The sequence below is a fragment of the Scomber japonicus genome, chromosome 6 (assembly GCF_027409825.1).
Source record: "Scomber japonicus isolate fScoJap1 chromosome 6, fScoJap1.pri, whole genome shotgun sequence".
Classification (NCBI taxonomy): Eukaryota; Metazoa; Chordata; class Actinopteri; order Scombriformes; family Scombridae; genus Scomber; species Scomber japonicus.
The window spans coordinates 18,224,427-18,353,822 of NC_070583.1; the positions used below are offsets into that span (position 1 = coordinate 18,224,427).

Here is a 129,396-nt window from a genome sequence, read left to right on the forward strand (position 1 = left end):
GGCATAAAGTAGAAAAATAAAGCAACCTGATTGTTGGTTCCAATCCTCAATTTACTTCCAGATTGATTTGATTGTGTGGTCAGAGAAACGGCAAATTGTAATATGTGATTGATGCATTTATCCAAAGACTTTTATGCTATCATAGCTGTGTAAATGTTATACATACAGTAATTTTATTGGGAACAACCTATTACTTTGTTTTCTAGTTTCTGTGCAACAGATCAGTGCAGTTTTAATGCACTAACATTACTAACAGTGTATTCTGTACTGAGCCCAAAGGACAGGAGCAGTGCTGGTCCTGTGGTTGTTGATCATCAGTATTGTAAATAACTCACAGCTAAATCAGGATTAAGTACAATGCTGATGACTACTGCATAACTAAGTTTCCCCACAAGAGTTTTATAAAAATCTACATCTACAAGTATGTACTGTAGAGAAACTTTGCCATAAGTGAACAAGTGAACTTCATAGATCATTACTGAAGTGATTCAGAAAGAAAAAAATAGTATTTAAATACACTACAGCCATAGCAGTTTTTATCAGGTTTTACTTTATTATGTGGCTCCTGCAGGGAACATTTTGAGCTTTTCTGACCTTTTTCTTTCTTTCTTTTTTTCTTACAGACTTCTATACACACACAGTACAGTACACACCATGTATCACATATCCAATCTGTGCTCCGTTCGTACACCAGATCAGCCTTGGAAAGCTCATCACCATGAGGTGTGTGAGTGTGATTTGTGTGTGTGTCTATGAGTGTGTGTGTGTGTGTGTGTGTTGTGTGCCTGTTGTGTGATTGAATGAGTCACAGAAGGAATGAGTCTCTTCCTTCTGTAGCTTCATCTGACTTTTTCAAAAGCAAATCTGATGAGTCAATAAGTCTGGATGTTCTGGATTTGCTGAAATAAAATTAAAAAGTCTTCACTGATGCTGCCTGACAGCTGCTGAGGATCACAAAGGTTTAGGAGGCTTTGTATTTGCAGGGGACAACTACAGGGATTTTCTTGTAAAATCTGAACAAATACCAGTGTGATACATATGCAAACAGTACACATCAAATGATAATTGTCATCGCTGAAAATGTGGCTGCCATATACAATGGAATATTACTCTCTGAAATAAAATGCTTTAAAGGCAAAGTCAAACAGTTGCTTATTATCTTTTTGCTTTCTTTTTATTTCTTTGTTTTCACAAGACTTTTCTTTCAGATATCAATTAAAAAATCCTGCAAGTTTGCTTATTTGCCTTAATTAGCAAAGCCAGGTCTGTTAATGCCAGAGTTTACATATAATTATAACGAAAGGGTAACAGAGAGAAAGAAAATAAAAGAAATGCAACATATCTACAAACCAAAGTTTAAGAGTTTAAATAGACCAGGCAAGTTCACATTTTGATCATTGAACATTTTTGATGCATTCTAAAATACTAGTGGGACAGATGTGGAAAAATGCAATCAATCTTATCAAAAAAATTCAACCAGTATCTTTCTCTATATTTTCTATACAGAACCAGTTTATTCCCATTCAAAATCAAGGAGACTAAAGCCTTTCCCAACATGCATTGGGAGAAAGGCAGGGAACACCAAGGACAAGTCTCTGGTCCATAGCACACACAGACAGTCCAGTGTCAACTTCCTCCACAGCCCAAAGACAAGCTTGGTTAATCAGTGACTTTAAATTGCCTGTTTTGTGAAGTCATTTGGACATTTTTCCAGCAATAAGGCAAAACAAAAAAAACAAGTAAATATAAATAACTGTATAAATAATCCTTTTAACATGGGCAGACTGACTTCTTTTATTTATTAATTTTTTGTTAAGACTGAATTTAAATTAGTCTTGACTGAGGAGCACAGCGCAGTCATTTGATGTCCTGCAGCTGTTTACCTTGTTCCTGATAGAAGGAGCTGGGACCAAACCCCCCCCCCCCCCTAAAAAAACAGCCAGCTGTCAGAGGCCTGACAGCTGCCAAAAACTACAGGTCTGATTGGCAAGGGAGCTACCTGAATGGAAAATGAAAAATGTGCCCTATTTCCTTTCAGCCCAGGTGACAGACAGGGCCTGATACCGAGGCCAGCATGTGGCAGCCACTCTGCTTTAATACAGACAGGTACTTTAGAATGTTTTTAAATAGCTTTCTATAATTAGAGGAATAATTATATAATTTAATACATAAAAGGCATTCAACATGATAAATTTAGCTTCTTGAACACCAAAACTCCAGTTAGTAGTTAGGAGCTTACAGGTCGGAGCAGCCTGTCAGTAAACATGTCAATTTAATATAATTGCAACAGAATGATCATGAACAGGAATTATTTATAAAAGAACATATGCTTATAAGAGACAGAGAGAGAACAGCAAGTTCTGGACTAGCATTTCACAAATCTCACAAGTCATGTTTAAGTCAGAAAAAACACAAATGTAAACATGTTGATGTTATGATTGCTTTTGGGAATTGTGTCTATTTTCATGATTGATGGGTTATTGTATTGCATTTCTTTTTGGGATACTGTGCAACTTGAATCTGCAGTCTTTTGTAAAATAAACAAAGAAAAACTAAATGCCCACGCATACTTAAAAAAAAAAATCTAGACATTTTTGTCTATACTTTAAATATTGATGATAATATTCAGGAAATGCAGCCCTCACACATCTGTCAAGCTGTCTAGCTGTAAACCACCTTGTACTGTTTCTCAAAGTTAATAAAGAAGTCAGCAGATAAGATCTACTCCACACTTCTGCAGTTTCAGAGAAGAAAAGGCCTACTCAGGCAGTCAAGCATCAGTCTAGCTGCTTCTGCTGACTCAGTCGCCCACAGTGAAAATAAAGTTCTAAATATTGCATTTCCTGGTGCAGTTTTTCTTCTAGTTTAGGTTCAATTTTCCATTGTCACTTATCAAAGACTTTTTCAAAGCTTATCTCCCTTTACTGTGGTGGTATTGCAATATTGTTTTTAACCAGCCAAAAACTGAGAGAAACAGGACAAAGGTGTGATCAAAATTAAACAAATAAGATGAACACATAGAGTCTCCTTGTTTGTAGCATTTCAGGACCAGACATGGACTTACTTAGGGCTTTGTCTTGTTATACATTGGACTTGTACAACTTATTTTATTCTTAACTTCCTTTATTTTTTTTATTATGACTGCCCGCTCCCCACCTACACTTCCTATTGCAGAACCAGCTGGTCAAGGAGGGGGCAGAGTTAAATGATAAATGGACCTCTAGACTTCTGACCATTTAAAGCACTTTAAAATACATGTAGACATTCACCCTTTCACACACACACGTTCATACACTGACAAGAGAGGCTGACATGCAAGGTGCCAACGTGCTCATCAGCTAATGCACATTCACACACACACACACACACACACACACACACACACACACACACACACACACACACACACACACCGTTGGCACAGCCATCAGGAGCAATTTGGGGTTCAGTATCTTGCACAAGGACACTTGGACATCTTTGAAATGTAGACTGGAGGAGCCGGGAACTGAACCACTCTGATAGGAAAAATACTAATATCAATTGTGCATCATTAAAAAAACTAAAAATTCCTCTCATTGACATACACACACACACACACACACACACACACACACACACACACACACACACACACACAAATACATAAACAACTGTACAATATATGATGCTTCCATGTAGCTTTGGTGTACACTCAAAACCAGTTATTTCTCAGAAGGGCTGTGTTTTTTATTCAGTATGATGACCTTCATGCATCTTATTCACTTGACCTTCTTATGTCAATTGAAGTAGTGTTTTTCTATATTGCCTGTATAGCCTGTTCAACATGTTGAGAGAGCTCATAATATCTGCAGCAGAAAATGTCAGTGACTACATCTTTACGCCACGAGAATCATGATGCAAGTCGAAATATTTCAGAGGATATTTGGATGATGTCTTAGCTTTGCCTGCGGTCACCAACAAGAGCCTTTACTGTACTGGCATTTCCTTTACTTTCATCACACCTGGCGAATTGCACCCATAATCATATAAAGCAGCCGCTACTATATTTGGTCAGTCATATCTCTGCAGAGCCTGCCGCACACACACACAAACACACAGACATACACACACGTAGCTACATACCAAATGTGAGGGCATCTGTGCTCTGTGACTGGTCATGTGTGACGCTGTGCTCATGTGCAGCGACAAGAGATTACAGCATTAGAGACTGACTGCTATTTGCTCACCCAATATACAATAATCACTTTATTTATTTTTTTGCAACAAAATCCTTTTAACTACCCCATTTATTTTAATATACAATAAATGATAGACTGTCAAATTACATATTGTTGCCCCAAAGTAAAACAAACCACTAAATCTTCCACAACAATGAAAAGAGGATATATTCCTTATTGATCCTGAAGGAAATTACAGGGTCATTACAGCAGCAACGAAGAAAAGAAGCAGGTGAATTTTCAGCAAAGCACGCTGAAGATTAAAGACATGTCAGCATCATTATTACTAACATGCTGCTCCCTGATTAAAATAAATGTCCTCAAGCTGCCTAATGACTGTTTGCAGATTAACAAATGTTTTCCCTTCCCAGATATACAAACTTGCATTATGGCAGTCAGAGAGTATTTACATATAATACACACACACATATTTATCACTGGCTCTCTGTATTATGAAGTAGTGATAATTGTATAGAAATTCTCATATTTTATATGCAAAATATAAACAACACCTATAGTGATGAAATTAATCAAAATAAATTATATCTTCCCTAAAATATCAGGCTTTGGTCTGACCCACAGGACGGATTAAGGCCATGCAGTATTAAATAAACATCCTTTAGGGTAACTGTCACTCTTTATGGTGAAGCAAATACAGAGCTCAGCATGTTTTAAACAAGTTCAGGAAAAGGTTAGAGAGAGAGAGTACAGATAATTCCCATGTGTAGCCTTCTCTCATTAGCTTTCCATCCATAGCATAATTTGCATGAACATGTATACCGCATGAACAGTGCTTTTAATGCAATGACGCAAAAAGCATGTCGCAACATTACACTACTAAGATGACGCACATTATTACCCATGTGGCATCAACAGTTACATCAAAGTTTCAGTGAATTAGGCTAAGTTCGCTAGTCAGTTGTGACAGGCAGTCCATCCTTATTTTGTTATTCTATGACATTGGTAGGAGTCAGACGTCTGGAGTGAATCAGCTCTAAGGACAAGCTTTTTACTCAAGAGGAGCTGAATGATGCGACTGAAAGGACCTCTCATCTGCTTAGCCCAGAGGAGAGGTCATTTCCCAGCCACATCATCCAACTCCTCCTAAGTAAAAAGCTTGTCAGTGATGGTTTCATCACTACATGTTACCGCTTGCTTCACGTCTAATCAGATTATATGTTCCCATTGCAGACAAAACCATGTCAGAACCTGAGTGCCTCAACAATTTTAATTTAGTTGTTTCATTTTACTTCCCTGTGACTGACTAGCACCAGGAACAGCTTTGATCACTGGTGTGTGTCTGAAAATGTACAGAACAAACAGTTCCTATTGCAGCAGTCTCCTATCAGTTGCAGCATGGGTACACATAACGCATACTAACTTTTTGACATCATGTTATAGCAGCGATTTATACAAAAGGTTAAGTGCAGAAAACATCACACACCTGTGTATTACACAACCTGTACAACAACACCAAGTGGTATCAACAGCTTTCCATTTTCAGGGTCAATGAAAGAAATCTCTCACTTGGAGATGACTCAGGTGTCACAGGTCTTTATTTCAGACTGTCTGTGTGATGGATAATAATCAGCTCAGTTTGATTCAGCTCACAAACCGACCTGGCTTCTCGCCTGCTAACCTGCCTGTGGTTCATTCATCAATCAAACTCTCTGGGCCGAGCAGCATCCAGCAGACCACAGAATGCAAAGGTTAGAGGAAAATATGCTTCACCTGATACTGCAAGGGTTCTATTTCATGCATGTGCACATACTCATATACACTCTGTGGGACAGTACAATCCTCCTATTTAAGAAGTGAGGAAGAAGAGGAGTTTCATTTGTAATCTCTATCTTGTGGTTTTCTTTAACCTCATGGGGATTTCTTCATCCTCTTCTATCTAGACATCTTATCTTTGTATCCATGTCGCAGTAAATTGAATCTCAATCTAATCTTGTACAAATGTGGTGTCAGACAAAGATTAAAATGTAGTGAACACAATCAAGTTCTGGTGTCACACTACCTACAGATCTCATTTTATACTAGAGACATGTACTGTACATATTCAGCACAACTCATTTTTACACTACAATTCATTATGGAAACTCAATTATAAGCCAGAAACATAATTATATGCACATAATTATATCTCTCATATCTGCAGGGCTATTGGAAACCACAATTAATGTAATGACCATAACAGATAATTTATAGAAAACACTGCTGCTTAAAATAAGTAGAGAAAAACAGAGTTGATTCCAGTTTCTATGCAAATGAGGTTGGTTGGGCATGAATTGTGTGGACATAAACATCAGCTGGTTTTAAATGCAGATTTAATAACTGTGCAACGTTACTGCAATGTTTCAGTTGGTCAACATAATGATTAGAGCAGAGTATGGTTTATATTGGTCCATTTGATTTTTTTTTTAAGAGTATGTTAATACTATCTTAAATGCAAATGCTGTAAAAGTGAAACACACATGTTGTATCCATGTTCTTTTAGCAGATCAAACACAAAATCTTAATTGTCAGTTCCTTGATTGCTGCTTACAGGCTTATTGTTAATACTGCAATGCAAGATTTCCTGTAAATACAGACCAAAGAATCAATGGCAAGCTTACTGTAAGAGACATAAAAACAGGCGAAAGCCCTGTCAATCATTCTTACATGTCCTATGTGTGTGTAATCTGGATGCAGAACACACACTCGCTCATGATGCATAACCATGGCCAGATCTACCATAAGGGCAATCTGGGCAAGTGCCATCAAGAAGAAAGGGGTCCTCAGTGATGGGAGTTAGTTTTGTTGGGCTCCACAAAACTGTGACTCAAGGCTTGAACCATTGTCTTGATGCTGATAGTTATAGTCGCTGTCGGAAACCTACTACTGTATGTCCAAAGCAAAATAGGGCGTTACAAGGTTTGCACATGACAGCAGTGTTATCCAATTGGAATCAAATAAAAGTTGTTTCCAAGAAAATGAAATCTTGTGATTGACTGTTTTATTTGTCAAGTGATAGTTGGATAGCAGGTCACAAAGCACTGTGGGTAAGTTGTATCAACCAGTGTGTGGGAAATATTATTACTAACTAAACCAAAAGATTGGGACATAAATTAATTATAGGAGTGGGGGGGTACATGAGCTTCAGTGCCCAGGGGCCCCTGAGGGAATTAATCCAGCCTTGTGCCTATCCTTCATTTTCTGCCTGAAAATGTGGCAATTCTGAAATATGCAGTTTGTGGTGGGGTTGTACTGGATTGCAAAACTTTTTATTGTTATAAGGTGAACAGAATATTGGATTATAGTGTAATCTTTGTTGTGTGCTTGTTGCAGTAAAAATGATATGATGGTAAAATGTGTGGATGCAGAGTAGATAACCTGATATTTCTTTAAGTCAATGTTCATGATGACAGTTTAGCCACCTGGTAAATTTAGTATTCTGAAAATGCTGTGAAACAGACCATATGACAGCTGAGCCTGAGGGCAAAAAGAATGATCCAGGACACACAGCAGTTAATTAGCACATACAGTATCTTTCCTAATTGCCACGCACCCCGCATGCATTTCAGCTCATTATTGAGACAGATTTTCTATGATTCATCGCATTGTTGTGTGATTTACCACCAGTCAGTTGTCAGGCGAGAATTCATTATGCCATTAGGATGCAAATCCTCCTCAGAAAATAAAGCATCAGTGTGCAAGGCGATGTCTTCTTTAGACGGTCATTTGGTTAATTGAGTCACTTTGTTAAAGATTGGATTAGCATATGAGATAATCAAGGTCATTTCCCACAACACATGCCTCACACAGAGACAGCGCTTGTTGGCAGAAAGCGATGAAGCCACCCAACACTTTTTGGAGCAAATATTAGTTTTGAGCCAGTTGCATTTATGATTAATGTAGTACAACGCCACCAGATGCAGAGTGACAGACGTGAGCGAGCAAAAATAAATGAAGTGAACTTCCACAACAAAGGAGGTCAGCTGTGTTTGTCTGTTGACAGAACATTTGTGTTGCAGGCTCGTAATCACAGCTGAGCTCCACCGATGCTTCAAGTGATGTGAAAAATGAATTGTAGTCCAGGAAATAGAAGCATCAATACAGCTGGAGCAGAAAATGTCAGAGCTCACACACACACACACACTCTCTGCAAGTAAACTCATAAACACTTAAACATTTACCACATTATTGTATGTGAGAATATTATTATGACTGTAGTCGACACATCAGTCAAAAGCTGGAAATTAGATCCTCTAAGTAGCTGTGATTAATCTGATTGGCTGACACACAAGCCCTCCCCAGGAGAAAAAACAGGTGCACCCATCTGAAACCAGCTTTGCTTCACTTCAGGTTTTGCTCTGTCCATCTTTTCTTTTCTTCACCTCACATTCTTACATTTTGTCACCTTATCTTATTCTTTTAATATTTAGTTATTCTTTATATAAGTTTTCTTAAGTTTTTGTAATGTTGTTAGTTAAATTGGACTTTTCCTCCATCTGTCATTAATCTGCGAGAGCTTTTGGGCAGATACACGTCTGTCAACCCTACTACTCATAATCGAGAGGGACAAATTCTGCAGGCAGACAACCACCAGACCAGGCAGTCTGACAGAAGGCCAGTCGACCCGGATCATCCTCACAGCACCCCGCCCGGACCTGCAACGCTCTCTGAGATCTTCCACTTGGTGTGCGTACGTGTGGTTCTGAAGGACGGACAGCTGAGGCCCTCCGACCAGATAAAGTAGGATCCAAAGTATTGCTTAAATCAAGGGTTGATGTCAGATTGAGTAATTCAAATTTTCTTTACAGGTAAAACTCAGTAAAACTTTAGTTTCCACATAATTACATATCCTTAATATAAATTCATCCTTCACTATCATCTTTCATTCATGTCGCTATATCAAGCAATCTGTTGAATTCATATTGTATTGTATCATTACATTTATTTATACATCATTTATTAGTAGTGTGTAGTTAATAAAATCCATACAACTCAATCAATTGTGTATGTCTATTCTTTGAAGTGATACAGGGAATCTATTGAACTGTAGAGCCACGAACTTTAGATATTTGACTGATTCAGAAATGTATTGATTTATTAACCTCTTAACGCACGCTGTTCCGTCTACGGAACGGGACGGATGTTAGGAGGTAGCCACAAGTTCTTCTGGATGTTTTAAACACCAACCCTTAAACATATATATTCATGCCGTACATCGTTGGAAAGCTTAGATTGTCCTGATTCATTCAAGACCACTCACGACTTATATGGTTGCTCACAGCCGTAATAGTATTAGCGATTAGCTCGGCTAGCCCCTGAGCTAAGTAAGAAAAGCTATAATGCCTACATACCTTCAAAGTCTTCCCTTTATCCACAACGATCATCTTATGACTCAGGACTTTCTGTACAGCTCGCCAAGTATCCATTCTTGTGAAATATGAAATCCGTTTCCATAAAACCGGAATATTTTCCTCAATATGTCAACATGTATTTAGTCCAACACGTAATGTAATAACACAAATAACAAACCATATACGGTCCGTTTACGTCATTTCCTGACCTGCGCGTGCATCTCAGACTACACGTGACCAGATGTTTACGACCGTGAGCCTCTTCTGCTTCTGACGACAACACACACAAGCCAATCGGTGTTTAGGATTAGGCAGTACATGTCTCCAAAGCCAATGAGGACATGTGACCGACAACAATGACGACATGGCTTTGATTGACTGCTGTTCTAGCCTATGGAAATATTCGGTGAAATGAAGTTGATAACCTTTTAGCCAATAGTCAGAGGTTTCCAACGGTGTATGACACTAAGCTATTAAGTTTGGCTGTCCATAAACAAACTCCAAGCATAACCGACGTGCGCCCTGTGCGTAAAAGAGTTGAACCATATATCATTACGCACTCTGCATTTTGGTACACGGTTGGTTCTTCTTCGACTTAACATATGACTTATACCAAAATAAACAGATAGATAGATAGATAGATAGATAGATAGATAGATAGATAGATAGATAGATAGATAGATAGATAGATAGATAGGGCCAAACAAAAAAATATGGTTATATGTAATAATAATAATAATAATAATAATAATAATAATAATATTAATATTTAATAATATGGCGTCAGCTTTCATTAGAGACCAAGATTTTGATTGTAGGCAAAGGAGATGTGAAGTTATAGGTGTTTGATTGCGGTTATACAGCTTTGGTAACCAAGTGTCCATTTGGAGTCTCCAAAAAGGACCTGAGGAAAACGCATGGACATACCTGTTGAAAAATAATTCTGAAAAATTCATCTTGGTCTTTTGACTCCAAATTTGGACTGCATGAAGCCAAGACATGTGGCTGTGGCCTCATTGTGTCTATATCCTGCTGAGAGGTCCCTGAATGTCTGTACACATGTCATTGTAAAGGCAAACCTATGGGCGAGTAAACAACCCCATCATTGTAACCTCTGCCACTCTTTGTCAGTAAGTCACAGAATCACACAGACACTTTTACAAGAATCCTGAGAGTGTTTCCTTTCCAATGATACCAGACACATCTCTGAGTCTCAAACTATGTGGGATCTGTGCTGCTCACAACTTGGGCATGTCGTTTAGGCTAACAGCATAAAAAACAGGGGCGTGTGTTAAGTGGTTAATCAAACAACCAATTAAATATTTCCCCTGGTGCCCCTGATTACAAGAGCTTTTTAATATCTTATAATATCCATAATTGCTACATGACTGATGGAAAATGCGATACAAAGGGAATGGGAAAACACTTCAGCAGCAATATAAGCACCAGTAATATAATATAATGTAATGTAATGTGAATCCATCCCTACATACATTTTCTGGCACTTATCTGGGGCTGGGTCATGGTGGCAGTGAGCTAAGCAAAGCAGTCCAGACATTCCTCTCTCCAGGAACACTCTCAAAATAAATTCTTCTAGGGGAATCCTGAGATGTTCTGACACCAGATGAAATAAATCATCTCTCTAGTGTGTTCTGCATGGGGTCTAAAACGGGGTCTCCTACCAGTTGGTCATGCCTGGAAAACCTACAAAGGGAGGCACTGATAAGGGATCTTTATCGGATTCAAACACCTCAACTGAGTCCTTTCAACATGAAGCATACCGGCTGTGTGGTGGCAACTAAGATCTCCTGACCTTATCTTTAAGGATGAGCCCAGCCACTCCATGGAGGAAACTCTTTTTCGACCACTTATATCTGCATTCTGCACTCTTATTCTTTTTGGTCATAAGTCCAAAGTTCATGACCACAGGAACGTAGATCAACTGGTAAAGTGAGAGCTTTGCTTTCAGGCTCACCTCCCTCTTTACCATTTAGGTCTGATGGCCCACCAATCCGCCTGGTATCTTCACACTCTATTTCAGCTCCAATTAGTCTCAATTGGTCGAAGAAAACTCAAACTTCACACAGCCAGTGTTCCAGGTGGTGTTTCATCAGAGGATTTCCCTAACAATGTTACAGGACCATGAATTGCGCAGTATTTGCACCCGCAATCTGCTCCTTATTATGGGCCTACCACCAAAAGATTTTGTGCCAATCTGAAGGTGAGAGGAACTGGCTGTGTGTCACAGCTGGCTGCAGCATGATACAACAGCTGAAACCATAACTGTGTCTGCAAACTGAGAAAAAGGCTGTGCGCATTTAGGCACGCAGTACAACAGTGGTAACTTCATTAACATCTACTGCACATCAACACAGATCAGCTGTTACACATATACTCAGGTTTAGGCAATTTGCGCTGGTCTTTGTCAATTAGATGATTTTTAGCATACATTGGCCAATTTTGCTCCAAATGTATGCCCTGTGTTTTTATTATTGCATACAGTATTTGGTATTGCAGTAATCCTAAAGTAGCAGAAAGTAATCAACTTACATTACTTTAATATTGTGGCACTTGGATTATGTTACTTACCCTCTCAACCCCGCGCCCAGCCTGGAAACACAATCCACATAGGGACCATGTTGGAGGTCACGGTCTGACAAAGACAACAGAAGCAGAAGCGCATCATCTGCAAAGAGCAAATAAGTGAATATGAGGTTCCCAAACCAGACATCCACTTGCTCCTGGCTGTATCTTGAGATTGTATTGATGAAAATCACAAACAGGATCAGTGACAGGGGACAACCTCAGTAGACCCTGACAAACACTGAAAAAACCTTCACTTCCTGCTGAGAATAAGAAAACAGTTCACACTCCAGGTTATATAGAGACTGACACTGTAATGTAATGCAATATAATCAGTTTTCCAGATGCATCATGAGGTTGAAAAATTCAGCTTCCAACTTGGGGATAGAATAAAAAGCAACAACAGACTCCAACATCTACTACATTCATCATGTATTTTTGACAACTTCTATTCTATATGCGATTTTACATTGTGTCCAATATAGTAATGATCAATAAATCTGTGTTTTTGCAGCGTGGCACGACACAGCTGCACGGAGGTGTCATTATGTCTTAACTTGTTTTGGGCTGTTGATGTCATTTTCAACAGTTTCCATTCTGGCAGAAGGGAGTTCAACATTTGACTCCCACTCCCCTTCAAATCTGCTGGTTTGACAGAGTGCCGGCGAGCTCATTCCTGTACGTCTGAATGCATTCACGTTCAGGAAAGGCGAAGCCACACACATTCATACAGGCAACTGAGGGTACAGGCAGTTCATCCAGTTTGTAGGTCATCTTTTTTCAGACTTGTTGAACGACAAATTCACACGGACATCAGACATGAGCAAGCACTGACTCACACAGGTGCAAACACACACCTAAACACACACACAGAAACCATGCATCCACTTTAGCACCCACTGCAGACAAGCTCAATGTGAGAAACTAAAATAAATGTGATGTTGCACTTAAAGGACGCCTGCCTCAGGTCTAATTTGAAGTCCCACTCAGCAAAAACTGTTATTGGCACGTTATGACTTGAATACATTTCTTGATTGCAACAGCTTTATTCTTTCAAAACTGATATAAATCAAAGGTGAATGTAAAATTACAACATAATCAATCAAATTTACATATGATATAATCAAATTGATCTTTTAGTGTACTAAACTGCTTTGCTTATGTTAGAGAAAACTGTAAACATGTGTACAAAAACATCTATAATTGTTATTTTTAAAATAATGGTACACACTAATTTATTCAAACAATAATATTTTGCATGATATGATCCTATATTCACAATATGATCCAATAGAAAGTCAATAAACAATACAAATTTAGCATATATACAGTATGAAATTACATCTCTTGCATTTGCTGGCAGCAATTTCATCTAAAATTTGGCCTACCAGGTCCAGGGGCAGGGTATCTTCCAGGAGGGGTGCTGGATTACAGATGGAGGCAGGCAGGATGATTTGAGGACTACAGGACTGCTTGGAGGCCAGATTGTTTGGACATGAACACGACTCACATACACACAAATGCAGATTCACAGGGATACACAGTTATCAACAGTTGTTGCTGAGGGGAAAAAGGGGGCAAAGATTAATAGCCTGAGCTGCTGGTGCTGCAGAACAGTCTGTGAACACACTCAATCGAGGCAAATAGACTTATTTTTTTCTTCCCCTCCTTCTCCATCTCACAAACATGAAATCACAGATAACATCCTGCAACACATTTAGAGCCATCTGCAAGAGCCATTATCACTCTCACATACTCTTGAGTTTGAGTCTGAGTGTTGAGCAGAAGCTGACGGGCAGCATAACACATGGACTTTTTACACACAAAGTGTTTACATCACAGGCTGCCTCTGAGCTTGTACACGCCACCAGAAGCTTAAAAATGGATGAGAAAGCCTCCAGGACAAAAGTAGGGGGAAAATATCACCATATACAGCCTCTAGTAGCAGTGACCGTGACCTCAGTGGATATCCTGCTATTCTGATGACAAATGGCCAAACTGACCTCTGCTCAGCAAACATATCAGATCAGCAAAGTCTTAATGGATTACCTGTTAAATTAATATGTAGATCTCTATATGTCAAAGAAAATGACATTTTAAACTGCAGTACAAAGCATTTTGGACGTTAACGCTCCATCTGTCACTGCTTTGACACAGCCAGATGTGTGGGTGTGAGTTTTATTGTGCCTCACATATGTTGCAACTAAATGCTTATCAAGAGTGTTTGGGGCTTGGGACCCAGTTCTTTAGGTGTGGGTTTATTTTTTATTGCGGAAAATAAAACAAAAAATATCAATGCATTTACATTATAAAAAATTACAATTTTGGGGACTGCACCCAGAAAAACATTTAGGTGTTGTGTCTATAATCTGTTACACTGTAATGTATGAGACAGTAAAAGAGAATACAGTTGGGCTGAGAACATATAATGCAATGAAACACTGTCAGAACTTTCTTTTATTATCAGTAGTTCAATGGTCTTCTTGTGGGCGAACTTCTTTACCTCAACCAGACTTAAATGAAAAAGTTTAAAAGACATACTGAATGCTAATGAAAGCTATTGTATAAGCATAAATGATTATGTCAGACATTACGCCAGCGCTGCTGCGAAAGGAAAACAGGCTCCACAGCAACATTAGATAAAACGTCTATTGGCGTCTATAGCGCTCTGTTAATCAATGCATTAAAAGGAAACGCTGAACCTATTTATCATTTCCATATCTCAGCCATTTAGCTGATGCACTCAGTGACTTACACTAAATGCATCAGTTAAATGAGCCTAAACCGCAATAGCACAGAACATTACAGTGCAGACATCACTCATGGGACAACAATCATTTTGAATAACATGCACTTATATTCATTATTCCACTGTGAACAGAGCAACACACAGCACGGTGTCAAGACTGATCTAATACCGGCAGATGTAAGGCTTGTGGGACTGTTAAAAGTTAAAAGTTAATGGATGTACTCTGACCCTGGTCATGCACGTCCTTCTACATAATGAGTTGGATTTTAAAATAAGTCTGTAAGCAAAGAAGCTGAAACTGGGGTGATAAGAGAAATATCTTTCGTCTCAGTTATGAGCCTGCCTGCACAGTCTGAGTCACAATCATTAAGAAGTAAACAAAGTGCAACTTTGTTGAACTGCTAAAAACAAGACTGAACAATGTTTGTATGTTGTCCAAATTTAGTTCACTGTCAAAAATAACACACAAGTTCTTGATACATTTATTTCTAGTATTATTATTTCTATTTCTCATTGTCTTATCTACTGATATTTTTATTGTTGTTCTATTCAATTAATTGATTTTAGTATACATTATTCTCTAAATCTATTTTTAATTTCCCACATTTTGTCAATCGCTTGTAAGGCAAGTTGAATTGCATTTGATTTGTTTGAAAGGTGCTGTATCAATAAAGTTCTGATACAATTATCAGGCTACTGTCACAGCTACAAAGTTGGAACCGTGACAGCAGACAATGTTTCAGAAATGGACGTTGCTGCAAAGAAGCTACAAATTGTAAAACATGAACGCTTCACACACATCTTCAACCCGGCAGAACAGAAGATCCAATCAGTCATGACAGTTTCAAGATGAACTTTCAAGATTAGTGTAATGAATTTGAAATAAGGTCACAATCTCCCCTTTCTGTTCCTGAGTTATGGTTTTGAACAATGGCCAGAAAAGGGTTTTTTCCAGAGCTTTATGTCACAGTGATCTTTGACCTTTTAGATATAAAATGTCATTTTATCCTATAAGATTTGCTATTGCTATATTTGAGTGAAACTTTGTCATAATTAGTATGAATTGTTGAGTTATGGCCAAAAATGTGTTTAAGGTCACTGTGATCTTCGACCATCAAATTCTAATCAGTTCATCCTTTAATTTAAGTGGACATTTGTGCCAAATCTGAAGATATTCCCTCAAGGCATCCCTGAGATATTGCCTTCATGAAAATGGGACGGACCTGAAAACATAATACCAGTCGTCAGTGCGTAGGCATAAAAACGAAAAAGGGAGTGCATGTGAGCCTCTGCAGTGTTAGTAACTGTTCACTGAGGCAATAGAGCCATTACCCCCCTCTGTGCCCTCTCACCATCTCCAGGTAGGTTTTCTCTCCTTAGCCGTTTGATCTGCTCCTGTCATTTGTCTCATAACACAAGCTGGGACATGCATAGAGAAACAAATGCAGCTGAAAATATAAACTTAGAGAGGTTAAGTGACTTATCTTTCTCCTGGGACTCCACACAGCAAAGCACAGCAGTTGGAGAAGGTTGAGTTTTACCCATTTTTTCCCATCCTTGTTTATGCACAATACAAAGAGTGCCATGACTGCTACATATTGATAGTTACATGGCAACTTCAATCATCTGTGGGTTGCCCAATAAAGAGCAACTTCTTCATCTTGCTTTGCATAATCTCACATCATTAAAATCACAGTTTAGGACAACGCAATGAGTCACTTTGTGTCTGTAGATGCTCAGGTTTTCACTGATTATTACTTGTTTGACAGCTGTTATTTTACAATTGCGTACATCCTGTATTACATTAAAGGCAATGTAAGTCTTTAATAGAAAGTGTCAAATAATATTTGATGGAATGTAAATAGCATTGCTTATTTTGCTGTTTTATTTTTTGAATTTACAACAGCAGCAACAAATTTAACCTTAGCTTAAAAATAAATGATGCTGGCTGCCGTACCTCTTGTGAAGCTCACCTCTGCCTCCATCCTTATTCAATTAGAGCTCTTCTTTTAGGCTCTAAGTGCAGCCCAGAAAGCTTTCACCCGACTTATTGTAGTCTTAAAATGTCAAACTCCCACTTGCCAGTTAAAAAAAAAAAAGACTAATAATAACAGTAATAACATCAAGAGTGTCAGCCTGAAATACAGTAAACCACAAGTGGCTTAATGCACCTTTGTGTATGTGTGCTGTAAATGTAATTCACAAATCACAAAGTAGATTATTCCAAAAACATTTATTACAGTGATATATGATTCACACACACACACACACCCACACCTGCTGCTCTGGACGATCCTCCCTACAGGGAGACACTGCAGCAACAGAGATCTTAACAAAACTACAAATCAAAAGTGACTTAAATGTTTACATCTGGATTTACATACAAATAAAAACCACTTAAAATGAACTTAATTTATACATCTGGATTAAAACATCAGTAATAGGCTTTTTTTCTGGCATGCTGGACTCGGGGAGGCGTATGTTAGTTAGACCCATATGTAGCCACATCACCACCATTATAATCAAACCCTGTCCTGAATTGTAGCTAAATTAAACATTTAAAGTGCTGTACAATAACCATTTATTTTTGTATTCAGTTATGTTTCAATTTAACTCAGAGCTGTAAGAGTTAGTGATATAATGACTGAGGTCGTTGAATGCAATACAGAAATCTATTTTATTCGTTGCATGTCATACCCATCTTTCTCTCCCCATGTTTCCTTGTCTGCCTCTTCACTGCCTACTAGGCCAAAAAATAAATAAATCTTAAACCAAGTGCTGACACTGCTGGGAATGTACTACAATACAACAGTTGCACTCAAAAAACAAAGAGGGCATTAAGAAGACGACCGTGCTCCCAGCGGAGATGCAGCCTTGATGCTCTTATCTTACTGCTCGAGTCTCTCGCTGCAAAACACAAACAACTACTGTCCTAATGAGTAGGTGGAAGAGAGCAAAGGTGTCTGGGAGAGATGTGTAGCTCCCACAGATGACACGAGGGGAGGAAAAGGTGTTACTTCCAACAGCTAATCATATCCTGTGCAGTGCGGTGGCCTCACATTAACTTGGATTATTCAAAAAAAGAAAACGTCAAAAATGAGGATGGTGATGAAGCTACTGCCAGGTCTAACATATACAATGTAAACCTACCCATGTGCTGCCAATAGTGGTTATAAAGATCAAAGCCATTGACACTTACAGTATAATAAGGAATCCTTCAACAAAAGAGGGAAAATCTAAACAAAACAAAAGAAGAACTTAAGGGAACGTCTTGGAAATAAGTGAATGAATAGATTTAGGCAATTTGGGCTGATCTTGGGGGGTCAAGCCAATACGATTAAAAATCCAAAGAAGAGAAACAAGGGAGAAACCTTCTTACTAGTAACTTGTAAGATCAGTACGGATTCATCCTACTTTTCCCTCTCTAATTTATCAGCATCCTGAGATGTCTTTGGTTTTGTTGCGTCGTTGGTAACGTGTGTCGACAGGGTCGAAACCTTGCTCGTGGGCCCCGAAAAGAGCCCAGCTGGGTGTCTTGGCTATGTAGTCCAGGGCTGAGAAGCTCTGCTCTCCCCCACTTTCCTCATAAGCCTGGACCAGTTCCTGGAAACGGTCGTAGTCGATCCACGTCCACCACTCGCCGTCCACCTTGAACTGAAAGCACACACACAGAGAGGAGAACGTTTTATGAAATCTGTCTTAAATATCTGTAATGACACTGAGAATTCATTTAAAATTCCAATTTAACAACCAAAATAAGGAAACTTGAAAAACCACTGAAAGACTTCAGCTCATTAAAATCTCTGCAGCTCGGCTATTAATCAGAACTAAGAGGAGAGAACACATTAGTCCAGTTTTAGCTGCTCTGCACTGACTTCCTGTACCTTTCAGAATTGACTTTTAGATCCTCCTCCATACATACAAACCCACAATGGGCAAGGAACAAGCTACACGGTTAACTCCTTTCTTACTGACTATCATTAATGCCCATAAGCAATCACATTTGAGGAGCCAGTAATGAAATACAAGATAGAAGATGACACTGTTCACCAGTTCACCTTACTTTTCCAAATCTGGATCAGCTGGGGTTCTGCAGGTGAAGGACTGCAACTAACCATTATTTTCAGAATTGATGTTAATACATTTTTTGTCAATAAAGGGTCACAAAGAGAGACACATATCCATCTGTTACCATGGCTCTAAATGTTTCCATCTGTGAAGCTTTAATCAAACCATTATCTCCATCTCCATTTCATACAAGTAAAGCTGTGTTTGAAACATCATGATCATTTTAACCCTTTCACGAACAGTGGTCACTAAAGTTGACAGCTAGTCAAAAGCTGTTTTTGCATGGATTTTAATGGCGTACTGTAGTTGCACCTAAACCACCACAATGGACACTAGTGCATCATCCCATACACTATCAATTAATATAATAATATAATATAATATAACACTTCTGAGGTTAACGTAATTCATGCATGAAAGGGTTAAAGCCTGCTAATTAGATCATTTACATATGAGCTGGAATAATTAACAATTTAAACAACACAGAATTTACAGATGTGCCCGAAAAACTAAACAAAAACAATTATTCTATTAAACTTCTTGTTCCACTTTGGTCACTTGCTGTTTGTTTAGCCCTTTTCTTCCAACAGCTGTGCTGTCACAAACTCCACCCTCACTCCCTTCTCCTTCCATCTCTCCTTTTATCAATCACCATTTATTACTCCTTCAACCAATTTGCCATCCATCACACCACAGAGTAAAAAAAAGAAAAAAGAAGGAGAGAGGGAGGTGAATAGACAGAAGGAGAGTGAGGAGCTGAAAAGTGAAAAGAGAGAGTGTGTGTTTATGTGTGAGAGAGGCACACTAACCACCAGGGAGAGAGAGAGAGCGAGAGAGAGAGAGAGAGCGAGAGCAGCTTGTGTGTCCAACAGTGAGGAGGGAGAAAACTATAGCCTCCAACATATTTTATGCTTCTGTAATCCTGCTTGTTTTCACCAAAAACCAGCCCAGAGGGGTGAGGAGTGTGACCTCTACTTTCCCAGCATGCAATAGTGCTCTCCAGCTGATACAATACCATGTGTTTCTCTTGTTGTCTGTAAAAAGGTGGGAAAAACAGAGAGGAAACAAAGCAAAGCAGGTAATACAAAAAAACAACACAACAATCTTCCCCCTCTGGAGTTTAGTGTTGTTTATAACAGTGTGTAGCAAAGTTTGATCTTTAAAATGGTCCTTGATGACTTTAAACTCACTTCCTGGGTTTATTTTTGGTAGGGTTTTTGATAATGCAAAATGGCATTGGGATGTCACTAGGGGACGACTGTTGTTGCTTTCAGCTCTCAGCATTTAGCATTTAAAAGCTCTATCTGGTTAATATCTGCTTTGTCCAGACCTCCCAAGAGCAGACTTGACTGGGGCCTGTTTTTTTCTTTAATTCCCAGACTGCTTCTACTACTGTAATTCACATAACAGGACAGGGGGGAGTATCCATTATGTCACTGACTTTCCAAAAAAAGAAAAGAGAGCAACTAAAGACACCACATGTACTCACGAAGGAACAACACTTATTTGCCCGGTTTAAGACCTTTCCTGTTGGAGACCCGCTGAAGGAGTAACACATTAGAAGCGTCTGAGCGCTACCCTTCAGATGCTTTACGCCTGGCTCAACCATTAGAGACAATCTACCCGCCACATTGCTAATGAGCCCTGAGAAAGAAGGGAGGATAAGAAAAAAAATGAAGAAAAAAAGCTGTGCCTATTGGGAGTTAATGTTTCTGGTAATGATAGGAGATGATATTTGTTCGGCCGGCATCTCGGCAAACAATTTCAGTCTCTAAGCAACAAAGCAAAGCTGTGCTTGTCTGGGAAGAGAACAAGACAGTCTGTTGTTTTTACTAACAGGGTCTTTGCTGAGGATCGTCGAGGATGCTAAGGATAGATTTTAGACTGAGAAAGAGAAGAGGTGCCTTCATGTAAGAGTGCATACCGATGAACTGTAAATACATTCACAGTTAAAAAAAAAAAGCAGAAGACAATCACATGTTTCACTCTGTTTTAAAGCTCAACTGAAATTATAACTGATTATTTTCTACTACAGCACACACTGTAAATTAGTTTCCCCTTCATCCTTATTATAGAAAGAAGACTCGGCATATGTTCTGAGGAATCTGTGAGGCTGCACTTTGGCACAGCTGTGCTTTGAGCTAAATGCTAACAGTGATAAAACACTGTTGTGCAATTTGTTCAATGTTGTGTCTCTGTGCCAACGAGACTGTCAGTCAAAAATACACAGTAACCAAAAGTGCAATCTGTTGCACTGCAACACTTTATTTGGGATCTTAGTAAATCAGGCCCTAAATGTTCAGTTGGATGCTAAAGGAGCATTTCTGATGTATCCCTAAAGACGTGTTTGTTCCTTACAGTAACAACAAATATAAATAAATGGGACATGATGTTTGTCTGCACACTGTGGAGCTCCCAAGTAGATTATTATTCTCTTATGAGTAAGGCAACGTTTCAATCTACAGGATCTTCCTCAGGCAAATGTGTGTGAGCGAGAATGAGGCTGTGTCCGAAATCACTCCCCATTTACTATATACAGGTAGTGTACTACATTTACCCTCCACCATTTTATTGGAGTGTCTGATATGATGATTGTGTAAATATCTCCACTACATAGAGCTCTCAACTATTCTACAATGGAAAAAAAGTAGTGTCCATGCCATGTACACTACTTTCTGCTAACAATCCCACAATGTATTACTCCATTTTTTAAAAGGTGTGAAAACTGTTGTGCACCTTTACAGCCGATGGTGACGGCACACAATGATGGCAATTACTTAAAATCCGAAATCTTCATTTTAGTGTTCACTACTATGTGAACTATTTGGTGTTGCAGTGAGTAATGAATGAGTGAATAAGGGAGTGATTTTGGACACAGCCAAGAGTCTTTTCTTTTTTTCTTCTTTTTTTAAAGATTTTGTTTGCATAGATGCCTTAATTTAGCAGTAGACCGACAGGAAACATGGGAGAGAGAGAGAGAGAGAGAGAGGGGGTTTGACATGTAGCAAAGGACCTTCGACCGGGATCTGACAGCCAAGAGTCTTCTCTAACAGAGGACAGCAATCAGCTCTGATCATTTTCACTGCTGATCAGCTTAACAGCAAGTACAAATATAAACACCACAAGAGGGCAAACATAAAAATATATATAATAGGAGCCACAAGAAGCAGAAACATCAAACATAGGGTCATCAATAATCAATACTAGTCAATGTAAAAAGTGCCACCGACTTAAATTTAAAAGGTGACAAGCACAATAATCACAAATCCCCATCTGGGATCAGGTATCTGTATCTGTATACATCATTTGGCATGAGAGAAAAACAACATATCAACAACAAGCCTATCTCAACTATTTTCATGAGGAGAAGGGACAGAACATATCTAATAGCAAAAAAAAAAAAAAAAAAAAAAGACTTGAAAACCACAAACACAACAAATATACTAATGGCACTGATTTGTCCGTGACCTGGGGGGTATTCCAAGTAGGAGGTTCAACAAACTCTGAGTCCAACCCTGAACTCTGAGTTGACTTGAGAAACTCTGAGTATCCGGTTCCAGAACAGCTGATCTGAATTAGTTCAAATCAACTCTGAGTATGTTAACTTTAAGTTTAGCGCGACCACTATAAAAAGCCATCATCAATGGAGCCCCGATACCTTGATTCACCATGGCAACTATTGAGAAAAAAAGTTTGAGTCATGTCACCTCACTGGAACAGGAGCTCCCCCTGCAGGCCTGTGGCGAATATGATCATATATTTCACAAAAAGTAACATCGCTGCAGACGCTAAGGAGAAGCAGCATGGGAGAAACTTGCTGTCCGAGTCAATGCTTAAGTTTTAATGCACCACTCCACTGACTAACTTACGTAAGACTTAAATCTGTAGAAATGATGATTAAGAGTAATGAACAGTGATACCGTTCTAACAGATATTCATCTCAGAATGAAAGCACATCCAATTGAGCCCTGAATACATCTCCTGACATAAGGCATTACGAATTAATTCTGCCTCGATATCTATCAGATTGCGGAGAAATGGACAACAACCCATGTCTGGTAGCTTGCTTCAGGTGGGAGGAGACAGGTAGAAACTCAGGGTTTCTTAAAGAAAACCTCCCAGCGAGCAGGTTATGTTCACAGAGTCAGTTACCATGGTGACTGACTCAAGAGTTTCAGTTACCTCTCTTTCTGGAACGGGTAACGCAGAGTTTCCCTCATCTCAGGGTTAACTTACTCTGAGTTTTCCACATAACCCGCTTTCTGGAATACCCCCCAGGAGGTTTGTGTCTTAAGGGCGCCATTTTCATTTACACTGTCCTCAGAGAAATGGGGCGAGAAGAGGATGGAGTATAAGGAGAAAAAAGGGGGGGAAGAGGGAAGGGGAGAGATGAAAGAAGGAAGATGAAAGAGAAAAAAGGGTCGAGGAGGCAAAGATGTAGACAGAGAGAGAGAGAAAAAGAGAGAGAGGGGAATGCCTATCAATGGGAAAATCCCAGAGGTTAAAAAGGAACTAATGATGATGATGTGTCAGTGCAGGGAGGATCTGTCGCTACTCACGGCTAAAGAGCGATATATCACACACACACACACACACACACACACACACACACACACCTCTGATGTCTTTTAAAGGACTACATCAAATATCGTCCAACTGAGTTCTGAAGACTGTGAAGTCTGCACGCACACACGCACACACATAAACAAAAGAGACTGATGTGCTTTCCTGTGATGTGTTTTAAACTCTCCTGTTATGTAAGTTAAGGTATCAAAATCCGTATCTGGAGTGAAAAATTGGGGCAGATGCATACCTACTAAGAACTAAAATAGATCACAGGCACACTCATGCAGGAAGTAAAACTGAGAATAAAATAAAAATTAAAAACTAAATCCTTGAGCACAATTTGTCTCCCGTGCTTTCATTGGAAATGTTTACAGATGTGTTTTTACAAATCATGTATTATCCACATATTGAGTTTTGTTAAAACTTTAAATGCAGTAATAGTAATTTGACATTTTGGGCATATTCCATTTTATTTTCTAATTTAAATTGTTTTACACTATCAGGACAATAAATGGCATTTAGTTCAAATTAAGGTTATTGTTTGGTTTAACCTGTTTATTCACATTATCTTAAGTCTATTTATATCCTTAAAGGTAATACCTGTGCTCAAGTCAGTGATGTTTGTTCATGCTTTACAGCTGTGTTTTAGAGATATTCAGCATTTCTCTCCCTCTCACTGTTCTCAGCAAACAATTATACAAGCTATAACCAATCTTGCTAGATTAAAATGGGTTTTTAGTGGACAGCTGTTAATTCATTAAGAATAAGCGATTCAATGTAAGTATGTTAAAAGTAATCAATATCTCAGTTGGCCAAAATAATCAAGACAAGCAAAATCTAAAGATTATATGTCACAGTCATCTGTATAGGTTTTTATTTTCAGTTTTTCTTGCGATAATAACCTTGATACATTTTCTCTGTTGCAATTTTGTAAACACATTAGTGTGTGTACTAAACACTAAACGCACAAATGCATTCAACTGATAACATACACACACCCTGATAACTTGTTTAAGTGCCTATAATTTATTTTTAGATATGAGAAACAAACATTCAGTGGGGAAACAAGTATAATTGGATGTATAAGGTGTGTGTGTGTGTGTGTGTGTGTGTGTGTGTGTGTGTGTGTGTGAAAGCTCAGCTGAAAAAGCTTGTAAAGACGCAGTAATTGCAAAGAGTCAGATAGATCCTGCTTTAGAGACTCAAACACTAATGCTGCAATCTGCATGACTGATAGCAGGATTGGGGGAGAGAGAGAGAGAGAGAGAGAGAGAGAGAGAGAGAGAGAGAGAGAGAGAGAGAGAGAGAGAGAGAGAGAGAGAGAGAGAGAGAGAGAGAGAGAGAGAGAGAGAGAGAGAGAGAGAGAGAGAGAGAGAGAGAGAGAGTGTGTGTGTGTGTGTATGTATATTAAGAAATACTGACAGTTGTAGGCGAGGAGGTGCAAAAGACTTAAGGTGTCTGAAGCAGTTGCACAAATGGCCGCCGTTATAGCGAATTTGAGTTGATGAGACAGAAGACAGAACAGAGACAGGAGAGGAGAGAGAGGGAGAGGGGTAATGAAGAGAGGAAGGAAATCAATTCAGTGAAATATTGATTGCATTCTTGCTGGAGTGTAAAATGGAGAGGAATTAAGTGAACAGCTGGCTGTTTAACACCTCTTTAAGTCTCAGGAAAAGTGTGTGTGTGTGTGTGTGTGTGTGTGTATGTGTGTGTGTGTTTTTACAAATGCAAGTTAAAGACTGCAACCATGAGGACTCTTTATAATCACCATCCTCCTCATCTTCATCCTCATCATCATCGTGCAGTGGGCAACAGAATACTGAATGTGACTTCAACTTTCTTCTCACATCTTAATCCAAAAAGAAAAAGTCACAAAGTCTAATTTTTAACATTCAAACATTAATCTATTTAATAAATAATTATGTAGGAGCCAAAATGTGTATTTGCCTGTGTTTATGTATTTGTTTGGGCTGCATACGTTCCACCACGTGCGTTGATTGACACATGGGTGTGGTTTCTTCTATCTTATTGTACCTGTTCCCTTGGGTGGCGGCGGGAGTTGGGGGACAAAGGGGGTTAGTAGGGCTCCGATATTTTCATCATGGTCACCACATATCACATCATGTATTGTTTCATAATTATAGTGCAACAACTACTTTTCAGTGTTTTTGTTTTTCAATCAACAAACTTCATCTGGACTTCAGTATGGATTTGTGTCACAGATATGAGCCCACTAAGACATTCAGCTGCCTCTTTTTTTGGATAGTTGTGGCTAGAAATACTAATAACATATTTGTAGTTACTGTAGAACATAGCAAAAAGAAAAATGTTAATTCCCATCAGATTTTTTACACCTGCAATTTCATACAATTGCAGAGACAAAAGAAGCAACACGACAATGTGATGTCATTTTGTGAGGTCACACATCGAAATAAAACTGGTTTAACAAGTTGAATACACATTTTGAGCACTCCCTCCCTGTGATTTGTGTTACAAAGTCCTTATCTTACAGAAGCAGGATGTCAGTGAACTGTTTCCTGAGATTTTAAAACACCAGTGAACATTTTTCTTTTCTTAGAAATTCAACTTGTGCTGCAGTCTGCATGAAAACTCGTTTTTGTGAAATGGAGCGTCATCCTGGCTCTGAAAACCCCCCACTAATGAACGCAGTCTCTGTTTTTCAATGAACACGCTTATGTTTCTTTCTTACTGAAGGCATCGAAGCCACAAAGGGTTTACAGACACCACAGAGCTAAATAATTCTGTAGGCAGTCCCATGAACACAAAGCTCTAGTAAATAACTAGAAATACCACCGCCACCTCTGCCAACCACTCATGTTGCAATTTACATCCATGTCTGTCCAGACGTTTGTAGAAAAGACTTTGAAGGAATTTAGTTAAAAGGTGTTAAGTGTATTTTCCTTGTATGTGTTCACATGTTTGACCTATAAAGCTGCTTTTGATAGAACACAAGAGTTGTAGTCCTGACAGTAGACAATGCTTCAGATGTGGATGTTGCTGCAAAAAAGCTACAAATGATAAAACATAGACACTTCACACCCACATCTTCAACCCGGCAGCACAGAAGATCCAATCAATCATCACAATTTCAAGGTGGACACCTAAGATTAATGTCATCAATTCAGTATCTGATCAATTGTGAAATGTGGTAATAATCTGCCCTTCTGTTCCTGATTTATGGTGTCAAATAATGAGCAGAAAAGAGCAGAACATTACAATGTCACAGTGAAGTTCTGGATAGAAAATGTCATCCCTTCATCATTTTATCCTGTAAGACATTTGTGTGAAACTTTGTCATAATTAGTGAATGAATTTTTAAGTTACGGCCAAAAATGTGTTTAAGGTCGCAGTGATCTTTGACCAACAAATTTTAATCAGTTTCTCTTTGAGTCCAAGTGGACATCTGTGCCAAGCTTGAAGAAGTCTCCACAAGGAGTTCCTAAATTATCATATTAACAAAAATGGAACGGATGGATAACTTTAAAACATGATGCTTCTGGCCACTGCAGTAACAAAAGCTAATGAGGATAAAGAGTTTGCACATCAAGAGTGCAGTGTTTATGTTTTAAGTGTATGTGTGTTTTCGGTGTGTGTGTGTGTGATGGGGAGGTTTCGGGTGCCTGGCTGGCTGGAGTGAATTTCTACTCCGTCAGAAAGAGCCGAGACGGCAATTAATCAACCATTAATTATTGATGGACAGTCGCCTGACTTTCTCAGGCGGGTCAGTCTCTGCCAGAATAAACCACTTTGATGGTTGCATATTTTTAAAGGAAAGCAGACAGGGGAGTATATTACATAAATAATGAAACAAGAGAAAAATCCAAACAACAATTTAAAAACAAGGAACCTGGTTTAAGTTCATGAGTTTTGTGAAAAGCTACTTGAGAAGAAAATGGGAGTTAAGGAATGTATGTGTGTTTATGTCTGAGAAGTAATTATGCAGAATTACAACAATTATAATAATTACAATTATTATGTAAGGGTGCGTCTTCTAATAACAATGATAACTAATTCCCGGCTCATCCAGTCACATGTCTATGTTTCCTAGGGCAAGATACTGAATCCTGAAATGCTCCTGATGGCTGCTCCAACGGTATATGAATGTGTGTGTGAATGTTAGTTTCCTGCTGGTAAGCAGGTTGGCGTCCTGCATGGCAGCCTTTGCCATCAGTGTATGAATGTGTGTGTGAATGAGTGACTGTGACATGTAGGGTAAAAGCCCTTTCAGTGGTCGGGAGACTAGAAAAGTGCTACATAAGTACAGTCCATTTACCATTTCTAGTATAGATTACCAGGCTAAAAGGACAGCTAACCTACACATGAAACCTGAAAGTATGAAATTCTCTTTCCATGTCCAATAACTCCTCTCCTTAAAATCTAAGCACAAAGAGTTTGTCTCCTGAATGTAACACAATCACTGACACAGATAACTACTTGTGTATCACTCTCAAGCAACATCAGCTCAGTGTTTTACATTCAATGTTGCTGATGTAAAACATGTTGGTCTCACTATATTTAATTGGTAATGGCAGCAGAAAGCAGTGTGTTAATTTATGTACGACCCTCTGACGGTGAGTTCTTACCTTGGTGTGTGCGATGAGCAGACAGTTAGAGTGCTCATGCTCGCAGGCGATCTCATACTGAGGCAGCATGTCAGCCAGCTGTTGGACAAAGGTGACCACTTCCTGGTGCCACGGGACATTAGCCATGGTCAGGCTGCTGGCAGAACTCTCCCCACAGTACGTCACTCCCTGTAAACACATGAGGACACAGTCAGAAACAAAGGACAAGACAAGACAATGGAAGGACCATCAAATGTAAGTATGGGCATCGCAAACTCCAGCTCCTATAAATGTTGGTTCATGCTATACAGAATAAAATCTATAAAATATTCACCTAAAGAACAAGTACATGGACATCTTTACACTACATAAATAAGTAAAAAGGGCATCTTTGTCACCACACACACACACACACACACACACACACACACACACACAGACAAGTGAGGACACACTGACCCACAACAAAAGCCTAATTTTTGACATAAAGCACTTTTTCAAGCAAACATCTGCCAATTTAATAATTGTGACACATTTTTACTGAGGCAGGATATTTTACACTTAAGTTGATTTAGTTAATTAATTATTAGGATTGAAGGTGACAGTTAGTCATACACAGTATTTCAATGCATTAATTATTAACAGAAATTTTCTTCTAGTATCTGCCAACACACATATATATACCGTATACTAATAATGGAGTAACAGACAAAAATTTCAGCTCTCTAATGTTTTTCATCATGACGGAGTATGTTAGTGCATACTATTTTGGCACCTGGCAGCATTACATCTTAAAGAGATCAAGGTGCCTGAAATTAAAATTTCCTCTGTTCTGTTGATGAGCCCTTTAGACTGTGTAAGTGTAGAAGAAAATGGTACATAGGGGAAAAAGTGAATTGCCTTAATTATTTCACTCATATTTCACTCATTCCAGTGAGGCTGCATGCAGGCAGGATAATGCCAAGACTTACTTAATGCATTTAAATGCTTTATACTCTCAAGTGGTCAGAAATAGCATTAACAGCAGTTGGTCATGGTGATTATTTTTATTTTATAAATATATAAATATATATAGAGTTAGTCTGGAGAGTATGATTGACAAAAAGCTTCATACTTAGCAACAACTGCTGATTATCACGGATAAACTTGGGAGCTTATATATAATTTTCCAGTCAAGGGAAAAGAGAAAAATGGAACAGCATAAGAAAAACCATCTGGCTTTGTCCATAAAAATCAATCAAAATGACAGGCTGGACACAGAGAGTGTTCAAATCAATAGTGGCAGATCTGTGCTGTGGTTACAACTGATGATGAGGAGGGAAGGGAGGGCCTCGAGAACAGAACAACAGCTTCCTGTGGCAGAGGCAATCTGTAGCAGAGCTGGGTTGCAACAAAGGTGAATGGGGAGCGACTCTGATGCAAAAACTGTAGGGATCTGCAGCAGGCTCCAAACTAAGACCCTCTAATACAAGATCTGCATAAGGGGTCAGATTATGTATTACTTGAAACAGCAATTTAACACAGACTCATTAGTACTATAAGTTTTAGATCCTTAGTCCATGTAAAGTAATAATTAATATCTGTTCTGAATTTGACATACCACAGAAAAATGTGTTGTTAACCACCCTGTCAAATTTGAATGATTAAAAAAATCACCAAATATATGAAATTAGGCTTACCCCCGCCCCCTACCAAGTGTCACCTGTCAATCAAAGTCACCACCTCTACCAGAAACATGGACGCTAGGTCTAAGAGCTTTCTGCTGCTAACTCAGCGGCTAGCTCAGCGGCTAACTGTAGACTGTAGTAGTAGTAGTGTGCACTGAATGTATTTATACCACTACAGCAGCAGGGGAGGGTAACGCTGCAGTGATTTTCAGACCCGCCCACTAAATCCTGAACACAGAAATGTTGAAACACAGTGTGTGAAGCCTAGCTCCACAATTCAAATCTAAATGGTTGAAATGCTTTTTACACCATTTTTATTAAATACATTTATGAGCTATTTAATGTGTTTAGAAGAATTCACTTTACACAGTCTTTAATAATCATATGAGGCAAGTTTTTGTGCTCTTCATATTACTGAGCTGCCACCAAAACCAGCAGTAAAACTCAGACTGTCCTTTCTTATAATCATTTGCTCTCATTAGTGGACTTCTTGAATTGCTGATAAAAATACAACTGATTTAAAATCTACAGAAGGCAAATACTTTTATTTTATTTTTTTAATTACAGTGGGCGCCAACACTCAATCAGCCTCTCAGTCCTCACACCTGCGCTCAGGGAGGCAGAAACGAGGGCGAGAGAAAGAGAGCAGCACAGAGGGAGAGCAAATCAGGGGAGTAATTAAGATTTCAGCAGTGTTTAGAGTAATAATTAATCAAATGTGGGCTGCAGGCACACCTTTTCGTAATAACAGCTGAAAAGGCTTCTTACAGCTGAAGCACAGCAGTAACCCTTTTCTAAGATTCTATTTATATCTTCAGATAGTTCAGTAAAGAGAGAGACTGTAAAGTTTGGGTAACAGAGTGACGTGACATGCAACAAGTTCTCAAGTTGGATTCAGATTCTGAATTACATGTTCTCAATTAAAACTGGTTCTTAATGGAACCACACTGAACTGAGAATGTACTGTACAGTTGTTACAAATCAATCAATCTTTATTTTTATAGCTCCAAACCACAACAAAAGTCATCTGAAGGCACTTTACACATAGAGCAGGTCTACACTATACCCAATATTCCCACATAAGCAATCAGTTGGAGACAGCGGCAAGGAAAAACTCCCTTTTCACAGGAAGAAACCCCAGGCAGAACCAGGCTATATGTGGGCAGCCATCTGCCTTGACCAGATGGGGTAGAAACAAGGAAACTCTTAAATTCACAAAATGTAGAAATAATAAACCAAAAGAAGGTAAATATATTTGTAAGAATTAAAATGAAGTGTCCCGGTGGGTGAGAATTTTTTGATCTGTGTATAATACTATTTGCGTTTTATGGTATGTACTGTTTGGAAGTGTACTGCTTACTTTGTTCTTTAGGCTGAGAAAATGATTGATGAAGGATCTCTATATATTTCCAATAAAGGTTCAGTCTTCACAAACGCATACACAGGCATGCACAATGGAGGTGAAAAGGGTCACAGACATAACACTGGTACATACAGTATGCTCATGATTTTTACTAAAAGTCTCACATTTGCATGAATGTACATCTGTGTGTGAATAGTACAACTCAGCCATGCAAATGCACATGCGTGTTGACGTATGACTCCTAACACACAGGCTTGTATGCATATGTATGTCTGTGTGTGCATCCTGCGACAGCAAATGCACACAATTAAAAAAAAAATTCACAGTAGCTTACTAGCAATGTAGTAGATGGTAGTAGCAGATTTCTTCATCCATAGGAAATGCTCGTCATACGTCTGGTTACAGTTTTCCATCATGCAGAAGAGGACAATTATTGATTTTTCCTGCTAACTTGTTTTTATCAATTCATTTAGCATACTGTTAGATTATTTAAACTTTTTTCAGCATTAATGCCCATATACTGTATTATAAATAAAATATTTATTTCAAAAAGAAAATGCAAATACTAAACCTTGAAAATATAGGGTACACATAATTTCAATAGAAATTCTTACAGTTGATTCAATTAAGCCTTTAAACTTTAAACAAGTCCAAATTCTACTGGATAAAATACCTTAGCCTGATTCATCAGCTTGTAACTGGTTTCAAAGGGGCTAATTATTGTCACTGCATTAAATAAACATGACCTCAATTTCAGGAAAAAAAAGTTTCTTGAACTACAGAACGAAACACAACGTTAGCACTTTTAAAAGTCAGCTCCTTTACCGCAACCTACTGTGAAGTGACGCAAAATGTGCATCCTACAACAGACAGTGTCTAAATGGGTTAGGAAAAAAAAAGTTACACGAGCACACATGCTGTCACATGATGCACACACAAAACACCACGAAAACACCTGTGTGTTAGGAGTCACACGTGTGTCTGCATGGCTGAGTTGTACTAATCACACAGACCTACACAAATGTGGGACTTTCAGTACTGTAAATATTCACACAAGCATCTGTACCATATCTTATCCTCCATGTCTCTTACCACACACACACACACGCGCACACGCACACACACACACACACACACACACACACACACACACACACACACACACACACACACAGAGAGAGCGTGCTGTACTGGAGCCAAGGCAGCAGCTGTGTTACCATAATTCTCTGATCTGTTGGCCAGGGGCAGCGTCTGATCCTCACCCAGGTAACTCATGGAGGAATAACAAGAGTAACCGTCAGTGTGTGTGAGTGTTTGTGTGTCATTTGTAGGGACGAAAATCACTGTGAGCATGTTGCTTGTGTGTCAAACATCGAGCCATTTTCACTTTCTGTCTTTCTGGTAACTGTACACTTTCCAAAAACAGCATCAAAGAAAAAGCTTTGTACTGTAAATATAAAGATACATGTATAAGCCTGTTGTACAGCTTTAAGCCTCACATACTGTCTCATACTCCTGTGATGACTCAATACTTTAAAAAAACTTTGTGTTAGCTTAAAAAAAGAACCTGAATGTTCAGGATGTTAACAACTTCCCTTTTTTCTGCTGATATATAAAACAATAAGATTTGGTGATAACCTGTGAATCCAGTCATAAATCCTGCCTGAAGAAGAAAGTGTCTTTAGTCACAATGATTTATTATAACTTGGCTTAAATATTCAGGTAATTGTACAGTATGTCTATCACACAGAGACGCCCTCTCCATCATTACTGGGGACAGGTTTGTCCATTTGTCAAGAGGAGTTGAAGACACACTGAACAGTTTTATAGAGCAGTTTTCTGACTTTAAATATTTTAATATGTGTTCCAAATTTAAAATGATTTTTTAATAACATTTAGTGGTGCTAAATTATAGAAATCTAGATTGGTTTAAACCATGTATTTTTTTTAAATAAATAACTCTTATTTAAGATCTTTTTTTAAAAAGTAAAATAGTAGGTCAGGTCAGGACAGGAGGACTAGATGCCATTGAAACAATAAACCGTGGATGACCAGAGATGTTAAACTGCTGCTAAAAGAACGCAACTCTGCTTTCAGATCTGGCAACATGGAGCCCCTTCAATGAGAGAGACCCCCAGGGCATCTGGCAGGGCATTCAACACCTCACCAACTACAGGGGCAATAAGGACCCGGCCCCCAGAGGCATCAGCCACACACTGGCTGTGGAGCTCAACCACTTCTTTGCCCGCTGTGAGGTGGATGAGACCAACTCTACACCTGCACTACTACCATCTGCCACTGACAAACCAGCATTCACTGTGAATGTTGAGGAAGTCAGGAAAGTTTTCTACAGAGTTAACCCCAGGAAGGCTGCGGGCCCAGACAACATCCGTGGGAGAGTGCTCCGAGACTGCGCAGATCAGCTGGCAAAACCACCACTGTTGTACCCGTCCCTAAGAAAACACATATCAGCAGCTTAAGTGACTACAGACCAGTAGCACTTACTTCAACTGTGATGAAGTGCTTTGACAGGCTGGTCTTGACACATGTTAAATCACTATTCCCACCCTCCCTTGATCAACATCAATTTGCATATAGAGCCAACAGGTCAACAGAGGACGCCATTAACACTGCTCTGTACTCTGTACTGACCCACCTAGAACACCCAGGCTCATATGCAAGGATCCTGTTTATAGACTTCAGTTCTGCATTCAACACCATCATCCCCAGCAGGCTGGTAGACAAACTGCTCGATTTGAGTGTCGCTGAGAGCACCAGCAGATGGATCAAGGACTTCCTAACAGACCGCCCCCAGACTGTCAGGTTGGGATCCTACCACTCCCCGGCCCTAACCCTCAGCACTGGAGTTCCGCAGGAGTGTGTGCTATCCCCAGTCCTGTACACACTGGACACTTTTGATTGTACACCAACCTAAAATAACAAAATAATTAAGTTTGCTGATGATACAACAGTGGTGGGGCTGATCCAAAATGATGATGAGTCAGCATACTGGGATGAAGTCCACAAACTGACAGTTTGGTGCTTGAACAACAACCTGGCACTAAACTCCAGTAAAACAAAAGAACTGATAGTGGACTTCAGGAGGAGGAGGAGTGTGGAACCCGCTCCCCTGCACATCAAAGGAGCCGAGGTTGAGAGGGTCAGTGACTTTAGATTCCTGGGAAGATACATCTCTCAGGATCTCTCATGGTCCACAAACAGCACAGCTCTTGTGAAGAAGGCACAGCAGCGCACTTTTTCTGAGGACACTAAGGAAAGTTGCTGCTGTCCTTCTACAGATGTCCTGTTGAAAGCATCCTCAGTTATGGCATCTTGGTGTGGTTTACAAGCTGCACCAAGGCTGAGAGGAAAAAACTACAGAGAGTAATAAACACTGCACAGACCGGGCCACCTGCATAGTAAAAGACTCATGGCATCCAGGAAACCACCTCCTCACGCTACTGCCCTCTGGTAGGCGCTACAGGTGCCTTAAAATCAGCACTTCATGACTCCCGAACAGCTTCTATCCTTGTGTCATTAGGAGCTGAATACAAATGTCCAGGAATAGACTCTTAAATTATTAACTAAGTGCAATACTACAATGTGCAATACAGACTGCAACATCTACACTGACTGTTTATATGATGACTGTACATAATTGTTTTATACTATATATATATGTTTTTTTTAATATATACCGGTATATATATATATATATATATATATTTTTATACCGTCTGTTATGTTGTTTGTGTCGCACCACTGAGGGGTTGCACGAGAATTTCATTGGAACAGTAATGTCCATGACAATAAAGTATTCTGATTCTGATTCTGATTATATATCATTCAGTTAGAAGTCATGTAAAAGCCAAAGCGGCCTTCCTGCCTCTCCTTGGCCATTATACTGACTTGAACAAATAATCTCCATGATTTTAAGCTCTGGGAATTTAACCAGTTTTGACCATGGATGGAATACTGGATGTTGACCATTTCACAGCAGTCAGACATTAAATCTAAATCCACCAATCTGAGGCCAATTTTTAAAATCTAATTAGGAGGATTTATAACCATGAAATGAGCGGTTAAATTGAGGAAACAGAAAACTCCTCCGTCAGGGTATTTGCTTGTTTTTCCTCTGTAGCAAACTACACAAGAAAATTCTTGTAACAACTGTTTCTCTCTCACTGGTTGGGCTATTTCAAGAGTGCCATTCACATCAATTTGAGCCCATCCACTCAACAGCCTTAGGGCGTCTCACTGACTCTAGTTGTAAACTGCCATCATTCCTTCAGTAAGTTGACCACATATATCTTGTAGAGCTGCTTGTGAATCCACCCTAAAGAGAAAGAGAAAGAGAGAGAGAGAGAGAGAGAGAGAGAGAGAGAGAGAGAGAGAGAGAGAGAGAGAGAGAGAGAGAGAGAGAGAGAGAGAGAGAGAGAGAGAGAGAGAGAGAGAGAGAGAGAGAGAGAGAGAGAGAGAGAGAAACGGGGACGCAGAGACGCTGGACAGAATTGATGAGGGACCTTGGTGTTATCAGCCTTGCCTGGAGACCTGCTGAATAAAGATCAGCTACCCAGGACTCAATATAAATCACGAGGAATGGGCCAAGCTGGAGGAGGGAGCGATAGAGGAGGAGATGGGAAAGATGTCTGAAGGTATATAGAGGGAATGAATGTACTGTACCATTGAGGAAGTTATGAGAGTATGAGGAAGGGGTGGAGGAAAAAGAGTGAGAGCCCTTCACCTGTTCACAAATAATTTATTTTGCCTTTAATGGAAATCATAAATGTTGATCCTCAAGGCTCCCCTCACTATCCAACAACATAGGGCTGAGTGTGTTTGCCCAAATTTATCTTGGTTCGTTTACAACCCTTGTTCAACCCCCTTCTCTTTCTCTCTCTCTCTCTCTCTTTTTCAGCAATCCATTTCCTTCCTGGGTGAGTGAGGACCAGTGGCAGCTAAGTGGTATTGATGCAACAGTGAGATGATATATCACACATCGGACAACAATAGAGACAGGGGTGGTAAATTGTGCAGGCAGAATGTGTTGTGCCATGAAAGGATGGACTAATAATTAATGGGTCAATAACAAAGGTCTTGCTGCTGGCGATGGTGGACACACACACCAATGTAATACATCATTTTTACGGACACTCATACGCCTGTATGAACAGGGGGGAAAATTATGGGAAAAACCTGAATATATGAGTGGAAAAATACAAGTACATAAGATTGCATACAGGTGGGAGGAATTTGGGGTCCAATCCCTTCCTGATGCATCATCTGAATCCTGATAGGAAAGGTTTTATCCAGGTGGACCAGGCCTGCATGGTCCACCTGTGTGCAAACTTGACATCACCTGCAAAAAATTGTGTAGGCTAATCTACTGAGGCAGCGCACTGAGTACGTTTGCCATAATGAATATAAAATATGGGGCGTTTAACCCTAGAGGACAAAATGCAAATATGTTAATTTAGCACACGCATTTTGATTTGCCAAACTTGAAGGTAATTTTGCTGACGGCAACTGCATCTATAAATAATAAGTTTGAAGGGCAGGTATTAACCGGCTGCACACAGATGACTTCTGTTACTGTGGAGAGGAGGAGAAGGAGGCACAATGACGCAAATACGCAGAGAATGGATTTTTTCCACTTGTGTTAATATCTTTGGAGTGGAATATTTTTGGTTTTACTAACAGCATCGACTTTCGCAAATACTCCCATGTAGCGTTTGTTCTGGTAATATTTTTTTTTGTTATAGCCTAACTCAATATGCTTGTTAACCTCTTCTAATTTCATGGGATCAAATTTCATTCTGTGCTTGCAGGCTTTCTGCTCCTCCAAACTCTCCATTAAGACTCAAAACCCTCATTTAAATACTGCTGTCTGCACCCTGTTGCACCTGTTTGCATTTACACAGTTATTCTTAGTAGATCACCCACAAACAACACGCTAACCAAACGTGCAATCTGTTGCACTGCACACGCAATTTAGTACCCTTTCTTTGGGACCTTAGTAAATCAGGCCCCATATAAAGAGAATTTAAAGTGCAAGTGGTGTCCAACTCTTTCAGTAGAGCGACAGAGACGCTGTAGAATCTATATCAGGGATCAGCAATTAGGTTTAACTATCAGCCTGTTTTTAAGGTTTTTTTCATTGGAGGGCTGTTGGGGTGTTTAGGGTTGTGTCTGTGGTAATTTCACCATTAATAAATGATGTCTGACAGTTACAGCTTTCTTTACTACACTTTTGGCAAATAATGACTCATACACAAATATATGCTCTGTGTTGTACTTTGAGCCAGAGACATACTTCATTATCTACACACAGTGGCCTATTTTATTCATGGTTGACTGGAAGTTTTGCTGTTGTTGTTGCCTTAGAAAAACATGGCACCAACACACTATTTCTGTTCAACCACTGCCTATTTGTGTGTTTAAAAGTTGTGGAAATGAAATTGGAATTCATACATTAAATTGTTTTCTCTGGTAGAGTTATTAGACATAATTAAAAATAACATGTTGTAACCAGTTTTGGAATTTCTCCTCCTGTGTAAAAAACTGTAAAAAAGTAAGATATTCATTGTGATTTACATGAGCCAGCTGTGTTCATTTTGTTACCTGCACTAGAGTGTGGGAATAATTATGTAAAATTAAAAACTTCAGCTTTCAACATAAGGCCAAATATATTTTCTGGACGGCTAGATTTGGCCCACGGGTCGCTATTTGCCTACCACTGATCTATATTAAAACAACACTAAAGTAGTTCTGGTGGCTTAAAGAAACTTTATATTGGTTGTATTGTTGTTTGTCAGCCATGCATAGATATATAGTATGAAACAAACAAAACAGCATAATGAAAATAATCTTCCCATACTAATAAATAAAAAGAAAAACTTACATTTTTTTGATTATTGTTGTTTATTTTGTTGCATTTTCAGATGCTTAATTTTCCAAACCAATGATTACTATAATTCCATGCTTTTCTGGTCATGGCCACAAAGCTCACTTTCATCTGCAGCTGAATTAAAAACACAGCAGGAGGACTTTTTAACTACAACAACAAAAAAAGAAAGCCCTGTGTCAGCACTCGTGCATCGGCTCCCAGGGGACATTTGGGGGGGAGGGGGGATCTGACTAATTATTTTAGGAACATCTAATTGCCCCACTCTTACTTAGATAAGCTTCTATTTACATAATTTTCAACCTGTCATCTTTCACAAAACTCTCTTTTGTCCCCAGAATCAGACCAAAGACCAAAAGGTGTCGGTGAATTTGCAGTTCAAACCCCAAATATCCAAAAAGAACAGAGCTGAAATTGTTAAGTATATTGTTTCACATCCTGGATCATATTTATCACTCTGTTGTGTCTTTAAAAAAATACTCCCAATTTACAGTATACTATAAATATAAACATCATTATTATTTCCATTAAAGCCCTGCCACAGGCCTGATGCTTGGACTCCGGCTCCCCATCACTCAGCAGTGAGGACTAATTTGAGAGCCGGTGATATGACAGAACAGCTTGCTCTATCATAATGTCACCAACCTATCCTGGGAAGCGCTAATTACTGGGCTTATGATGCCGAGGTTGATAGCTTGCCCAAAGCTCAGCAACCTGAAGGTTCATCTGTTCAGTACAGGATGATTTACTGCTCATAGACAGTAGGAAGGGAAGTGGGGAGGAGGGAGGGGGGGCAGAGAGATAAGAGAAAGACAGAGGAGATAATTTAGGAACGAGAGCTGAGAAAGAGATAAGAAAGAGAGAGTTCACCTTCATGCTGACCCTTTACCTGTGCAAGTAACTCTGCTTAAATAAGTGATTGTAAAGATGACGGGCCAGATTTTACTGTGATTTTCACAGTATGAGAAAATTAATAAGACTAGAGGGTTGAACTCATGATAAGATATTATCAGGGTATTCTTCTCATGGTAATGATATATTACATTAGAGGGGATTCTGTGATACACTATATATCACAAAGAAAAAATCTACAATATATCATATCTGTAAATGAAAAGGAAATTATTTCCATGAGCAGGAAAGTCAGATAATGTATAATATTCATTGACAATACATTATTTCACAAAAAAGTAAGCACAAAGTATGAATATTGCAGCACTGATAACTGAAGCTTCAGTTTGTGCCTCTCACAGAGCCGCCGGCAGCGTTTAAAGCCTGTTATGAGACGGCACAAAGGCAACATTGTAATAATGCTGTATGAGTGAGAATGAATGGTTAAATGGTTAAAGATGTAATGTAAAGCGCTTTGAGTTGTCGTAAAGACTAGAAAGGCGCTATATCAGTACAGTCCATTTACTATTTAATAATAAAGATTTATTTCTTTTCTGTAGCACTAAACACAACACATGACCAATTGTTAACTAACTGTGCTAAATCAGAGCTTTACAAGATATTCAAGGCTGATAAGTGATGACGATAATGTTAACATGGCGGTGTATCGATAACGTATCGCAAATGGAAATATCTCGATATGTTGCAAAGGGCCATGAATGTGTTTCTACTGACTGTCAAAGCTCAGGCAGAGTCCAGTGCAGACATGAAGAGACTGACAGTCACTGCTCAGAGCTTGCTATTTTCTTGCATGTCCTCTTTGTTATCAAATGCCATCCATCTAACCGTCATTATGTCTGTTCAGTGGAGGGTAGTGACGCTCTGGTGGTGGTAAGCCAAAGTAGCTGAATCTATTCTAAGCCATGTTTTAAAAAAATGTATTGATATTTGGTGACAATGTATTGCCAATATTTCTCAAGTGGAAATATCAGGGTTTTTTTGTCCCACCACCCCTAATAAAGACCGGGATATTAATCGTTACTGACTTTCTACGGAAGAGGATTAGGGCCACTGTGGAAAAAAAAAAGTGAGTTCTTTTGTCTCAGAATAAAGCACTTATTTATTGAAGCATTTATTGTATGAAGGGTGCTTTACAAATAGTTATTATTATCATCATTATTATTATTATTTATTTATTTATTTATTTTTATTTTAATTACCAAGTGTAGATCTGGATACTGAACAAATGCCATGTTAAAGTTGGGTATCAAACTTGAAGCTGAAATACTGTCAGCACTACTAGCACCTTCCATGTTTGTGAGGGAGCAGGGTTGAAAACAATGTTGCTAATATTAATGTCTCCATCATTTTTTTTGATGAATTGTTATCTACAATATAAAAATAAAAATAAAAATAATACTATGAACAGATTTATTGATTTTGAAAAATTGTTGTCGGTTGTGTTAATCAACTGCAGAGGTACCTGTGTGACATTTATAGAGTTTTGTGTGTGTGTGCGCTCATTGGTGTTCATCTTCATCCCCTCGAGAGTCTAAGAAAAATGCTAAGAATTGATGAGCTTTGAGTTTGTTCTTTGCTTCTCTCATTGTGTGATAAAAAGGAAAAAGCACATGAACAAATTGGAAATTGTGAGTCGAGCTTAATTATATTAACATCTCCGTTTATGTGTGAAGTTCTACGTCCGCTCACCACACATCCACATTCGGTGAGTATCTCTGAAAACCTGTCTGATCCTGTGCTCCCTGCTGTCTTGTTAGTGTTGTGCTCTCTGATATAATGAAATGCCATGTAGAGCAGGGATCAATACACACTCTTGTGAGAAATCTTTAACAGAAAAGCTAGCCAAGTCTCATGGGGCAACTTCAGGGGTGTGTGTTTTTTGACTCATGTACAACACATCATGAACTCCATCATAAAGCCAAGAACTGGTTGAAGCAAGATGTTGATTTCTTAATAAGCAGTAAAACACATCATTTAAGTAGGCAAGACTAGCTTAATGTATACAAAAAGATAAATAGGACATAGAAATTGGGATCCTTTAATTGTCACGCAGATGGCTGAATTCATTTTTGCACAGATGGCAAAAAAATGCTTTGACATTTACAACACATGAAAAACTTCAGTGGGAGAGTAGATTTAAACACGATGGACAGAATCAATAGAGACCAACATAAGATACAGGGAAGAAAAAGGAGATGAGTTAAGCATGGAGGTGTTACTACACATGCTCCACACTAAAGCAAAATGTTATGGCAGCTGAGTGTCCGAAGTTTCTTTAAAAAGCCCAATAACCCTAATTGTGATGGCGTTGATAAATAAAGAGAAAAAAAGAGGGAGTGATGCAGTGTAGGATGCAAAAAACAACTGATAATGTATCCAAAGTGGACTTGATTTATGTTCCCGGTGAGGCGAAGAAAAAAATTCAGCGAAGCTTTACATGACGGCCAGTTCTGTGGCATCACGCTCATATGGGCAGACACCCAAACCTTTTTGATTTTGAGATAACTAAATCTACTTAAAAAAAAAGATTCCCTGTGGAACACGTGGGCATCATCAATCACCTAGACACTGGACTTCATGCATATCACTATCCGGGTACTGACAGCATACTGAAGAGTCACAGAGGGGTGCAGCTACACCAATTATTAAACACTGAAAATGAAAATGACAGGTAATAATAGATTATGACGAAATTTTTACAACCCTTATGTCAAGATGGCAGACAACGAGCAAGTCTAACGCAACCACTCATTAAGACACACATTTTATGTAAATTGAGTCTCACCTGCAAAACTCACTGCAACATCATCCAGCGACAGACCGCATTAGGCAGTCAAACAGAAGCTAAATAAACTGAGCTGCTGTATGTGACTCAGTTTATGTTACAAATGTCTTGAATCATCTGCCAGAACCTTATCTGACAGCTGATTTTTTTCCAACTCAAGTCCCAAATCACATTAGTTATGAAAACTCCTGCTGTCCATTTTGTGTCTGTCGGCTGATACATGATTGGGTGAAAAGATGTTTCACTGGGTGGAAAATGTAGACACTCTCAGCACTAATGTGGATGATTGATGGGTGGAGTGTGAAGCTTGTTAGTTTTAATATGGGAGCAAACTGGCAGGCCAACAAGACCCCCCCCCCCCCCCACTTCATTAGGGGGGGAATGAAAACACATTTTCAACATAACCCAAACACACAACCAAAACACACACACATCATTTTTCTCCCTGTTGGCCTTGCAGAAAGTTTGGTTTGGTTTCCCCGCCACATGCTTTGACCCCTCTAAATGCAGGAATTTCTCATTATAGCACTGGCCCTCATCCCTCATCTCATTATTTAGAGTGGAAAACTTGAATACGGCTGCATTTTTTTCTGACAGTGCTGAAAGTTTAATATTGTTTTGGAAGTAGAAGTGTAATGAATGTTAGTATGAATGTGGCTGTCAGTCTCTGTATTGCGCTGGTCGGCGAACTGGCTGGCTGACATTTTGGTTCTTGTGTATGGGGTAGCCAAACTTTTGTCATGATATCAGCCAGATGAAGGATTTCAGTTTCAGCACAAAACCAGGCAGTGCAATCCATAAACCTCGAGTAATATTGCTTTAATTACAGAAACTATTGGGGTATTTGTAAACTGCAAATGGAGTTGCATCAAAAAATGTGATTGCGACAGATTTGGTATTCATGCAATTGCAAAAGTTAATGATAAAATTGTGAAAATGTTAAAAATATATATATTTTGCAATGCTAAACAACCCTTAAAATGCCTTGCTGTAGACCACAGCCTAATCACTTGTTGGTTGGCCATTAAGCTATCACCAAGTTGCTGTTTCACACAGCTCCTGTCTTCTGAACAAAATCTCCTCTCTTTTTGTTCTAATGAATAATAAACAATAATGGATTAAAATGCTCATTTCTATTTTTCATCTCTTTTAACTGTGAGTTTGAGGTGAGTGTGTTTTATCTTTACAGCTTTTTTTCCCCCACAAGCCATACCACTCTTAAATGAGTAATACTGCACTTACACACATCTACACATCAGCTACCTTTTAAATTATTTCTAATGTTATTTATTATGATTTTATCAAGCACTTGATTGCACTTTATTTTAGTATAGCACTGATTTCTTTTGCCGGTGCTTTATTGTCTTTTTAATTGTTCTTATGTGTTTCTTTGTTCTGTTTAGTTATGTATTCTATTTCTTTTGCACTCTGGTCCTTTCATAATGTATTATTATGTATGTATTAACCCTCACATACAGTTCAGGGTCAAAATTGACCCATTTAAAATAAGTAAATACACTCTAAATACTTCTTACTTTGAGCCTGAAATTTGATAATTCATTTTAGTGCATTTGATATATATTTTTTTGAGTTTTTGACGCATATTGATTAAAAAAAAAAAAAAAAATACTGTTGCATTCTTTACAGTTAATATAGTTCATGTTTTTTCTCCATAAACGAGAAATGTAAAAGCTGAATAAATAAACTCTCTCTGTTCTCTGAAAGCTTGATTAAAGCTGCAGTTGGTAACTTTGAGGAGAGAGAGGACTTAACATCAAATTTGAAGAAGTACAACTTTCTGATCCCTCCCCCTCCGCTGCACTCCTGCCCTGCCTCCAAAGTCCCTCCCCCAGAGGAGGCTGACGCGCGCGACGTGCACGTGGTCGTTGTTGCTGCGCCATTACTTTCTCTACGCTCATGAAGCCGCTCTCGGAGATATGAGCTTGACCAAGCTGAGGAGGAGGGGGGAGGGGCCTGTGTGCCTGAGCAGTGATTGACAGCTGTCAGACACTCCATCAGACACAATCCTGGCTCTGATTGGTTCTTTTTGTCCGGTGGATTCTGGCAATTTGCAGTAGGAGCAGTAGGCGAGGCTAAATGAGCCTGTTTTTTTTTAGTTTTTTTTTTTACAGATGAATAGTTTCATGTAATGATGTCTTTACATAGTGACAGTCTTAGCAAATATGACAAAAAGTGACTTTTACAAGACTTACCAACTGCAGCTTTAAGGATTCATCTTGCTTATTATCTGTGACTGATGATGTATTCATGAATGATTTGTTGTGCAGAAACTTGGTAGAGACTAATTATGAAGGGATACTGTGAAGACGCAGAATATAAACAGTATGTGAGGGTTAACCCTAGATATGGTTGGAATGACAAATAAATAAACTTGAAATTGTTTGGTTTGCTAGTGAAATCAACATCCTGCTTAAGCCTACAACATTATAACTTCCAGTCACAGGCAGTCTTGTATGTGTCTGCACATTTTCAACAAGATCATTTGGATGATAACTAAGTCCAGTGTGTGCTTGCTTATGCTCTTACTCCTGCACCATCAACACCGTGAAGCAACAGAGGAGCACAACATTTTTTTAAAAGGGACGACATAAACAACTTGCTAACTTGCTCCTGAGTGCTCAACAGAAAAACTATTTTTCTCCTGATTAGATTTTTTCTCTCTTTCACTTAAAGATGATGGCACGTCACTCAATAAAGATATAAAGAATGCAAATTTAGACAATAATACAAACACATATTAATTAAACCTATTTCCTGCTTTAATATGAGGGCTACATGATACCTGTACAGTATATGTACGGAGCCTGGTTGTAAGAGGAAAACTAAAAAAGATTAGCACTGTTCACTACAGTCCAAACATTACTGGATTTTTAAGCTGAAGAGTTTTTAAAAATCCCGATAATGATATTTTAACAACTTTAACTTCTGGTTATTTAAGATTTGTGACCTGGACGTTTACTGAGTGAGACATTTTTCAAGTTGAAAAATTATCAGTCAGAGTTCACCGGTGGACAAACTAAGTTACAGTATCTCCAAAATGTGGGGCATTTGAACTTTTTATTACTTGGGGCCAACATATAAGCTTATACTGGTAAGCAGATGGCCTATCAAGAGAAAAATGTAAATGAGTAGAGAAATATAAATACAAATGTTTCCATACATGGTGCAAGAGGTAATTAAATGGTTTGATAACAATGGTTTGAGACATTTTGGATTGATGTGTTAGAACAATCTCCACCACCATCATCACATAACTAAATATGCAAAGATCTTTTGGAGCTCTAAGTAAAGTTTTCAGAGACTTGAAGAATCAATGCCAAAGCACAGTGAAGCGGTTTTGCAGTCTAAAGGTGGACCTACACTTTAAGTCACTATGTTTTATCTCTTTAATTTGTGACTGATCTGCGTCTGAGATGAATTAAAATCAAATAATAATATAATATTTGTCAATGTATCATTTGAGTTATACTTCTCTGCGTCATTGCCCATTGTTACGACGCCCTTGATTAAAGTACTAACTGCTCATATCTGCTGCTGACTGTACCGGGCCGCGCCCAGGTGTGAACTGTGAGCACGCTGCTGTAGCTGCTGCTGAAAAAGAGCACTCAGTTTAATAAACCTTGGCTGGATAAATGAAGGTTAAAGAAAGTAATAGCTTGGAGCGGTGGGATCCCAGTGGAGACTGTCCAGTGATGGAACTATGTTCCCAGGTCGAGCAGGAATGAGATGTGCTTTGGATTATGAATGAGAGTAAGTGTGGGAAGGACTTGGGGCTCGGAGCAGGAAGAGGTGCTTCATGAATACTAACTTTGACTGTGAGAAGCCTTTCACCTGTTCTTTTGCCTTTGCAACAGGATGCTTAGGATGAGGGAGGCATGCAACGGGGCATATACAGGGGGGATGGATCAGATGTCTGCGTGTGTTCATGTGTGTATGTGTGTGTGTGTGTGTGTGTGTGGGGGGGGGGGGGGGGTGTGCAGGATGAGGCCTGACAAAATGAGCAAATTATTGTTCAAACCAATTAACTCGCACCCCTGCAGCTGAATGAAAATAAAATACAACTGAATCTCAACTTTACTTGACTTCAAAGGTCAGGGCTCTTTCTTATCTCTGCTATCTGAGGGGGCGACAATTAATTGTGCTGGCCTTGTTTTTTGGGGGGTTTTTTTATGGAGCCTCGGCACTGTTTAAAAGGAACTGAGGATAAACTGCACCACACAGCAAATTTAAGCACAGTTTTTACTGTCAGGAGGCAGAATACATTATCAAAACAGAAGTTCCCTGTCTGACTAGAGATTTATGATCAAAGACATCATAAACTCAAAAGAGGCCTGCTATATGCAACAATAAAAAGACAGCACCCAAACAAAGAGTTACAAAGTGCTTTAAAAGAATTAGTGCTCATACCTCATTTAGACAAACTCACTGTAACTGAAAAAACTTTTGGACCAATCACAGCCAAATTAATAATCATACCACAGCATGAGGGTGGCTTCAGCTGTCATACCAAGCATCATTTCTTCACTACCACTCTCCAGCTGCTAAAGTTATATATTTCATGCAACACAGGAACTGCTAATAAGCTCCAGAAACACAAGTGAAGTGAAAAAATAAGAAATGAATATAACAGGAAGTAAAGCAAGAGCAGCTCCAGTGAGGTGACGGCTCCGAAAGCAATTCAATATAAATCATATTTTAAAATCAATTTGCTGCTACGACAACTAACCAAAAACAGACATAACGCATAGTGTATTTTTTGAGACCTGAGTCATTTATTAATGTCAGAAATCTAAATTGGAACTGACTGTGTACCTGAAAATAAAAACTCAACACTGTAGCTCAATATAAACTCACAAAATACAGGTTGGCAGGTCGGCTGTAATGTCACTCTACATTGCTTTGGACAGCTAAGTCAGGTATAGTCAATGTCAATTACAGAGCTTTTTTAAACAGGTCTATTAGTATGTGTTACATACAAGTACATAATAAACTACATGTGGACAGACATGAAAGAAATGGTTGTACCAAAAGTAGACAGAGTTACTACCAAACCTCTCGCTGTCATTTAACTTCAAATCTGTTTAAAATGGCCTTTCAGTAACTGAGAAGAGGCGATTTGTTATTCAGGCACACCACCATCGAAGTTTTCTTTTTTATCCATTTTGAACTTGCTTCCCTTTTAATGAATTCCCTGTCAGGTCAGGCATGCCTTTGCTTGAATTACAATCAAGTAATTCAAAACCTATTTTACCTCTTGAAGACAAAAGGGGCAGGGCTCTGAACCCTCTGTAGTCCTGGTATAACTATCATGATGGAGCTGAGACAAAATTGGAAGAGGTGCATCTCATAAAAATATATATTACACTCTGGTGAAGATGGTTTCTAGCAGGCAGGATCAAGTTTTAATGGCATGTTGTGACTACTGCTTGCAAGTGATACTACTACTTCTGCTGTTATTACTTGGAACGTAACTTTATGTGACGCAATGAATGATGAACACAGACCCAGGCGAGTTTGTCACTATGACAAGCAGAGCTCACATTGCAACCAGGTGCCCCCTTCCCAAACTATTAATAAGCAAGTGATGAAACTTTTAAAGTAAACTCAAAATCTACCTGTCCAGCCTGGCTTTGGATTACAAATTGTTTGTAGCCTTTTTATTCTATTTGCTTTTAAAATTTTGTTCTACTTTATTTTGTTATTTTATTATTATTAAGATTTTATTAGTTTTATCTTATCGATTTCATTTGTCCGTTTTCTTTATGTCTTTTTAATCCCTTATTTAACCTAGTTTTAGTCTAGCTTTTATTAAACGTTATCTTTTATTTTACTTTTGTTTTGCCTTTTCAATCTATTTTAACCTAATTTGTTTCTTTATTATTTTTTTCTTATTTATTTCACTTCACCCCCCCCCCCCCCCCCCCCCAAGTATCTATCTATCTATCTATCTGTCTATCTATCTATCAACAATAAAGTCATTAAGTTCACTCACATGCTCACAATCCAACCTGCTCATTTACAAACTCACAAACTCTCACCAACAAAAGGCACCAAGAAACATGGTCACACTAACAGACTGGTAACAAAGTCAATAAATCATAAAGTTACAATAACATATATTTGATTGCACATAAGGGATCCTGAAGTTCTTAAATAACAAAGGCTTAGTAAGTTTGGCTTATGTCAGGGGATCAATATATTTTGTTTTGACTTCTATATTTTAGTTTACTGTATATATATATATATATATTTTAGCTTTTAAATGAATACTGTATGGTAAGCTGTTTGTTCACCCTTTCTCCTTGAGTTGGTGTAGTGCCAGCAGGATGTTGATGATTCGCCTCCATTTCAAATATTTAGGTATGTCTGGGGCCTATGAACTAATTAAAATACAAATATTTTCCATTAAATCAATATTTAATTCAGCCTTTTTCCTTTCAGTTGGGAATACAGGACAAGTGTATTCTTGAGACATTATTGCCCTCATATAATGTCATAATTTGTTCGACTTTCAGGGAATGGTATGTATGTAAAAAATGGATATCATATGCCAAGTTGTCGTCTTAAATGAATCACTGCTGTATAAGCGGCCTGGTGGCTCATTTGCATTAAAAAAACTAAAATGAGACAGGCTTTGCCATTAGGAGGCTTGTCTCCAGACACACATCAAAGCTCAGCGCAGTAAAAATATTGGTAGAACAGAGACTCAGACAGAAACACAGAGAGATGAAGCTGACTTAATTATAAAGAAAAATATAACACAGTGATAATTACTGATATTGCATTAACTCAGAGGGGAAAGAGAAAACACAAACAGGTAAATACAAACTGCTGGATCTTACCTTGACCTCAATGAAGTCCGGCTGGCCCATAGCTATGAGCTCCGAGTAGGCCTGCATCTCCTCCACATTCCAGGACTTCACCAGCGTCAGTCTGTACACCGTCCTCTGTCTCTGGATGGACAAACAGAGATTGGATGATGCACAATGTCAGAAGTGTGAGAATATAAATAGGATATTGTAGCTGTAGTACTGCATTGCTTATTTACTGTTTCCTAAATGAATTTATTCTATATTCTTCTTCTTTAATGGCCACATAAGATAAGATAAACTCTAATGTCCCAAGGGAAATTTGTCTTGGACAAAGCTGCAGTCAAGCAACACATGATAAAATAATACATCATTTAAATAATACATGACTGACAGGACAATGCAGAGGTGCATTAATGTGAAAAAAGTGTTGCACACAGCTATAACTCCACAGTGCTTTACATAATGCATAATGATCAATAAATATGTGGCTCGCAAAAACAATGCAGTGGTGCATTTGTGTAAGAAGTGCTGCACACAGCTGCAATCAAACAATAAGCAATACAGGTAATAATCAATGTGATTCAAGACAGCTCAGACAATGCAGCGAGGTACAGAGATACCAATTTAAACACATCTAGCTTGAAGAAGATATTGCACATAACCCACGATACATGAAGTGAGCCATTGTTCACACTGCAAGAAAATAAATCAAATTTGCCAAGAAGACAAGTGCTATTAATTCACATCAAGAGAGACAAACATAAGTTCATATACTCTGGCATTATATACATAGAGTAAGTATGTATGTATGAAAGGTTTCCTCAGAGAATATTGTTCACCATCAACATTACTGATATTTAAACTCAAATTTTACCATTATATTTTTTAATCAATAGTCAGTTTCACAAACCTCCTCCAGAGGCAACACAGTCGCTCCCGGATGTCCTGAGACAACTAGGGCCTGAGTGATATTGGATTTTTAGTGTCGATGCCGATATGGATTTTGGGGAGTAAAAAAATGTCGATATTGATATAGCGGCTATATCTTATATATACACAATATGTACATAAACACACTTTTTTTTGGTCACCAAATACTTGTGACAAAAATATACAATTTACAGTTTAAGGACAAACCTAGCACACTGAAACAGTAAAGGGAATTTAGTATGTATATATTACACTTGAATTAGGAAAACAGATTGCATATACACAAAATGCTGCCTATACATCTTTAAAAAAATATTGGCACATATCAGATGGCATAAACAACCATAGCTGTCAAAAATGTCCCTTTGTGCATCTGTAAAACACTGAAACTCCACAGCAGTATAAGCCAGTGAGCTTATACTGCTCTCATACGTTCCCTGGGTAAATATAAGTGCTGAAAACGGTGATGCTCACATTTCAATAGTATACAATTAGGCTATTGTTGTAGCCGTACATCAGAAGAGAGACCTAGAATGTGATAGAGAGGAAGAAAGGACAGGAAAGGAAAGATAAGCAGGGAAAGGAAGAGGCCAGAAGACATGAGGAATTGATAATACCAACAAAAAAAAAAGATGACAATGGGAGAGGAGAGTGCACTTTCCCTCATTTACTCTTCAGAGCAGTAGGGAAGGGGATAATTGGCCAGTGGAAGCAGGGAGGTGAGGTATTTCAAGCTGCCTCTATTCCATATCACAACTCTATCAGTCCCATGCGCACTGGCAGGGAGGCCAGGTGGAGGAGAGGAGGAGAGCTGTCACACGGATAACAGAGAGGGATAAGCGCTCAGGAAGGATGGAGATAGAGCCCACCATGACACAGAGAATTGGGAATATGGAGTTGAGACACACAGAGAGATGAGAGGATGAGGGGGGAGGGAAGCAGGGGAAAAAAAGAGGGTTTATTTTGGGAAGCTGGGAAGTCGCACAAAGGAAAACCATATTGTCACAGCAAGGCAAGCACATGTGCAATCCCTCTGGGGAAAATGTAATCATACAAACTATGATGCTAAATCACCATGTATGTGAGTAAATATAATGTCTCTATTTGGTGTTGTGTGGATCATAAAATGTAATTAACGTAAAGGTTTATCATGCATTCATTTGATCAGTGCCAACATATAAGGACCAAACCTCGATATGATCATAATTCTTAAATGATGATGGCTGCTTTTGGTTTACCTCAATATCACATCACACAAATCATCACCGCTGTGTATTTAAGTGTGATATTAATTGGTCTCAGCAGTATTCAGAGCAGGAAGGTAAAAATGTGTATCTTGCTGGCTGTCAATCAACTCCTGTCCCACTGGAGGATCACAACTGATCTTCAAGTTTATTTGTTTAAAACACCTCAAAAAACATCGTTTTTTCATGCTAGTAAATACATTTGAAAGAAAAAATCCACATGATGCTTCTATATAGTATATGACTGACATCTAATCCCCCTGTCTTGTACATCACTGCCAAGAATTGTGCACATTATTATTGGTGCTGAAATTTACAATTTGTACCTACATAGAGTAGATTTTAGTGAGTTTAATGCTATTCTACTTTGCTCTACTTGCATTGCATTTAATTTCCCATGTACAGTACAGAGGGGTTTGCAGAGAGAGACAGAGACAGAGAGACAGAGAGACAGAGACAGAGACAGAGAGAGAGAGAGAGAGAGAGAGAGAGACAGACAAAGAGAGAGTGATTGAGCAAGTAGCAGTATAGATAAAGCATGTGAAAGAGATAAATGTTATTTTTATCTGTTATTTATTTCATTTTTTATTGTTTCATAAACATTTTTCCTCATGTGTGAATGCTACATTTCAAGCACAGCTGTAAATTTTTGGTAAAGCAAGAAGATGAAGCCGTGGTATAGAGAAGCAGTATGAGAGAAATGACTGACCAGCTCAGTGTGTTTGGAACTTCGATGGAGACAATGCCCAAAAATGTAGGTACCAGACACCAGATATCAGGTACAGTACTAGTCACAACTATTGCCAGAGGGGAAAATCACAAAAAGGGATAGTAGAGTTGGACTGATTTGAGCTGGTACCATTCAGTGGAAAAGCAGCTTAAAATTTGGTATGCACATGAGAACGTTGGGCCTGATATTGTTAGACATTTGTTTGACACTGAGTTCAAGAGGTAATTCTTCAGATTGATGGCTCCACTGACTGTCAGATTATGGAGCAGTAGTCAAAATAATGAGATTCCAGGGAGTGCGCCAGCGGGTAAAAGTGTCAATCTCGGATCCAGCAGGACTCTGACCTGAACTGAACCCCTGTTAAACCTTAAAGAGTAGAAAACCAGTGACACCAACATCCCCACAATGTCAATAAGCTACATAGGATATGTTTGATGTCCACAGCTTGTTTGAATTTAGTGAACTTCTACCAGTTAAAAGAACATTTAACACTATAAAAGGTGTTAGCTTTGCTTTTATTTAAAGTCTGTGTAAAGTATGAATAAATATGTGTTCTGAGTTTGACATACCACAGAAAAGTGTGTTGTTAACCACCCTGCCAAATTTGAATGATTAAAGAAATCGCCAAATATATGAAATTAGGCTTCAAAGTTGTGTAAAAATCAGTTTTTTTTCAGACCCGCCCACTAAATCCTGAACACAGAAATCTTGAAAGTTTGTGAAGCCTAGCTGTGCTGAGCTTCAATGGTTAAATCCTTTTTACACCTTTTTTAGAAATACATTTATGACCTATTTAATGTGTTTAGAAGAAAATGTCTGAATTCACTTTACACTGTCTTTAATGTTTAAAAATGTCACTATGCATCTCATACTGTTGCACATTCAGTAATAGTCTAGATTAAAGAGGCAGCTCAGTATCTATAAACTGCAGCACTGTGAATGCCATAGTGACACTATGATGACAGCAATTGGACGCCTCAATTTCACACGAGTAGTATTTATTAAATGACGCACTTAATTCTGATGATGTTGTTAATGATGTTCCTTCTTTTATGGCTCAGCCCTGCAGTTACTGATATTTGCTTGTTGGTGTGTGGTGAAAATGGTGAGATGCAATTAGAGTGCAATGATCCATCACCGTTGATTTGCTTTGAGGCATGCAGTTACTAAACACCTCAAACTGAGGGGTAATGAATTTGTATTACCGTTTGCTAAAGCATTAAACAATAGGAAGACTGCCTATCATATGAAGGTGTAATAGAGGCTCCCTCTGCGAGATTTTACAACCCCCATCTTTTTCAAGGTCGTTTCACCACCCCTTCACCCCCCACACTCTCTCATTTTGGCTTTTTAGGAAACACACTAAAAGAGAATCGATTTACACAAGCGGCGAGGTGGTGAGATGCAGGTTGGGATAATGGACCTTCTCTACACTCACGAAAGATGAAAGGCTTGAAAGGTTATTGGTTGCAGGAGGTAGTCGTGGACACATATCACATACTTAATAGAAATATTCAGCTGTGGATGGTTTTATTTTTCATTCTTTAAAAGGCGGCGGCAATGACATTATCAGCTGACAAAGCCAAAAAAATGTTAAAGGTTTGCTTCAAAGGAATCAATACAAAAGCCACTATTACCCACTTGAATGAAGTGTTCAAGGCTCAAAGTGCTTTGTATCCTTTATTGTCACATGCTTTCATCATAGAGGAATTTGGTAAATACAGAGAGACATTGCAATCGGTGAATACTGAGAGGATTCAATCATGGCTGCAGCTTTCATCAGTTGTTCTGATTCACTCAGAGCATAATAAAAAGATCTTTGGGTGTAGTAGAGATTCAATATATTTTCAGTGCACTGAGAGAGAGAACACTTTAAAAAGGGAATTGTATTATAAAATAAAGTTTCTCTTCAATTCGATTCGAAAAGTTTAACCACATCAAAAACATTATTTGTAACAAATCCCCCAAAATCTAGACCTGGAGAGAAAAATGAAACAATGAAATTTGGGTGTCTCAACTTAATCTGACTTTTTCATTTTTATATTGAAACTAGATATTTCTGACAAATAAGATACTCCAGTGGTGAGCAGCATCCCTCTCCTGTTTGTCAACAACCATATTGGATGCAATCTCTCAAACAAAGCCATTGCCTAGTATATACTTAATAATTTCTGTGTGAGCAGAAAGAGAAACCCTGATGAATACAGAACACTAGGAAGAAGAAAAGCTGCAAATCATGAATATGATGCTATTCTAGTTATGGCTGATAAGAGGAACTTATTACCTTAAAATCAGTGTACCAGGAACCAGGTCATGTTTTCTCACTTAGTGCCACTGAAAGGTCATCATGTTTTCTCACTTAGTGCCACTGAAAGGTCATTTAGTGCCAAGATAATAATCATAGCAGGCTTTAGATATCGACTCATGATGTGAGTAGATAAACATGTACTGCAGGTGTCAACTTGCAGCTTTACTTCTATATGGAAGGAATGCATGTAGATTCCAATTAGAAGTAAAGCAAATGATGAAAATGGAAAGGATTGGCAGTCGAGCTCCACTTGTGGACAAGCAGCAAATCTGGGTCTGAAATAGGGCTGCACGATATATCGTTAGAGCATCGTCATCGCGATGTACGTGTGTGCGATAGTCACATTGCAGAGCCTGCGATGTAGGAGGCGAATGAACTCATCTAATTTCAAGGGTAGCTGACTGATATACACTGCATGTAGACTCTGTGTGTGCTGTGCAACGATCCACCAATCACATTTGTTCTTTACTCGGTTGCCAAGCAGACTACCCTGACAGCCACCAATCAAAATCAGAGAGGAGGAAACCACTCCCCTGCACATGGAGTGAGTGGCTGACGCTGCCGGTAACAACAACGATTGCAAAATGACCAACGAACAAGAAAAAACACCGAAAATGAAGACTTGTTGCCAAAAAGAAAAGCAACGTCAGTTATCTTGAATTATTTCAGTTAAAAGAAGGATGATGTCGACCAAACACGTGTTCTGTGTCGGCAGTGCCTTTCATCTGTTCCCACGAGAGGTAACACAACTAACTTGTTTGACCATTTCCGTCGGCACCACACAGCTCAGTATGACGAATGCAAAACCAGATCTGAATGTCGTCCAAAACAAAAAAAACATTTCAGAAGCCTTTGCAACTTGCAAACAAGTTAGTTGTGTTACCTCTCGTTGTGGCAAAAGATGAAAGGCACTGCCAACACAGAATTTTAATATCACAATATATCGCAGGGTTGAAAAAAATTGCAATGTTAGTTTTTTCCAATATCGTGCAGCCCTAGTCTGAAATTTAAGACAACGTGGCAGTGACCAAAACTGCAGTTCCTCAAATGGCCACTTAAGGCTAGCCATTCACATCAATCCACCATAGACCCACATATTAAAATGCCCAAATTTATAGCAGAAATTAACATGGTAAACCAGATTTGGTCCCTGTATTGTAACTGTAGGGGTGGAGGGGTGGGGAGGTTTTAAATTTCTATTAAGGCTTAAAGTTATGCATTATTAAGAAAGATTGTGGCTGCTTCGAGTGACAGGTGCTACCACAGAGACAACATTGTAACATAACCATGATGTAACCCCAAATTCACAGAGTATAGGCATAGCCGCCGCCATTTCAGTGTTTTTTTTCAAGGAGTCGACTAACCAATGGGTGATGTCACAATGGCTACTTCCACTATTTTGTACAGCTCTACACTTAATCACAGACTAAAAAATGATTGCATCCATCATCTACTGCAATTTATGTACTTGTGATGGAGTATTACAAAGACAAGATAATTAAATAAACCCGATCAAGCTTGTGGTAATAACAAATGATTGTGACCTGGATAAACTCAGTACTAAGGGCTTTATGGCCACAAAAACAATGCCATAATTCTTGATTGCAGGGTTAGGGTTAGTAAAAGTGTCATAACCTCTATTCATAAAAACTGGTGATACTCTAGTTAGCTGATACAGTGTACTGCCAACTGCCAATTATGATCACAGGTGAGCTTGACATTGAAATACAGCAATTGTTTCAACTCATCTACCCAGGTAAATTTGTCTGAGCAGACATTTTCTTTCTGAGCAACACTTTACGTCGCAGTAACATAAACCCTCTTGATCCCAACCTAACCTCTCTGATCTCCTGGCTTAAAAACCCCAAACTCAGCATGCAGTTTACCTTCTCTCCCAGGGCTTTGAGGCTGTCTATGAAACGTGGCCAGAAGTCCTTAAAAAGTGGTCGGTCAATCTTCTTTAGGCTATCTTTGGTGCTCGCATCCACACTCACATACAGCTGGGTAACTGGCACCAGACTCCTGGAAATTACAGAAAAAATGGAGGAGGAGGATGAGAGTGATCCAGTTTGAGACAAGGAAGGCAGCACAAAAACTTAAAAGAGCCTTTGAAAACAAAAAAGAAAACAAAAATAATTGACTTTTCAAGTCTCAGTCTCACTCGATATAATCAATGCTTTACACAATTATCTGAAGCAGGAATCTGAGACTAAGACTGGCAATACAGTGCAAACTGCTTATAGTGATGACGTCTGTCCAAGTCCATTTTTATTAGAACCATTTTTCCCAGTGTGTCTTTATTTCTCATGATGACAACCATCTAATCAACATTTGTATATTTATTACATGAATATAAAGTGATGAAATGAAAGTCTTCGCCATTTGTTGAATTTTATTAACTGTTTCCAAATGTAGCACAGCTGTTTTAGATGCTTGTTGTTTCGCTGCTGCGTCTCGTTGGCTCATTTTTGGGCAGTGTGTCATAACCTTCGAGGAGAATATGTTTTTCATTAAGAGAAAATTACTTTCTTCTTCTCCCGTCATGATTTCAATATGCACACAGCACCAGATTGGTCAACCAGCAGGTTACTGCAACCCAATAATGGTGCCGCAGCCAGTAAATACATATCATATGTGTATTATGAGACGGACAAACAGAATTACCGTTGATTTTGTTTTTTACATATCTTGTCATGTATGAAAGGACCTAAAATGAGCACAGTAGATAGAAAGCAGGCTACTTTGTTTACTATAGGCAAGTTATTTAATGTGTGTATAAATGATTCAGACACAAGCTTTTTCATCCATATAAGCATTTTCTACTATATTTTCACCGAATATACATCTGCTGCTCAGCCTTCTTTTCTCATTTTGATTCAATAACATACAAGCAACGACATGAAGTCAAACACTCTATACACTTGTGCTTAAAAGCAACAGCTCCATTGCGTAGGCAGATGAAGGAAAAAAAACAAGGGTGCAGTGAAGGAGGAAGCTGTGAAAAACTTGAGTGGTTCTCATGAATATTAAATGAGGAAAGACATTAACGTATGAGTGTGTGTGTGGCTGAGCTCTGGGACAATCTGTAAAAGCAGGAAGACACACCAGAGAAGTAAAGAGAGCCAGAAAAGTGTAAAAGATTCACTCGATTTAAACAGGAGGAGGCACTACCATTTTTTTAATATGCCTGAGATACAAATATTAACTGTGCAAGAGAGGCAATAGTATAAAGATAAAAATAACTGAGCAATATTGCAGAACGTCAGGAAAAGTCAGTTATTTCTCCTTCTGGTGAAGCACCTGACAAAGAAGAAAAAGCTCCCTGTTATCAAAGCAAACTGCAACAACTCATCTTAAACCAGGAGGGTCTGACAGACAGGGTAAAAAAGCTGATGGCTGCTGTCCTCGCCTTCAACCTGCTCGATGAGTATATGATAAATCAGCCTGTGACAGTTATGTTAGCTGACATATCCGCTGTGTGTGAGCGTTTGTCTGACAACTTGCAAGGCTTCTGGATGGACTGACATGGTACGTATATATATATATATATATATATATATATATACACATATATATACATTATATATCTCTCTCTATATATAGTTTGTCTGACAACTTGCAAGTCTTCTGAATGGACTGACATGGCACGTAGGGCAAAACATATATACACACAGACACACATATACATATATATATGTCCAGATGTTTTGCCCTACGTGCCATGTCAGTCCATCCAGAAGCCTCGCAAGTTGTCAGATAAACTATATATAGAGAGAGAGGCAGCAGCTGGTGGTCTAATGGCCACTGTCTGTGAATCATGTTTGTATACAGTTGATACAGTTTGTATAAATTACCCAAAATTCCCAGTGAATTCCCATGAATTCCCAAGGAAAGTTTCCAACTTGGAATATTTCCAAAATTCCCTAGCTTAACTTCACATGGAAAGTTTCTGGAAATTTATTGGAAATTTCCTGCCCTTTTGCAACCCTAGTCTGGAGTGGGACATACTAAATATAAGAAATATACTACCTATCACAGCCACACAAAAAAACTAAATTGTGTCCATTTAGCTTCTACCTGATTTCCTTGGGGAACTGTGCATTGGTCACCAGGAAACTGGAGATGTGGTGGGAGTGGAGGAGGCGGACGAAGGCATTGATCTCAGGGTACATGATTGGCTCACCCACCAGAGAGAGGGCACAGTGCTTGACTGCCAAGCCCTCCTCGTATCGCTCCGGCTTCACTCCAGGAACACCTAAAGGGAGAGGAGAGAGGTCAGCAGCTGAATAAAAGGTAGTTTGGAAGTCAATTTCACCTTTGACTTAATGTCTCCTAACAATAAAATGAAAGGTCTCACATGTGGAAATATATATGTCACAGCCTATATGCAAATTAAAAATGAGGGAAATAACAACATGAGGTCAGGCTTTGAGGTGAGGTCAACGTGATTGAATACTTAGAAACAAATAGGCACAAGAGAGAGACGACGTGGTGCTTATGAAAAATGAGGAGAGGAGAGAAGACGGGATTTTCCCACTATTCATTGGATCCACAAGATTAATTCACTATTAAATGTTTGATCACTAAATACGAAATAAATTAAATGTATTTCCTGACCCAATAAAATTACTATTAGACAGACGAATGAAGTCTGGCTTTTCATTAGTTCATGGAAAAAATATGACTATCTGATTGTTGAAAGCCCATATTTCAATCAGGACCACAGGCCACCAAATTCACATAGACTTTAAAAACGCATTGGCTACCAAGGACAAGACAAATTAGAGTAAAATGTGGTAAAAGGGCTAAGCTCTACTGGCACACTGGGCTCATAAAGTGTGTGCAGTATGTTTTCGTGTGGGGTAATTTCTTTACAGCGGTAAGTAGCTCTTTTGGCTTCATGTGCCATTGAACAACTCTCATAGGAATGAACGGGGCCCCGTGCGTCCAACGCTGTATCCAGATCTCTTTATACATCCATGCATAAATGGGGCAGCATCATTTAAGCTTGCTCTCTGCTGACAGTATTATCTATTAAATTATGTTTGACGTGTTAAGAATTTAATTGAGACTGGGAATAAACAAAGTGTAAAAGCTTAGGAAATAAGTTTCATACACTGTCATGGGGATTTAATGTTATATTGCTGTAAAAGCACATGCAAAACTTTTAATTACATAAAAGTATGCGTGTGAATGAATACGTTTATAACATTTTCGATAGCTGAATCACAGAAAGTTGCTATTGTTGTAGTTTTTGTTCTCCTTTCAAGGACAAATTACATCTCACAACAGCTGCAAAGCCATCCAACAGCAAACTGTCCCCCATGAGAGGTCCCATTTAACTCTGTTCATAACAGCCAGCCGAGGAGGATAGTGCACGTCTGTCAAGGCGAGAGTGTGAAAACTCATTAAATGTATATATATCTTCTGTATGAGCGATGTGAAATTCCATTACATCCTCACATCGTTCGTTCCCTAGAGGTTTTTTCTGAAGGACTCTTTTTTTTTTTTTGAAGTGGATCACTCAGATAAAAATCAAGTCTATATGCGAGGAAGTCCGCCTCAATTATGAGCGCAGTGTAATGATTGCGACTGAATTAAAAGCTGCAGAATTGATTGAAGTGAAGACAACTATTATATAAGACCCTCAATGTACCCTGGACTTAACCTGTATTATCTTTATCTTTGACTCAAGGCAAGGATCTGCTTAACACAAAAGATGGTAAAGAAGTCATTATTCTCTAGTTTCAAGCCATCTTCTCCACATCTCATTTGATGGCGTGTAATTAAGGAAACACGCATGCAGAGCTCTTCAGGTGGTAGCATTTGGTGTCAGCTCGGGTGCAGTGTGAAAGTACAGTATGCATGACTGGAGTGTGTTGCTTTAAAAGATTCAAAATGCTGTGTTGTAGTGGAGAGAATCACAGAACAAAATGTTTAATTCATGCGTTGGCTCTGCTATAAAAGTAAGAACATCACCAGGCTCCTTCTTGATATGCAAATGTAATGCACAGCAACATAAACTAGGCTCATGTCCATTTGAATTCTCCATAATGCCCAGAGGACACCCTCATGCAGGACAGTTAAAGTGCCAAGCAAACAGCACATACTGCATGTTATCATATGTACTGATAACTGCAAAATGCAACAAAACAGACAAACAAACAAACAAACAGACAAACAGACAAACCAAACACAAAACTGGCTAAGAACTCCACCAACATCAAAGAGAGCCTCTATTAAAAGAGTATCCAAACATATTTGACCTTCATGACCCAATGAAACTTCTTGGAAAACTTTTTTTATCCAGTGTTCAATTGATTTATCATCTAAAATGATCCATAACTGAGCCTATTACATTTAATATTCAACACAGACAAGAGTATCATTTTAAACACTCATCTATACATTTTGAGCCTTCCGGCCTCAGGTAGCAGGTTGCAGATGTTTATTCCCAGTTTGGTCATCAAAATCACACTATAGTCTTTACAAGGAGGGGAGCATGGCTTTAAACTGCATTTTCCACCATGTAATGACAGTCTCATATAATACGCTTTCTGCAGTGGACTTCTTCCAAGTGGGGTATAGGAAAATGACTAATAACCTCCCCTTATAAAGCGTTGCATGACATTTAAACTACTATTTGAGGAGTCCTTTTAGGCAGGAGATCATCAGGTAGTCAGAAGAGAAACTAATATATTTATTTTCACAGTGAGGCTTTTCTGTGGCATTGTCTGGATAGTGCATTGCACTACACATTGTAAAATGTATTACTGTCATTGGTAAATGGAGTTGAAGGCTCCCTAATGTGATTTTACAGAGCGACTGGAAAGAAAATTATGGATAATAATGACAATGACTACTTGTGCTATGCCCAAGTATGTATTCAATAAGAATGGCAAAGCTTTTCTTTGTAAAAGCATCTGAAAATGTGCTTTCTTTTATTTTCAGCACAAAACCTCATGGCCCATTTTGTGACTAATGTATTTTGTTTTTTTACAATAAGCGAACAAAGAAGCAGATTACTGTCAACATAAGCTGATGTGTACTTTTTACCCTATTATGATCTCTTCAGAAAATTACATTTTCTGTAATTGCATGCATTATAATATATCATCGATGACTGCTCTTATTATTATATTAGCCATTAAGTATCCTTTTGAAGAAGATACGTCTCACAGGCTTTTAGCGTTTGGCATCTATATCATTTCCTGAGTACAATGGCTTCACTGTTTCATAATGGGATCAGCAGTGGGTTTGAGGTTAGAGCGGCAGCCTTCTGACTTCAAGGTCGCACAATCGAGCCAGTTCTTAAGACAACTTTGGCCGGGGGTACAGTCATACATGTCGACTACTTTGATGTCAACGTAAATTTTGTTTGTTAAATTGAAGAGCTGGTATCATGGGTGAAAAGTAGGCCACAGTGCCAGTGGCTGTGGATCTCAAAGGAAAGTGCTGGTACTGAACAGAAACCGAAAATAAATCAACAATGAGCTGAAGAGGGAAGAAGAAAGTTTGGCAAAGTGAGTTTGGGCTTGACGGGAATGGTCTTTGTTTGTGTGTCTGTGTGTCTGTGTGTGTGTGAGTGAGTGCAGCTCTGTCTGGACTGACAGGAGTCTGCACAACAAATTAGTTTCAAGTCTCAATGGCTGCTCCGCCACAGTCATGTCACAAAACCATGAGTTATCTTAGCAGGATGCAGTTTGGACTGAGTGGGGCAATAAAAGAGCTTATTTGCTGAACCGTGGTTGACTTTCAAGAGAAAGCATCTCAAAATAAAGCACTGCTGAGAGAAAGATAAATCTATTTAGGCTGTGTGCCTCTGTTATGTGGTTGTCTGAAAATATGGTAATAAAGTATCAGTGATCATTTCTGCAGGTCATAACAAAACAACAGCAACAGCAAATTAGTTGTTCAGCTGTAATATTAATTACCAATTTTGATAATCAATCATTCAATTATTACTCATGAGGCAATAATGTCAAATTGCTGATTCTAGCTTCTCCGTTCTAAGGATTCTTTGCTTTTTTTGCTTTATATCAAGTTAAATATTTCTGTATTTTGGACTTGAGGTCAGATAAAACAAGCAATTTGAAGACATCCTCTCAGACTCCAGGATGTTTTTTTGACATTTCACAGACTAAATTACTTAAGGATTAAGAAATGTACAGATAATTACAGGTTACTGAAGAATGAGAATGATTATTTTATTGCCGTAACAAGTATTACACTGCACAAGTACTCATTTCAAAGCCAGCTTAAAACCTTTAAAGCCAAGCTGAATAAAACCAATTCCCCATGATCCGTACTTGTTTACTTTAACGAAGGTCTGATAAATGTGTCAACACCATATTTGACAACATTTCTCAAACCCTCTTAAAGACAAACCTGCTTGGGGAATACTCATCTAGTGATCGCTAAATTTTATTTTGGCTGAGCTTTTGGCACCCAATCAGCCGTCCTCAGCCAATGATGGTAGCAGCCACAGGAAATAAGTCTCAAATGCCAGCAGATTTAGTACAAATAGTACAAACAGAGGCCTAAAGAAATGCAATTAAAGGGCTAATTCTTCCAATGTTCAAGTCTAATATTCATTAGTATTCTGGAGAATGCTGTGTGGTGTGCAGGAAAAATGCTGATAGAAAATGTAGTGAAAATAAAGAGAGTAAAGACACAGTGGTTCCAGACAGTGGGATTAAATGATGTGATGGTGACAAGTGATCGAGGTAGCATAGAAGAAATGTGATAAAAGCAGAGGAAACATCATCACTTGATCTTAACTGTGCTTCTTTGAACACACAAGGTTACAAGAGGTCCCGAGGAGTTCATTGAAAAAAAAAAAAAAAGGAGACAAAGTGTGCATGAGAAATATATCGCTGTGTTGTATTTGTTACCATCTGGCCTGCTCTTAGGTGTCCCTATTGCCACAAAAAACAGGTATAAAAATTCCTTTGTCCCTCTTTCATCCAAGCTTTGAATGCTAGTGGAAAGACGAGGTAATTGCAATTGTTGTGCTCACTATGGTGATAGATTTAACTTAAGGTGTAGTATATTTACTTATGTTTCTCTGTCTGATGCTGATGTCCTGTATTAATTATAACTTTGATGATGATATTGAAATCGTGGCGACAATATAATTTATTGTCAATATTTACTGACCTTTTTCCAAGCCTGCTCTAGTGGAGCTTAGACTGTGTGTGTTGTACATGAGTGCAGACCACCTTATGCTGTATTTATGTCAACTGTCGTATGTGTCTGTGTTGTGTGTTTGGTGTGTTTTTATGCTTGAGTGGATAGATAAACAGATAACCAGATACCAGATTGCTAAAGAAACAGAGTTACACATCGATATGTCACGAGGGAGAACAATAATGGTTGCATATGTCACCGACCTCTAAACTGTCGAATCATGTTTTGATGCTTCTCCAGAGCGTCCTCCAGGATTTTCTCAGCAGGATCCATCTTCCAACGCCACTCTGTGCCCACAGGGTTGGTGTGATGTCTTGTAGTGACACACAGGTAAACAGAAAAAGGAAAACAGCACACATACTTTAACCATCAGTCAGTGATGATACTTGTTCATTACCTGTTGGAGCACTAAACCTGAAGTAGCCGACACCAAAAGGAATTTCTCACATTTAGGCTGTTAAGACTGGGGTCATTTCACACACATAAATACATATGTCACAATTCTGCAATGTTATGTTGTAAATATGTCCTTTATCTTTATGTGGAAATGACAGATGGGTTTGAGAATGGCATTTCACTTCCTTGTATGCTGAAAGTATATTTGGAAGTGACAATAAAATTGATTCTGATACTGATTCTGAAGCGTCAAGACCAAAGAAGTTTACTCACAAAACTGGATTGAGTTTTGAGGTTTTACCTTTACAAAAAAATAATAAAGTAAAGGATGCATCTTATTGTAAGGGATCGCACCTCCCTTGGGTGTTAATAACACCTTCTGGTTGTCTATATTTGATGTCTAGGTGCAACAACAAATCCTGAGGCCTTCACAGTTTTCAGATGGTCTTTCACATGCATATGCACACACTCGCACTGCACATACTGTCCTTGCCTGTCAAACCTTAGGCCACCTGTTGCTACAGAGAGGTGGATGTTGAGGGCAGCGGCAACAATACATTTGTGCCCTAGAATTTGCTTAGTTCCTGTCATCCTACATCGCTTCCTTAGGAGAGCCCAACATATCTGTGGTGACAGGGAAGCAGTTTGCCACAGCAGATTCTGACAGCGACCTTTCAGTGTTCAACACAGCTGCCTTTTCAAACGGAAATTGAGGGGAGCGAAAGACCCCGTCTCTCACCGATGTCACAATGAATCAGAGTCCACCTCTAGGCCTCTTAGTTACACCCATTAGTTTTCTGCATGAAAATCATTAGCTGCCCCAGTAGAGATCATTGATCAGTGACAGGGAGTTTTCTGGACATACAAGCAATAATCCACCCAAATGCTATAAAAAGAGGTTTACTTGTGGTAGATTCTGCTACGGTTCAAGCAGCCATATGACTCTTGAACTATATTCTTTGAGCAACTAATTAAAATTCAATATAAGAAAACTAATTAATGTGACAGTTGTACACTTTGCATTATTTAAAATGATTCAATTAATTCAGGAAAGCAAATAAATAACAAATGTTAGGGGTAACGCCAAATTTAAACATATTTAAGCATAATGCAAGGGGTTAATGACTTATATTTCAACATCAGATTATGTCGTTGCAGCACAAGATGCATGTATTGAACACAATCAGGCCTTTTCATGCTTTAATTATGCAATAACTGTGTTTATACTTAAGGTGACACGGGTCTACCCACAATCTAATAGAGTTAGCATTACTTCCAGGTAATTATAACATTATTTCGCCATCACAAGGCCATGCAATCACCATGTTTACATTCATATAGTTATAGAAAACGGCAATCTGGGTGAGTAGGATTACAGTAAAAAGTCGGCTTTTGCTCGATGAGGGTTACTGAAAAGGAGAACACCACTCTGTCTTTTTTTACTTGTTATACTCACTATCAACTATCTTTACCAGCAATAGGAATCTTGGAGAAGCAAGAAGAAGCAGCTCCAAGCTCATTTTGGATGGTTTAAACGCAGGGCTGTTTTCAGTCTGACTCCCAGCGTAATGTGATAATTTGCAAACAATGGCCAGTTGTTCATTGTTTGCAAAAATTTGGTCTCCCGAGGGCCTAGGTGGTTTTGACAAATCACAGCTAGCCTCTGTAACTGTTGCGGCGGAGAACCAAAAACAAAGAAGAAAAAAAAAAAGTCTTCCCGTAAAAGTATTTAAAACGTGGGCTTATAACAGTGGTTTTACTCTTCAGTTTACATACCTCCAGCAGAAGACACACTTGTTAGCACAGGCGAGACTCGGGGTGGTCTCCATGCACCGGTGGGACTCAATACCATAGAAGGTGTGCTTGTAACAGCCTCCTCTCCCTCGTAACATGGACTAACCAACACAAAACAACACCTTTAATGTGGTTTACACATTCAGCTTGTCAAAAAACAAAAAGTCTACTGTTCTATTTAGTAAAAGGTGATTTCAATACCTTGGTCCATCGACAAAGCTTTACGCCTGAGTGGCTTCCAATTAGTTTGTACCCTGCACAGAAAGGGAAAGAACAAAATGTGAGAATAAGGCTCTCAATCAGTAAACACCTCGTTGACTCAGAGCTACACAATTCAGAGGATCCTTAATACACAGAAAAGTGCGGATTACATTTATTTGAGTGGTACATCAATAAAGTTCTGCTCAATATTCACAAAGTCATATTCATTCATAGTATTTTGCTATAGGCCACTGAACAACCCCTATAAGGCTGCTCAAGGGCAACTGAGCAGTAGGGTGGAGAAGGGGATAGCTATTCAAATTTGCTTCCTGCACAAAAGGAGGATAAAGTGTTCCCAAATTCACTTTCTTCACAAGTTTGCTTCTCTATCCTCTTATATTACCACAGCCTCACACCACTGGTCAGGTTTGGGTGAGTCCCCCACAGGCTTTTCTGGGGTTTTTTTCTCCAACACATCCTCCTCTGTGATGTCTGCCTATCAAAGAGAATACTTTAATCTTTCTCACTTAATCTGCTCAAGAAATACCAGAATATGACATTTGGATTGCTTCTCGGATGATCAATAGTACCACACTTTTTTTTTTAAAGTCCCAACATTTGAAAAGACTGTTTTTTAGTTCAGCCATGCACTGACAACAACAAAATGATGTAGGATTTAAATACATTTTAGATGGTAAAATCTAATTTTGGGACCTTATGTGTGTTTAGCTGCTATTAAACCCTTGTAGCCTAAATATCTCATTAAAATACAGAGGGAAACAGTGTCAGGGTGTGAATGGGTTCTCATTGCATCTAGATCTCAGGTTTAATGCTAGAGGAGTCAACACAGATATTATTCATAACAGCTGTTTATGAGTATATTTGTAGAAAAGGCAGAATAGTGAAACTCACCAAACAGCTTATCATTGATCAATTATGTTTGTTTGGGTTTTTTTATAAGGAAAAAAAAATTCACTCCACCTACAAGTGCTCAATAACAAAAAGCACACACACAGAACTCAATTCATTTTTCCTCTTAAGGCCTTTAACCCTCCGGTCACAAGCGGAGGGTTAAAGGTTAAATTTCTCTAACCTTTACAGCACCACTGCCCATCTCACAGATGCCATTATCGGTGACAAATGGCATCTGCCAAAAAAGTACAATACATGCTGTGAATAATGGTATTTCAATATACATAAAATCAGTGTTTGAGAAAAAAAAAAGGAAAATGACAACAATAAAAATAAAATCTGAAAGCTGAATTAATGAGCATGTGCACAGACATTGATCAAACTTTCTTTAATGTGCAGCCCTAAACTTCCTACACAAGTTTCAATAGATGTGTGACTATTGTATCCATGTCATGCCAGAAACAAAAAAGTCTATATTAGAAGCACGGCCTTTCCAAGACCAAATATCATTAAAACAATGCCAAATCTTTCATCCTTCATGCATTTATTCCAAATAAAAAACAAACTGTCCACCAGGACTGACTGTTGCCAACATAAACACTATGAAATAGGTCAACATTTGGTCAAACGAAGTGAAGTCTTGCTTGCAGAGTGCTATTTATAGAGTATTGTGTAAGCTGACAGTTGGGGGTATTGGCTGCAAATGACAGCCTTGTGCGTAGTGAATGAAGTACACAGAAAAGAGATTGTAAACTGCTTCAGACAGAGCTACTGAGTCAACGACACCTACACATAGGACATATATACTATACTACACAACAAGTCGCCTCATTTACCTAACAAAATCATTCATATTGAACCAAATGTAACATCAAGCATTTAATCAGAATCCCATTTCATATTTAGCTTTAGGCAACAGTGACTGCTAAATACATTATGTTCTCGGCCGCTGACTTTTAGGGAACATTTCTGCATATAAATGATGCACAACACATAACCCTCCATACTATTTAGAGGCAACGAAGTTTGTGTAGTTAAGAGAGTTTGGTAAATCGACTCTGAACGCTTGTATGAGCAAACCTCATAGGAAGTAGCTCATTGCCTTACATATGGAGTAAAGGAATAAAATGAATATGAAGGATGAGGATACATTTTAAATTATTAAAGTTGAACTACATGGTCTGGATGCTGAATTAAGAGAACTACCATGATGACACCAGCTAAGAGTAGTTTGATGAGGTTTTGGGTGTGGGAGGCTAGAGGAGTAACACAGCCTGAGGACAGGAAGAGGCAGAGAGGGTACCATTAGACAACACATATTTACTGACTCTCATAATTCATGTTTTAAAGTGTATTACACCTTTGCTGCCCTTGTGTATACAGCAAGGTTAAGGATTTGCTGATATGCTGGCGGGTTAGGTCTGTAATAATGTGCATTTTTTAATTGCAATGCCACACACCTCGGTAATATGAATATATTATCCCGAGTCACCAGTGACACCAAGCAGATGTTCTATTGGAATACAGTTATATAGTTTTACACAAGTAAGCCACAGATGAATAAAAGTCTGAAGCAGTGTCATTTACAGTCAAGTTGAGGCTGTTTTTCACCTTTGTGTCTATATTGTTTATTAAAATTCAATCGACTTCTTTTTTTCTTACCTTGCTTAGTCAGTGCTTCTCTAAGGGTAGGAGTGATCATCTCTCTTCTTTCCCCTTCATCTTCAGTCTTCTTCACTCCGTTCAGCTTGGATAGCTTCACCATCTGGATGTCTCCTTTGCCCTCCTCTTTGCTCTGTGGCAGACACAGAAGTCAATTATTGCTTATTACCGTGATGGTTTCTGTGAAGAGTCGGGCTCTTCTTCTGTGTTGCGGCTGGCATCTGTAACAACTATAAAATATTACACTATAATGTTACAGATTTGATGTTGATGATGTTGAGTGGCAAAGAATAATTTAGCCACTCTTGAAGAATACAGTGTTTCAGTCTACAATAAACACTATTTTTCAACACAATCAGAAACAAAGAGGATGCCTATATTTTAAAAAGACACAAAACTGATATCACTTTATGAAGACACTTGGAGACAGACCCTAAAGACATACTTTCTCCAAGTGCATTTGACAAGACAGGAACATAGAGACACAGTAAGGCTTATAGGCTTAAAACTAAGTACATATCCAAAGTCTACTTTATTCAATGCTGAACATTACTTCACTGACATGCATCGGTAGTTACTCTCTTTCTACTTCGTCAAGAGTAACAAATACATTTAAGAGTCTATTTTTGAGTCATCGTTCTCCCACCACACGGACAGAAGACGGACACTGAGGTACAATGTATTAAACAGTAAAATAAGTGTCTACTTGACCACACTGTCATCACCTAGCACAACCGTGGCACTACTCAGGAGTCATGGCTAGAGAGTTTAATGTGGGCAGGCTTGGTTGCATTACTATTCCTCTGTTAGCAAGAAGTCAATGGGTAACAATGAGTCAAGTGTCTTCATGTTATGAAGTGACAAACAGAGAAATGTGTTAGGATATTGCTCTAAAACCTGCCCATTAATCACACCAGACTCACTGCAATACACTTAAAGTCCTGAAATGCTGATACCAATTAAACTGCAGCGGGGTGCAGGATGTTTTTACAGCAAGCATCAGAGAAAGTGGAGGAGTGGACAGAAACTGCACAGTGTGTTATTTATTTCCACAATCAGACTTTAACAGGAAACTGCATCCAGAAAACCAAAAAAAAAAAAAGTTTGAATTTTAGTATCTGCTAGCCACGTGACTTGCTGCTCAACATTTTTTAGGATCTTAGTTAAAAACAAGATATTCCAAAGAAGCTCCTCCATAGTGTTTGATGTTGGACAGGATTGAAGATCAAGGGTTGTGATTCTGTCATCCTTGAGTGACTCCGTGTGTGACATAACTATTAACCACTACGTGCCATGATCATTTTAAATATGTGGATATCAACCTGTCTGGACAGTGAAGACCCTCCAGGGTGGGGCTGTAATATGGAGCAAAAGATCTCCAGCACAACACAACTGTTGGACTTTATAGCATAACTTTTTTCTTTGTGAAAGCTTTTGGGAAAGGTTTGAATTATCATTATTTTATAGATCATATACCATTAATTCTGTGCCTCTGTCTTAAGCTCTGTGCTCATCCTTCCCTTATTTTGTTTTATTTATTTCTGTAGGGCACTTTGTAACATTATTAAGAAAAGCTCTACATAAATACATTTTTTTTATTATATAACAGTGCCTTTTAATGAGTGGAAAGCTACTGCAGCTCATTTTCAACTTCTTTCAGGGCAGGATTAAAGTGTTGCAGTGTACAGTATTTGTATTTAAATCTAAATATTTTAGAGATAAGCTATTTACAGATACAGCACAACATTGCTTCCTGCCAGAAAAGTTGCCCAGTGCATAGAAACAGGTACCATCACCAGGTATGATGGACAAGCTGCCTTTGAGATTAACCATGTTTAGTGACAGCTCCACCCAATTACTGTGCTGCTGCTACTGCTTCAGTTTCTCTATAGGGATCTATACACCACCTTCTCGGCACAGCAGCGCTCATAAGGGACAGATATTCTGTCAGTATAAGTTGAAGAAAGTGTGCATGTGTGGATTTCTGAAGGACTGAGAAGGTTAACTGGTTTCTGTGCAGCTCGCTGTTAACAGCACCATCTTTAATCATTGGTCACACAGCTCTAAATGTTGGTGGCATTTGCTGCTGAGTCTGTATAAAGGAAACTCAAAACCTACCTGTTTAGCCTGTCTATTTATTGTATTTCTATTTTAATGGTTTTGATGTTTCAAAATCTTATTCTACTTTATTTTCTTATTTTTACCATTCTATAACTTTATCTTCTTATAGATTTTCTGTTTGTTATCTTTTTTAAATCTCTCATTTAACCTAGCTTTTATTTAACTTGATCTCTTGTATTTCATTTGACTTGTTTTGTCTTTTTAATCTTTTTTAACCTAATTTTTTACTCTAAATTTTTAAAGAAAAAAATTGTTTTATCTTATTCTCTTGCATCTATTGTTTTTCCCCTCTTATTTATTTCACTTTATTTAATTTTATATTTTTATTATAAATTCTTCATCTTTTTTTTCTTTAACAAATTACCACCTTTGTAATTTGTTTTTGTTCCTTTTCTTGATGTTGTCCTTGGTCTGCACTCGTTCTGTCTTATTATGAGCTTTTCTGTCAACTGTGCTGTGAACTACATTAACCTGTATGAAAGGTGCTTTATAAATAAAATTAGATTGAATAAAGTTTTTATTGATTTAAGAAAACAGTAAGGAAATAAGCTCTGTGTGCTTCAGCTTCAGTTTGATCACCATCTAACTTAGGGCCTTATTTTTGTGGTGCTGCAATTGGACTGTTTGGCATTTCCTTTGAAATATGTTTTGTCTGTCTTTGTGGTCTGTTGGCGCCCATCTCAGAGCACATGTTGCACAGGTGGGAGGAGAGGTGCAAACAGGTGGGAGGTTCATTCAAACTATTCATGCTATATTGGTAGAAACTGGATCTTAGACATCGTGCTGAGAATAGACATCTTAGAATCATATCTGAGGTTTTCAGAGAGGTGTTGGGTTGGTTTATAATCTTTGTATCTACCACCTAACTGTTAAATGACACTAAATCCTACACACTGCTCCTTTAAGTCCAGGTTTAAGAGACTAAACCGGAAGTGAAAAATTTGTAGCTTGTGTAAAAACCAAATAATTTAAACCTCAGATCGGCTGACAACACTGGTGTTCAGCCAGTATAAATGTGCACCCTCACTTACTGCATCCGTGACATGCAAAACTCCGACAGCATACACAACATGTAGCCAACAGTGCAACAATCTGTCCCTGTGGTTTTAGCGTGCAGGCCTGGCAAGTCATCTGGCCCCAGTCTCTGGTCCCCACTGCATAGCCTTCGCTCTCGCTCTACAGCTCTCAGACGTCCAGTCATGACCGGGCCTGTCTGGACTAGCGTAACTGGGACATCTCACAGCAACATGTTGTGCTCTGGAACCGCGGCGCAACATGGGGCTGATGCAGACAGACAGTGCAGCGATAACACACAGAGCAAGCAGGTGATTCAAGGGAAAAACACAAAGGCATATGTGGGAGAGGGAGCAAAAAAAAAAAAGGAATCATGCAGAAACGAAGAAAGGCTGCAGCTTAGGAACAAAAAAAAAGCAAGCAAAGCAAAAATGTAAAAAAACTGCGATAATGAACAAGTTCTATATTTGCAACACCTAGGATCCAAATTGGTTCAATACACTAGAATAAAGAAAGCAATCAATTATAATTATTTAAAATGAGGAACACATTTACATTGCAATTAATGCATAACCTTATAACGTATATCATGTATGTTTAAACATGCAAAAATATTCAATTGCTAGCAACACAACTATCATCTACACAAAGTAGATCAAATACAAACTAACACTAATGTACAACAGTACAGTACCTAAAGTGCTTTTACAATGTGCCTCTCATTCACACATTCACACCCTCTCTCACACACAAACGTTACTACATCAAAATATCAAAGCTTTAAGATGTCTCGCCATTCTATGCTACATACTAATTGTTATTAGTAAATACTGTACAATACACTAAACTTAATAGTGGGATAGAAAATGATGCAATATGGTTGGGTATGGAGAGAGCATAGTCTTCATTTGAGTTTAATTTTATACTATTATGTCAACTTTCGAGCGTGAACACACCACAGACTCAAAAAGACGAGAGAGAATTAGAATTAGCATGCAACAGCCCTTTTTTAGTCATAGTAGCATCTTCACCTCTGCTTTCTCCCTCAAGACACTGAGCTGAAATCATCAAAATCCAACCTAAAAACCTTTGTGACTAGCTTAATGATCCACTCCACAATAAAATTGTATCTGGCTACAGTTCATAAAGTTTAGATACCAACATAATGAACATTTGTGTAAAATCAATTAGAGAAATAATAAAAATGTTGCTTACTGGCACTCAAGAGAATACAAATAGAAATACTAGCCAAAGACTGATGAAGACTGAGGTTGGACAACATGAGCTCTGAAGTCTGGCAGCTGATCACAGCCTGCCTGCCAGTCTACTATCGGGTACATTTGAAGGAAAAAAAAAACGGTTGTGGGAAATGTGTACCCACATCATTAAGTTCAGCAGCGATCCACTCATCCTCACTCTGGCCAAGCTACAAGCACGACTCACATCAATGCGTACAAATCCATCTGTGCCACATTTAGCTTGACAGCCCTCTGCGTTTTATGTGTAGGCCTCCATCAACTAACAGGCATGACAGCCAAACTGCATTTAAGATCAGATTTCTTATCCTAGTGGGAGATGATTTGAGGAGGAAGTAGACAGCTATTGACACTATGTTTCAGTACACCACAGGACAGATGTTTATTTCTGAGTAATGGGTTGAAAGCGTGAAATGCCACAGCCAATGAAATTCATTAGTCAGTGTAAACAGCTCTAATCTCTGCACAGCCCAGTTTTAAAAAATGACTGACTGTGATATTAAAGCACTGAAATCATTCCCTCTAGGGCTGAATTTTAAGAGAACATGTTTTTTTTTTTAAGATCTGTTCAGTCATGATCCATGAAAAAGATTGGATCAAGACTTGACCACTAAGGAAAGAAATCCTCGAGATATGACACAGATTATTACAAGTGCAGTCCAATGAGAAAAAGAAATATGATATATTATCATCATGAGTAGAAAACTGTGAAAGGATGCACATTTACTGTATTTAATCTAACCAACAGTAAAAGTACAGTGAAAGCCACAAATCTACACAATGCTGATCAATAAAAATATTTTATTTGAGTTAGCCTGGGATAGTGATTGGCCTGAAATCACATGACCATATACCCAGATACCCCCATTGGCTGATACATGTCTGGAAGCACATAATTGGTTATTTTTTGTACATTTATTTCCCTTTTTGAATTTCTTATTGCTTTTTAACTACTGTATTTAAATACTGCTAGTAATGTGTTTTATGATGATCCTAATGAAGGCTCCAAGCCTTAACGGGTGTTGCTGGAGTTTTGACTTCTGTTTTTTTAAAAAGAGTGATTGAATACAAATAGTTTCTCTGAATTTGTTTGATGTCATTTGTTTGCACAGAAATAGTCCAGGCCAACACAACTAAAGAAATCGCTGAAGGATACCCTGAATATTATGACGGCGTGTTATTCTGTTCTACTCCTTCAAAATAAAACCACATCTTCAGTGTGTGAATGCTTTACCGGAAGAAACATAAATTGACTCTAAGCCATCTGTTTGTTATCTTAGCCCAGAATCACCAGATCATCCTAAGCATCCAGACATTGAAAGGACATTGCAAGAAAATGGGCCTGTTTTGGAGAAAAAAACATACAATGTCAGGGAATATCTGAGTTTTTCCACATACATTTATGACTTTAATCTTAGAAACTTGACTTTTTTTTCCTTCCAGTTCAGTATTTTTTATTTGTAATTCATGTAGGCCTATTTATTTTTTATATATATGGCCCTAATACGCAGTCACAGAATACAGACTCAGGTAGTCAATTAGGATGGGCCTCAATGTGGCTCTAAACAGGCTGAGAGTGTGTCTATTTTACTGATGTGAATAGGAGAAGGAGGAGAGGATTTGTGCAAACAGGAAGTGAAATGTATCTGGAATGACAGTCTGGTGTTAAATGTCACAGTTTGCAGCTCTGCCAGAAACTGATGGTTCACTGGTGGTGAAATCAGCTGCCTGCATCTGAGAATCTTTGCCATCACCTAGTGGTCAAAAACAGATCAACTCCATCTGCAGTTGTGATGAGAGATATATCCCAAAAACTACAAAAAAAAACCAAGCTGCTTTATCTCCAACTCCCATCTCTAATACTCACAGTGATTTCAGTCTTTATGATGACAGATTAATGTTGAAAAATCCTACTTTCCAACATTCTGCAGTTCATCCATTATTATTAATAGAGAACCACACAAAACATTCATTACATTTCTGGACCTCAACTGACTCTGCACTGTAAATCAGCTAATAAACATATTCCAGTCAGGGGAATTTTTTTATTCACACTTAGTTTGCAGCTTGGCTAAATCCTAGTGTAATGTGCAAACTAATTACATCTCGCACAAAAACAACTGAAATTTGATGCCACAGACACACTGAGAATGTGTTATCCTGACATACCACTGTGATGATTACATTATTCTATACTCAGGGAAGACAGGGTTGGGAAGGTTACTTTGGAAATGTAATAGGTTACAGATTACTATTTACTCTATTTAAAATATAATAAGTAATGTAACTTATTACATTTGATTACTTTTTCATGACTTTTCTAATTTTCTAACCAATGTTTTCAGCTGTCAGGGTACTGTAAGTGTACACATTAAGCACCAAAATGTAAGTTCAGCTGTCTTTCATGGATACTGACATGATTTATAAGGGAGATCATTTCTTATAAACTAAGATTTATCTCTCATATGAAAATATATTCATTAGTTCATGTAGATTTTGGAATATAAAATAAAGATATTTGATTAAAAAAGTCAAAAGTCTGGCATGGGCTTAATTAGTACTGTGACACCATTTAAGTCCATGTGTGCTCCAAATAAGGTCCACATAATGATTTATTTACAAAATTTTAAAACATATTGATTTCAAAGAATTAAAAACAGCAATATGTTCATTCAGTAAGATGTTATTTTAAAAAAAACTCTCCTCCTGAGCGAAATCTTAAAGTTCTCACTCTCAACTACATTTTCATAAGTAACTGTAATTTAAGTACACATTTTTTTCTCAGTACCTGTAATGGATTACATTTACATTTATTTTTTTACATGTAACTAGATCCTCCCCAACACTGTTTGCAGCAAGTGACACACAAGTTAATGTCTATGTTTTTCTCACAAGTAAATATTGTATATGTATTGGATTATCCTCAGGGAAAAGAAGAATAACAATTGGAAACCAAGGCTTCCTAATTAAAATGTTAAAAAAGCAATACTAAAGTTTGGCTCCTTCCACTGTGGCACACCAGCCTCCTATCATAAACTAATGTCTCTTTAACTCTCCCCAACGTGATGTATAAACACATTCAAGTAGGGATTACAAAAAAGGGGCCTGTCCAAACCTCACAGAGCTTACACACATAACTATGTAATATTAATGTCACAAGAGAAGAATGGGACGAGTCTGGAATAATCTGTTAAGAGTCGTGTTCCCCGCTTATTTAACATAGCGCCGCTTCTCCTGCGACCCCACCACTGTTAACAACATTAACTTTATCATGAACCATTATGCATTCATGAGAACAAAATGTAAGCAAGCAGAGAGGTTCCTATCAACTGCAGTTAAATGAAATGTGCTGTCTCAAGTGTTCCCTCGAGTCACTGAAAAACACACACACAAAAAACAACATTTCACACCTGTCCCAACAGAGCTAAACACATTCACACAGTTGTTTCTTTGTAGGCAAAAATAGCCCCTTTAAGGAGGGAAAATGCTCCTCAAAAGTTCAATTTGGGATTAAAAGTTTTTTGCATTATATTTACCAGGGTCAAACTGATGTGAGGGTCCAGGTCAGGACTTATTGCTTTATCTTTTCTTCTACTTGTTGAACCATTTACGTATTGAGTTTTCTCAAACATAACATTAGTCTATATTTCCCTGTGATAAAAGTCTTGTAAAAATCTTACATCTGTTGATATCAGTAAATACACCTTTACATTAAATGCAATTGTATCTAAGAAACTTGGTGGAGATCATTTTTGGTAACTATAACTGTGTTTCTGGGTTTGCCTAATTATACATATAAAACTAAACACTATAGATGCCTTAGGACTCACTTTTGGTCACAGGAAATAATGGTTTCTACATACATTATATACATTAATATAGATATATACTTCGAATGTAGGATGGATAAAAACATCTGACATCTAAAATTTAAAAAGTGGGCAACATTTAGGAAAATTGGGTGGATTTGAGGCTCTGATTGGGCTCAGTGATGCCAATCAAATCTGGCAACACTGTACTCTGAGGGCTGAGAGCCTTTTTGTCACCTGTGAATGTTTTATTTGACTTGTTTGTGCTCAATTTCTACTTTTCCTGATGCAAAATAAAACCAGTGAACCAGCTAATTCCAACAGGTTTTTACTCTACATGACCATATTTCCCTGATGGTCTGCCACTCAAAAGCACAGGTAGATCACAGCATTGCACACCTACATTTCTTTTCCTTCCCTTTCCTCTCACATCTCATTTATTTTGCCCAGAACCTTACACAACAGCCTATAAAAAAATAAAAAAGGGGGGGATTGATAATGTCTCTTCCTTCATTTTTTTTCTGCTTTCCTTGAGTCACTCGTTCCTCACAAGTCTGTGAGGTGGGCGTCCTCGCTCTTACGCAAGCCTCCGCTTCTCGCCTGCTGGGGTCTGGTGTCTATCAACCCATCTGCCACTTCTCCTTCAGTGACACCACTTTTCTCTTTACTCAGCGCAGTTAGATTAAACCAAAAGGTGATGGAAGGAAAGCTTAATGCCATGATGATGCCCGCTTACTGTCCTTAACGTGGAAAAACGCTAAAAATAGACCTGCTGGATATGAGACTGGAGATTTAAAATGATTCAACAACTGCTTAACTGTAATAATGTGAAGCAGCCAGATAGATACTGCATATCTAATCCATATTGATAGGGTTCTCTCTGCGGGGCTGTCTGACTGGTAGGGAAAGGAAAGGTGGAATTAAGTACCTGAAGTCCCTTTTTTTGTATAAGATCATTGAATAACTTACCTGTAGAGGAAAACTGACTCAGATAGTGTCCTGAAAAAAATGTGAAATGTGGTGGACAGAGTCTGACCTTGGCTTTTTTGACGCTGTTCATGATGTTGCCCAGATCCTCCATGTCAACCACTGAACCAGGTGTCTTTTCATCTTGCATGGCAGAGTCCTCCTCATCACTGCTGGACTCCAACAGATCCTCCTGATACAAAACAAAAGAGAGAGAGAGAAAAAAAAAAAAGCTTTAAAACGGTCAGGGGTGACTTGAGACTATGCGGGGATGGGGAGGGGGGCAACAGATGATCGAGTGGAAAACTGTAAATGATCTTCTAAAGTAAAGAGGTTCACATATGTTCCCACCTATAACCAATTTACAACGAGTCCATGATTAAGAGGGGGAGCCCATATGGAAGGCATTTATTCTCTACAGCATAGTTTCCTATCAGGCTGCCTGACTAAATACAAACAATATGCATGTTTTATGGCTTTCTGAGGATTTAGCGCAACGCCTGTCCCGTGCTGAAGCTTCTGCCTACATGCATGGCAGCAGGATAAAATTCACAAGCAGTACAGCAGGTAGATAAATCATGACGAACGACATACACACACCACCACAATTCTCAGCGACGCTTGGTTCCGGCTGAATGTCACCTCTGCTGAGTGCATCGAATGCTGCAGATAGAAGGGAAGAAGTCTCAGCTAGAGTTGGCGCCGAGGTGGCCCGATACCATGACAACTGGTCAGCTGTGTGCCGAAATGCTTATAAAAAGCTGTTTGTGTGCATATGATTTATAACAATAATAGTAATAATGATAATAATAATAATAATATTAATAATATTATATGAATTTATATAGCGCTTTACAAAACAGGTTGTAAAGTGCTTTACGTACAATTAAAAGACAATAAGCAAATTAAAACTAAAATATTATCAAATACAACAAAAAGAAAATGAAAACAAACAGTAAAATCTAAATAATACATTTTTAAAAGTGATGTCGAAGCCAATACATTAGCTGCCCTGACCTCCTCCAGCAGATCATTCCACAACTGAGGGGTTTGAACAGAAAAGGCCTGCTCACCTTTAGTTTTAAGGTTTGACAGAGGAACGGCCAGCAATGACCTACCAGAGGATCTCAGTGTGCGTTCAAGCTTGTTGGAGGTCCAGAGCCTTAAAAGTGATGATTCAAACTTTAAATATCCACCATAAGACATACTGGGAGCCAATTAAATGATTTTAAAACAGGTGTGATGTGTTCTCTCCTGCTGAGTCTTTTTGAATCAACTGAAGTTTATAGAGGTTTTATTGTGAAGAGTGCATTGCAGTAATCTAACTGGAAATTAATGCATGAACTAGGCTACTGTTTCTAAAGATATTTTAAGTTAATAAGAGATTAAGATAATAGTGACCTTATTTTTGAATTTTTTCTTAATATTGCTGTTTGTACTTGCATTCTTGTGAAATGTGTTGTTTCAGTGACATTTTAAAACCATGCAACCCGTGAAAATGCGCATCGTCAGCACTGCTAAATAAAGACCTGGTAAACTGAGAGTAACACTCCTCTTTCTGGGACATTTGGACCCTCCATCTGATTTTAATCACAGTGCTCAAGTGCAACATGAGGCTGTTAGCCCGGCAGGTCCACTTCAGACAGCTGTGATGAGAGCTGCTTTGATATTAACAGACACCCAATAATGTTGAAAGACATCATGTAACCCAGAGGACAGTCTCTTAATTAGACATCAGCTGCACTCTTGCTCTATCTGCCTTGTACTCACTAATTGTCTTTAGCTGCTTACTTGTTTTCTGGATCAAAGACTTCCAGCCTGGTGTCAATCCAACAGTGTAGTGGTCATAAATACACTACTATATTGCCAAACGTATTAGCTCACCTGCCTTGACTCGCATATGAACTTAAGTGACATCCCATTCTTAATCCATAGGGTTTAATATGACGTTGGTCCACCCTTTGCAGCTATAACAGCTTCAGCTCTTCTGGGAAGGCTTTCCACAAGGTTTAGGAGTTTGTTTAAATGGGAATTTTTAACCATTGCTGCCAGAAGCGCATTGTGAGGTCACACACTGACATTGGACGAGCCTGGCTCTCTCATCCATGTCTTTATGGACCTTCAGTGTTTCCCCTATGTACATTCAGCGCCGCTGCAAAACTGACTGTGCTTGAAGTAACGTGACGTTAACTATGTTGATCACCTGCTCGATTTCATTAGAAGTTGCTAGCAGCTAGTTAACCATATAACTTCGCTTTTGGCTTCGGAGTAGGCTTCATAACACAACCTGCCCCCTCCCTTCATAAGCTACTGAAGTAGGGGGAGGATAAAAGCAGACATCCCAACTCTCCCACATATTGATAGCGGCTCCTTGACGCCCGCAAATGAGACACACAATCTCCCGGAATCTGGAGCGAGCGAGCAAGCAAGACCGCGCACTAGAGAGTGACTGCGCGCGTGCACAAAAAACGATCGGTTTTCTATCAATGATCAATGATATAATGTGACTGTGTGGATCATTAACCTTGTTGCAGTGTGCTCCCTGGTTATAGTTAGTGAACTATCAGCTTCTACCTGCTCAGGTCTCACAGTCAGCAGTAGGAGAGGAGGAGAGCAGCAGGGGAATCTAACGCACATAGTTTGTATGGAAGCCTAATGATGGAAAAATAAACCATCCATCCATCCATCTTCTTGCCGCTTATCCGGGGTCGGGTCGCGGGGGCAGCAGCCTAAGCAGGGAAGCCCAGACTTCCCTCTCCCCAGCCACTTCGTCCAGCTCTTCCAGGGGGACCCCGAGGCGTTCCCAGGCCAGCCGAGAGACATAGTCTCTCCAGCGTGTCCTGGGTCTTCCCCGGGGTCTCCTACCGGTGGGACGTGCCCTGAACACCTCACCAGGGAGGCGTCCGGGAGGCATCCTGATTAGATGCCCGAACCACCTCATCTGGCTCCTCTCGACGTGGAGGAGCAGCGGGTCTACTCCGAGCTCCCTCCGGATAACTGAGCTTCTCACCCTATCTCTAAGGGAGAGCCCAGCCACCCTACGGAGGAAGCTCATTTCGGCCGCTTGTACCCGCGATCTTGTTCTTTCGGTCACTACCCAAAGCTCATGACCATAGGTGAGGGTAGGAACGAAGATCGACTGGTAAATCGAGAGCTTCGCCTTTCGGCTCAGCTCTCTCTTCACCACGACGGATCTGTGCAGAGTCCGCATTACTGCAGACGCCGCACCGATCCGCCTGTCGATCTCCCGTTCCATCCTTCCCTCACTCGTGAACAAGACCCCGAGGTACTTGAACTCCTCCACTTGAGGCAGAATCTCGTCCCCGACCCGAAGAGTGCACTCCACCCTTTTCCGGTTGAGGACCATGGCCTCGGATTTGGAGGTGCTGATTCTCATCCCGGCCGCTTCACACTCGGCTGCGAACCGATCCAGTGAGAGTTGGAGGTCACGGTCTGATGAAGCCAACAGGACCACATCATCTGCAAAAAGCAGTGACCCAATCCTGAGGTCACCAAACCGGACCCCCTCTACACCCTGGCTGCGCCTAGAAATCCTGTCCATAAAAATTATGAACAGGATCGGTGACAAAGGGCAGCCCTGGCGGAGTCCAACTCTCACTGGAAACAAGTCCGACTTATTGCCGGAAATGCGGACCAAGCTCTGACACCGGTCATACAGGGAACGGACGGCCCTTATCAGGGAGTCCGATACCCCATACTCCCGGAGAACCCCCCACAGGATCCCCCGAGGGACACGGTCGAATGCCTTCTCCAAGTCCACAAAACACATGTGGACTGGTTGGGCAAACTCCCATGCACCCTCAAGGATCCTGTAGAGGGTGTAGAGCTGGTCCACTGTTCCACGGCCCGGACGAAAACCACACTGCTCCTCCTGAATCCGAGATTCGACTATCCGACGGACCCTCCTCTCCAGCACCCCCGAATAGACCTTACCAGGGAGGCTGAGGAGTGTGATTCCCCTGTAATTGGAACACACCCTCCGGTCCCCCTTCTTAAAAAGAGGGACCACCACCCCAGTCTGCCAATCCAGAGGCACTGCCCCCGATGTCCACGCGATGCTGCAGAGTCGTGTCAACCATGACAGCCCCACAGCATCCAGGGCCTTGAGGAACTCGGGGCGGATCTCATCCACCCCCGGGGCCCTGCCACCGAGGAGCTTTTTAACCACCTCGGCGACCTCCACCCCAGAGATAGGAGAGCCCACACCCAAGCCCCCAGGCCCTGCTTCCTTACCAGAAGGCGTGTTGGTGGGATTGAGGAGGTCTTCGAAGTATTCCTTCCACCGATCCACAACGTCCCGAGTCGAGGTCAGCAGCACACCGTAAAATAAACCATTATTATTATTTATCTTTTATTTACAGAAAATACCTATTTTACCTACGTTTATGTTATTTTGTTAAAGCTATCAGACATTAACTTTTAGTTGTTTTGTTTAAATTATTATTTATAATTTAATATTACTTTAACAACTCAGGGACGTCCAAGCAGCAACACGTTGTTTGAGCACTTTTTTTTGCATTGTCAATTTGAAATAATGTTTTTGTTTTTGAATGAAGGGGTAGAAATTTAAAATATATATTTTTTTATCTGATTAATCGAAAAAATGATCAACTGATTAATCAATTATCAAAATAATCGTTAGTTGCACTTGCAGCCCTATTATTTTTCAAATTTTTCTTCCAGGGGAGCATACCCCCGGACCCCCCTAGTGTTGCTAGGTTACCGACACACAGCACCGCTGCTTGAAAAATTTCTAGGGGAAACACTAGACCTTGCTTTGTGCACTGTGCACTTGCTTTGTGACTCTCCAGAAAGTTGGTGACCTCTACACACTATGCACCTCAGCATCCGCTGACCCCGCTCATTTAAGTGGCAACACACCATTATCCTCATATTTACAAGTGGGCATGTGTCCCCATCAGGTTGGTGAGAACACTGTCTAAATTTAGATAAATTAGATCAGAAATGCCTAATCCATCACTGAAACAATAATAATGATGATGATGCATGATAGGCAAACGCCAGATCAACAGTTCACCATCATGCAGAAATCATCATCATCATCACAGGCCAAAATGGTGATCAAGAAGCAGGTAGAGATTCAGCTTTTTGCTCAAGGCACAACAGATGCTTGCAAACAACAGGGCATAAACCTTAGCTGTTCAACTAAAGTGAATTTAACTCATATGACAACTTAAATGCCCAAAATTAAGTGTTTAAAACAATACACAATACTGAGATCAACTCTGACTTACCTCTGAGCTGTTATTCTGCAGAGCTGCCGCCTCCTCCTCTTGTCTGTCTTTCTTCTTGTTCTTGTTATTGCAGGTTCCTCCATTCTTACAGTTCCCACTGCATTTCTTCTTCTCGCCCTTGGACAGGGCCTGTAGACGGTTAAGGAACTTGCCCTTCCAGGCCAGGAAGTCTGCCTGGACGCTGCCATTACGGCTCTTCACCACGTTGCAGTCGCCCTCTCCCCTGGTCATGATTCGCATGCCACTCAGCATCCACAGCCACTTGTCCACGTTTTTACCTACCTGGAGAGCGAAAAAAGTGGCTTTAATAAGGTTTAAACAATTAAAGTTTGGTTGTAATGCTGATCAAGTGACATTTTGGTCAGCGGCATGGAAAATTGAGTTTGGACCTGGATTATGCTTTGGCTATTCTTTGATTAAATGATGTGAATGAGTGTTCAACAAAGCAATATTAGTAGTCTAATATAATTCAATTTGTAAAGCATTTCTCACCGTGTTGTAGTGGCCAACATAGACAGAGTTGCCAAGACCGAACACTGCATATCTGAGGCCTTTGAGGTAGGTCTTGCCATATCTGAAGTCAGTGGACGCCTCCTCCAGCCACTTACAGAACCACTCAGCGTTCTCCGTAGGCTGTCCGTCAGTGTAGGTGGCCACAAGAAATACACAGACTGACTTGTTGGTGCACTGCATGGAAAGGTGAACACAATGGACAAAAATAAGACACTCAAACACAACACTAATGCTTTTCAACAAACAAGAAAAGAGGGGGAAAAGCTGTATTTAGCATTTCTGCAATAGATTTTGCAAAGTCATTTCTAAGAAGTGAATCTATATAAAATGTACAGGTGGTGCACTTGTCTCCTTGGACCTGTGCAAATATACAGAAAACTGCTGGAGTAAGTAAGCTGCCCGGTCACATGTCTACCATACTCTAAGCTGCAGAAGAAATAGTGTCTACTTGACTGATGGCTGGCCAATGCGCTGCACACAGGGAGCAACCGGTCTCCATAGCCATTTTTCATCACTGAAAATTGTATCACTATCCTATTGAGTAAATTGCTCCTGCTGTGCACCAGCCAACCAAACTCCTTTTCATCTCTCAATGCACTACACAGGAGCCCACAAAATGAAAAGGGAACACTGATAAAAAGTAATCCATCTTTCCTCAGGTGAACAGGATTTTGTGTAACACATTTTTTCCTGTGTGCCAGTCGTTTGAAGAATCATATCAGAGAAAAATGAAGGAAAGGCTGAGCTTGTACATAAAAGAACTCAGGGCTTATTGTATTGTTTGTTCTGATTAATTTTACTTTGATTCATTTTTTCCTAATTACACCTTGCCTGTAAGTGCCTGTCGCTAAGTATTATGTGCTTCAAGTTTCATTTCAGATATTTAATTAACACTGCTGAACCCCTTCATATTAACATTGTACTTATACAATGTTAATATGAAGGGTTGTTCAGTTAGGTGCTGTACAGCAGCCCTGAAGTTTTTAGCATTTTTAGGTTTAGGTTTAGTTTATTTGCACATCAAGAGAAAGGAACAAAAGCATAATACAAGAAAAGTAATACATGCGGGATTTTTTGAGAATAAGAAAACAATAACTAGCAAAAGAGAAATGTGCTGGAGGAGCCAATAAAACCCTATTCAGTTTCTTAAAAGGATATCCTCAATATGAGGGACATATGTCATCTGTTACCTCATCAGCAAGTTGATCATCTGGATCGTAGTCTTTCATGTCAATCACCTCGGTTGGTATGCCAAGTGTCTTCACCTCCTCTGACAGCTCTTTTGCAAATCCCTGCACAAAAAAAATAGTTCCAATTTGTGTTAACCAGATTTAATACCAGGAATGAGAGCAATTTTGCATGAATTCAATTCAGCTTTGTATTATGTATGAAATGTTTGAATGGTTAACACACACGATTGACTAGACTTGATTTGAACAGGTCCTTAAAAAACACCTCTGGAAAAAGAACTTGTGAAGCCCATAGTGAGTGTGTTGGCACTGTGTAAGTGGTGTACTGATTTACCTCTATGGTCATTTTTTAGGGTGTATTTACAGTAGTGGTGGTGTTACACTGGACAGAATTTTACATTTAAAAGATGTTTGTGTCTTTAGATTTCACACCATCTTATATGTTATATACATATATTGAGGGCAGCATGGTGGTGCAGTGGTTAACACTGTCGCCTCACTGCAAGGAGGTTCTGGGTATGAACCCGTCGGCCGACTGGTGCCCTTCTGTATGGAGTTTGCATGTTCTCCTCATGCCTACATGGGTTCTCTCTAGGTACTCTGCTTCCTCCAACAGACCAAAAACATGCAACTTAACTTAGTTAACTGGTGACTCTAAATTGCCAGTAAGTGTGAATGCGGGTGTGAATGGTTGCCTGTCTACAATGTTAGCCCTGTGATGGACTGGTAACCTGTACAGAGCCCTGCCTCTCACCCAATGACAGCTGGAATTGGCTCCAGCCCCTGTGCAACCTTCAATAGTATAAGCGGTATGGAAAATGAATGGTCTATATTTTAACATCATGTGTTAGTGAGGATGTTTAAGCTTTCAGTGAACAATATCTGTACTTTTGCCGTTCCTGTCTGTGAACCGTAGAAGATGTTAACCCGTGACACATGAACCACAGCATCTCTGCCAGAGGAATCGTTGTTCTTCACTGCTTTGTAGACCCACGAGCCGACTTCATTGGAGAGGCTTCGCTATAAATTTTTTAAAAAGCATACAGAGAGTGACAGTAATATGACAAGTGTTGCAGGTGATACTTTTTGTTCATAAAAGGACAAAGATCTTATATGTACCACAACATTTACAAAAATAGGCACTTTTAGAAAGGCTTATATTACACATAGCTCAAGTTGAAATAGGCAAATGTCTATTCACCCTCTTTAGTGCCATCTTCAGTGAGAACCAGACCCCAAACACAAGTGCAGCAGCTGAGTATAAGTACAGTCTGTTGTGCCATATTGCCATGAAATAACTCTGACTGTCACTGTGGGAAGCTTGTGACACTGGAGGAAGAAAAAGTGAGTAACACAGGATATGTCAATAATACAACTTAGCTAACGTGGCTAAGATTCAATTACAAATGCAACGCTAATATATATATATTTTTTACAGATAACAGTTAACCTTAAAGCAACAGAAAACATCAAATCAACAGATTAAAATCCCCTCTTAAGGTCACTCCCTGAAAATAAATAAAGGCGGGTGCGTTGCTAATAATAACTTACATGCTATGTTAGTATTGTGTGCAACGTTAGCTGAAACATAAGATTAAATTAGTCTCCTGTGCGGTTAAAAATGATAATAAACTCACCTTTAGTATCCAAAGTGCAAACACAATTCACGAAGACAAAGATTATTACGACGAAACGGTGCATCATTGCAAAATATGTCTTGGAAATCATATTATTAATTCTTCACTTTCTGTTTGGAACCATGTTGTTTGGCCGAAGAGCATGCTGGGAAGTGTAGTTAATGATACGTTCTTCTTCTTTTTCTTTTTTTTTAGGTTTAACTGCAGCTTGCATACTTGGTGTTGCATTACTGCCATCTTGTGGAGTTAGTGAAGCCCTACAGTGTCCAGTTTGTCAGATTTACTTATTCCACCCAAATATTACTCTGTCTTACTTCACCCAAAAATTATTGTCAGTCTTGCAATCCAACTTGGTTCGATAAGGTGTGTATCTGTGTGTAATTAGTGTAATTAACTTATTATCAGGTCAAATAAAGATGGACCCGTATGCTATGCTCTTTGCAGTTATCAATCAATCAATCAATCTTTATTTGTATAGCGCCAAATCACAACAAAGTCATCTCAAGGCATTTTACACATAGAGCAGGTTCTAAACCGTACTCTTCGGGTTTAATTTTAAAGAGACCCAACATTCCCACATGAGCAAGCAATTGGAGACAGTGACTCATTTTTAACAGTAAGAAAACTCAGGCAGAACCAGGATCAAAGCGGCTCAATCTGATATTTGAACGGGGAGAGGAAAGACACAAGACAAGGATTTTTTTGCTTCTATTTTTTTCTATTTTTAAAACTATGCAAAGGTGTTTATTTGTTCAACTTTATTCTACTTCCACTGTTATTATGCAATGGTTTTACTTGTCCTGCCCACCTGAGATCAAATTGGGTTGTATGTGGCCCCTGAACTAAAATAAGTTTGACACCCTCATTGCCCATATTTGTGATTTTGGGATACATAAAACACCGCTGACTTTGCTTGACTGTTACTATGACATTATATCTGACTTTACATTTGCAAAGCATGAATGTATTTATCATCAACAGTGGTGGAAATTTAGCCTATGCACCATGTTTTAGTTGCCCTCACAGATGCATAATTACAACTCTGTCTAATTACAGTAGAAAGTTTCATTTTGATAGTTTTAAACAGAAAATGTTGATTTCAGCCTCAAATAATCACAAGCCAAAAACGAAAAAGGTTGGGAACTTCTGTTATATAGAGTGTGATTTTGCCAGTGATTTAATCATTTTTTCAATTATTGCCAGAAGCTGTGATTGTTGTACATGTGTGCAAACGGATCATAGTTGTATGACACAATAATAATTTAATTCATGTATTCTTCATGTGGGAGAAATTATTTATTCCTGGGCTGTACAATGGGAGAATGGGTGATGAAACTTTGTTATAATAGCCTAATTAATTCTGTTCAAATTACAGGAAGTTCACACTATCTAATTTTTCTGGGGATCTTGGTTCAGGAGGTGTCCTCTTTATGTCCTCATTTTGTGCATAAAAGCATTTAAAAGTAGATGTGGAGCTTATACGAGGCTTCAGCAGTCTAAGTTAGTCATATCAAGTGGATATCTGCCACATTTACAGTCATTTCAGTGTCAAATTCCCTCTTTGTTTTTCCCTGTTGAGTTGTGGGATGGAGTAGGTATAATAAGAAAAAGAGGAACTTTGGCACTGAAAAGACTAACGTTGAAATTTGATACGACTCATTTGGACAGCTTAATTTTTTGCACAGAAGCAGACCTCCTTTGTCCTCCATCACTTCCATTGTAAGTGCATTATGAAGGGATCTTCTAATGGTCAGTATGAACAAGAGGAATGATTACAACAAGAAAACCCTGACTTTAATATTTGTAAACCTGTCCCTTAACATACATACACAGATTCAAATTTGGTTATTTTAAGATTTCCCCCGAGCAAGTTATTTCTGTCACCAGGGAAGTTTCTTTCAAGTGTTCAGAAATGTATTTACAAGAACAAACTGTGCTCATATGCATGTTTGAGGTACTGAGTGTTTCCTTTCTGAAGGGGATAGACACTGCATGAATGAAATGAGCCAATCAATCAGGATCGCTCTGGAGACACTTTCCTAACATATTAGTTCTCTTTAGGTTTTTCCAACCACTGTTCAAATTTTTGATGTTACCTTTCATCATTGAGTAAGACATTGTACTTTAATTGGTTTTGCCTGTCATGTTTAGTGGCTTACATTTTATTGAAATTTTTTGATTAACCACCATTCAAGTTAAATAAATAAAACACAGACAACTTCACATTCACAGGAAAATTTATTTAGAACAGATCAAAACTGACATTTTCTGGCCCATCCTATTACAGCAACTCAACATCCAAACTGACATTTCATGATTTTTACTCTCAGCCAAACATCTTAAATACATTACACACAAAATGTTAAGGGAACTGTTTGTTTCCTGCTTAATTACTGACTTTTTGTCCCTTTTAATATTCCTCTCCTTCCTCCTCTCCCTCACCCTCAATAGAATCAACTCCAACCTCCTCATAATCCTTCTCCAGAGCTGCCATGTCCTCTCTGGCCTCAGAGAACTCTCCCTCCTCCATACCCTCACCCACATACCAGTGAACAAAGGCACGCTTAGCATACATCAGATCAAACTTGTGATCCAGCCGAGCCCAGGCCTCTGCAATGGCAGTGGTGTTGCTCAGCATGCACACAGCCCTCTGGACCTTAGCCAGATCTCCACCAGGAACCACAGTGGGAGGCTGGTAGTTGATGCCAACCTTGAAACCAGTGGGACACCAGTCCACAAATTGGATGGAGCGCTTGGTTTTGATGGTGGCAATGGCAGCGTTCACATCTTTGGGAACCACATCACCACGGTACAGAAGGCAGCAAGCCATGTACTTGCCGTGGCGAGGGTCGCATTTCACCATCTGATTGGCTGGCTCGAAGCAGGCGTTGGTGATCTCAGACACCGTTAGCTGCTCGTGGTACGCCTTCTCCGCCGAGATGACGGGGGCGTAGGTGGCCAGAGGGAAGTGGATACGGGGATATGGCACCAAGTTGGTCTGGAACTCAGTCAGATCAACATTGAGAGCACCATCGAAACGAAGGGAAGCAGTGATGGAGGAAACAATCTGACTGATCAGCCTGTTCAGGTTAGTGTAGGTAGGACGCTCGATATCGAGGTTCCTACGGCAGATATCGTAGATGGCCTCGTTATCTACCATGAAGGCACAGTCAGAGTGCTCCAGGGTGGTGTGGGTGGTCAGGATGGAGTTGTAAGGCTCCACCACAGCGGTGGACACCTGGGGAGCTGGGTAGATGGAGAACTCAAGCTTGGACTTCTTGCCGTAGTCAACAGACAGACGCTCCATCAGCAGGGAGGTGAAACCTGAGCCGGTGCCACCTCCGAAGCTGTGGAAGACCAGGAAGCCCTGAAGGCCAGTGCACTGGTCGGCCTGAGGACAAAAATAAACAAATATGGATACGATAATACAATTAAGAATTATTTCTTCGTGATATCAAGTTACCCACCAGTTTGCGGATCCTGTCCAGCACCAGGTCAATGATCTCTTTGCCGATGGTGTAGTGTCCACGAGCGTAGTTGTTGGCAGCATCCTCTTTGCCAGTGATCAGCTGCTCAGGGTGGAACAGCTGGCGGTAGGTCCCAGTACGCACCTCATCTATATAGAAAATAATAAAATTATAGGAGGGTTTGACAGACAGGGGAAAACACACAACAGTAAATGGAACAACTAATGTGTTAATGATTATAAATGAGTGTTTACCAATGACTGTGGGCTCCAGGTCCACAAAAACAGCCCTGGGGACGTGCTTTCCGGCTCCAGTCTCACTGAAGAAGGTGTTGAAGGAATCATCCCCTCCTCCAATTGTTTTGTCACTAGGCATCTGTCCATCCGGCTGGATCCCATGTTCCAGACAGTAAAGCTCCCAGCAGGCGTTTCCAATTTGGACGCCAGCCTGACCAACGTGCACTGAGATACACTCACGCTGTGGAAAAAAAGGTAAGCTATTGATCTGTGTGCAGTTATTTTGATGCAGTTAATAAAAGTAAGCTTGGTTGACTGAATATCTGCACCATTTTTGTGCTGTTTACAACTAACTGAAAACTGAAGGTGACTCATCAAATGTTGAAAACTGCTCTAGAGTTAATGCCAGATCAGGGATTAGGAAAAAGGCTCCTTTGAAGAAGAACCAGACACCAGGAAAATCCAGATTAAAGTCACAGGACACATATTGCACATTCATTTATACTGAATAGATGAGGCAGGAGACAGAAACATCACACAGAGGCTGTTTATTCAGGCATGTTATGTGTTTAAATAAGAAATAAGATCGTGTGTGAATCTGGTGAAATATTTATGGTAAAATCAAACCCTGCGGCATCATTGGTGAAATTTGAACCTGGCCTACACAACGTCCAATGTGAAAGATTAGACATAAAAGCCCTCCATAAAGCTTTCTGTGAACAGGTTTTGTTTGAAAAACTCTATGGTTGCAGTTTTATAAAAAGCCAGGCCTCTTTAAACAGGCGATGAATCAGAGGAATGTGTTCAGGATGAAAGGCACAGCGACCATCGCCAACTACGTCAGTGTGCTAACAGAAAATCGGGATTTGTCACCACATTTGGTGAACCATCAGCACTGATCAGCCCTGATTTTTTTTTTTTTTTTACCCTAATAATCCCACTCCTCGCGACTAAAGCTAAGCACCATCTCTGCACCATTACTGAATGTGATGGGTTATCACCATCACATGCAGTGTGTGTGTGTGTGTGTGTGTGTGTGTGTGTGTGTGTGTGTGTGTCACCGGAAGCTTGCAGACAGAGACGATGAAGATGGAGACTGAACTAGGGCCGTGCCCTGTAACAATGCATCCTAATATTAAAGTATAAATTTACAATTAAACGTCCTATCAAGACTTATATTTGATTAGTCGCCCTACACCTAAACCTTTGTATTGAATGAAAGCTCAATTGTAGAGAGAACATGCTTTAAATTCGCTCTTCATTAGCCGGATTGATGGTGACGTCATACTTTCAATTTTATTAAATGGATAAAAACATGACTAAAAAAATGAATAATAAAAAGATCAACTATATATTGTTTAACACTTACCATTTTTTTTCCTGGAGGAGTTAAGTTTGTTGGGAATTGGGTGAGGAAGAAAAAGAGGACGAGAGACTGTTAGTTCTCACAGCAAAGCCTTTATGCGTCCTGTGCAAGAAATCAGTGATGGACTGCGGCTAGGTGGGGCTATTTATATTCTCTGACCCGGCGGGAAAGAGATACTGATTCTGACTGGTTGAGAGGGTCATGTGAACTCCTTTTCTATTGGTTCAGAGCCAAAATCAGTCATCTTCTCCAATGCGCCAAAGCTTTACTGCAGTGAAGTATAATAATAATGATCATCTTCATAATAATCATCATACTAATAATACGTTTCAATTTTATTTTATTAATAGGCTACAACACTTCATAACGCAAACAGACTTTGCACCAAAGTGCTTCACAAAGACAGAAAATATATGTGCATATACAAACATTAAAGGATCAAAATTAAAACAGAATAAAATGTAAGCACATGTGTAAAACCCAAAGAAATCAAATAACTAATAAAACGCTTTAAATACAATTAAAATAGTCTTCATAATCATAATACATAATACAATTATCTCCAGCGTACATTCCCATAGGCAAAACGTGTTTTTTCCAGTTATTCTAGTTGAAACAACATGTCTATAAGAGCTCTGCTCCAAAGAGATATTAAGATAAGACATAATAAGATATAAAATAACTTAAAATATCCCTTTATTAGTCCTACGATGGGGGAATTTACATTATTGCAGCAGCGAAGTGGACAGTAAAAACAGAAGTAGCTACAAAAGCAATACAAACAATAGTAATAAAATATATAGGAAAATAAGCCTAGTAATATTATGTACAAAAGTTATTGGTGTTGAGTGACAATATATATATATACTGCACAGTTGAACTGAAGTAGTAGTATGCCTGAAATACTAATATTGCACAGTCATGTACATTCAAAAGTGCAGTTCTGAAATTGTCCAAGTTGGGGTGCTAATTGTACCGTCTGACAGCTGCAGAGAGGAAGGACCAGCTATATCGCTCTTTCACGCACTTTAAATAAAGGATTCTGTCGCTGAAGGAGCTCTCCAGTGCATCCACAGTGTCCCACGTCGGATGGGAGTCATTGTTCATCAGAGATGACAGCTTGGCCATCGCTCTCTTTTCTCCTACCACCTCCACCAGGTCGAGGGGGCATCCCAGGACAGAACTCTTTATCAGTTTATCCAGACTCTTCGTGTCTGCAGCCAAGATGCTGCTGCCTCAGCATACCACCCCATAAAAATGGCTGATGCCACAGCGGTGTCATAAAAGGTCCTAAGGAGTGCTCCCTGCACTCCAAAAGACCCCAGTCTCCTGAGAAGGTAGACTCTGCTCAGGCCCTTCTTATAAATGATATGTGATTTCATGTTGGAATAAATGTGTAGACGTGGTGTGGAAGAAGGCCTGGCTCCTATACCAAATCAACACGTAATCACCATAAAGTTAAGGAAATTTATTTCATTCATTAAGTTTGTCCAAATAAAAAATTATCTTAAAAAGAGATTTAAGAGAGACATTGACGTAAATTGTACTTTTTGTTATAAAAAAGTCCAGAAACTACATTTATTTTGGCGTTGCCCCTTTGTGAAGATATTCTGGCAAAACCTTTGTGCTTTTTATAAAAAATATTGATGAAAGTTTTAATTTAATTTGGAAGAATGTATTTTTTGCTCTCGGGGTAAAAAACACAGAAAAAAATCTTATTTGTACATGATACATCTTATTATCATTATTATCATTATTATTATTATTATTATTATTATTATTATCATTATCATTACTATTATTATTATTATTATTATTATTATCTTTATTATGTCTATGATTATAACGGCCAAATCCCATATCCATAAAAGTACATTTACAGGAAACCATGCTTTATTGCATTTAGCAATAAGATGAAAAACAATACATTAATTTAATTCAATCCTCCCTAAAAACAAAAGCAATTAAAACTGTAACGAATTGTGCTATGTTAAAAAATCTTTCTTGGGGTCCCCAGAATAAACTACTATGTATTTTTAAACTGATAGGATGAGACGCAACAGCGTGCAATCTGCCAATGTTTTGTTTTGTTTTGTTTTCCTAGGAAGGCAAAGTCATGACTCACATTCCCGAGAGAGTTTCACATTAGCCCTCGGCATAAACCTAGCCGATCTCGCGAGAGTTAAAGTGTCGCAATATGTCCACTGACAAGCACTAAACGCAACACGAACAATTATTCCTGTAACTTTTAAAACTTTAAATATTTTTATCTTCAGTTTTATCACAACTGTGAATAATATTGTGATTGTTCATTTTGATATATTTATAAGCACAATTATATTAATTGTCAAGAGAGAAACTACAACCAGAACAGGGCGGAACTGTTGTTTAACGTCGACGTTTCTCAGCGGACTCAATTTAACAACACAGTCGGAGAATATCAACGACGCTGTTTTTTGACAGCATATTGTTTTTTCCCCTTCTTGTCACCAGCAACAGTAAGAGGTTTCTGTTTCTTTTAAAAACACCAGAATGTCTATATTCACGCCAACAAATCAAATACGGCTCACTAATGTGGCCGTGGTGAGGATGAAGAAGGGAGGGAAGCGCTTTGAAATTGCCTGCTACAAGAACAAAGTTATGAGCTGGAGATCAGGAGCGTGAGTAACAAACACCTTACTTTACCAAATAGTTATCAATACATCTTATGTATGACCTGTTACATTCAACGGTCATCGACAGTTTGCTGTTTAATTAAATTCACCAGTCTGTCAGTTCACCCTAAGCTATGTGGAGAGCAAACATATCGTTATCTGTTAAACCTGAATGTACATTGTGTGTTTTCTTCCAGAGAGAAAGATCTGGATGAAGTGATGCAGACACAAACAGTTTTCATAAATGTGTCCAAAGGTCAGGTGGCTAAGAAGGATGACTTGACCAAATCTTTTGGGACAGATGATCTGACAGAAATCTGCAAACAGGCAAGAAACTCTCTACCCACATTACTCACCCTCACCAGAGCTGACCTTTTTATCCTATCTCTAATATTCATCATCATAGTCTAACTTTTTTCCTTCTGCTTTTATTTGTGGTACAGATCTTGGCCAAAGGAGAGCTCCAGGTGTCAGACAAGGAACGGCAGACTCAGCTAGAGACGAATTTCAGGGACATTGCAACTATCGTGGCAGACAAGTGTGTCAACCCAGAGACGAAGAGGCCGTATACAGTCAGCCTCATCGAGCGGGCGATGAAGGACATCCACTACTCCGTCAAGGCCAACAAGAGCACCAAGCAGCAGGTGAGTAGAGCTGGGTACTTAACACCTTTAAGGAATCGACCAAAATAAATAAATTCCAAGTAGTATCAAAACATACCTGCAATCAATCCTTTTTGCACCCAGAGCTAGAAAATATGACTTTGTAGTTGCGATTTATCCTCAACTTGAGAAATAATAAAAATGACATAAATAAATAAATAAACTCAAATTCAAACGGCCACTGAGGCACTTACACAAGGGGAAAAGGTGCATTGTTCAGGCAAGCATGACGTTTCTTTTGGTTAATTTTACCATTTTGAAAGCAAACAAAAGAACAATGGCGTCTCTCTTGCCCTGATAAAAAACCATATGCCCTTCCCGGTGCCTGCTGCTCTTCTACTTGTCAACCTATAGAAATAAATTCACCTCTGTGCCCCAAACTGCCCAATACCCTCAAAAGAAAAGCAGTACTAAAATGATACTAATATTATAATTAAATTAATTAAGCTATACTCTTCATAACAGTGACTCCCGCTGATGACTCACTAAGATTGAGCTTCAAGATTTTGTTTTTGTATTACTGTATTTATTACAGCATCCTTTCAAAAGTATGTGTGGGAGTGTGCTGAAAATTGCCAGATTTTCTACTAAAATATTGTATTTAGCTATAAATGTGTAGGTTAGAAAAAAAGATTCCCTAATTGGGAGGCTCTCTTGTTAATGCAGTGATGTTTTGCTCTAAAATGCAACCACTCTGATACTCAAAGCACAGAGTGCATCTTTTCTCAAATATGACACATAATCCCTTATAGAAAATGTAACCGAATCCTTCCTTTTGGTTCCCGAGATTTAAAGAAAGATCAGATGGTGGAATCATGAAGTACAGCAGTAAGGCACTCAGAAGGGCAGCTAAGTGTTCTCTTCCTGTTTTCAGCCCCAGCAGTCATACAAGCAGCTTTTATTATTAGTTTATAATTATATACAATGTCATCTCGCCTTGTTCTTTTTCTACCTGGGACCACTCTGAAACGACTGCTGTGTCCTGTTACAGTTTCAGTTGTCAGACACATTTAACACAACATTCTTGCGATAGTTTTTATTCTTCAGCAAAAGCAGCACAGAATTTGAGAAATGTGGCCACTGTTTTTTCCTTCCTTCAGACCTTCATTACAGGGAATGTTGATTCTTGTGTGTCCGTCCTGTTGTCCTCAGGCTCTGGAAGTGATCCGGCAGCTGAAAGAGACCATGGAGATCCAGAGAGCCCACATGAGACTGCGGTTGGTGCTGCCAGCCAAGGAAGGCAAGAGGGTGAAGGAGAAACTGAAACCGCTCATGCAGGTTGTGGAGAGTGAGGACTTTGATGAGGAGCTGGAAATGGTGAGGAGTGTAAAGGTTATTTTATTATCAGTACCAATTAAAAGTTTGGATACCTTCCTGTTCACTTTAAGGGCACTGTGTGTTGAAAGTTATGACTCGCACTGTATAGAGAAATCTGTAGCTGAAGGCTTTGGTGCTCTTAAATGTAACTCTAATCTTTGTTTTCAATTTTTAAAGTTGTGTTTTTCCTAAACTCCTTTGCCTTCCATCTCTCTCTTCATGCTCAGGTGTGTCTGGTGGATCCTGGCTGCTACAGGGAGATTGATGAGCTGATCCGCTGCGAGACCAAAGGCCGAGGCTCCCTGGAAGTTCTGAATCTGAAGGATGTGGAGGAGGGAGATGAGAAGCTATAGTGACCCAGCCAGTCCAGACTCTTACCTTATGCACACTAACATGCCCCACTGTGGCACACAACCTGCAAACTCATTTAAGGGAATATATTTAAGATCAAATTCATACAAATTCAGCTACTCCTATTTCCCAGTCTCTCTCTGTTTAAAAGATTAATCTCACTGACAAAAATTTGTAACCTGTTTTAACTTTTGCAAAGTATACAAACTGGGTGGGAATGTATTCAGATAATATGGTCAGTCAGTAAATATTTCTGGCCTGCTTTCATTTATTTATTCTGTTTTTACTTCACTATTTCTGGACAAAGTCTTTGGTTTCTGCCTTCCACCAGACTCTGTATGCCATACAGTCATGCCCAGTCTCCAAATCCTATGGATAAATTCTTTAATTCATTGATTTATATTTTTTCATAATTAATGTGTTTGCTGTGCAGCAAATAAATATATAACAATATATTTTCTTTTTCTTGTGTACACAGTCACTGTTGGTTAAAAAACAATTGAAAACACTGCCTGATGCTCATTATATTGCAGCTTTAAGACCAGTTGAATTGTAAGCATTTTCAGCTCAATTTACAGCACTATATATATGAAAAGAGCCGCATGGAGCACATCAAATTATATAGATATTGTACTACAGTTTATATTCACATTATGTAGAAAAGCATATAAAACAGTACAGAGTTGGAATATTGCTTTAGTAATCTTTTTACAACTCAAACTTGAACATATAGAATAGTTCCATAGTTTTCTGTCTGTTGTTCTGTTGTTGAAACACAAACAAAACAACCGGGTCATATATTAAAATAACTGCTTACCACCTCAAGTGCTCTTTGGCATAATGAGTTAAAACCACCTTAATGCAAGATTAACATCAAATCAAATAACTATAAACAAATATTTCTGCATCATTAGTACTCATTTATTCCACAGTGTCCTTTGTGCAGAAGAACTCATCACGGATGCCACTTTAAACAAACCAAACATGAAATTGCATAATGTAAACTAATCTATTGTAAACCAATCTCATTTAAGGCATCACCATTTATCAAAAGTATCAGAGAACTGTAATGTATTTAGTGCTAGATTTCATATTTGCATTAAGTAAAGCAAATAAAGGTATAATTTACAGTGATAGTGAACCAGGTTAAATAATTATATAGAATATAAAAAGTGTTAGCTTCAATATAAATGGAAGAATCACAGCAAAACGAGATATAAATAATACAAGTCCAAAGTCCTTTCCGATTCACCATTCAGTAAAAATAGTTAGGCTACTTGACACATTACCGTGCTTCTGCTTTTGAGTTCATGTTTAGTCAAACCAACCAGTGCATTGTTACTTAACATGTGGAGCCAGACCAGGTGTGACTGTAGGACCAGAACTTTAGGGGGGCTCAGCTCCTAATGAGAAGTTGACATTCAACTCTCTGCTCGTGTTAAAAAAATACAACAGTTCAGTGTTTCCCACAGAATTTTAAGAGATGATGGGTGGGCCTCAATTCGACCCTTTAGTGGGGTCTGGGGGGGAAATGTGTACATTTTTAAGTCAAATTAATTATTCTGGTGCACGCTGAGAGCTGCATGCATCATCAAAATGCGAAGCAATACAGCATCTTCGTATGATTACACAAAACTATTTTGAAATCTGACGCATAGTTTCAGTGTTAAAACTGATAAAACATTTGCTGTATGTGGTTCTATATGGGCTGTGGCAATAATTTTGAAAAATAATAGCTCTCAGCAACATATTGAAAAAAAAGAACTAGGCCTATGAACTAGTTCATTTTTGGAACTGAACTTTGAACTAGTTCTTGTAGAAAGTAAACTTTCCCAACACTGCTTATTGAACTATGTAAACCAAACATATTTGCATTGTGTTTCTTCAAATAACTAAACTAACTGTCTGCGCATATCAATAGCCTAAAAGACTTAACCTCCAGATTTAGAAGTGGATCAGGATCAGAGTTGATTTATTGTACGGATGGAAATAAATCTCTCATTAAGACGTTACTTTTTTAAACTGAACCAACTAAAGCAGCATAAAGTTGCTGTTGTGTTTAAACAACACGCAGGCGTTTCAGATTCAGAGGTTTGAGGCTGAGCTGCAGGGTTGAGTGAAGGTGTGTGGGGAAGTGTATTTGTGCTATTAAACGTAACCGCTGTGAAACAATCAGAAAATAACGTTTTATTATATAACTCTGTCCCCCAGTTCAGTGTGCGGACCTTAACAGTGAGGAGAAATAAAGTAGGCTAGTAACCGGAGAGCAAAGACTATAAATTACAGCAAACTAGAGCAGAGGTTAACGTTATAGCCTTTCACACCCTCACCTCTCCTCTGTCTCAGTAGGAGCGGAGCTGAGACCTCCGTGTGCGTCAAAGACAGACACACCTGTGTCGGCCCGCAGTCTGTAGCCTATAGTTAATGGCAAACACTGATAATTTGTTTATTTTTAGGGGTGCTTAAAAAGGGTCTAAAATCGCCCCTGAGCAAGACTATCACCACTACCATTAAATCCACGGTTATTTCACATATTAATGACTTCCAGCTTAATTACTCACACTATGTTAAATACTACATCACAGTCTCTGGTCTGCGCTCATACTGGCTGTGTGTGAACGTAGTCCTGTTGATCCTGCTCAGTGGGTGGTTAGCGTCCTCTTCTGTATTTGCATAACTGCTCTCAGTCTGCTGTGCCTGCCTGTCAAAATCAGGACATCTGGTGGTGAGAAAGACCCCTCCGACCATCATCAAGGTAAATGAGATCCATCCAAGATACAGCGCCGGTCCCCAGTCTCTTCTCAGCACCACAGCTCCCTCCAGTGGCTGACTGGTGTGATGGCATGTCCAGGCTGTGGGAACCAGCAGCAGGATTCCTGACAAAACAAAGAGAGCACCAGAAAACACTTTGATCTGGCCGCGTTTAGGAAACCACACAGCCCCCACTGCTCCAATCACTGAAGCAAAAGCCCCGGCACCGATGGCTGCCATGATGAGCGCCCTCCACGTCCGAAAACTTCCAGAAAGAGACATGAGAGACTGGTAAAAGGAGCAGTGTAGGCTTCCATCGTGGGCCAAGTCCCAGTGGTCCCATTCCAGCCACACCCCATCCCAATAGGCAGGCAGGGAAGCGGTGGTGTTGTCCACAGTGCCGCTCACTTTCCAAAGGGCCAGGCAGCGCGTCAGAATGGCACAAAGCCACCCTGTGACGGCCAGACCCAGGGCAGTGAGTTCCAGCTGCCTGAACATGACGGAAGCCTGCCTGCTCCTCCTCGCTCCAGGCCCAACTGTCTAACAGAAACAGCTGGTAGCAAAACGTGGTGGAGTGGGGTGGGGTGTTATTTTAGAGCGTGTGTGCATGTGTGAGACAGAGACAATCTGTGTGTGTGTGTGTGTGTGTGTGTGTGTAGATGTGTGTGCCTGCGTTACATGTCTGGTCAGAGCTGGGAAACCAGTTTTTTGGTATTCACAGAAAGGAGGTACAGCGTGGTTGCAGCTGGGTGGAGAAGGGAATTCCCTCTGTTTTCTCTGCCATGGTTTCAAAACAATACCTCACTCCCTGTCTCTACTAAAGGGCAAAAACAAAGGTTGCTCTGTGCTCTGATTTTTCAGCTACTCGGACACAACTCTGGGAGAAAACTTGATTTAAAGAGCCATCGGTTCTTACTCATACTGGAATTTGTGTTCTCGCATTAGTGGTGTAACTGGCTCCGTCTGTGGAGCTTCTGGGTGGAGAGCAGCATCAATACCTAATGGAATTACTGCATTCACTTTCCTTATTGATGAACAATGATTCACATGGCACATATTTACTCTACAGTGTTTATTTAGACTTTTAAGATACAAATAACACGCACACAAGTTGTTTGTATGGAAAAAGTACTTTCTTGAAAATGAAAATACATGCACATTCAGCGACACACTAACACATGTATTCTTTCTATTCTTAATAAAACCAGGGATGATTAATATTTACAGGTTACAGCCATTTCAGAAGTAGAGATGTGTCATTTACTGTTGAATGAGACAGACTAAAATATATTTTGTCTTCTTATTTCTTCAACAGAGCTGCACATCTCATGACAAGACTTTGAAAAACCATTTAAAGATTACCAAACATCTGCTTATAGCTGGTACTGGACAGAATTTAAGTAACTGTATTGATTGTGTTCTACATATTCATGTGTCCCCGAGCAAAAACGAGAGTCTTATCCTTCCTGTTGTCTTCCTGCAACTTTTTTCCTCCATCAAAATGGACCCGGTCTAATTTGACTGTTTATAAAGCATAAGGTAATACATTTTCACCCAATTCTGCATTAGACCTTTTTAGCCAACTTCATTCCAACTTATTCCCACAAGTTTTCCCACATATTTTTGGGCATTATGATCAATAGCATTTGAGTTAATGCTATGTATATTTAATATCATTAACATTATTATCAAGTTACATTATAGCACAGCTCATTATGTTTAATTTTTAAGTGGTATCTTGTGTGTTCAACCCTCAGTCCTCACTTCACACATAGTTTTTGATGGCATAGCTGTTGTGTGTGTGTGTCCTGGCCAGTGTGTACCTGCTGGAGGTGAACCTGGTCCTCTGTGGTGGACAGCTTGTGCACAGAATGGCCCCCCCACAGAACAGCAGCCCAGAGGTCACAAAGCCTATATAAATGGATGCGCCAAGCTCTCTCTTCAGCACCTCAGGGACACGCGGGTTGTGGAAGTCACTGATGATGGAGTTGGCCGTCCAGGAAACAGCAACTATGGTGGTGAGGGCCGACAGGCAGAAGATGATCCCAGAACTCAGCACCACCCGAGCCTTGATCCGTGGGTGGATCAGGCAGTTGGTGCAGCGTGCTCCCAGGAGGAAGATGAGGAATCCAAGACATCCTAGCACAAGGCTGATGCAGATGAGGCCACGGGCTGCCTGGAGGTCTGCGGACAGGTCCAGCAGGGCATCATAGAGTTTACACTGCATCTGTCCGGTGTATTCACTGACACAAGTCATCCACAGACCCTCCCAGAACACCTGCATGACCACCAGATGTGTGCCGATGAATGCTGTCACCTTCCACATGGGTAGGGCACAGATTAGGATGGTCCCGGCAACTCCCATCATGGACAGACTGATTCCCAGCTCCTGCAGAGCCATGGGATACTGGAGTCTCTCTCAGACCCTGAGAAACCCAGAGGGCAGACAGTCAGGCACAAAAACATTTAACTTTTAATCACAGTCAACAGGTCCAATTTCCCTATTTCAAAAATATGTTTCATATGTTTAATAATTATAGTTTAAGCATAGTTGGATTATTATGTACCTGATATGTTGCTTTTTCCTGTAAAGGTCAAGCTGTTTCCTATGACAACGTATTAGGACCAGAACAGAAGTGAGTGTATATGGATGAGCAGCATGTGATCATAAAATTGAAGAGTAATAAATGTATTGTCGTCCTGTTCAAGCAGCGGAGCCTCTTTGTTTTTATTTTATAATCTATGTAAGTCTGGGTGTCTATAACACTCGGTTACACAAGTATCTCCTTATTGCTATACCCAACTGAAAAGTACAATTTGATCAGTTCTTCCATGTCAGGCATAATGCACGACAAACAGCATCTCTCCAGTGTTCGGCTGCCCTCTTCCCTCACTTGACGATATTGCTAACACCCACTACTACTCCAGAGCACAAAACGTTATAATGACTCGTCTCACCCCGGTCACCTTGACCTTCTGCATTCAGGGAAGTGGTAAAAACACACATCAACAGACTCTTGAACAGTTTGTTTCCCAAAGCCATTCAGTATCTCAATAAACACACACAGTGACTCTGCAACCCATTTTAAAAACTCCATTTATATATCTGTGCAATATATTACTAGTGCAATATTTCAACAGACCCTTGCACTCACAGCACTTTGTTTTTACCTACCTGCCTTGTCTTAATTTGACCTGCTTTTGTTTTTGTTTTGTTGTACAGTTTTATGATGGGTTGTGACTTGTGGTTGATTGTTTGTGATGCTGAATGTATGTAGTAGTATATATGTATGTATGTATGTTTGTATGTATGTATGCATTAGTATGTCGAAATACCACTGTGATGGGCACTGGCAATTTAATTGTATTTGAAGTACAGTGGCAATAAAGGCATCTTATCTTATCTTATCTCTTACTGTTGTCATGAGGTAAATATTTAGGGATTTTCCAGCTATGAAGGCTAAGTGCCACTAGGTTGCAGCAAAGACTGAGGAAACCAAAACTACCACAATGACAAAGGGTGTTTTGCTCTGAATTGCAAATACACAAGTTATCAGACCTTAAATTGCTGATGAGTGATAAGTGGAGCTGACAGATTCAGGTGACGAATGTGGTTTTGATTCTAAAATATGTTTTGCCAAATAAGATGTTTATCAATTTGGGGAAAGTAAATGAAAAGGAAGTTAAAGGATAAAGTTTGGTGTCAACATTAGATCTGTACTTACAAATAGTTATTTAGATCTGTACTTACAAATAGTTATTTAAGTAGCCTTAAATAACTATTTGTAAGTACAGATCTAAAGCTGTGATTTTGTACAGTCAGTGCTGAACTGGTATTAACCTTTTTGAACCCAATGTCCATGTGTCGTAACATTACTTTCTTTATTTCAAAGCACTCTCACTCTTAGATTTTTTTAGTGATCTTCTACATTGAAAGAGTATGATTATCAGTTAAATTGGCCATTTTATTGTACATCTTATTTTTGTTTTGAATAATGAATAATCTGTCTCATATGTTGTTATTGTCTCTTGTTTGAAGAATCAGTGTAGTCCTCATTAACAGCTATTTGATTTCCTTGCTCTGTTCACAATACAGAAAGTTACTGCAGAGGATCATGTGAAAGTAAACCACTGAGACAAGAGGAAAATTTGTCATTTTGAACAGTTTCTGTCTTCACACTTTCTGTCGGTGAGACAATGAAATCATCTTTAAAAACATTTAAAAATTGAAACTTTAATTTAAGATTCTCAGAGGAAAATGGACATTTAAAATATTTTTTAAGTTTTGTGACATATTTACACCATCTCTAGAAAATTCAGTTTATCATTTAATCCCAGTTTTCTATTTCTTTCATGTAAAGCAACATATTTTTACAGTAAACACAGACATATTGGATGAAACTGAAAACAAGTCATTTGCTAAACAGACTTCCCAACTAGATTTAAGTCCCTGAGTCACCGTGTTTGTTCTCTAGATAGAGATCTCTGTTGTAAGTACCCGACAAACAGGTTCTCCAGTGTTTTGTAGAAATAAGCACTGGTGCATTTTTCAAATCTATACAAACAAGGTGCAGAAGAGACTGAAAAACTTACAAAACAAGATCATTTACTGTGTAAAATGACCTTAAAAATATAATCACAAACATAAAAGAACTAAAAGGTGCTCAGTGCAATCACAAAAGTTAAGTTTTAAATTGGAATTAACCACTTTCCCAAACATGTAGAAAGTTTTCTATGAATTAAACTACCCTCATATACATGTTCAGTAAAAAGAGTAACATTAATAGAAAGATAGAAAGCATCTTCATATGTCCGAAGAGTCTTTTATAAGGAGAAAGTACATATTTCCTTCTTTGTGGGTTGTCAGTCTGTAAGTTCTTGTTTTTTATGTTTCACAGCAGTCGATTCTACTCCACGTTTGCTTCAATTACATCCTGAAGACAAAATCATCAACCGACTTCCATTAAAAATGTCAAATGTAGGTCTTTGGTGGTGTAACAGACTGGGCAGGGGTGTCAGGATCCCCTCTGCTGTATCCTCCTGTAGACTTGTTTATGAGGTACTTCACAGAGGGGGCTTCTTCTTCCTTGGGGGGGCAGTTGGCGCACAAAAGCCCCCCTCCCAGCACCAGCAGCCCTCCAGCCCCCCAGCCGATGTAAAGAGAGGCTCCCAGCTCTCTTTTCTGGGCATCTATTAGCAGAGGGCTGTAGAAGTTCCTTATGATGATGCTGGCGCTCCAGGACACTGGAATAAGGCAGAGAAATCCACTGATGATCAGCACCACGCCTGCTGCAACTGAAGCCCTCGCCTTTGCCCTCTCCTCAGGAATGAAGTTGGTGCACTTCCCACCAGCGAAGGAAATGAGGAGCCCTACGACACCTGTGATGATGGAAACCACCATCAGTGCCCGAGCCCCCTGGAGGTCAGTGCCCAGAGCCAGCATGGAGTCGTACACCTTACACTGCATCTGGCCTGTACTCTGGACCACGCAGCTCATCCAGATGCCCTCCCATATGGTCTGGGAGGTCACTATGTTGTTGCCAATGAAGGCTGAGACCCGCCACATGGGCAAGGCGCACACAATGATTGCCCCGGTCCAGCCGAAAAGGGCCAGGGCGCTGCCTATCATCTGCATCCCCATAGAACCCATCGTCGTCTCTCTCTCAGAGTGTTTCTGAGGGGAAATTAAGAGCTGATCAGGTGCTTATAGGCGTCTGAAGCAGATGAAGAATGGGAGGCGTGAAAGCAAAGTTAAAGACCTTGCCAAAGAATTACCTGACATGCAAGATTCTTTTAGTGCAGGGACAATAATGGCTGGGTTTTAAATTATTCGTCTGGATGGACATATGTGGATTATGTTACATGAGGTTTTGTTGCTGCTCCCAACAAGAAAGAGGATGCATGTCATAGAAAATACACTAGGTTGTGTGAATGTATTCTCACTTTGAATGCACCGTATAGGGTTTAACAAAGGATAAGGGACACAATACTCTGCAAACACTGAGAATTAAATGAATCCATCCTGCCATTCACTAGATTCACTAGACAAACATTGATTTGTGGCCGTATGTATACAGATGTATCAGAGTGAATCAGAGTGTGCACGCTGATTTTCTCACACTGACTGAGGTTGAAAGAAATCATTGCTAAATATGAATGAGACACGGTGTGATGAAACTGCAAAGTTTGATATTTCATAAGCCAACAAGTCTACTGTAATCTTCTCATTATTGCGACATCATTTAACTCTTAGATTCTGTTCAGGGTAAAATTTTACCCAATATTTTTTTTACATTTGAGAGTTGTAAAAACACCATTTATACATTTCTTTTAACCTGACTTTTCCTAATGTGACCCACAGTTTACGAAAGTGGAAATAAAATACATCTTTCTTGTTTTTTGTGCAGCTGATACTGATGTTCCAAAATCAGTCACTTACACTTACACTTAATCACTGTTTGATTTCAGGTCCAATGTTTTGGGGTGGAGGGACTATAAGAGGACTATATGTTGTAAGATTTTTGTATCATTTTGTTAATTTTTGGTCTTAATTCAGTGTTCAATGTTAGCATCGTAGCCCCAGCAAACATGTGTGACCCGCTTTTTAAGATTTACATCATCAGAAAACCAACGGGTGTGGTATTGAGAGCCATGGATTGGTGAGGGAAACTAGAAAGTTGAGTGATGGTATCTTTTCTTTTTACTTTTGAAGATAGGTGCAACAAAATACAACATATTAGTGTTCATATGCATAAATGCAAGAGGATTTTGAATAGATGACAAGCGTTAGTAATCAAAAGTATATGATCAAGTGTATGCGGATTTGTATATGAACTAAAAATAGCAAAGGTACTTTTTTCATTACAATGACTCATTTACTGGAACCTGTTTTTTTTAATTATTGCTTATTTAGTGGTGGACTAGTTTCACTACAATATATTCAAAACAGCCCATTTGGCACATGATCAACAGTCCATAACAGGTTCTTGTAGTTTCTTTACTCAGAGGCCAGCGTAGGAATGTGATACCACAATGAAAACACAACAGGGCAGGGTGTGTTCACACTGATGAAACAAACTGCACTGACATCATGGTAACACAATGTGGAAAATGTGTGACTTTCCACATTTCATTTCCTGTCTAACTGCACATTTGATCTTAAAACTAAACAATAACTATGAGGTTAAAGTGTCGACATTCAGCTTTGAGGATATTTTTGTATTAAGGGTGAACAGTTTTGGACTTTGTATAAGACAATTTTAATGAAATTAAAAGAAAATGTAACCTAAATTGAATTGATTTGGGCATGCAAGCCCCTTTTTGTGCTTTTATACTTTGATTGCACGCACCCCATCTCCCCCATGTCTTTTTATTGAGCGCAATATGTTTTACTTTTACTTTGTAAACAATCAGGAACCAATGGGTGTGGTGCTGAGAGCTTCAGACAGGAGAGGCACGTTTGAAAGTATTGAGAGAAGGGGATTTTTCTCTGGATTTGTGATCAATAACAAAAACATGATACCAACTTTATCATTTAAAGCTAAAAGTCAGCACCTAAACCTCATATTTACTGTTTAATTTCCAATCCAATGCTTTGGAGTGGAGCGACTATAGCAGGACTATATGTTGTACAATGTCAATCTTTGAATATCTTTGAAACTTTTTAATTCAGGTTACTTTAAATGCTGCTGGTATATGAGCAAGGCTTTTTATATGTGTAAAACACTCTAGCATATTCTTTCCCAAAGATTTTAACTTACCACTGTGAAACTGGTTCAACTAGTTTAACGTCTATGAGAACAGTGCAAGCAAACTGCTGGGTGTTTTTGAATATTTTTTCTTACACTATCTTCAGGTGTACTCTTTACTTTGTTAACCTCTTTATTTAAACTATTTAAGTTTTTGTAAGGAAATGCACTCAGAAACATGCACCTCAGTTTCCTTTCTGACAGCCTGCATGGTGACACTTAAAAAATAGACACTTTGACAAAAAAATATCAATTGTGTAAATGTTTTATTAAATATCAGTGATATCAGTAAACAAAAAACATGATATTGCTGATTGCATAGATATTTTTTAACACATTATATACAAGAAAGTCACAACATGTCATTGGTACTGTACAGATTTCCTTCCGATGCTCTTCTTGACCATTAACATCCTTATAGCACAGCTTTGCCAAACAAAATTAGTTTTAAAATAGCTCTGATTCAGTCCAGTCATCATGCTGTTGGAAGAATTTTCCTACCAGTAATGCAGCTTCACACCACATCCTTGTCACTGGTATTCTTCAAGAAATATTTTCCCTTGCCTCCACCGAAGGAGATCATCAGAAGAGCTGAGACACAACCTGCACTCACTCACAGTGAAGGAGACTTAATCAAGAAACTGTGATTTAATTTACTGTCTTTCTCAGTGAAAATGGAGTTTTCAGACATAGGCCCGGCTGGTGGCTGTGGATCGGGCCCCGCCGTACTTGACTGGATAGTCTGGGCTCTCTTTAGGTGGGCAGGAGCTGCAAAGGAGAGCACCACCCAAGATGAGTACTGCAGCAGTACCCCAGCCGATGTAGAGTGCAGCCCCCAGCTCCCTCCTCTGAGCATTGGTCATGAGTGGATTGTAGAAATCCCTGATGATGGTGTTGGCAGACCAACAGACGGGGATGAGGATCATAACGCCGGAACAGATGAAGACAATTCCAGAGGCGATGGCCACTCTGGCTTTGGCTCGTGGCTCCTCCACAAAGTTGGTGCACTTCCCCCCGGCGATTCCCAGGAGGACTCCAAAAGCAGCAAGGATGATGGCGATGACCACAAGAGCTCTGGCAGCCTGAAGGTCCTGAGGCAAAGCCAGCAGAGAGTCATAGATCTTGCATTGCATCTGGCCTGTACTCTGCGTCACACAGTTCATCCACAGCCCTTCCCAAATGACCTGCGCTGTCACAATGTTGGCTCCGATGAAGGCTGTGACCTTCCACATTGGCAGGGCACAGACAATGATGGTCCCCAGGAAGCCGATGATGGCCAGGGTAAAGCCCAGCATCTGTCGTCCCATTGACACCATGGTGAGGTCTTGTTTGAGTCACTTGTAGCTGAACGATAGCAGAAGACGAGAAGTTTTCAGAAGTGGGTCAGCTCGGGCCAGTTGTAAAGTTGAATGAAGACTGTGGCACATGTCTTGTGGTTTTTAAGGATGCCTGTATTGAAGGTGGAGTCAGAACATCCTTCTCTCTGACCTGAAACCAGCATGCTCGTGATTTACCTGCCCAACTAGATTCTTTACCTTATCTGTATGCAGTTGGGGGAGTAGTTTCGACGAGATTAACATCGGTCTTGAATGGCTTTATGTAAATTAGGGCTGTAAAGAGGCACTGACATTCCTCATTCAAACAATGCTCTGTCACTGGCTAACCTTTGATTGGACGGCTTACAGGAACAGGTCCAGTCAGTGGTTTCAGGATTTAAAATAAACTCCAACATGGGAGGTTTGGTTTCCCCAGACGTCATCCATGTATCTTTGCCAAACCAATCTGGGAATGGATTGATTTGGTTTATTTGTTTGTTTTTCATAATGAAAACTGATCAATGTCTCAGCTATTTGGATCACTACAAAAATCTCTTCTTTGTATTTCCTTTTTTAAATTTTCATGAAATGTATTTATTTATGTATCTATTTATTTATTTTATAGTAACCTCTTTATGTCACATGTTATATTTAAGAGATTTCATTGAGTGCCAGTAAACAGTGAAATGACACAATGATTAAAATGGAAAAACATGTTATAATTGTTATACATTAAATTGTTGATTTGTTTATCAGAAAAAAAACCCCTTTATGACATTTTTTCACCTCTGCATCTCTCACTCCATGTGTGTGTGAAGTGCTCTGAATCTGTAAAATGCCAGAGCTCTAGTCATTCAGGGTTAATAAGGGGGGAGCATTGTTTGTAATATATAATAAACATATATATAATAAATAAAAAGAGATCCATGTATATTTCACAAATATTTTTTTATTTCAATTCTTTTGAGTAATCTCAAAAATATAAAAGATTTACATGAAGCAAGCGCACATGACAATTCATATTTACAAAACCATCTCTGTTTGACAAGGAAATAAATATATTTACACTGACTTCCTTGTGAAAACCAAAGCATCCGTCAGTGCACACAGCCATGTCAACAGGATATTCTTCTTATGTAAAGACTTCACGAACTCTTCACATGAATTTATACTTTACACTTCAATGTACAACATAAATTCAAAAGATATACAATGATAATCAAAGGTCACAGTGATTAGTTGAGTGAATGATTTTACATCCCAACATTACACTGGAATACATATCATTCTCTAGAAATAAACTGTACAATTTGGTGCAGTTTTACTCTGTAGTAGTGAGTTCCTGAAACAATCAGGTCAAAAATATGAGTCTCTCTTTTTCTGTCCGTTCATTTTTTAGAGGTACTGTCTTGGAGAGTATGTGGTTGGTGCCGCGTATGGTTTGGTGGGCACGTATGACCCAGTCGATGAGTATGGTCGGCTGGATGGGGGCATGTACACAGGAGCATAGGTTGCTGGGTTTACTGGTGCCGCATAAGGGTACACGGGTGCTGGTGGGTATCCTGGGTATCCATACATGGGTTTTTGAGGAGGGCAGGAAGTGGTAAAGATGATCCCACCGATCAGGAGAATGGCAGCAGAGGCCCAGCCAATGTAAATGGAGGCCCCAAGTTCCCTCTTCTGTGTCTCGATCGTTAATGGGCTATTGAAGTCTGAGATGGTGGTGGCTGCAGACCAGCAGACAGGAATCAGGACCAGGATGGCAGCAACAATGATGAGACAGCCACCTATTATCACTACCTTGGCCTGAGATGAATCTTTATCCAGGCAGCCGGTGCACTTGGCTCCAATGAAGGTGATGATGAATCCGATGAAGCCGAAGATGATAGAAATGATGACCAGGGCTCGGGCAGCCTGCAGATCAGTGGAAAGCCTCATTACTGAGTCATTCAGACTGCATTGCATCTGCCCAGTGCTCTGCATCACACAGTTCATCCACAGACCGTCCCACACTATCTGGCCTGTTACGATGTTGGCTCCGATGTAAGAGGTCACTCTCCACATGGGGATCCCGCATGTCACCGACACTCCAACCAGGCCAATGAAGCTGATGACCTGACCTGCCACTTCCTTGCCAATCCTCCCCATCGCGAAGAGGTTTTGTTTGCAGCAAGAGAGAAAAGTGTTTCAGCGTGCAGGTCTGGTTCTCCGTCAGAATGACACAGCTCACAGCACAAATGTTGTTTGGCGGAGAACATACAAGAGGAGGGCTCTCCTGTTGTCAAGTGAGTTCTTCTAGTCAAACAAGATTCCTCTTCCTAGAGGAGTGGCACCCATGTTTAAACAATGCCTTGTTTTTGTTCTTGGGGGAACATACTTTCATATGCAGATGAGTCTGAAGCACGGATATGGTCATTGGTTGGAATTACCACCACTTAGTGACCTCAAAAGACCTGAAACCAGCTCAGATAGTGATTGATGGCAAATGATCAAATGAAGCAGGATAAACAGAAAAAAAGCACAGCACATGCTCCATTTCTATTCTTTTAATTACCAACGTTGATGATCTCGTTGATTTATCCTGTATGAATTCTGCCATTGGTACTAGCACCTTACAAAGACTTTGGTGTGTGTTTGCCGACTCTTTTACTGAAATTACTCTCCAGCAAACAGCATCCTAAAAATAAGCTCCAAAATGTCCAGAAATTATGGGCCTGAATCATCAAGACTTCATTCTTTTCCAGGAAAGTTTATATATATATATATATATACATATATATATATATATATACATACATATATGATGAAGAGGAGAGAAGAGAGATTATTGTTGGAAGAAACCATTTTTGAGATTCCCTGCCAGGGAAGATTATTAAATCATTCCTTTATTTTCACTCATCACACACAACTGATAAGCCAGCACAATAAAAAGCAAATTGTATGACATCTTTTTATTATGCTTTAGTCTAAAATCTATAGAGACTTTACATTTCTCTATCATGAACAACAGATAGCACATAGACTTTAAAGACTTTCAGTATGTGCTTTATACCATTTGTGTTGTCACCACTGAAATTGTTTTGAGGGAAAGAGTGATGGGAAATTGTGAGCATGGGTCACAGCTTAAGATTTATTCCATTATTGACAAGTTGTTTCCACCCTTTCTCATCATTTACACCCTCTGATCATATTACTCACATATGCTGTCAATCTACTGCATCTATGTTATCATTATCTTCCATATTGAAACTGAACTGTCTTCTGTCTATCCTGTAGACACATCTATTGCATGATTGACTCTATCAGTATTTTTATCAGTATTTTTTTGCTGTTTTCCTTTATTTTATTTTGCATTGTTTGTATGTAATATTATTTAGGTAAATCATATTTATGTTTATTTTTGTTATTTAATTTTTAATTTTACTATTTTTCTCTGACTTTTATTTTAAATATGTGCAAATAAACAACCAATAAACTAATCAATAAAGACAGAGGAAATTGGTTTTTCCTGTAGCATAGATTCCACCATTTGCTTCTGTTCCTGATGTTGACTCTATACTACATGGCAGTCTGGTAATTCATACTCATAAAGCAGACCATGCACAGCTTCTTTACCAAGTTAAGATCGAAGACAGATACCTAGCCCCGAGCAGAGGAGGAGACATTCAGATCAGTCTCAGCATTGATAACAATCACCTTCACGGATTACAGGAAGCCAGTGACATACAATTAAACTGATGCAATTTGCATTAGAAAAAAAACCCTAACACATCCTACAGTGTGACAAAACAGATACCTCTGCTGGGTAAACAAAGTTTTGACACTCTCTTGACTCAGCAACCCGATACTGCACGAACAATCATTTCCTCAATGATCCAGTGAAGGAAGTTGTTTTCAGGAAGGCTGATGTACAAAGCGGGGGAAAAAAAACCCTCGCTTTGTATGCTACTTTATATATACACACAACAATAAAATTATAAACCAAGAAAAGGGACCTTAAAGTGCAACTATAACATATATATACAACAATAAAATTAAAAAACTAAAAAAAGGACCCTAAAGTGCAACTATAATGCAGCATTGTTGTTTGTTTAGCTTCCTAGCTAGTGCCTCCTGTTATTCCTGCTCATAGACCCTTTCTTTACTATGGGGGTAAGTGGACAACTTAAGTAAGGGGGTAAGTAAGACAACTTTCTCCTTTGTAGTTTGCCACCTGCTGTTTTGCTTGACTTTTAATACAGCCATTATTGTATGTCCTTTTATGAATATTAGTGTTGGGGACTGATTGGTTTTATTTGGTTTAGTGGCGCTGTGGGAGAGACTAGTTGCCCAGGATGCTGTGTTTAAAGGCACTGGGACGCATAAGCATTTCACCCGTTTGCTGTGTGAGTGTGTTTAGGTTACTGTGACTGCATGTGGTGAGTATACGGTAGCACCCCTGTTACCACCATCTGCTAGCCCCAGTAAAATATTTGAATTACATTTTAAACTTGTTTTGTAATAAAAAGAATACTGAAATGAATGACCAAACTAATAAAGAATGATCTATACATCCCTGGACTTTCTGACTATTATTCAACTTAAAATTGTACCTTTATTTTATTTAATTTTTTAAATTTTAGGTTTTTTACTCCAAATCCAATTTCCTGTGGAAACTACATAGCAATCGACTCACTAAACGGCTGCTGATATTATGTCTCCTACATTGCCACATTATCATCTCCTGACTTTACATTGTGATAATTTGTAGTGTTGAATCTCTATCATCATTTTGGGTCTGTCAGAAGTAAGGCAATAGTAATAACCCAGTAAGAATGTGGTTTATTTACAGTAACACATCATTACAAGATTATGAAAAAAAGAGACACATAAAGCATTTAGATGTTTGTAGCTCTAAATGTGGAATTTGTAGGTCTTGTGAAAGAACTTCACTTCACTCAGGAATCACTAACACCCCATTTTTGCTATTTAAAGATATATATTTGGAGACATTAGCGTGAAAATATAACTGAATGAGAATAAAGATAACTACACCCTTATAACAGCCCAACAAAATGTTCACATATGAATATTTACATGTATGAATTATACTTAATCATATATGATCCTGGTTTTATAAAGGAAGTAGCACAGTGGCACATAAATAAACCACATAAACTTTTATTTTCCAAGTTTAGACTGATTACAAAATAAAATGTAGGCTAGAAGAACATAAGCCAAATTCCTGTTTATGGTGACATTTGAAAAACACAAGTCAGGTGTGACAGTGAACCAGCATCCACAATCCCAGGGCCCTGCTGGCACAACTGAATGGAGTGCAGCCATTACAGGTATTATTTGTTTCACATGTGTGTTCTGAGAAAGGTCAATGTCACAAATGCATAAACAGCTATCAAAATTAATTATTAATTCATTAATTCATGCCATATTTACATTGCCAATGAATAAATGTTAAAGCAAATGATCATTTCTCACTATAAAACATTCTGTGACCTTACGAGTCCATAAAAGGTGATGCAGTCCACCTTATACATATTCTCTTGATGTGGAGGCTGACTTCACAGGTGTGAATTTGGGTATGTAGTGAGGATGTTCATCTTTGGGGGGACAGTTCCAACACACTAGCCCTCCTCCCATCAGCAGCAGTGCAGCAGCCGCCCAGCCAATATACAGCGCTGCTCCTAACTCATATCTCTGGGCATTGACGAGCAGTGGGTTGTAGAAGTTGGTGATAATGGTGTTTGCAGACCAGGAGACTGGAATGAGACAGAGCAACCCAGAGATGATGAACAAAATTCCAGCCACGATGCAAGCCTTCGACTTGGACCTCTCCTCCTCGATGCAGTTAGTGCATTTCCCGCCAGCGATTGACAAGACCAGCCCAAATATTCCAGTCAGGATGGAGATGATGATCATGGCCCGAGCAGCTTGCAGGTCTTGGGGTAGAGCCAGCATGGAGTCATATACCTTGCACTGCATCTGGCCTGTACTCTGCACCACACAGTTCATCCACATGCCCTGCCATATGGTCTGAGCCGTGATAATGTTGGCTCCGATGAAGGCTGTGACCTTCCACATGGGCAAAGCGCACACAATGATGACCAGGAACCAGCCAATCACAGCCATTGATATGCCGATGAGTTGAATCCCCTGAGAAACCATTTTGCCAGCTTTTGTTCCTCATACAGTAAAATCCAAAAAAGGAAAGACGAGCAGAATGGTTTGAGCTTGTATTTATATCTTGTTATGTGAGAAGAAGGGACAAAGCCATGAGGGTATATGAAACCACGGTCCTCACCTCCTATTGGCTGGAAGAAGTTTACACACAAACAGAGACCCAGTGACCTTTATATTAGTGCTGACCTGCCAGAAATTTGAAGTTTCAAGGTCAGATGACTCAGCCTTTTATTCATTAATGCACAAAGATTTCAAGGAAAACAAGAGACTTTTTTGGGCATCTTGACATGATATATATATGTACCAAATTTTGTTTGTCTCTACGTCAATCTGGAGCGAGAGGCTCAATTCTTTTACATTTGCCTGGGGAGTGCTGTAGTGTCATTTTGCGGTGCCCGTTTCCACAACCTTTAGGCTGCCAAAAATGCATTTGTTTTGACAGAAGCACGAAAAAAAGAAGAAGATTCAATAGGACCTTCGCACTGTTAGTGCTCTGGCCCTAAAAATATTCAATGATATATATGTGGTAACTTGTTTTAGAGGGAAACTGGATAAAACTACTGAGTTTGAGTTTGAGTTTAAGGTATAATTAATGATACAAGCCCAAAAACCTGGTGCTCTCCTTTGAAAAGGAAAGCATGTGCTGCATATTTAAATGATTCGAATGCCATTAAAGGAGTTAAGCTTAATTTTTTTTTAAAAACCAACAACACAAAAAAAACCCTATTACCTCTCAGTTTTGTGCATGTGTGAAAGAAACTACAGGATGCCTCCACTTTTTAACAGCAAGGGGGCAGTGTTGTACAGCCAATGACTCAGGATACAACATTTTTAAAATTCACATTGTGGAGAGGATTAGAACAAATGTCTCTGTTATAATGCGAGATTGTTCTTAAAATATTATCTATTGCAAAAAATAACTACTACATAATGTGGGGTGCATTTAGTTGCTTTTTAAGTGATTATGTTGCATTATGAAGTAGTAAATCAATATACAGGTACTGGATTATCATTGGTTGACTGCTTGCCAGGCTCTTCCATGGCACCTAAATGTCTTTTTTAAATGTAAATAAACAGATGATAATCCTGTGTGTGCCTACAGACTCATTCATCCACCATCTAACGGTCACAAACCTCTGCCCTTTTTTATAAGCTTGTACATTCAAATCATTTAAAAAGAAAAATTGAAGTGAATAAGGAGTATTTTATAATATAATGTTTTATATTTGAGGCTGATAGTATATAGAATTTGGATCATTATTATTGAAATCAATGTTTTTAGTTATATATCTTTTATAATCTCTGGGTTGTAAGAGCTGAGCCCACCCCATGTCTTCTATCTGGAGGCTCAATTTTAGTTTAACATAAAACTGTTTTAATAACACTTAATATAATGTCAAAGAACATACACAACACAATGGTTCAATGTTGATAAAAAATGTTTTATTTACAGGTTGACACATTTTATAATGAAATGATAAGTAAAAAGGCACCAATGAAAGAAAATAAAGGGACAAAAAACATACAATGCATCAAAGTAATATGTTCAATTTGGTTGAAAAATGTATGGCAACTTTTTTCACTTGCACAGATCAAAGCCTGTTGTTCCTCAGTCCACATATATTGTTGTTTGGGTGTGGTTTCTTTATCTTTCCACTGATGAAACAAGTCCTGAAGTGCTATCATAACTCCACATGAAAGTATCAAACCAAATTATTAGTACAACAAACTCATTGTGAAGTTCAAATCATACATGTCTACATGAAAAGTCTTTTTTTTTCAGTCTCATGGTCTTCTCCTTTGGCTTTTCTCTCCTTAGACGTAGTCCTTCGGTGCAGATGAACGAGCAGCTGAGTACTTTGCAGAAGAGTAGCTATCCTTTTTAGGGCAGTTGGCAGCAAGAAATGCACCACCAAGAATGAGAAGGGCGGAGGCCCCCCAGCCGATGAAGAGTGCAGCTCCCAGCTCCCTCTTCTGAGAGTTAATTTGAAGTGGGTTGTAGAAATTTGAAATGATCGTGTTTGCCGTCCAGGACACAGGTATGAGGCACAAAATACCTGCAACGATGAAGACCACACCCGCTGCCATGCCAATTTTGGATTTTGAGCTCTCATCCTCCACACAGTTGGTGCACTTGCCCCCTGCGAGGGACAGGAGGATGCCAACGATGCCAATCAAGATGGAGATGATGATGAGGGCGCGGGCAGCCTGAAGGTCCCTGGAAAGGGCCAGCATGGAGTCATAAACCTTACACTGCATCTGACCTGTGCTCTGTACCACACAGCTCATCCAGATGCCTTCCCAAGTGATTTGAGCAGTGACAATGTTCTGGCCAACAAAGGCTGTCACTTTCCACTGGGGGAGAGCGCAGACCACAATGGCCCCAATCCAACCAATGATGGCGAGGGCAGTGCCCAACATCTGAAAGCCAGCCGACACCATGTCTTCTCAGAAAGTTTCTTGCGAAGTTGTCCAAAAAAAAAGGTCCAAAAGTCTCTTTAAGTCAGTTAAGTGTTGCTTGAGAGATCCCCAAGAGTAAATGTTTGGGACAGGTTGGAGGGTGTCTTTTATACACTTAGCTCGGGAGGGGCTTGACACACGCACAAACTGTCACACACACCAGTGACGCGATGACTACCCCCACTCCCAGCAACAGGCATGTGTCATCATGTCAGTTTTTGTCAGGTAATCATTGCAAATAGAACAGCCATCAGTGACTCAGACTCACTGCTCCAATTGGAAAAAATACCATCAGCCACTCCTTAAATATGTTGGTATTGGTACAACATAGTTTCTTCCTGCTTTCTTGTTTTTCTGTTGTGTATTGTGAGTAACAATGACAGACAATACTACTTTGAAGCTAGAATGAAAATCATGCATGTTTAGAAACCACACGGAGCAGTTTGTGAGTTATGTGTGACACTTTGAGCAGATCTAATGAATAAGCTGTCTGCCTGAAAAATAAGTAGACAATATTCATTTTATGATTTCAATTCTCTTATAGAGTTTCACAATTTCCATCAAACATTCACCTTTTCTTTGTGGTGACAAGGAAATCTCAAGTTTTGAGATTATGTATTAAAAATAAATGTCTCGGTGTTGTTGCTGCTGTTTTATGTTAACATTTGACCTTTGGCCTCTGATCTTTTTTTTACCTGTGGTAGTTTCAGGTTCTTTAGACAAAGGTAGAATACACACAGCACATTTGTCCCAATCACAGAGAATCAAAGAGTGAAAAAGAATATGTCAGAATAGCTTTTTTTTAGTGCATAAATTACTGTTTCCTTTCTTATTCACCATATCTGAGTGTTGGAATTAAACACTTCATACTTAATACTTTTAGGAAAGGTTTGTCTTAAAAGGAACAATCTTAACTTCCACTGAAGCTGTTAAAATAAAAATACTAATAATAAGTGTCAATGTGAAACACAGTCTCTTTGCTAAAACGTGTATATTGTCTTTAATGAGTTATGGCTTTGATTTAAAAGCATATTCTAAAGAATACAGCTGCAGCTCATCAGTCCTTGCACTTTTTGGTATTTAAGCACATTTTACATCACATCCTACACTGATTACACAGATTTATGATACCACTTGGAAAGCAAAGAAAGAACAAGGATTTTTAATAATGATGCCAAGTCTGGTACAGTATAGTTTCGTATGAATCACAAAGAATTAGGACCATTTCTATGACATGAAAACAGAAAAGATGAACTCTAGGTGAGAAAAAAAAGATCAAAGCTGACCTTGCAGTGATGCCAGTCTGTAAGGCTGATGAGGTTTGCAGCCTTCTCCTATAGCTTGTCTTGAGAGATAAATGTGTGCTCTGCAGTCCAAAGTCCCTCTTGATTTATCAATAGTTTTCCACAGCGGGGAAAGAACATCAGGCGGGAGATGTTGGAGAAATGGAAACACCATGCCAAGTGATTCCAGTTGACAGACTGTGGCAAAAAAGAAGGTGAATAGTGAGAGGGGGCAAAGAGAGGTAGAGAGGGATTCAGATTGTTTCAGAAATGAATAGAGGCAGTGTTTTAGAGCCAAAACTGCCGTTAGGACTATAATGCCTCTATTTTATCCAAGGTAGGATAATTAAAGCGACTTCGGCCTGGCTATGGAGATTGGGTTCCACACACAAGGAGGCAGGGAGGAATTTCCACAATTAAAACTGAGGAGAGATGGTTTCAGGAGATTGAGATTAGTCCTGGTGACCACAATCAGACGTCTCATATCTTTTGACAAATTCAGATATGGTAAACAAGATGCTCATACACATGTTATCAGTGACCCCATTACCCCTTACAATGTCGAATACTGAGTCATCAAGTTGCAGAATCAAGCATTTTATCATCAGATTGAGAGTAAAATTGAGTTGTGGCTGGGTGTGTGAGTATATTTGTTATTTGTGATTAGTATGAAAAATAAGTGCATAAATGGGATCATCACTGTAGATTTTAGAGTTTAGTTGTGGCTGCATTCAACGGTGCACATTTTGCAGGCAACAGGTAAAAAATTGACTAAAAGCAGCCGTGAGAAAATGCCAGAGGGAGTCAGAGCGACAAGTGTAGGCAGGTAGTTGAGAGGCAAGCCCAGACTTCACAGTAACGGTTGGATTTGGCTTTCACTCAAGCGTTCAACCCTTCAGTCAAACAGGCTGGGTCATTTTGCATATCAATATCCACCTGCAGTACAAACATGAGTAACAGGTGTTTGGCTTTTTCCTTTGCCGCCATTTTAAAATGTTCAGGGCAGGAAACTACAAGCAAGAACTAAAATTAGTTTGAGACTTTGGGAATAGTGACTACCATGCCTGCTTGAATTCAGCAGTGAAACATTAGATTTATTGAGGCTTGTATCTTAAAATGTGGCATACTGTGTTCCTTTGGATTCTCGAGGTAAATTCAGATTATTTGTCCCACATGGTTCATTTGTTTTCTAATATTTGGAAGCAGAAGTCATTTTATTTATACAACCCAAACAGTCATAACAGCAAGACAATTTTCCTTGAGAGGCTTTACAATCTCTTTAACTCTTTTTATTAAGAAAAAACACAACCAAGAGTGATGGCTGCAAGAAAAGAGGGAGAAATAACATTTTTGTCTCTAATTTTCCAAATTGGGCATCTCAATGTGCATCTTGGTAAACAATAGTAAGATATTGGTGGTCTTTACTCCACAATAATCTTGCTTCAAACTACAAGGTGACAAAATGTGACCAGTCAGTCAGTATAGTGGTGTATATTTATTTAAATGAGAAAGACTGGAAAGAGAAGAAGCTACTTATTACAGCATCAATTGTTGAGCAGAGTGAAACATAATCAATAAAAATCAATAAATCGATCAAATTTATATAGCACCTTTCATACAGGCTAGAGTAGTGCAAAGTGCTTTACAGTTGATTGACAAGCTTATAATAAGACAGACAATAACAATAAGAAGTGACAACATAAAGAAAAGGAATACAAAACAAAGAACAACGTAAAAGACAGAAATTGAGACCAATGCATGCAATTAAAACATAATTAAATAAGTTAAATAAGAGAGAATAAGAGATTTCTATAATATAAAACTAGTAACTAGCAAAACAAACTAGGTTCAAATAGATTAAAAAGACAAAAGGAAAGGAAAGTGAAATGAAAGAGATGAAGTTTAATAAAAGCTAGACTAAAACTAGGTTAAAAAGAGATTAAAAGACAAATAAAGGGAAATTACACAGGCACATTCTGTCATATACATTTTGATTGCGATGAGAGTTACATTGTTTGGATTTTTTTTTAAGAAGAGACTTAAAAAACTCCACTATGAGCAGTTTCATGTAACAGTGTGGGAGATCTGTGTTTCTATCAACATACCAGGTCTGTGTTTGTGTCTGTGACGTCATCCCAAAGATCCCTGGGGCCTTTGTTCAGGTACAGTCACAGTTTCAGTGGGTTATCTATCTTAGCAACTATTTTTGTGACATCTTCAGTGAGTCATGCATGCTCGGACACAACACAGTATCACATGACACAAACAGCGTCCTGAAGTCTTCAGATGTCTGCAGATGGGGGTATAACACATAATAACAAGAATGTGAATGATCTCTTTTTTGGTAGTAGTATTTTTTATTTCTATTCACACACAACACTGTGGCTATAAGTTGTTTTTTGTTATGTTGGTGACATGATTCATTCTACAGTAGATCTCAATGGATTTTTGAGTGTCAGGTTGTGTGGATGTAATGCAGGCGACTAGTTGTGAAATAGGGAGTGACTGTGTTTATAAAAGGATTTGTATTTTGGCCTGCGGGGAACTGTCGGTTACTCACTTGTGTGTGGCATTATAGATGAGGATTTATGGGGGGGGGGGGGGGGGGGGGGGGGTTAGCTTTAAACAATACACAGAACAACTCTAGTTCCTATAAAATTTGGGAAGTGTATAACTTCCTAATTTGCCATCAGTCAATTCACACGCTAATGAACTCTATGGGCTTTAATGATTTACACTGTAGTTTTTCAACATAGCAGATACAATCTTTATCTATAAAGGTTTGAATTAAATGTAGACATGTCAGGTCACAAAGAATGTTCTAATGGGGATATCTGTTATTAAGGACATGAACATGAATCTACAGTAGATGTAGTACACTAATGCTTCATGGGAACCAGTCAGACTTGCTCCCCCTCCCATGACAGGTGGATATTTGGCAAGGTGCTCTGCAAGTTGCTTCATGCACATCTGTAGGAAATGGTTCAGAGTGGGCTGCACCTCCTGCTGAACTCCTGACATAAATAATGTCCATGTTTGGTGTGGATAAAAAACAGCAGGAAACATTACAGAATGAATTCCGAGCTGGATATAGTGAGACCTATCGATCTGTTGCATCCAGGATAAAACAGGCATGTGCATAAGATAAAAGGCTACATGCTTGTATGACTAATTATAATATAATTATAAGTAATTATTATATAACAGTCACTGGGCTGAAACTAACAGTGGTTTGTTAAGCTCAAATACAAGTTTGCATACGTGTAAATATTTAATTTAATTTGAATAGATAAAACAAACTATTATGCTTATATACCATATTTAATAACATGAAACGTTTCAAATAAAATCATAAGAAAGGTCGTATAGATTTACACTATAAAAAAGAATAAAAACTGCGAGAAAAATCAACATGCTGTTCCTGAATTTTGGTACAAAATAACAACAATAATAATCATGATAATAATGTTGATAATAGTAAAAAGAAGCACAGAAAGGTAGCTGTCCTGTTAATTTGACTGTATATACATGTTGGGCTTCATACACAACCAGCAGCATCTTAAGGTGTAAATCATCAGTCAAATTTAAGTGCCACCTAGAGCCAAATCCAATTCAGGCAACATGATATTTAGTGGAAAAGCAACTGAAAAAAGTATAACAATAGTCTAAACATGTCAGAACTAGTTTCTTTGCATCGATTGAAGATTTTCCTGTTAATGTTTAGACTTGTGATTCTCGTGAAAACGCCCAAATTTTATGCCTCAGGCTGACTCTGTGTTGCCACAGTAACGAGTCTGAGTGCAACAATGCTGCCATCATGGAGCAGTTTACCTGTACTGCTGACAGCCAGTGATGGTGTTGCAGTGACTGACCTACATATGTTATCACTTATTGCAGTTCATACAGTTGTGTTTTTGTATGTTTTATTTATTTACAGTAAGATTGGGGAGAAAAAAAATCAACTGCTGAATCAACCGCTGTTACAAAACTGTTAAAAAATGGACCACACCCACAGAAAAACAACCTCATCCTCCACCACATGCCAGAGGTAAACAGAATGCGTTAGCCAATGATGTCAGCTGTTATGATTCAGGCTGAATCTGGATTTATCTGACTTTATCTGGCAATTACTCCTGGCTCAGCAGCCCCAGTACCAGGAGGGTATGGGTGTATTGGGAGGTAGATTATGGGAATACAAAAAAAATAAAAAATTGATTAATATTTTAACATTTTGTGTGTTCTGTTGTGTTGTGTTGTGTTGTGTTGTGCAGCAACTGGGCCATCAAAAGGCTGCCATGTGTGATGTTCCTTTTATAAATCACACAAAACCATCAGTTCAAGCAGCAATGCTTTAATATGTGCTATCAGAAATGCACAAACAGTAATCAGCTATCATGCATCATTTTATTGCTTTTGTTTTCATATAACATGGACATAACATAACAGTAAATGAGATCTTCACTTTGGGTATATATGTACTGTATATACTGTAAATTGACTCTATTATTCTGCAGCAGAGCTTATAAATAGCTTTGTACATGTTGAATGAAAGTCTGCTCTCAGTAGACAAATGGCACCTCTGGAAATTTAAAGTTGGATTGGCACAAATGTAATTAATTCAAATTGAAATAAAGAGTTTGGAAAATGTAAAGGTTTGATGGATTTAAAAGCTACAAGTTTTAAAAAGCTACACATTTTTTAACTGAATGGAAATATTCAAGCTGATGTAAGATGTTCGGACATATGTTCATGAGAGGAAAAAACTATGATTCTATATATAAATTATTCTCATCTTATCAATACAAATATCTTTTATTTCCCAGTGAAATGCAGACACTCAAGTTCCTATCAAATATCTGTGTTTGTGTGGGAGGTTGGGAAGGTGTGTGTGTGGAGGGGGGTTGACCACAAAATAGCAGAGATGCTCAACCTGACTACTGACCCCAGGTGACCTCTGCTGATAAGAGAAAAGCCTGTAATGACACAGACCTCGACCTGTCGGCCACCCTCAACGGCCCTATTGTTTATCACAGAAGGTATGCTGGATGTCTTAGAAGACATCCCTCCCCCTGAGCTATTCTTTGATTTATCAACAAAGGATGATGTTAATAGACACAGGCTGTGTCACATCCTATTTTCTGAATGCTGACTAGAGACATTGCTCATTCATTTTTGAGAAACCGGGATATTTCTGGGCCCTTTTGAATTAAATTTGTTTGTTGTAGCTTCAGTAATGAGTGAAATGAGCAATGAAATATGAAATGTGAGATCACCGTTATAGAAATTTTCTGGTAAATTGCTTTGCCTGTCAGTATTAATGTCAGGAAGGCGATGCTGCAGTCTAAAGCCTGCTCTCTGATGATGCACCATTAAGTTCCTGGTATGTTTTTATAGTAGGGTGTTTGCCAGGTTGTGTCTGATGGAAATTCAGCAGACCATATCTGCTTAGGTCAACACATAGACTACCAGTCTGATATTCATTTGAATATTAAAGGGAAAGCCATAGGCAAGCCTACCGAAAATGAGGCCTGTAAACCCAGGAGGATTTACAGAGGTGAGCAACAAAAAACAAGGCCTGTCATTGTTGGTCTTCCTTAGAAAGGAGATCTTATTCAGAGGGTGACTTGACATTTTTCTTCAAGGTTATCACATGTCACAGATACGCAGATACTGTACACTGTATGAGCATTAAAAGGAGCACTGGTGCACTAACATCTTGGTATAATCATAACTGAGTCTCATGCATTTCATCGATGTAAATGTGGTTTGGATCTAAGAAAACACAACTCCAGAATATGCATCTATCTAATTTTTTTTTACTGATATTTAAGACTCTATACGACCTTAACAAGAGATGACCTCAAAAGAACACTGATTTTGATGGTTTGATACCAATTTCAACCGGACACAATGTTGTTAAAACGTCTACAGTATCCATAAATGCAAGTGCAGTTTGAAGGTAAACATGATGCCACTTTAAGCTGACTCCACCTTCAGTCGTCTAAGCTGTATAAAAAAGGTAGAATCTGTTTCTCCCTCTCTCTTTCTCTCTCACTAAAAGTCTTACGCAGGACTTTAAGCCAGCGAGATCCGATATCGCCTTCATCTCAGGAGGGTTGAGCCTGTGGACACAGAGGGCCTTCTATCCTACAGACCCCTGGAAGAGAGTCTTGTTCATCTCAAGCCCCAACAATGTACTCTGCAGGTTTGGAGATCCTTGGGATGATCCTGGCTGTGGCCGGTTGGCTGGGGGTGATGGTGGCTTGTGGCCTGCCTATGTGGCGGGTGGCTGCCTATATCGGTCAGAACATTGTCATCTCTCAAGTGATCTGGGAAGGCTTGTGGATGAATTGCTCGGTGCAGAGTACGGGCCAGATGCACTGCAAGGTACACGACTCCATGCTGGGGCTGCCAGTGGACCTACAGGCGGCTCGTGCCTTAGTTATCGTGTCCTTGGTGCTCTGCATTATGGGGATCAGTCTGTCAGTGGCTGGTGCCAAGTGCACTAACTGTAGCCAGGATGTGAGCAGTAAACCTCGACTCGTGCTGGCCGCTGGAGTAATCTTCATAGTTGCTGGACTGCTGCTATTGGTGGCTGTTTCGTGGACAGCCCACGCCATCGTACTGGGCTTCTATGACCCAATGCTGGAGGAGACGGGTAAAAGGGAGTTTGGTAACGCTCTGTACTTTGGCTGGGCTGCCTCCTGCCTGCTCATCCTAGGAGGTGCACTGCTCTGTTGCTCCTGCCCTCCAAAAACAGCCACAGCACAAAGCGGCAGTGGCTCTGCGCCTCCCCGAGTGGACTATTCAACTCTCAAGACCATGTCAGTCAACGGCTACACCAGAAGAGACTATGTATGAACATGTGACACCTGGGTGCTGCTGATCATACGATGACCAGTGTCAGCAAATGCCTGGCGGTTGGATGTTAATGCAGCACGCAGTACCTGTGGCATGGACATTAGAATGACTGATAAATGTTTAATATGTTGTTTTTACCTTTTTTCTGTAGTAGTGTCTGTCTTATATTGCTTTTTATATTTTATTTAAAAAATCAACACATCTACGATTTTGGCACATTGCAATGCGTCGGATCTGTCATATTGCCAATACTGTCTCTGTTTGAATTTGGATTCTTAGTTTAGTTCCTGTTTTATTTTGAAACATTTTCTTCTTGTGTTTCTGTTATCTTTACTTCTTGTGTTTTCCTGCCTCGGTTGATTACTCCACATGTTTTACTCACCTGTGTCCCGTTTGTAATTATCCTTTGTGTATTGAAGTTCAGTTTTCTGTTCAGGCTCTGTTGAGTCGTCTTGTCCGTTCTGCCTGCTTAGTTCTATGTTGTCCCTGTGTTTCAGCTCTTTTTATTTTTGTGCCTACACATCCAGCAATAAAGACTTTTTCTGCAGCCTTGCTTTTGCCTTTGCTCTCTGCATTTGGGTCCATCTGCTCTGTTATTGTGATAGAATATTCATCTCTCTCATTTTTAAAGATAATTTTTTGGCACTTTTTGCCTTTATTTGACAATATAGGGCTGGACAGGAAATGGAGGGGGGATTATGAGGAGATGCAACACATGCAACATGTCCCCAGTGGGAACCAAACTACAGACCTTGAGGTCACAGTATGTGATATGCATCTTGATCATTTGGTTATCAGGACCCATGTGTAATCTTACATTCCTGAAATTGGCAAAAAGATCATCTAACTAAATTCTTTCTGATTAGAGCACATTTTACCAGATTATAAATAAAAGAACATAATATATGCTTTATTATTATCTTTATTCAAGCATGTTTTCTTTATACAGCTCTATATTGTTCTCCTGAAGTAGATATACAGTTCTTAATGCTACAATTTCATGCCACAGAGCCAGAAATTATGTGGATGCTAAAATTAAGTGTAATTTATAAATGATAGCTGTATGAGTTCTTCGGTATGCAGAAAGAGGGACACATGCCAGCTGTGGAGTTTGGCTGAGTCTGACCAATAGGATCCGTACCAGTGCACGCTGAAAAGTATTTCATTTCAGCACACATCGTTGGGAGACACAATGGGTGGCTTGTCTCAGCACCTTATGCCTCCCTTCCATTGTAACCTGTTCTCCATTTGCGAGAGAGAAACCGAGTCTGAGATCGACTCCATGTGTAAATGGATGTAATCTGCACTGTAACAGAGACCACGAGAGCCACAAAGACCCCATTCATCAGTCGGTTTGCAACTGTTTACCTTAATCCCAAAGTGAGTCACCAGAATAAAACTGCATCTAAAAAACACACTAGAAATGTGAAGATTTTAAAATCTCTACGTCAACATATTTAAGAACCTGTGCTACTCATCAAACTTTGTTTTAACATCATACAACATTTTTTGCATGTCAATCTGCTGCAATTTTCAGCAGCTTCAGTATGCATATTTAACAGTGAATGAAACCAACAGGATATAACCTACTTTTGAGACTTCTTCCAAACTGTGTGAAATAACTATACTGACTTCCCTGTTAATTAATTGTATTTCTCACTGATTTGTACTAGTAATACCAAAAATCTGACAGTAGTCAAAAAATAAGGTTAATAATCTGAAGGATAGTCCTCTAAATATTCCTGAAAACTCCCTTTGACTAATTAGGGACCTTGCTGGGAGTATTGTGAACTGAGGCCAACTGTGCAGTCGTGTGTTGATGGGAAAGTGCAAAGTCCACTCAAAGTTGATGACAAATTCCAATTCACTGGTGTAACACTTTCATTTACTATGCAGGTATGGTACAAATCCGAGCACATCACCTCAAGCCAGAGAGAGTTACTGTAGAAAATAATAGGTTTCAGTTTTTAGGGATTAGCAGTATAGACCCACATGTTTCGAAACATCTGAAATAAATTTGGGTTTATTTGCAGAATAATAACCACGTCTTTGCAAGTACAGTAATGCTTTTGATGACAGTCCCTGCATCAGTAAAGCAGCTTTGTTCTCATTTCCTCTGAAGTGAATGAAACAGATGCAGTGCAGATTCAATGCAGTGAAAGTGTGACTACTGAGACTACTGAGAGCGTATATTTAGAGGGATTTTGTGGCACGTGCAGAAGTTAAACTGAGGTTAAAATCCTTGATGCACTATGACCTTCAAAACAAGGACACTGATAAGACCCCCACCACTGTGCACACACACAAATACAATGTTTAAGCCTGCAGCATTGTGGCCCACTCCCTCTTTGTGTCACTGTTCCCTGTAATGGAAACTGTTTTACTGTACGTCATGAGAGAAATTCATATGTTATTCATAGGGTCCTTTATGCCTTCCATGTGCAGATAACAATGTGTAGAGGGGTTTAGTGTATTTGCATTGCAGTTTGAACATGTGGTCTCAATTATTAACTTTCCTGGGTAACCAGTGACACACATATGAGTTGACTGAAAAGGTCCAGAATGCAGCTGCACGTGTTCTGACAAAAACTAGAAAGAGAGATCATATTACTCCCATTTTGGCTTCACTGCATTGGCTTCTATTTTGGATTCTATTTAGAATAGAATTTAAAATCCTTCTCCTCACTTTCAAAGCTCTTAATGGTCAGGCTCCATCATATCTTAAAGAGCTTATAGTGCCTTATGTACCTACCAGAACACTGCGCTCCCAGCATGCAGGCCTACTTGTGGTTCCTAGTATCTCTAAAAGTGGAACAGGAGGCAGAGCCTTCATCTATCAGGCTCCTCTCCTGTGGAACCATCTTCCAGATTCGGTCCAGGGGACAGACAGCCTCTCTACATTTAAGAGTAGGCTTAAAACTTTCCTTTTTGATAAAGCTTATAGTTAGCGCTCTTAAAGCACTTAGCTTATGCTGCTATAGGCTTAGACTCCCATGATGCACTGAGTTCCTCTCTCTCTCTCTCTCTCTCTCTCTCTCTCTCTCTCTCTCTCTCTCTCTCTCTCTCTCTCTCTCTATCAGATTCCAGTCCCGGACCTTCTAGCTTCATTGTTGATTTTCATTGTGCTTCTCTCCTCTATCCTTCCTTTCTCTCCTCTCAACCCCAACCGGTGGAGGCAGATGGCCGTCCACTTTGATCCTGGTTCTGCCTGAGGTTTCTTCCTGTTAAAAGGGAGTTTTTTTCTTGCCACTGTTGCCAAGCACTTGCTCATGTGGGAATGTTGGGTCTCTTTAAAATTAAACCTGAAGAGTTCGGTTTAGAACCTGCTCTATGTGTAAAGTGTCTTGAGATAACTTTGTTGTGATTTGGCGCTATCCAAATAAAGTGTTAAAAATGTTCTTCAGATCTGTTTTATACTCACATAGCAGCTCCTTTGTAGAAATTTTGGGAGACGAGGACTCCTGTGAAACGATGTATATCGAGGAAGTGAGTTGCACAAGCCTCTGTATGCTTTCCAGATAATCGTGATTTCTACATAGATTATTTCCAAACCCTTTCTCTCTAAGTCAGACCAAAAGTAAAGAGAAAATAGCTGACAGGAATAGCTATTAAAACTAACTGTCTAGCTACCTATATTTACCTTTATTTTTTAAATGTATTTGTTTTTATTAACAGAGGTCCTGGATTTATTGTAAGATTGTTAATAACACTCACACACACATCCCCAGCCAAAAAAACACCCAACTCATTACATATATTTATAGTAAACACTGATCTGAACTTCAGATGACTTTGTTGTCAAATTTTGTTATAAGTTAACAAAGGATCTCGTCAAACTCAAACATGACGCTTCTGATTAATCATAGCACTTCCACTGCTTTCCAAAGAATCATTACAGCCCATTTATCCTTATTAACCCCATTAACCACTGTTACCAAGCCTTTCTTCCTCTCCTAATCCTGCATCTGTTTCCTGCATCTGTTTCCGGAGAATCATGGTCAATGATGATCAGCCACAGAAAGCCATGAGATACTCCAAAGCAAACAAAGTGGGGAAGCTGCCTTCATGATTTATGCACCAAAACTATGGAACACCCAACCCCTGTATATCAAACAGGGCAACCCCTAAAACATACCTTTACCCCAAAGCCTTTAGTTAATCTGTGTTTTGTCTTGTGTTTTATTTAGTTTAATTTTAAAAATCAGTTTAACTTTTATCTCTTCTTATTTGTTTTAATGTTTTTTAACCTATGCTGTTGATTTTAAGTTGTTATACTTGTTTTTGTTGTATTATTTTGGCATCTGCATTATATTTCACTCTGTTACATTCAATAAAAAGTGAGTAAAATAGCATTCACAACCCACAAATGTACAATTTGCCTAACATACTGTTTGGGTCAAATTTGACCTGCTTTGATATTTGACAGCTTTGAAAACACCCCAAATGTCTTTTACTCTTAGGACTTTTCCTTTAGTGGCCCAAAATGCACAAAAATTAAAATATTTTAAAAGGTCATATTTTTGTATAGGTGCTACAAATTGTACTCTATTGAGGCTGAATAAGATAGTAGTTATTAGTTATTAGGATTTCTTTTCATGATGTAGCAGTGAAGACTGATAGCTCTAATGGTTATACAATAAACCCCACAGTTCAATTTAGTTCTTACATAATACATTTAAATAATTATTGCTATGTTATATTTTCATGTCTTACTGTAGCTAAAACAGGACATGATTTTGTGTGATAGAAGGTGTTTTTTCTCCAAAGATGAGTGGTGTAAAACCTAAAAAATACACCATATCTGCTCTCTGAAACATTAATCAAGGTTTAATAACACATTTATTGATCAGTCAGATCAGCTATTGATGCTTTCTAAATAGATCTGTGGTTCAAAATTTGGTATAGACATTTTTTATGAGGGGATTTTTAGACCAGATTAAAATCAGCCCTGAACATACTGTGAGGGTTTAGAACATGAATAGTATGTAAGGGTTAATGATACAAACCATAAAACGATTAGA

General features: G+C 39.1%; 9 protein-coding genes across 10 annotated transcripts; 2 read left to right on the forward strand and 7 right to left on the reverse strand.

Moving 5' to 3' along the window:
- Positions 1-17,121: 17,121 nt before the first annotated feature.
- On the reverse strand, positions 17,122-85,859 carry tyw1 (tRNA-yW synthesizing protein 1 homolog (S. cerevisiae)). Its single transcript, XM_053320524.1, has 16 exons — positions 85,727-85,859; positions 85,291-85,418; positions 84,978-85,109; positions 84,090-84,191; positions 82,879-83,073; positions 82,387-82,668; positions 77,181-77,303; positions 67,945-68,077; positions 65,371-65,423; positions 65,152-65,270; positions 63,183-63,292; positions 57,868-58,045; positions 55,677-55,812; positions 48,609-48,719; positions 28,136-28,303; positions 17,122-18,551 (listed from the first exon to the last, which is right to left on the reverse strand). Exons 1-16 carry the CDS (start codon positions 85,815-85,817, stop codon positions 18,330-18,332), a joined length of 2,283 nt encoding a protein of 760 aa, XP_053176499.1. The 5' UTR covers positions 85,818-85,859; the 3' UTR covers positions 17,122-18,329.
- A 2,144-nt stretch (positions 85,860-88,003) lies between these two features.
- Positions 88,004-90,907, reverse strand: LOC128360163 (tubulin alpha chain). Its single transcript, XM_053320529.1, has 4 exons — positions 90,799-90,907; positions 89,448-89,670; positions 89,194-89,342; positions 88,004-89,117 (listed from the first exon to the last, which is right to left on the reverse strand). Exons 1-4 carry the CDS (start codon positions 90,799-90,801, stop codon positions 88,137-88,139), a joined length of 1,356 nt encoding a protein of 451 aa, XP_053176504.1. The 5' UTR covers positions 90,802-90,907; the 3' UTR covers positions 88,004-88,136.
- Positions 90,908-93,078: 2,171 nt separating this feature from the next.
- sbds (SBDS ribosome maturation factor) lies at positions 93,079-96,232 on the forward strand. Its single transcript, XM_053320533.1, has 5 exons — positions 93,079-93,455; positions 93,647-93,776; positions 93,893-94,093; positions 95,264-95,428; positions 95,656-96,232. The coding sequence occupies exons 1-5, from the start codon at positions 93,328-93,330 to the stop codon at positions 95,779-95,781; spliced, it is 750 nt and encodes a 249-aa protein (XP_053176508.1). The 5' UTR covers positions 93,079-93,327; the 3' UTR covers positions 95,782-96,232.
- A 2,121-nt stretch (positions 96,233-98,353) lies between these two features.
- Positions 98,354-99,034, reverse strand: LOC128359849 (claudin-3-like). The gene has a single exon (XM_053320170.1). The coding sequence runs from the start codon at positions 99,026-99,028 to the stop codon at positions 98,354-98,356; it is 675 nt and encodes a 224-aa protein (XP_053176145.1). The 5' UTR covers positions 99,029-99,034.
- A 1,261-nt stretch (positions 99,035-100,295) lies between these two features.
- LOC128360168 (claudin-4-like) lies at positions 100,296-100,931 on the reverse strand. The gene has a single exon (XM_053320535.1). The coding sequence runs from the start codon at positions 100,929-100,931 to the stop codon at positions 100,296-100,298; it is 636 nt and encodes a 211-aa protein (XP_053176510.1).
- Positions 100,932-103,502: 2,571 nt separating this feature from the next.
- On the reverse strand, positions 103,503-104,180 carry LOC128359850 (claudin-4-like). The gene is made up of 2 exons (XM_053320173.1): positions 103,864-104,180; positions 103,503-103,758 (listed from the first exon to the last, which is right to left on the reverse strand). The coding sequence occupies exons 1-2, from the start codon at positions 104,178-104,180 to the stop codon at positions 103,503-103,505; spliced, it is 573 nt and encodes a 190-aa protein (XP_053176148.1).
- A 2,781-nt stretch (positions 104,181-106,961) lies between these two features.
- Positions 106,962-113,756, reverse strand: LOC128360164 (claudin-4-like). Of its 2 annotated transcripts, none has more exons than XM_053320531.1 (2): positions 109,119-109,742; positions 106,962-107,369 (listed from the first exon to the last, which is right to left on the reverse strand). In XM_053320531.1, the coding sequence occupies exons 1-2, from the start codon at positions 109,740-109,742 to the stop codon at positions 106,962-106,964; spliced, it is 1,032 nt and encodes a 343-aa protein (XP_053176506.1). The 2 variants fall into 2 exon arrangements, with proteins under 2 accessions (XP_053176506.1, XP_053176505.1); XM_053320530.1 differs by lacking the exon at positions 106,962-107,369 and adding an exon at positions 113,287-113,756 and having other exon boundaries at positions 108,990-109,758.
- A 1,447-nt stretch (positions 113,757-115,203) lies between these two features.
- Positions 115,204-116,244, reverse strand: LOC128360169 (claudin-4-like). The gene has a single exon (XM_053320536.1). It carries the CDS (start codon positions 116,211-116,213, stop codon positions 115,587-115,589), a length of 627 nt encoding a protein of 208 aa, XP_053176511.1. The 5' UTR covers positions 116,214-116,244; the 3' UTR covers positions 115,204-115,586.
- Positions 116,245-123,706: 7,462 nt separating this feature from the next.
- LOC128360167 (claudin-4-like) lies at positions 123,707-124,375 on the forward strand. Its single transcript, XM_053320534.1, has one exon. The coding sequence runs from the start codon at positions 123,707-123,709 to the stop codon at positions 124,373-124,375; it is 669 nt and encodes a 222-aa protein (XP_053176509.1).
- The last annotated feature ends 5,021 nt before the right edge of the window (positions 124,376-129,396 follow it).

Excerpts from the sequence above, each read along its gene's own strand:
- tyw1 (XM_053320524.1), bottom strand. The coding sequence starts at position 85,817 with ATGATTTCCAAGACATATTTTGCAATGATGCACCGTTTCGTCGTAATA. Across the intron at positions 77,304-82,386 it reads TGCAGAATAACAGCTCAGAG|GAGGATCTGTTGGAGTCCAG; the intron begins GTAAGTCAGAGT and ends GTTTTGTATCAG. Across the intron at positions 65,424-67,944 it reads AGAAGCACTGACTAAGCAAG|GGTACAAACTAATTGGAAGC; the intron begins GTAAGAAAAAAA and ends CTTTCTGTGCAG.
- LOC128360163 (XM_053320529.1), bottom strand. Across the intron at positions 89,343-89,447 it reads CCTGGAGCCCACAGTCATTG|ATGAGGTGCGTACTGGGACC; the intron begins GTAAACACTCAT and ends TTTTCTATATAG. Across the intron at positions 89,118-89,193 it reads TGGACAGGATCCGCAAACTG|GCCGACCAGTGCACTGGCCT; the intron begins GTGGGTAACTTG and ends TTTTGTCCTCAG.
- sbds (XM_053320533.1), top strand. The coding sequence starts at position 93,328 with ATGTCTATATTCACGCCAACAAATCAAATACGGCTCACTAATGTGGCC. Across the intron at positions 93,456-93,646 it reads ATGAGCTGGAGATCAGGAGC|AGAGAAAGATCTGGATGAAG; the intron begins GTGAGTAACAAA and ends GTTTTCTTCCAG. Across the intron at positions 94,094-95,263 it reads ACAAGAGCACCAAGCAGCAG|GCTCTGGAAGTGATCCGGCA; the intron begins GTGAGTAGAGCT and ends TGTTGTCCTCAG.
- LOC128359849 (XM_053320170.1), bottom strand. The coding sequence starts at position 99,028 with ATGTTCAGGCAGCTGGAACTCACTGCCCTGGGTCTGGCCGTCACAGGG.
- LOC128360168 (XM_053320535.1), bottom strand. The coding sequence starts at position 100,931 with ATGGCTCTGCAGGAGCTGGGAATCAGTCTGTCCATGATGGGAGTTGCC.
- LOC128359850 (XM_053320173.1), bottom strand. The coding sequence starts at position 104,180 with ATGGGTTCTATGGGGATGCAGATGATAGGCAGCGCCCTGGCCCTTTTC. Across the intron at positions 103,759-103,863 it reads GCTGGTGGGAAGTGCACCAA|CATCATCATAAGGAACTTCT; the intron begins CTTCATTCCTGA and ends CTGGAGCGCCAG.
- LOC128360164 (XM_053320530.1), bottom strand. The coding sequence starts at position 113,756 with ATGGTTTCTCAGGGGATTCAACTCATCGGCATATCAATGGCTGTGATT. Across the intron at positions 109,759-113,286 it reads CTGCTCGTCAATGCCCAGAG|ACAAAACCTCTTCGCGATGG; the intron begins ATATGAGTTAGG and ends CTCTTGCTGCAA.
- LOC128360169 (XM_053320536.1), bottom strand. The coding sequence starts at position 116,213 with ATGGTGTCGGCTGGCTTTCAGATGTTGGGCACTGCCCTCGCCATCATT.
- LOC128360167 (XM_053320534.1), top strand. The coding sequence starts at position 123,707 with ATGTACTCTGCAGGTTTGGAGATCCTTGGGATGATCCTGGCTGTGGCC.